Source organism: Pteronotus mesoamericanus, unplaced genomic scaffold (assembly GCF_021234165.1).
Source record: "Pteronotus mesoamericanus isolate MK-2021 breed Mesoamerican mustached bat unplaced genomic scaffold, CSHL_Meso_final contig_33, whole genome shotgun sequence".
Classification (NCBI taxonomy): domain Eukaryota; kingdom Metazoa; phylum Chordata; class Mammalia; order Chiroptera; family Mormoopidae; genus Pteronotus; species Pteronotus mesoamericanus.
This window is the reverse complement of record NW_026555135.1, coordinates 5,199,473-5,332,248: the sequence shown is the minus strand read 5'-3', so window position 1 is coordinate 5,332,248 and position 132,776 is coordinate 5,199,473. Positions and strand designations below refer to the sequence as shown.

At 43.4% G+C, this 132,776-nt stretch overlaps 6 protein-coding genes across 19 annotated transcripts in view; 4 read left to right on the top strand and 2 right to left on the bottom strand.

The window, feature by feature from the left end:
- Positions 1-2,091, bottom strand: part of USP35 (ubiquitin specific peptidase 35) — a 25,104-nt gene extending 23,013 nt beyond the window's left edge. For both annotated transcript variants that reach the window (XM_054576163.1, XM_054576164.1), the window contains exons 1-2: positions 1,419-2,091; positions 156-288 (exon numbers count right to left, since the gene is read on the bottom strand). In XM_054576163.1, the coding sequence (XP_054432138.1) occupies positions 156-288; positions 1,419-2,091 (806 nt within the window). The remainder of the gene's footprint in view (positions 1-155; positions 289-1,418) is intronic.
- A 6,651-nt stretch (positions 2,092-8,742) lies between these two features.
- KCTD21 (potassium channel tetramerization domain containing 21) lies at positions 8,743-27,712 on the top strand. Of its 2 annotated transcripts, none has more exons than XM_054576331.1 (2): positions 8,743-8,806; positions 24,719-27,712. In XM_054576331.1, exon 2 carries the CDS (start codon positions 24,749-24,751, stop codon positions 25,529-25,531), a length of 783 nt encoding a protein of 260 aa, XP_054432306.1. In that variant the 5' UTR covers positions 8,743-8,806; positions 24,719-24,748; the 3' UTR covers positions 25,532-27,712. The 2 variants fall into 2 exon arrangements, with proteins under 2 accessions (XP_054432306.1, XP_054432307.1); XM_054576332.1 differs by lacking the exon at positions 8,743-8,806 and adding an exon at positions 9,274-9,424.
- Positions 27,713-48,758: 21,046 nt separating this feature from the next.
- ALG8 (ALG8 alpha-1,3-glucosyltransferase) lies at positions 48,759-69,643 on the top strand. Of its 2 annotated transcripts, none has more exons than XM_054576161.1 (13): positions 48,759-48,900; positions 52,360-52,438; positions 53,251-53,444; positions 55,384-55,493; positions 56,469-56,536; positions 59,927-60,053; positions 60,852-60,955; positions 61,730-61,850; positions 64,192-64,331; positions 65,452-65,591; positions 66,902-66,999; positions 67,305-67,377; positions 69,010-69,643. In XM_054576161.1, the coding sequence occupies exons 1-13, from the start codon at positions 48,806-48,808 to the stop codon at positions 69,239-69,241; spliced, it is 1,581 nt and encodes a 526-aa protein (XP_054432136.1). In that variant the 5' UTR covers positions 48,759-48,805; the 3' UTR covers positions 69,242-69,643. The 2 variants fall into 2 exon arrangements, with proteins under 2 accessions (XP_054432136.1, XP_054432137.1); XM_054576162.1 differs by having other exon boundaries at positions 48,783-48,856.
- A 12,943-nt stretch (positions 69,644-82,586) lies between these two features.
- NDUFC2 (NADH:ubiquinone oxidoreductase subunit C2) lies at positions 82,587-88,291 on the top strand. The gene is made up of 3 exons (XM_054576330.1): positions 82,587-82,924; positions 85,947-86,090; positions 88,112-88,291. Exons 1-3 carry the CDS (start codon positions 82,756-82,758, stop codon positions 88,159-88,161), a joined length of 363 nt encoding a protein of 120 aa, XP_054432305.1. The 5' UTR covers positions 82,587-82,755; the 3' UTR covers positions 88,162-88,291.
- A 1,040-nt stretch (positions 88,292-89,331) lies between these two features.
- Positions 89,332-105,443, bottom strand: THRSP (thyroid hormone responsive). Of its 10 annotated transcripts, none has more exons than XM_054576319.1 (7): positions 105,288-105,443; positions 100,483-100,695; positions 99,532-99,641; positions 97,331-97,596; positions 94,455-94,835; positions 91,916-92,100; positions 89,332-89,831 (listed from the first exon to the last, which is right to left on the bottom strand). In XM_054576319.1, exons 5-7 carry the CDS (start codon positions 94,574-94,576, stop codon positions 89,614-89,616), a joined length of 525 nt encoding a protein of 174 aa, XP_054432294.1. In that variant the 5' UTR covers positions 94,577-94,835; positions 97,331-97,596; positions 99,532-99,641; positions 100,483-100,695; positions 105,288-105,443; the 3' UTR covers positions 89,332-89,613. The 10 variants fall into 10 exon arrangements, with proteins under 10 accessions (XP_054432294.1, XP_054432297.1, XP_054432295.1 ...); XM_054576322.1 differs by having other exon boundaries at positions 97,331-97,473; XM_054576320.1 differs by lacking the exons at positions 99,532-99,641; positions 100,483-100,695.
- A 2,725-nt stretch (positions 105,444-108,168) lies between these two features.
- Positions 108,169-126,594, top strand: KCTD14 (potassium channel tetramerization domain containing 14). Of its 2 annotated transcripts, XR_008529376.1 has the most exons (3): positions 108,169-108,354; positions 108,829-109,100; positions 125,849-125,925. XR_008529376.1 is itself a non-coding variant. In XM_054576318.1 (2 exons), the coding sequence occupies exons 1-2, from the start codon at positions 120,795-120,797 to the stop codon at positions 126,521-126,523; spliced, it is 744 nt and encodes a 247-aa protein (XP_054432293.1). In that variant the 3' UTR covers positions 126,524-126,594. The 2 variants fall into 2 exon arrangements, 1 of the variants encoding a protein (XP_054432293.1); XM_054576318.1 differs by lacking the exons at positions 108,169-108,354; positions 108,829-109,100 and adding an exon at positions 120,795-120,863 and having other exon boundaries at positions 125,849-126,594.
- Positions 126,595-132,776: the final 6,182 nt, after the last annotated feature.

The following is a 132,776-nucleotide window of genomic DNA, read 5'->3' as shown; positions in this document are numbered from 1 at the left end:
GGCTGGGCACGAAGCAGGGCTCAAGGAAATATGGATGAATCAGCAAGCAGGAGGGCCTGGGCCCCTAAACATTAAATCTGGCCCAGCAATCCCACCCAGGGGAGGGGGCTTCTGGGAAGGAGAGAGATCTGACCAATACTGTGTCTGCAGCCCACCTGCTGATGGCAGTCAGCATCTGAGAGTCTGTCACACTGTCGTCATTGCTGAGGTTCCGGATGACACCATCCATGAGCTCCAGTGGGAGGTGCTGGACCACGCTGGCCAGGGCACTGGACGGTGGCTCCTCCTCTGGAACAGGGGGCTGGGCTTAGTTTAGCAAGGCTGGTGTGTCCCTCATGTCCCCCCTCACCCCATGCTCTCATGCTGCCAAGGAACTAAGCTAGGCCTCTTCAAAGAGCACATCCAGGCCACCTCCTCAGCATCACAGCCCTGATTCAGTCTTAACTCATTCACTTATCAGACCTTCACTGGCCCTTCTCTAGGTCCAGCCCCGGGCTAGGAACACACACTTGCGCACGTGCACAGACACACACACACACACACACAGCAATGACCCCCATCTGCAGGTGTACAGGCAAGGCCTTTAGGAAAGGCTAAGATTGGAGTTGGCAAAAGCAGGAAAGAGGCCCATACAGACTTGGGGGCAGGGAATACATTCCAGGTCGACCCACACAGACAAAGGTCTAGAGGTGAGAAAGAACATTTAGTTATCAAAATTTGTTGTCCAATTATATAAAGACCCAGGTCCTTACACACCCAGCCTTGGTTCTTCCTGCTGCCAAGTCCATTACCTTCCTTTCCCCTAAACAGCCCTATTGGCAGGGAAGGCACAGATCTTATTTCAGGCATTTCTGCTATAATCCAAGTTCCAGCTCTCAATGGAGGACCAAGATTTTACATTTCAGAGTTGACACCTACAGGCTACAACTGTGTTTCCAGACCTTCCCTCTGCCTGCCCAGAGCACCTTGCCCCTGCTGCTGCCCACCTCACCAAGATGTGGCTCAAAGGTCACCAATTCTAGGAAACCCACGTGACCCCAAGGGCATGATGTCCTCCCTCCTGTTGTCTCACTCAGGCCCAAGGTCCTTCTCTGGCCAGATTAATCTGGGTTTGTCCTTTTCCCACACCAGGCAGCCTGTTCCTCCCTGTGCACCAACACGCCGCAGGACAGGACTCACAACAGGTGCTCCGCATACGCTTGCTTAACTAAATAACAGGTGCTCCACATACGCTTGCTAACTAAATAGTGGAACACCACTCGTCCCACCTGTGCATTCACCCTTGACACATATATATCACACCGCACGTGGGCAGGCCAAGCACAATATGTACGGTCGGCCAGCTGCGCTGGCGCACACCCAGAACCTTGATACACGAGCTCCCTCCCGCCCCAACCCCAGCTTAGGCGCACACGCACCTGTGCAGGAGATGACGGCGAACAGCTCCTTGAGACAGGGCAGGATGGCGGCCGGCTGCGCGCGCCACAGCTGGGCCAGGAGTCCGCTCACCTGCTGAGCCTGCTCCAGGAACTCCACGGCACCCTCCTCGCCCTCGGCCGGGCAGCGAAAGCGACCGAGGCAGCGCACCAGCTGCTGGCAGAAGAGCAGGCGGTGCGGGCCGTCGGGCACACAGCGCGGATGCCGCACCAACAGCCGGGCCACCTGTGCGCAGGCCGCGGGCCCCGGGCGCTCGCACACGGTGCGCAACACCTCGCGCCTCAGCAGCGCGAACACCTCTTCGGCCGCAGGCCCGTCGGGCAAGAGCTGCAGGCCGAGCTGCACGCAGGCGAGCGCGCGGGGGCCAGGTGGGCCGGCGCCACCCTGCAGCAGGCGCAGCACACGGCGCGCGCTGAAGAACTCGGCGAAGACGTCTGGGTGGTGGCGGCCGGCTACGTGCAGCAGCTGGCAGCCCACGCGGCGCGGCAGCTCGTCGGCGCCACCCACGTACAGGCGTGCGCCCAGCGCCAGCAGGGCCAGACACTGCTCCCGCTCCAGGGGTTGCCGTGCCGCTTCCAACACGCGCCGCACCAGTCCTTGTTTCACGCTAGCCGGGTACGACGACGTCACCACCGCCTCAAGGATCTTGTCCATGGCGGCAGCCTGCGGGGTACAGGGCGCAGGTCACACTCAGCCCGACAGGATTGATTCCCCATGTGGTTCCCGGCGTACTGAGACCTGGGGCGAACATCTCTGGATCGCAGTTTCCTAATCGGGGAGGTGGAGCACTGATACCAACCTCACTTGAAGGTGTTTTGATGAAATAAAGCACTGTGCCTGGCATATACTAAGCCCCAGTGAGTTATAGTTACTGCTGGTGAGCGTGTCTAATCTCACAAAGGTAACACCTGAGCTCTCCCCGCCTTTACACTGTTTTCAATCAACTTGCACTGGCCTCTTCCTCCATTATAGCTGGGTTCCCACAGTGCCGGAGTTGTAGGTCCAAATCCCTTCCACTGAAGCAGCGTCTGATTTCTGTGCTCCAGGACTGCACGCCCGGGGCCCTGCCTGCCTGCCCAGCCTCAGCCCACACTAGCCTCTTGGGTCACTGTGCTCATCCTTCCCCTCCTTGCTTGGCTCACCCCACAAGCCGCAGCTCAAACTCACTTCCTTGAGGAACCCATGCCTGACCTTCCCATCTGGGTCGGACACCACTGTCAATTTCAGAGCACTCTGTTCACTTTTATAGAACTTATCGTAATTACTTGACTGAAGTCAGCCTGGGCATGCCTTGTTGGGGGTTTTTTTTGTTTTGTTGGGTTTTTTTTTTTTTAACACTTCATTTATTTATTTTTAGAGAGGGGAAGGGAGGGAGAGAGGGAAACATCCATGTGTGATTGCATCTTGTGCCCCCCTGCTAGGGACCTGGCCTGCAACCCAGGCATGTCCCCTGATTGGGAATCGAACCGGCAATCCTTTGGTTGGCAGGCCAGTGCTCAATCCACTAAGCCACACCAGCTAGGACTAGGTATACCTTGTATTATTGTGCTTCACTTCATTGCACTTCACAGATGTTCTGTTTTTTATAAATTGAAAGCAAGACTGTTCACCAGCAAAAAGATTACAACTCACTTTATTGCAGCGGTCTGGAGCCAAACCCACATCTCCAAGATATGCCTGTAGATTGCTGAGGGCAGGAGCCATGTCAGGTTTTGTTCGCATGGTATCCCCAACACCTATCCCAGTGCCTGGCACACAATAGGCATTTGTTGTGTGAGCAAAAGCAGAATACAGCATGAGTTACTGCTATATTACTGAGCCATAACAGCCCTTCCCTCTGCCATTCCCCTCCATGTGGACTGTGTTTTAGAAGTCTTCATCCCATTGATGTACTTTGACTCCTGAATCTCATGCAGGTCACATAGGTAACAGTTTACTCTCATAATATCTAAATTTCAGCTCCAAGAAGGCAGGGCTATTTCTTCTTTGTATAATCCCACTCTAGACAGGATCTGATGATATAAGGCTCAGTACACAGTAGGTGTTTCACTAAACTTATGAGCTCAGTAAAAGCTACTCTATTCTTGAGACCTAGAATTGGTGTGAAAACAAGGCAGAAATATCCTAGAGGAGAAGCCAGAAACTTTTATTCAGAGCCATAGATATTGTGGCACCCTGACTATGTGCCAGGCACTGTGGAGACTCTCTTCTCTGTCCTTAGCTCTTGGCCAAGACCAAACCTCCACTACTGCATGTATTACAATGCAATGGGCCCATTTATTTAGATCTCTGTCTCTCTCAACAGCCTGTGAGTTCCACAGGGAAGCAACTGGGGCTTATTTCTCAGCGGCTGGCATCTCCCAGGCCTGTCGCTGCAGGCTGAGTGCCTCTGAAGAGATCACTCTGGGTGTAGCCAGGGTACAGATCACTAGTTCCCCAACACTGGCCTGGCTGCCTCAGATGCATCTGGGATGCATTCTGCCTACCGTCCAGGTTACTTATGCTCTCTGAGGCTATTTGCACCCCGCAGAGTTGTTGTGAGGACAAACATAAAGTCCTTACCAGGCTGCTGGGCACAAGGAAGTGCTTGAAAATGTCAGTCCCCTTCAATTCAGAAACAAAGTCCTTGCCCTACTACTGATGGTAGAGGCAGAGGTGTTACAACGAGTGCCAAGGCAAGACATAATCTCAAAAGGCCTTTGAAGTTATCTTTAAAAACTGGCCTCCTTTCAGCCCTGGTCCTCTCTTTTCTAGGCAGTGGCTGTGACCAATCTCCTTTGAAAGCCATCTGCACAAACCCCTACCCCTGCCCTTCAGGCTCATGGATTTAGTATGTAATGTGCTTTCAACCCAGCACACCTAATTATCCAGATACAGGCATACCCATTTTATTGCATTTTGCTTTGTTGCACTCCACAGATGCCGCGTATTTTACAAACTGAAGGAAAGACCCTCCACCAGCAAAAATATTACAACTTGCTTTCTTGTGATACTGGCTTTTTTTGCAGTCGTCTAGAACAGAACCCACAATGTCCCCGAGGTCTGTCTGCACTCAGGCAGCCAGGGAGAAACACTAATCGATGAGATATTGACATCACATGCTGAGGAAAACGACCTAGGGCAGGCAGAAATGGAGTTCTGGGGCTAGAGGAGGCTCTGGAAGTGGAAAGTCAGCCTAAGAGAGACAGATTCTGCATTTAACTGGGACCTTAAGCAAATCTTATTCTAGTCCGGCAGCTCGTTATGTGACATTGAGCAAATGCCGTCCTGAGCCTCTCTGCTCTTCTCTAAAATGGGGATAAATGGTATCAGGTTGAACCACATGAAAGTGAAGGATTAGATGTTGGCAGTTTCATATGGTTCTACCTGATACCTACCACATAATGTGGTTTGTGCCTGGCATCTGGAACTTCAGCCCAGGGAGCCACTCTGCGAGGTTCTGCTCTCCAAGGCCAGCCCTGCAGCCTCTTTGTAGCCCATGGCCTGGCCACTCCAGGCAAGCCTGCCCCCACTCTCACCGAAGGCAGTCTGAGGTCAGCTGTCACCATGGTCACCAACACACCCCCCCTCAACTAATATCTTCGAACCATTCATGCAAAAGGGTTTTTAAAGGCTTGAACCTCACTGATCCCATCAGAGGCCACAGAAAGGAGGCAGGACAAGGCCTGCTGTCCCTGCGGCATGAATGGGGAAGCCGACGATCACCAAGGGAAAGGAACACAGTCTCAGGAGGGTGAGAATAGAACCTGCACTCAGCCTCCCTGGGAGGAAAAAGCGGAGGGCCAGCGTTCTTCAGGGGAGGTAGGAGTACCCCTCCAGGTGCTGGACCAGGAGGCGGCCTGTGGACCCTGGCTCTGACCCAGGAGACAGCTGCCCCAGGCCAAGCACAGCAGCAAACAGCAGCCGTAACCTCCCTCTGAAAAGCCTGCATTCAAAGCATGGGACCCAGATTCTCTGCTTCAGAATCACCAGATGACCCTGGGTGAGTCCCTGCTAGGCTCCTCAGACTTCTAACCTGGAAAATGGAGACCATACCACCTACCACTAATGGGGCTGGGACAAAGTATGAAAAAGATGAAGGCTGGGGCAGTCATGAGTCTATTCCTAGGGTATCTGACACTGAGGGGTGAAACAGACCGTGTCAGAGAAGGAGACAAGGAGACACACTCCTGATCTCACTAATTCTACACGGAATTTCACCCATTAGTCCTTCACTGCTTATACTTGTTTCCAGTGAACCCCTGAACCCCAGTCCCACCCAAGATCAGCTCTTCTCTGATTCTGGCCTGGACTAATGCAGTATCCTCCCAACCAATCTCCTCCTTCCCTCCCTCAATCCACCCTCCAACAGAGGCATGTGTCCTGCAGGAGAAGAGTCCAGGCTTCGAATCTGGTCTAACCACTATGCTCCACGGTGGTCCCCATGGCTGGTCCTTTTTCATCTGTCTCAGACTACGAATCCCAAAATGGGAGATGACCACATGCCTGCTAGTTTTTCCCAGCCAGTGCTGTTGCTCCCCTCAAGCCCTTGGCTTATACCCCTCATTGCTGGCATGACAGCCTGAGAGTCCCAGCAATACCCAACCCGCTCCATGGCACACAGTAAGCACACAGGAAAATCACGCTCCCTCCCATGGAAGCAGCATATCCCTTTATCTCTCCCTTCTTGGATGACTGTCTGCATTTTCACTGAGTATTGACTGGTCTGTTCCTGAATGGTGAAGCCTGGCTCACCTCCATCATCCCCAAAACACCATGTGTGTGTGTGTGTGTGTGTGTGTGTGTGTGTGTACAATGTGCTGCCCCTCCCCCATGCCTGGGCCCCCACTCACGTTTCCTCATCCCTCCGTGATCTCTCCAAGGCACCCTGCAAATACCATCAAATTAATCTCATTATATGGTAAGCTCCTTCCCGCTCTGCCCATGCTCAGAACTCTCAAGGCTCCCAGTGCCTTCAAGACAAGGTCCAAACTCCTGAGTCTGACATTCAAGCCCTTTTCGTGACATATCATAGCTGATGTGGGGCAGGGGTGGAGATAAACTTGACAAAGGCTATTCGTTGGTGAATCTACAGGAATTTGGGCAGTGGGCTTTTCCTGCTGGTCCCCTTGTGGTGACACCCACTCTGCTGAAAAAGGGCTTCCCTTCTCTCCTGGCAAATTCCAACTCATCCTTCAATGCCCAGGTCACATGCCCCCTCCTCTGGGAAGCCCAACCTAGTTCCCCTGCAGTTCAAGTCTCTGATCTCTGGCTTCCCAAGGCCCCCTTCACTTCTCTTATCCCTCAGCAGTGTTGGATTCTATGTCTCTCTCCCCAACCAGGTTGGACTGTCCTTTGGTAAAAAGCAGGTTCAAAACCTCTTGTCTGTGCCCAGTGCCCATCACAGGATCAGGCACAGAGGTGAAAGAGTGCCAAGGGACCAACGGCAGACATGTGACAGCAAGATTAGATAAAACTAAAGGTCTGACCACAAAAGCACTATTCTAGAGATGGGCCTAACCCTCGGTCCAGTCACTGCCCCCACGTCTGTCCAGGCCTGGTCTCATACATCTGTAAGTCTGAGAATCTTAAATACCAGCTAAGAACGCCCCTCCAGCGGTCACTGGATTGGACTGAGTGAGGCTCTAACCAATCTAGAAATGACTTAAAACAACCAAAGCTGAAGAAAAGGAAAGGAAAAAAACACTATTCCTGGTTAACTCTCAGGTCAAAAGCTCACAGAATCTCATGAGACGGGGGAAGGAGCTTCACGAAGGTCTCACCCTCTCCCTACCTCAGAGCTCAGCAGCCACTCCAAGCCCCAGCTCAGCACCCAAGTGCTGAGCAGCCCATTTCCTTTCTCTGACCCTTATAACCAGTTTCCCTCCTTTGAATCCCTGGGAGGCACCAGACTGTCCCTTCTCAAAACCAAAAGTCCCTCCAGCCCTGCCCCCCGCCCCAAACTCCATCTCTGGGCGGCAGCATCTCTGTATTTTTAAACAACTTCTACCCAAGGCAACCCTGGGAAGGAGACCCTTGCTCTACTACTGGGAGGCCCTCATCTGGGCCACTAAACTATCTCCTGGGGGAAAAGGTGAAAAGAGGTTTTACTGGCAAAAAAGCAAATGCTCTTTTACTGAAGGAAGGGGCTTGGAGGAAGAGAAGGGAAGAGGGTGGGACCATATATTCCCTTTTTAGGAACCCGTCACACTCACCCATTCACGCTGGGAGCCACCCCTCACATACCTCTGATGGCCTCGTCCCCATCCCCAGGTTTTCTGGAAGGGCAGGCACCAGGCTGAGACTTCAGGGTCTCTAGTTCTATGGTCTCTCACAGAGCGGGTAGCCCAGGCAGGATGCTAAGAATAGCAGAAGCCCATTCAAAGCCGAGGCAGACTCCTGGACCCCTAGTTTGTGCCCTGGTTCGGCCCCACCCCTACGTCCATTTATACCAGTGCACCTGCTCCCAGGCCAGACGGGGGCTGCAGACGCCACCAAAGACTGGCGAGCTTCGTGGTTCTGGGCGCTGGTGCCCTCAGCCCTGGAGGAAGGGGGACAGGGGTGGCATCACCTCCATACCCAGTTGATGAAGAAGTAGTCTGAGGCCCAGAGAGGGGCAGGTACTTGCCCAAGGTCACACAGCGAGGCCCAGGATGCACCGAGACCTCCGGACTCCCAACCTCGGCCCCCTCAGAGTCCTACGCTCGAGTCCGGGGCTCTCGAACCGCTAGGGTGCTGACACTGCCTCCCCTCAACCCTCACACATGCCCCCATTCCCCCCAACCCCCTTACCTCTGGGACCCCAGTGGACCCTGCCTCAGACCCGGCTCCTGGGCGGGGCTCTCAGGCGGGGCAGGACTAGCCTGGGCCAAGCTAGGTCAGGGCGGCTCCTCTGCTCCCCTCGGAGTGAGGACGCCCTCCGCCAGGTCCCAGATGGCATGGATGCTGCTTCCACTGCAAAGACCAACCTCCCCAACCCTGCCTGTAACAAGACTATACCCAGGGAACCCGACTCAGAGGCGCAGCCGCGGAGCTGCGGGGCTGCGGGACGAAGCTGGGGGAGGGGCGAGATGCGGGTAACAGGGCGGAGCCCGAGCGGGGGCCACCCCGCGAACCACCACTCAGGCCGCGTCCCCTTTAAGGCCAGCCGGCAGGGGCGCTGGCGGGGGCGGGGCGGAGAGCTGGACGGCTCGCCGCAGTGCCTCTTGGGAGATGGAGTTTGCGCTCGGTACACTTAACCACTACGAGCCCAGAGAGAACTACAAGTCCGGGAGCGCCCCGCGCGGTCCCGGGCTGCCACGCCCCTGGGCTGAGCTCCAGGCCTCCGCCCCTCTAGCTAAGCTGCGCTGGCGGCGCGTAGAGGGGAGGCTGCAAGAGCGCGGGCGAGGAGGTGGGTGCGGCGCGGCCGGGGGCGCGGGGCTCAGGAATAGCGGGTGAGGGGGCGCGAGCCCACCCGTGAACCTGTCCTACCACGTGAGGTCATCTAGCCTACCGTGGCCTTGCCGTTCTCATCTGTGCGATGGGGATGGTAATTCCTGTGCTGCAGGGGAGGGGGCGCTTAATCGAGGAGAGGAGGTGGAGCTGGTGGAAGGAGCCAGAATGGATGGCGATGGTAGGAAAAGCCGGCATAAGGAGGGTCGAGACTCTTGGGAGGAATTTTTGGCGGGTGAGAAGGGGAACGCGCTTGAGGTCAGAGTAGGAGAATCCAGAGCTGGGGAGTGCGTGCTGTGATTGCCGACGAAGCAAGCTTGGGTTGGATTGGGTGGAATAGGCCGAAAAGCACTGGGGGAGAAGGGGCGGAGAGAAAAATGAAAAGGACGCCCCCCAGCCCTGCTGATCGAGTTTAGGAAAGGGGTTGCCCGACTGCTCCGATACCTGTGAATGCACACAACGCCTTCCTTTTCTTGTGACTAGCAATAAAGAGCCCAGCCCTTGAATTCAGTGCGTCACACACATGATCTCATTCAACCCTCGCACCGTGTAAAGGCGTCACCGTATCTATTTACAGGTGAGGGACCGGAGGCTCAGAGAAGTGAAGTGACTTGGCCCAAACCACCGAGGACTCCTTACTCTAAAGACCCTGCTTTTTTCCCTGCACTCTAGGGGAGGTTTAGTCGGAGTGGTTGGTAGGGAAGAAAAAGAAGTTTTGATGACTTTGCTTTTGCAGGTTGTGTGACAGAACCTGCTTCCTCAACCCTTCTGAAAGCCAGCCTACCTGTAAGGCAAGCCTCCTGTGGTTATTGTGAGGATAAAATGAGGAGACGGATTTAAAAGCCCTTTGTTTACAAATTATAATTGTTAGGAGCAGGAAAACCTAACATAAGGAAAAGTGGTTGGAATAGGGTGCTTGTGCAGGAAGAAAATCAAGCTGAAGCCTGAGAATGTGCTAAGAGGATGAAGGAAAATGCTGGAACAGGATGAGAGTGGGCGATTGTTGTTGGGCGCCTATAACAGGTGAGAGGATATTTTGCTGTGCAAATGAGGAAGCCAGCTTGCCAGGTCAGGTTGCTTTCCTCCTGTAGCCTATTTTCCCTCTTTCATGGACTATTTGGACAGCTCACTCCAGGGTCCAGGTACTGAGTCTGGGTAATAACTTTTCCCCTTACACTGTGGGTTGTGGGGATAATGGAACAGCCTGTGGGCTTCTTAGAGATATGAACTGGGCAAAAGAGGGCTAAAACTATAGCTGTTGGGTGTAGTGAGACCAGGACAAGAAGGTAAAAGACAGTCCCCCCAGGGCTGTGAGCCAGTCTTTATCCTGGTGCACCGAGTAAGTCTCATCTGGTGTACTGGGAGACACATTACATTACTCACTGAGCATTTTCATCCTTGAAATTTACCCAGCCATGTTCTCTCCAGCTCCTACACAGTGGGAGTTTCTGCATTTACTTCTGTGTGATCATCTGGGCCCTGCCCTGTGCCTTAGATTCCAAATTCAAAATTCAAGAGAATGTTTCCAAAATAAAAAGTTTTAAAAATTCTGGAGAGGATGATAAATCCCTTTTGGTAGATGACTGTCATTCTGGAGAAGTAGATCTGACTAAACAGGAAGTAATTTCTTCCCCTTCCCCTACTTGCCTGCTTCTGGGGGTACAGAAAGGGGAGATCCCAGCCCCAGCAGGGTGGCCAGGCACCCATGTCCTTAAGTGAGCCATGGTAAGGGGTGAAATAAAACTCTGGAGGTGCAGAGGAAGCAGGAATGACTGCGAGCAGAGGGGCCTGGCAAATGAATGGGACTTGCCTTCACAGTGCAGGCAGAGGGGATGGCAGGTGCCAAATTGCAGAGGCAGGAGAGGGCCTGGCATGAAAGTAGAGATAATACAGCACAGGCATACCTCGGAGATGTTGCAGGTTCGGTTCTAGGCTACTGCAATAAATGAGCATTGTAATAAAGCAAGTAATGATCTTTTTGCAAGTGGAGGGTCTTGCCTTCCATTTGTTTAAAAAAAAACAAACCAAACCTGTGAAGTGCAATAGAACTGAGGTGCACCTGTAACTGAGCTCAACATGTATGAAGTGCCTAGCACAGTAGTAACTGCTCAGTAAATGTCAGCCATCATTATTACTGCCGCTATTGTTATGATGATAGTGACATCTATCCAGAATTGGTCCACTTAGCTAGTTAAGTGGCAAAGCCTGATTCCAGTGCAGGTCCAAGTGATGTCAAATCCCATGTGCTTTCCTCCTTCCCCCCACCACCAAGCCCCTCCAGTGTTTTCTGACCATCCACAACATTTGTGAGACCCGAAAGTGGGCCCTGTTTGTGAACATTCTCCATGAGCCATGAGGAGTTTCTTTCCTTCTGTAGTAGCAGACTCTGGGCTCAGGAGGCAGCAGATACAAGGTCTGAACAGCCATCTTCCCCCTGACTGGGTCCAGCACAGAGGAAGGCAGGCCTAGTATTGTGGTTTCTGTGGGCAGTAGGTGTGTGTCAAGTGACCTCTCCCTACTGTGGGCTATTTCATCTTAGCCCCATTTGGCTTCCTCATCCTCCAAAGCACAGTGACACATGGAGGTTTCCAATGCTTCTTGGTAATAGTAGTAACAAATCTATTTGGGGTTGGGCACTCTGACTGGAACTTAACATCTGTAGTCCTGTGGAAAAGTATGCTTATCTTCACTCTTCTTTTAAAAGTAAATATATTTTTAGAATGTTCAAGCCTACAGAAAAGTTTAAAGAATGGCCTTTCACCTAGATGTACCAACTCACTTTGCTGATTTTGATTTTACACACACACACACATTTTTTTTTGCTAAACTATTTGAAAGTTACAGGCATCTTGACACTTGACCCCTAAATTCTTTAGCATGTATCTCCTAATTATAATGTTCTCCTACAATAACCATAATATCATTATCATACTTAAGAAAATTTGCAAGAAGTCAATATTATCTAATAAACATACTCAAATTTCTCCAGCTGCCAAAAATCTAATGGAGCTTTTTAAAAATCAGATGCAGTCAAGATTCATGCATTATATGTAGTTATATCTTTAAGCAACTCATTTGATCTAGATAGAACCCTTCTACCTATTGAAATTTGATTAGCAATGATTAGATTTTCTTCTGGTAATATATACAATACTTCTTAATGCAGCACATCAAGAGGCATATGATATCCGGTCCTGCTATCCATGAATGCTAAATTTATTGGTTATGGTTATGACAGCCTGATCTCTTCATGGAAGGATAAATTTTTCCCTTTGTAATTAATAAGTAATCTGTGGAGTGATTCTCTGAGATTTGGAATTGTGTGTTTGTGATAACCTTTTACTCCACATCCATTGATGACCCTTGCCTGAATTGCAACACTGAGGATGATAAAGGGTGATTTTCTAATTCTAGTGGCATTTTCTAATGCCATTCTCACTATATTTATTAGCTGGTATTCTTTGTTATAGAATAACATTTCCTCTGTGTGTGTGTATGTGTGCGTGTGTGTCTTTCTCACTGCCTCTACTTCCCCTCTTTTTTTCTTTTTGGAGTAACAGACTCCTGACTTTTTTAAGAGGTCAGTGTGTTATAACCTATTATCATCATTGATCTTTTTGGTACTCAAAGTATCCCAAATTTGGCCAATGAGAATCCCTTGATGCCAGTTGCTGTGTTCTTTTGTCTTGTTTTTTATTGAGATATAATTGACATATAACATTGTATTTGTTTTAGATGTACAACATAATGATTTGACATATGTACATTTTGAGAAATTATTACAATATATTTAGTTAACATCCATCAACACATAAAGTTACCAAAATTTTTTTCTTTTGATAAGGACTTTTAAGATCTCCTATGTTCTTTTGACGTGACCTCATTAATCTTTTATTGCATCTTTTCTATCTAGAAAGAGATGTTTTAGTCTCACCTTGCTCTTTTCCTGTTAGAGTCCTAGAATCATCAGGTTTTTCAGGAAACCCCAGTTTGATTTTTTGTAGGACATAATATTTAGAAACTAAGATCTGGGGTCATGTGTGCTCATTTTTACTGGGGTATCATTTCTAGGCTCTTTGAGCACAGCTAAGAAGTGATGGATAATGGATGGATGGATAATCATTGCTTAATAGATTCATTGTAGTCATAACAATGGGTCCTCACTGTATAAAAGGAGTAGATGGCATGGCAAATGGTTTCATTATGGAAGCTCAATGGGCAGTAATGTAGGGAATTGCACCGAAAGAGCCCATGCCTTTTCCAGCACTCCAGGAGTGTACAGGCTTTTAGCTAGGACCTCTGTGTCTAGGTTCAGTCCCTTGTTCAAAACTCAAATTGAGAAGACACCCCAGGCTGCCTCCAATGGACTGGCTCTCTGAGCAATGTCCAAATCTAGATCCTCCCAGAGGCCATGACTCAGAGGTCAAGAATGCACACAATGCCCCAAGCCAGGAATTCATCTTCTCTGAGTTTGTGAAATAAAGATAGTGTGACCTGTCTTGCTAGGGTTCCAGAGTTTTGGTAAGGATATATATTTTGTAATCGCTAACAAGTCTTTTCAACATGTACTACAAAAATTCCTCTTTTTCATTGTTTGCTTTATAATTCAATTTAGTATATTGTACTAACATAACTATCCTTTTTCCAATATTATTTCAGGTTATCACTCATCAGCTTTTCCAAATTGAGGTTTTAATCTTTTTAAAATCTTTTTAAAAATTATTTTTATTGTATTTTTTCCATTACCATTTCCCCCTTATACCCCTCCTCTGCAATTACCACACTGTTGTCCATGTCCATGGGTCCGGTTTCCTTTTTGCTCCATCCCTCCACTCCCTAACCCCTCCCCCTAGAGCGGTCATCTGCTCTCCATCTATGAGTCTGTTTTTCTTTTCCTTGTTAGTTCAGTTTGTTCATTAGATTCCACATATGAGTGAAATCATATGGTATTTGTCTTTCTCTGACTGGCTTATTTCACTTAGTATAACGTTCCCCAGGTCCACCCATACTGTCGTAAAGAGTAAAATTTTCTTTTTTGTGGCCCAGTAGTATTCCGTTATGTAAATGTCCCATAGTTGTTTTATCCACTCATCTACTGGTGGACACGTAGACTGCTTTCAAATCTTGACAATTGTAAGTAATGCTGCAATGAACATAGGGTGCTTATGTTCTTTCGAATTAGTGTCTCTGGTATCTTAGGATAAATTCCCAACAGTGGGATCACTGGATCAAAAGGCAGATCCATTTTAAATTTTTTCAGGTATCTCCATACTGCTTTCCACAGTGGCTGCAGTAATCTGCATTCCCACCAACAGGGCAAAAGTGTTCCTTTCTTCACACCCTTGCCAGCACTTGTTTGTTGATTTATGGATGATAGCCATTCTGACTGGTGTAAGGTGATACCTCATTGTGGTTTTAGTTTGCATTTCTCTGATGATTAGTGATGTTGAACATCTTTTCATATGTCTATTGGCCATCTGTATGTCCTCTTTGGAGTAGTCTCTTCAGGTCCTTTGCCCATGTTTTAATTGGAATGTTTTTTGTTTTTTGTTTTGGGTTTTTTTTTGGTGGTGAGTTTTATATGTTCTTTATAAATTTTGGATATTAATCCCTTATTAGGTGTAACGGCAAATATGTTCTCCCATCCAATGGTTTTTTTTTTTTTTTTTTTTACATTTTATTTATTTATTTTCAGAGAGAAGGGAAGGGAGAGAGAGAAACATCAAACAATTGCCTCTCACAGGCCCCCAACTGCATATGCTTGCAACCCAAGCATATGCCCTAACAGGGAACTGAACCAGCGAGCAGGCCGTCACTCAGTCCACTGAGCCACACCAGCCAGGGCTGTCTTTCTAGTGTTGATGGTTTCCTTAGCTGTGCAAAAAACTTTTAGTTTGATGTAGTCCCATTGTTCTTTTTTTTGTTTGTTTGTTTCCCTTGCCTGAGGAGATACAGCAGATAAAATAACTGCTACGAGCAGTGTTCAGGATTTTACTGCGTATGTTTTCTTCCAGGAATTTTATGGTTTTGGCTCTAACATTTAAGTCTTTAATCCATTTTTGAAGTTATTCTTGTGTGTGGCATAAGAAGATGATCAAGCTTTGCTTTTCTGCACATATCTGTCCAATTTTCCCAGTACCATTCATTTATTGAATAAACTATCTTTAGCCCATTGTATGTGCTTGTTCCCTCTGTCAAATATTGACTATAAAGGTGTGGGCCTAAATACTATTGGGATATGGATTAGGATAGCATAATAATTGTAATTAATTTTAGAACTACTTTAAGAACAACTCTCAAAAGAACTACAGGTATCTATTTAAATCCTATTTATGTTTAATAAAATGTCATAGCCTGTGTTACTAGAGACAGCACAGGCTCTGGAGAAAGATCTCACTTAGAATTCTAGCCCTGCTGCCTCTAACTGTATGATCTTAAGCATTTGTCTTCACTACGCTGCTTCAGTTTATAATCCTAAAAATTGGGATGATAATTGTACCTACCTCACAGCATCCGTGCGGTATTTTTAATGAAATAACCTAGAATGTCACATAGCTCAGGGCCAAGTCGTAGGTGTTCAGGAAATGCTGATTCTTTGTGCCCTGGTCTTTAGGTAGGTCAAAATCAAATTAAGGTGGTAGGTGTGAGAGCACCTGGTAAGAGGAAGGGGACAAGTGACAGACTTCTCCAGGGGCCTTGGCTGCTAAATACCCAAACAGGAGTGTGGTTGCTCACAGCACAGACTTTGCAGTCAGGCATAGGTTCTGGGTTCTGCCCCTGCTTTGAGCAAGTTACTTCTCTGAGCCTCGGGTTCTCATTCATAGAACAGAGGTAACCCTCTCCTCGTTTAGGGCTTAAATGAGTCAATAGTATAATGCATCTAATACAGGTATGGTACATGATAAGTACCCCTCAAGCATAAGCTGCGTCCCTCATGATGCCTGTGAGGACCATGGGTACCAGGACTCTAGGTAACACTCTAGGGCAATGTCTTGCTGCCCTTCCTTATAGGACATCTCTTTTTAATTCTATTTTCTGTGTCACAGTCAGAGGCTCCAACCAGGTAATTTTCAAGCCCTCGACTGGAATTGCCCTTCACGTGGTACCAGGCTAGGCCTCTAGACCCCCTCTCGTTTGGGCCACAGACCCTGTCAGGGAGGGGAGAATTCCAGCCTCAACTACCCCTGGCCTCTCCTGCCTGGTCAGATGGTCTGATGATCAGTGCAGCACGATGTCCTGGTTTGACACCACCGTTTTTTTCTCAGAGGGAGTGGGTTTGATCTTTTTCTTGGTTCTTTTCAAGAAACCAAGTTGAGAGGCAGATTTTGGAAAGTCTCTCGCTTAAGAAAACTACTCATTCGCACACGGTGGGATTCCTTTATATCCTACTTCCTGGTTCAGTTTGCATTTCTATGCATCTTTTCTAATCTGGCCTTTAAAAACCTGACTTTTCCTGTTTTGCTGCTTTGTGTTTAGACATCATGAGTTGCCTTTGCAATAGAAGAGTTTAGACTCTCAGTGAACTTGCCCTGCGTCAGCTACGGAGGGACTGCGGGCCATTCTGGGATCCCATCCCCATGTCCTCAGATGTGAGTGGGCAGAGCCGCAGGCTGAGAGTGGACTAGCTGCCCTTGTCTGGCCTACATGGAGAATAAGGGAGTGTGCATCTCACTCACATTGGGGCCCTGTGGTGGGAAGGGGAAACGACCGGAGGTGCTGGACTCACACAGACCTGGATTCAGAGCCCAGCTCCTCCAGTGACTAAACCTTTCTGAACCTGTTTTCTCATCTTAAAATGGAAATGAGATATTATCTATCTCACAGGGTGCTTGTGAAGACATCGAACGAGGGAACGCATGTTAAGAATTTAGCACAAAAGTACCATTCTTTGCATTTTTCTATATATTTTTATTAAAAATTAAAAAAAAGCTACCGGGTGTTATGTGAGGCTCCTCACACTGTAAAAACAGGAGGTGTGTGTTCAGCAAGTGGTGGCTGCAGAACAGTATTTTAAAAGGCTGCCTCAGAGATTATTCAACTGATTAAAGCTGTTACAGCCTTTTGTTGCTACTACAACTCTTAGGGGCCTGTACTGGGGGAAGAGAATTAGGTGTCCCAAGCAAGTCACCAGTCTTTCTTAGTCTTAGTTTCCTGTCTGCCAACAGGGAGAATGATGCCTACGTTGTAGGGCTGCTATAAGAATTAAAAGGTCTAAGGAATGTAAAGGCCCTGGATATAGTAAAACCTTCAGTAAATGTTCATCCCTCCCCTCTCAGGGCCTCCCTGCTGCCCTGCCCCCACCCCCATCATCACCACAATGCTACCAGCACCTACGGGGTGCTAGGCAGTAAATATGTAGATACGTGAAACGTGTCATTGTTCTCAAGGAGATGACAAACGAGGCAGTCGCTTTCAAAAACAATTTTTATCACAATCCAAAGTATGCAGATACACTTTATATCACAATCCAGTATACACACACACACAACACTAAAACAAAAGTTTCATAACAATATATTTATATAACTGATCATAATCCACTGTATGGATTTCGAGACACAATCACTTGATTTTTTTTTTATTTTATTAAGGCATAATTTATGTACAGTAAAATTCACCCTTTTTAGGTATATAGTTGTGTGAATTTTTATAATCTTTATACAGTCATTAACCACCACCACATCAAAGCATAGACTATTTCTGTCACTCCAAAATAGTCCCTCATGCTATGAGACAGGACAAGGGTATCAAAGTCTGGGCAGTTCCTACTAAATGCTATTCTTGTTCAATGTTAAAATGTAGCACAGTGTTCTGCAGATGCAGCTGTAACTAGAGGAGCTTGACCCTAACCCATACAGGATAAGTTTAGCTAAGAACTTATCCTGCAAAGAAGAAATCAACATGTAATTAACCAAATCACATATATAAGGAATGACTTAAGTCATGTGAAAGCTCTGTGTGAAACTATTTCCCACAGTAGTTAAACCATTGTGCGCTCTCACCAGCTGTCTGTGGGTTTCCGCTGCTCTAGGTACTCATCAGCACTGGGCATTGTTGATTCTTTGAGTCGTTTTAAATAGGCATGTATTAGTATCTAATTGTGGTTTTCATGTCCCTAATGACTAATGATGGTGAGCATCTTTTCATGTATTTATCATCTGTATATATCTTCTTTGGTGAGATGTTTGTTCAGATGTTTTACCCTTTTTTTTTAAAAGGGTTGTCTCTTCAGTGTTTTGACAGTTCTTTATATATCCTGGGTAAAGTCCTTTATCAGATATGTTTTGCAAATATTTTATCTGTCTTTGTCTAATCTTCATTTTCTTAGTGTCTTTCAAAGAGGTTTTCATTTGGATGAAGTCAGTTTGTCAATTTTTTTTAATGGTTTGTGCCTTTTGCGTCCTATGCAAGAAATCTTTGCCTAACCGAAAATCACAAAAATTTTCTCCTAGACGTTTCATAGTTTTAAAAAGACTTCACATTTAGGTCCATTATCTATTTTGAGTTGTTTGTATATGATGCAAGGTATGGGTTAAGGTTCTTTTTTTACATATGGATGTCCAGCAATCTGCATTTTGAAAAGACTGGGAAGGAGAGCCTTGTGCAAAGCAGATCTTAACATGATAGAGTGGTGGGCAGTGCGGGAAAGGACTGTTCAGGGGATCCAGAAGCCCCAAGAGGAGAGCTATTAGCCTCCTGGAGATTGGGGGACAGCCTTACCGAGAGTCAGTGACTCACAGGCAGGGCCTTAAAGGTTCACAGCAAAGAAAGGGGAGAAGGATGGTGTAAGGAGAGCCAAGGCAAGGCAGGTGACAGTGTGAGGGTATGTGCTTAGCACTAGTGACAGAGTGTAGAGTCAGGAGAGGGACAGGGTTAGAGGTCAGATTGGAAGGGCAAGGTGGTTTGGACAGGTCGTAGTGCTTCAGGAAGATCAGTCTGCAGACTAAAATGGAAGGTAGACAGAAAGAAGGAAGGGAGCCAAGTGAGGTGTAGGGGGAGTGGAGATGAGGCCTGATCTCCAAGAGTAGCTATAGGGATAGGTTCAAGGAGACACAGTTGAACATTTTAGGGATGAGAAATCAGAACTGCCTCCCAGGTGTTGGGCTCCGACAGCGGGGTGGCTAAGAAGAGTTCGTAGCAGGTTTGGGAAAAGAACTCTGTGTTAGGCTTCTGGCAGCTATAGGATATCCAGGTGGAGATGTCCAGGAGACAGTTGGGTACACACTGGAGCTGTAGCTCAGTGATGTTAGTTCATCTTCAGCTGACCACAAACCCTCTGCCATGCTCATGAAGCGCCTCAGCACCCCAGAGGTGTCAGTTCCTGCCCTCTTGTATCATTGTGCCTTTCACATGGGGCCTGAGCACTTACGATGGCGGACACCATGGTGCTGCCACTAGAAAACAGGGGCTTGAATGACTGGGCTCTGACTCCTGGGTATAGAGAGAACACCACAGAAAACAACCTAGGAGATCTGCCTTTCAACCAGCCTCTGCCCCTACTGGCTGGGCAGCTCTCTGTGCTGCTCTCCCCAGACAGATGACCAGAGCCACACAGCTGAGGGGTGGGGGAGACAACCTGTCTGTAAGGCTGCCCTCAGTCTCCAGCAGGTTAACAGTTGTCCTCTTGGGGCTTCCAGGTCCTTTGAACAGTCCTCTCCCGCACTGCCCACCATTCCATCATGTTATGAACTGCTTTGCACATAGACCTCTTTCCTAGCCATTTCAAGATGCAGATCATTGGACATCCGTATGTATTAAAAAGAACCTTAACCCATGTGCTCTGCTGCTTTTGCAGGAGAAATAGTAATTTGGGTGCCTACCTAAGGGCCCCTAGATATGTCTTGTGGCTCTCAACTGTCTCCTCCACTCCCAGTGCTCTGTGCACTAATTAGTCCTTAGGACTAATGCACAGAGATACAGGGTCTGTGGTCCACAGAACTGTCAGGAAAGACAGCCCAGCCTCTGATGCCTGGGCCTGTTCTGTCCATGGAGCTGAGTCAGTTCAGAGCCTGGGCCTTAAATCAAGGAGAGAGACTGAAAACTAGAATATGCAAATTACTATCTGGAAAGAAAAGGAGTTTTTGGAGAGGAAGGGCATGGCCTATTCCAGGACTCCTGCCTGGGCCCTCTGGAAAGAATTGGCCAGACTCAGGCCCAAGACCAAGCACCTTCCCCAGCTGCAGGTCTGCACACAGCAGCTGTCCCTTTCTCGCCCCACCTCTGTTAGCTCTCCCCACTGTCTCACAGCCCATCTGCTTCAGGCTGCTGCTGCTGCTTTTACAACTCCATCAGCTTGTTTCTCTTCAGACACTCCAGATGGTTAATGCCTTTCCGCTGTATCAAAATGCCCCATTAGATAGGGATGGAATCATGAGGGGACCCGACCCCCTCCCCAGAGAGTTGGGGAGGGCAGCCAAGCATCACCTCCACCCTCAGGGCGGTGGGTCTCTATTCCCTGGAATAATGGGGTCTCAGTGCAGCCTCCTCAGAAGGCAGACATGTGGTCAGAATACTCTGGCCTACTTGTGACCCTTGCAGAAGCCCCCTGCCCCAACCCCTGACCTCTGTTTTCCTATCTGGATAGTATGCCAAGGGTTCGTTCCCGACCTACTCCCACAGCACCTGGTACATCTCCCCTGTCACTGCCCCCTCTCTGCCTCTTATCTCAGTCTCCCCCACCAGCCTGCGCTCTTCTCAAAGTGAGCACTGGGGTCAATTCCTCTCAGTGCCACCCACACCCAGCATCCAAAAAAGACTGCTGAATCGGCCCCCTAGGTTGGCTGTTGGGAAAGCATCATGTTGGAAGTGGAGATGGTACATTCCCTGCTTTCTAAAACCTTAAAGAGAAGGTGTAGAATGCAAGACTTCAAGTTGAAGGAGACACTAGAGGCTGTGAGATTAGTGGCTAGGGCGGCTCTGTAAGAGCCCTCAGGGAGGGTGCTCAGTGACAGACTCCACATTTGCCCTGACCTCCAAGAAAGTTTCAGAGGAGGCCGGGGTGCCATCATGACAGGAAAGGGCAGGCCTCCAGGAGCCAAGAGCATCTTCATGGCAAGGCAGGTTGTTATAGGAATATAAGATTCCAGAAAAAGGTGTCATAGAGTCCAAAGGGCTGAGTGAACCATTGTGGGCCCGGTAAATAGATGGAAAGGGCACAAGTCACAGCCATTTGTTGTAAATTTTTTGAGATAGAAAAATAATTAAACAAGTAAGCAACACTGGTACAGCAGAAGGAGCAATAGGCTTGGAGTACAAATCTCATAGCATTTGTTAGGTACGTAGAGTGTACTAGTCTTTGGCTAGTAAGCATTTACACAGTTTTCTCTCTCACATAAAGGGACCTGGTTTTGATTCCTGGTATGATCCTTCATCTCTCTCTGTGTGGGGAATAAATCCAAACACAATTTTTCTCATCTGCAGAATATAGATGGATGGTGGTATTGTCTATGTCAAAAGATATATAACCATTATGTATGCAAATATAAGAGCAAATGCATAGCATTCAGTCCAGGCACATTTTCTCTCTTTCCTTAAACCAGTGGTTCTCTGTCTTAAAATTTAGAATTACTGAGGGCACTTTTTAAAAACTACTAATGCTGGGGCAACATTCCTGACCAATTAAAACAATCGCTGGAAGGTGGGACCCAGGCTTCATTTTTTCTTTCCTTTATTTTTTATTTAAATCATTCTTTTTTTATTTTTCAGTTACAGTTGACATACATTATTGTTAGTTTCAGGTGTACAAGCCAGTGATTAGACATAACTTACTTAGTGATCATCCTGATAAATCTCACCCCCATCTGACAACCTACATGATTATAATACTACTTTACATCCCCATGACTACTCTGTAACTACCGATTTATATTTCTAATCCCTTCACCTTTTTCACTCGTGTCTCCAACCCCCCCTCCCATCTAGCAACTGTCAAAATGTTCTCTGTATTTATGAGTCTGTTTTTGTTGTTTGTTGGTTTATTTTGGGTTTTAGATTCAATTGGTGATATGTATTTATTGCCATTTTATAACATTTTTCATCTTTTCTTCTTCTAGAAGACCCTTTAACATTTCATGTAATACTGGTTTGGTGGTGATGAACTCCTTAAGTTTTTTCTTGTTGGGGAAGCTCTTTGTCTGTCCTTTGAGTCTAAACAATAGCTTTTCTGAGTAGAGTAATGTTGGTTGTAAGTCCTTACTTTTAGTCACATTGACTATTCTTCAAATCCCTTCTGACCTGCAAAGTTTCTGTTGAGAAATCAGCTGACAGTCTTATGGAAGCTCCCTTGTGGGTAACTAACTGCTTTTCTCTTGCTGCTCTTAAGATTCTCCCTGTCTTTAAGCTTTTGCATTTTAATTATGATGTGTTTTGGTGTGGGCCTCTTTGAATTCATCTCGTTTAGTACTCTCTGTGCTTCCTGGACTTGTAAGTTTATTTCCTTCACCAAGTTAGGCAAGTTTTCTCTTATTATTTATTCAAATAGGTTTTCAATTTCTTGCTTTCTCCTCCTTCCAGTACCCCATGATGTGAATGCTGGTATGCTTGAATTTGTCCCAGAGGCTCTTTACACTATCCTCATTTTTTTTTTTTTAATTCTTTTCTCTATTTGCTGTTCTGATTGGGTGTCTTTTGCTTCCTTATCTTCCAAATCTCTGATTTGATCATCAGCTTCATCTATTCCACTGTTGATTCCCTGCAATGACTCTTCATTTCAGTTAATGTATTCTCCATTTCTGACTGGTTCTTTATGTTTTCCATCTCCGTTTTCATGTCTTCTACCTCTTTGTTAAAGTTCACACTGAGTTCATCTACTCTTCCCCTAAGTTCATTGAGCACCCTTATAACCAGTGTTTGGAACTCTGCATCTATTAGATTGCTTGTCTCTGTTTTGTTTAGTTCTTTTTCTGGAGTTTTGTTCTGTTTTTTCATTTGAGACATGTTTCTTTGTCTCCTCATTTTGGCAGGCTCCTTGTGTATGTTTCTATATATTAAGTAGAGCTGCTACATCTCCCAGGCTTGGTAAAGTAATCTAATGTAGTAGGTGTTTTGTAGGGTCCAGAGGCACAGCCCCCCACAATCATCCAAGCCAGGCACTCAAGATATGTCCTTCTGTGGGCTTTGTACACCCTCCTCTTGTAGTGGAGCCTTGATTGCTGTTGGCATGTCAGTGCGAGGGATTTGGCCCCAGGGTGATCAGCTACAAGAACTGGCTGCAAACACTGACCTTCAGCCACTGTGGAGGATCAGCTGTGCTTGGGCCCACCCCACAAAGCAGGACTTATCAGCAGGGCTCTGGTGCCCACTGAGTCTGCCCCTTGAGAGTGTCACTTCTGGAGGTGGTTGGATGGTAGTCCTTCAACATGGTCTGACACTATCCACTGGGTACACTGGCTCTGGGGCCTCGTGAGAGATGCAGGCCAAATTCAGCCACTGCCTGTGTTCTGCCCAGCGCCACCTAGCATGAGCTACAAAGTGATCTGCAGATGGTTGCTACTTGTGCTGGGCTTAGAGATGCCCAGGCAAAGCGAGGCTGCAAACCAAGGCTGGCTGCTACTAGTGATGGGCCTGGGGCCACTTAGCAAGAGGTATGGGTCTTGCTCAGGCCAGATGCTGCTTGTTTGAGAAATTTTAGGAAAATATGAAACAAGACAGGACATTTGTATGGAAAAGCCACTGGAAACAGCTTGGGTGGGCCCAAAAATTGCATGGGGCAGGACCTCAGGGAATCACCAGGGCAAGGCAAATGGTGTGAACCAGGTTGCAGGAGACTTAAACATGGCACCTATCTGTGAGCTCTGTAGGTGGAGGGCTCATCAAAAGAACAGTGGCCTCTGCCAGCACTTCTGTCTGGAAGAAAGCTTCCCTGCTACTCCCCACTATTGCCCTGTACAGGAAAATTCAGCTCCTCCCCTTATGTTTCTGGTGCCTTTCAAGCTGCTTCCTCAGTGCTGGAGCCCAGAGGGAGTGAATCTGAGTAAGTCCATGTATGGGCCCTTTAAGAAGAACTTCCTGGGGTGCCAGAAGCCCTCCATCTCCCTCAGCCTCAATCCTCACTGGTCTTTACAGCCAGGAGTTATGGGGACTTCTCTTCCTGGCACTGGAACCCTGGACTGAGGGGCCTGGTGTGGGGCTGGGAACCCTTGCTCCTAAGGGGTAACCTCGGCAGCCAAGATACCCCTCCCAATTTTTATCTGCCACACCAGGGCATGGAACCAGCCCATTCCACACCTCTGCCCCTCCTACCAGTCTGGATGTGGCTCCTTCTTTAATTCCCTAGTTGTAGGACTTCCGTTCAGCAACATTTCCTGTGGTTCTGAATGATAGTTGTTCTATGGTTTAGTTGTAATTTTGATGTGCCTTTTTTTTTTTTCAACTTCCTAGGGAACATAATATGCTTTAAACAGTGTAGGAGTTACAACTCATTCATTTGTTCATTAAGTATTAATTCACTTCAACTTCAAGGACTGTAGGCTTGATCTACAATAAGGAGTTAAGAACTGTGCCTACGCAGATGTTTGGACTGAATTTCTATGTCCCCAAAAATTCGTGTTGAAATCCTAACCACCAATGTGATGGTATAAAGAGATAGGACCTTTGGAAGGTGTTTAGGTCATGAGGGTAGAAACAGGATTAGTGTCCTTACAGAAGAGACCCCAGAGAGCTCTCTTGCCCCTTCTGCCACAAGGACACAGAAAGGTGACCGTCTCTATCATGCCCACAACTTGACCTTTGAGTTCCAATCTCCAGAATTGTGGGAAACAAATGTTATTAAGCCATCCAGACTGTGGTATTCTGCTATATCAGCTCCAATGAGATTAATAAGACACCAGCTATGGTTGAGTCATAGTCATTTCTAACTTTTCTCCCTCTTTAGGACTACTTCCCAGCACCCCAGCTTCCTGCCATGTCTGACCCCATCACACTAAATGTTGGGGGAAAGCTCTACACAACCTCACTAGCAACCTTGACCAGCTTCCCCGACTCCATGCTAGGTGCCATGTTCAGTGGGAAGATGCCCACCAAGAGGGACAGCCAAGGCAACTGTTTCATTGACCGTGACGGCAAAGTGTTCCGCTATATCCTCAACTTTCTACGGACCTCCCACCTGGACTTACCTGATGACTTCCAGGAGATGGGTCTGCTCCGCAGGGAGGCTGACTTCTACCAGGTGCAGCCCCTGATTGAGGCACTACAGGAGAAGGAGGTGGAGCTCTCTAAGGCAGAGAAGAATGCCATGCTCAACATCACACTGAACCAGCGTGTGCAGACAGTCCACTTCACTGTGCGTGAGGCACCCCAGATCTATAGCCTCTCCTCCTCCAGCATGGAGGTCTTCAATGCCAACATCTTCAGCACCTCCTGCCTCTTCCTCAAGCTCCTCGGCTCCAAGCTCTTCTACTGCTCTAATGGCAATCTCTCCTCCATCACCAGCCACTTGCAAGACCCTAACCACCTGACTCTGGACTGGGTGGCCAATGTGGAGGGCCTCCCAGAGGAAGAGTACACCAAGCAGAACCTCAAGAGGCTCTGGGTGGTACCAGCCAACAAGCAGATCAACAGCTTCCAGGTCTTTGTGGAGGAGGTGCTGAAAATTGCTCTAAGTGATGGCTTCTGCATCGATTCTTCTCACCCACATGCTCTGGATTTTAAGAACAATAAGATTATTCGATTAATACGGTACAGGTAAAAGAACCCCAAGCCACATTGGAGGGAGGCTCCCAAGAAGCTCCACATCAGCCAAGATCTTAAAGAGTGTCTCACCAGTGGTGTGAGGCAGGGCACTCTACTAATCTGTATTAATCGCGTAGCAGGACTTGATTTCCCCCATGATGCAGTCCACCTGTAGGAATCCATGTGTCCTCTCAGCAGGGCCTCCTTTTTTCTTGCCATTTAGAGCTGGAGATGGGCAGTCTGTTCAAAGTGGAGAGTCTGCCCATGTGTCCTAAAGGAGACCACCAGAGGGCTTTCTGGCTAGACAGGGGAGCAGCATTTCTGTCATTGACTCCATCTCTCTCTGTACCACTAGGCAGTGCCTCACTCACCCATCTGAATAAGAGCCCCTGATGGAGGGGAGAAAATGAGAACAAGATGCTCCCTTCAGTTTCCCAGGATGGAACGTACCCAGAGATCCCCATCACCCCTGCTCCTTTGTCTGGAGGATGCAGCCAGGACCTTGGACTTGTTTGCCCAAGGGTAACCATGTTTGACTGGCTTGGAAAAGCATTATGTTCTCAAAGCTGTATCGGTCCCTGCTGGGGGAGAGATCTGAGCTGTGGCATGGCCTAAAGGAGTGCGCATCCAAGCCGGCTTCAGAAGATGGGGATGTTCCTTTTGACTGTGTCATCTTGAGGCATTTCGGGATTTTTGGTTTCAGAAATGGGCTGCTGTTCCTGTGAAGGCTTGAAAATTTGGAGTCAGTGCAATGAAAGGCACCTCATACTGGGACCTGTTATCTGACTTTTGTAATCCTTACCACAAGAGTTTAAGGTATCATTTAAACAAGTCATTTTAAAGAAATATATTATGGACTCTCCAGGTTGAAAAGTAATTCAACGGTTGCTTAGTCCTCCCTCATGCCAGCATACTCCAGCACATTTGGGGATGAGTTTCTCTCCCCAGTACCTCCAAGCAATCACCTATCTCTGCTTGCATACCTCCAGTGATGGGAAGATCATCATCCCTGAAATAGCCCGCCATGGTTGGCCGGTACTGGCTATTAGAAAGTTCTTACACTGAGCCAAAATCTCTCCTTCCACTCCCATTTTCTGGTCTTGGTTCTATTTTCTGGTCTAATTCTCACCTAAATATGTATTTCTCTTTCAAAATAGTCACCTTGAGGGACACTCATTCTGAAAATATTAGCAGGATTCCCCTTTGGGATCTGTCTTCAAGACCAAGGTTGGCCCTCTTCCATCCCCTGAAAGTCAACCCTATTTTGTTAGGACTTTGCCTCCTTCGTGACCCCCATTTTACCCACCTTCCTCACCAGCCACAACTCCAGATACCCTGTGACCATCTTCTATTGGAGAGTGGAGATTTGCCACCCCTGAGGAAGTGCTGCCAGACCAGGGGCTCAGAAAGCAGTACACAGCTAGGAACCTGAGTGGTCTGAACCATAACACCACCCTTGGACTAAGTGTCCAGCGTCTAAGACACTGTTCTGAAGGCGGTGGCCTTCCCTGTAGTACTGTTTCTGGTCATAACCAAACCTTGGACCTCCTTGGTGTGAGATCCAGGGCAAGACACCCGAGCCACTGCTTCCCCAGGGGTGATGAGCAAGTGCAGGCTTCAAAACTGTACGTTATGATTCATCCCTAGTGTGAGCATGGCCTTGGGAGTCTCGGAGTCTTTCCCACTGGGTAGGAGACATCAGACAAAGCCAGGAAAGCCTGCTGGCACAAGCGCCCAAGAGAGATGGGCTGAGGAAGGGTCTTCCCATAGCTGTGCTCTGTGAGTTGGGAGCTTGTACACCAGGCTGTGGACAAGGCCCCATCCCGTAAGTAATACAGGCCTTTTCCTCCCACAGTGGGACTCTAGAGTGACAGCTGCCCCAGGCCACAAGGCCAGTGGTACTCAAATAGAAGCTATGGCCACAAAACAGTTTAAGGAAGAATCTTATAAATTACCACTGCCCTTTTTGTCCTCTCCATAAAAATTCTTTTTCTCCCATCTTTTCGGTGCTTCTTAATTCAAGCAGCTTGACTTCAGAGAAAGTACAGGACCTATGAAGCTACTAATGTGCTGTGTGACTTTATGCAAGTCACTCACCTCACTGAGCCACTTTTTCTTCATCTGTGAAATGAACGTAACAGTAATACATAACCCTACCTACCTCACAGGGCTGTTGTGAGGATCAAATGAAATAATGTATGTGACAATACCATATAAATGATAAATGGTGGTTATTTTGTTTCTGCTTTTAAGAGAGAAAACCCTGGCCTTGGAGTCAGACTAACCTGGGTTTGAATTCCGCCTTCATCACTGCTATGGAACCTTTGACAAGTCACTGGTCCTTTTGTTTCCTCATCTGATAACAACCACACCTCCTAGGTTTACACAACTTAAATGAAATGCATGTGAAAATTCCTAACTAAGCCTGGAGCACAGGAGCTCTATATATGTTTGCTCTTTCAGGAGGTAATAATGATGGACTCTTGGGCAGGGGACACCACTTTAACAAGCCCTTCTGGAGTATGTGGTGTGTGAGCCCTGAGGATGGAAACGGCCACAAACAAAAAGCCTACAGGTTCACACCATGTCCTAAGGGAACTTGGGGAAAGGTTAATTCTCAGAAGGCTTAGTGGATGGCACAGCTGGGCCTTTGAGGGTAGGCTGGAGAGGCCCAGGAGCAGGCAGGGCAGTTGATACAGGAAAGGTGTGCCTTCATAGAGAGCCACAGCACATTCGCTATGCACACATCGCACTTAGGTGAGGGCAGCCATCTGCTTAGCAAAACGGAGAGAACACTGGGCCATGCAGGCAGCACCATCCCAGAGGACCAGTGAGTTGGAGTGAGTGTAGGCTGGCAGGTAGTGAGTGCTGTTGCTTGTTAGCCACACCGCCCTGAGCGAGACCCGGTGCTGATGAGTAATCTCAACCAGACTCAATTTAGCCTTGTGCACAGCTGAGAATTTTGTCCCAAGTGAAGGCCAATTGCAGGTGCACAACAGTTTGTGAGGTCACTGTTCCTGCCCTAGGTATGGTCCCAGGCTTGCAAAGAGACAGTCAGAAAGGGTGTTCAAGGGGACCTAAGGCACCTTGGTGTGACCACTTTGTGAGGGCTGCCACCAAAGCCAGCAGTGGCCACCACTTCAGGCACTGACTGCTCCCTGTAACCTCATACCCTCAGGACCATGTGAAGCCCTTTGCCTTTTAATAAAGGGCAAGCCCTGTGACCCTCTGTTCTGCCTTTGAGCCAGAGTTCCCTATGCAGAGGAGTCCCCACCCTGGTCCAGGCCTCAATGCCCAACACAGCCCTAAGGGCCAGGATGTGATGACTCTGGTTTTTAGGTGGCCAGGTGGCCTACAACATAGCACTTGGATAATTGCCCCTTTGTTCACCCCGAACTTGCAGCTCTTTCTACAAATTACCCCTAAAACAGGCTACTGCGAGTAGGAGGTTGGCCGAGGTCTGCCTTAGACCAATTTCTTAGCTCACATGGTCAGGGTACCAGCCCATCCCTTCCCTGAGCTGCAGTCTCTTCACGCTGACTGCCTGTGTCTGCCTGTGTCCCAAAGAGCTCAGGGCTGATGGGGACAGCTGCCCTGGAAATGAGGCCCCATGACCGTCTGCAGAGCAAAACAACCTTGATAATAGGCCCACTGCAGGGAAGGGGCCAGGCTTGTTTCCAGGCCCCATGGAGCCCTAGGTCTGGCAGCTCTGTCTGCCTAAGCAGCCCAATGACCTCAGTCTCCTTCAAAACCTTCAGGACAGTGTGGCACCAAGCAGAGCTGTGGAGACAGTCTGGTGACATGCTCACCCCAGTATGGGGCACAAGGTCCAAGAAGACCCTGAGGAAGTAAAGTTGGCCCATGGAAGCGAGAGGATCATTGAGCAACTCATAGCGACCAGGACCCCACAAGACACAAAAGACAACAAAACAAGGTGTGAGCCCTACTGTCTGGCTCTGACTTCCGGGCAGGAAGTGCATGCCTAGCCAGGTGTCCCTGACCCTCACTGTCCTGTCTCCAGGTCCTAGTTCCTGCCCACTTCCCTGGCCTGCCTGCCCCAAAGTACAGGGCATTGCAAAGCCTTTGTCAACATTTCCCAGTTAGCTGGCAGCCCTAGAGTGTTCTAAACTATTCTTATGCCAGGCCTCTCCCCTTTTACAGAGGTGTTGGGTAAAGGCCTAATTGAGGCACATGTGAAATCCTCTAAGGATCCTGCCAGCCAAAGACAAAGGTTAATGTGTTGTGACATGGGTACTCCCTCCCCAACCCCAATGAGTTCTTTACTGACCCAATAAACCCACTTTATAAACCCAATATTGGATTTGCTAAATACACACCCCTTTACCTGGCACATCATAGGTTTCCAAGCTCCTTCACATCCAGTTTCCTCTCAGCAAACCATAGAATATGCCATGCCATTCCACACCTCTGGTGGGCTGCCCTTTACTACTTTGTCTTCATAGCAAACATCTGCTCATCCTTCCACCCTGCTTGAGCCTTGCCTCCTTAGCTCACCAAGTCGAGTTAGTCCCAAGCCCTTTTGTGCCACCTGGTACCTGGAAGGTCATTTATCATAATGCAGTTGTTCATAAGTAATGCAGTGCTGGTAAATGTTGGGTTGGTCAAAAAGTCTGTATAGTTTTTGGCCAACCCAATACTTTCTTGAACTGTAGGAAAAATTTTGAGCAAAACGTTTGAGCAGGAAAGAGTCTGAGAAGAGGAGACATCATGGGAGGTAAAAATGTCTTCATAAGTGCCCTCAGACATAATGAGCACCTTCCATGTGGCAGGCACTGGCACTACAAGGAGCAAGACACCCTTGCCCTTGCAAGCCTGCAGTTCAGGGGGAGGCATGTCCATACAATAAAAGACACACTTTTAATTTTCACCAATAACTTCATTGATTTGGATATTTTGAGTATGTCAGGTATCTCCCATGTGGTATAACATGGATTTTTCTCAATGTCTTGATTTGACTGCTGTCAATGTCAACTGGTCTCCCCAACTGTGGGGCATCATCTAGCAAGAAATCTCCAGCACAAAACCACTTTTGACACATTTGATCAGTCACAGCACCCTCTCCACACACTGCACAGCTCTCTTTTTGCATTTCAGTTGCATTTTTATCTTTCTTGAAATAATAAAGCATAGTATACTGAAAATGTTGCTTATTTTCTTCTATCTTTAATATTAAAATGACTACACAAAAATTCATCGATCTTGGTAAGTTTTTAAAAAATGTACACTAATATGACAGCTGTCAAAATACAATCTAACAAAATTATTTCAAATGAAGTTAAAGACAAGCACTACCAGAGCCATCGAATGGAAAAAAAAACAAACATTTTTTTGGCCAACCCAATATTTAACAACAAGCTCTCTTGGGTGGAAAGCCCCAATTTGCAGCATTGGTCAATTTCTACAGTATAAATACTCTCATCATGGTCAATTCCAAGCTACCAATGTGATGTCACTGTTCATGTAGGAAGAGAGACTTTCTTGGTCTTCCAGTGCCCATCTGGTTAGCACTCCATGGGTCTCAGAATCAGATTTCATCACATGTTCTGTTTATTCATATACTCTGTTAAGCACCTGCCATATGCCAACCCCAGGGATGGGCTCTGGGTAATCAAAGATGAACCTTGTACATTCCTCCTCCTTTGGGAAATGTGGTGGGAGAGAGACAAGTAAACAAGTTCCAAATGGTGAACAGTGCTAAGGTGGAGTGGACCGCAAAGATGGGATAGCCAGCTTTGGCAATGACTTCTGGATGTACATAGCACTTTACAAACCACTTTGCTTTCTTTTTACTCATTTAATCCACACAACAAGCAGCTCACAGGGGCTCTTTTTTCTTTTTTTAATAGATGAGGACACAGGTTCAGAGAAGAGAAATTATTTTCTTGTGACCATACTGTATGTAAGCACAATTCCTAGCATGTAGTGGGCCTTTGGCCAATATTTATGAAATTGAATTAAATGTCATTTAATTTAAGTGGCCAAGTTGAGACGAGAACCCACCCTGAATCCTTCTTCAGGATCATTTCCACTCCACTCTGAGGCCAAGGGCAGAAGCAGGTTTCCAAGTGCCAGGCCTCTGATCCAGGCTTTTCCAGTGAAGTTCCAGGTGACGTCAAGCAAATCATTCACAGCCTGAAACCTTCCTTGGCAAAACAGCAAGGTAGAACTCAACTCTACCTTACTATTTTCTTGCTACTTTTTAAGTCTCTTCTAGCCAAAGCTGGAAGGAAAAATGAGCTTCTTCCTTCCTGCTCTGCTTGCACCTAGAGGTGCAAAAATCCTGGGATTTTTGTATTTTCCAGCATGAAACACTGCTTGTTAAGTGTTGCTGGGGCTGAAACAACCAGACAAAGTGGAGTCAGTCAGATCATGTCACACCACTGACACTCCCAGGTGAAATCAGAAAGCTTTTGTGAAAATGAGGCTCATTCCACTGAAATGTGGTGCCTCCCACCTACCTCCTTAGAAGAGGAGGCAGGTTAGACAAGCTGAACACCCCCACACATGGCCCCGCCCACCATCGTTCCTGAGCAGGGACAGGGACTCCCTTATTGGGGTGCTGCAAGAGAGAGAACTGTCAGAATGTAATTTGGCAGAGAATCTGAGAATGTTGTGCTAGAGGGAAACTTGTCACTGTCCATTGAAGTGAAGAGGAAAGAGAACTGGCTTTGAGTCAAGCAGACCAGGTCTAAATCCTGGCTCTGCACTGTGACCTTGGCAAGCATCATTGCCTTTTTCTTTCTTATTTAATCTTTATTATATTTTTTCCATTACCATTTAGTCTCTTTATATCCTCTCCCCCTCCGCAGCAGTCACCAACTATTGCCTTTTTCAATGACTTCACCTATGAAGTGGTGATAAAAATACCTGCATCACCTAGTTCAGATGGTAATTTAAGGATTAAGTGAGAAAATGCATGGCTCCCTCCTCTCTGCTCTCTATACTCCTTGCTCTCCATACCTCTCACGTCCCTATATCCCCTACCTGATTAAAATAAGATGTGCCCTGGCTGGGTGGCCCGGTTAGTTGGAGCATCGTCGCATGCATCAAAAGTTGCAGATTCAATTTCTGGTCAGGGTACATACCTAGGTTGTGGGTTCGATCTTCAGTTGGAATGTATATGGCAGGCAGCCAATTGATGTTTGTCTCTCACATCGATGTTTCTCTCTCTGTCTCCCCCCTTCCTCTCTAAAAGCAATAAAACATATCATCATGTGAGGAATATATATATGACGTGAATCCTGTCATTAAAAATCTAGTGCCAGGTAGCAATTACCACTGGCAAAGCACTATCAGGAGTGTTACCTATATGCTCTCATTTAATCTTAACAATCTGAGAAGTCACTATCTTAACACTTCACTTTCAAGTGAAGACACTGAGACACATATATTTTAATTGGCCTGAGGGAATGGAGCCAGAAAGTATGAGAACTAAGATTTGAGACCAAATCTGTCTGATGGAGAAGCCCACAGCCACCAAGTTGCACAACTCCAGGGAACTCTCTTCTGACACAGCAAGAGAATACGACCCGACTGCTGCTCCTTAGAGTTGTGCGGCCTCCAGTCCCTATAAGGTCCCCCTTTCCCAACCTCCTGGTGTTTCTAATCTAAGGATATAGATGCCATTTCCTAAGCCTCTTGTGGGACAGGCGCTGTTAGGCCTGGAGCACAGACCTGAGCCTGTCCTCTTGGCAGACATTACTCGTTGGGAAAGACAAGCAAGTAAACGCACCATTTCTACACAGTAAGATCACTGCTCTGTTAGAAGGGTAAAGGTGAAAGAGGTGAGGAAGAGCTGAGAGAACCAGAGACCACTCAAGAGAGGAAAGGGACAAAGATATCCTCACCAAGAAGGATGCCCTTATGATGGGTAATGAAGAGTAAGTAGAAGCTTCCTAGGCAGACAATGCAAGAAAGGAGGGGGATTCTGGCCATAAAGGACACCATGGACAAATAATAACAGCTAAGAGCAATTAAACACTCATTACGTATCTGACGTGATGCTGGGCACTGTACTTGCATTATCTCATTCAGTCGTCACCTCTACGTGATAGGTACTATATAACAAGTTTTACAGGTGACAAAACTGATGCTCTGAGAGGGTGAGTAATTCACTCAAAAAATACACAGCTGGTAAGTGTTAGAACCAGAATTCCAACCTTAAGCTGTTGTCTCAAAAGTCTGTGCTCTCACCACCATATTACTTTTGTTTTTCAGAAGCCTGGAGTTCTGAGTCAGTAAAAGAGCTTTAATGTTTCCTTAATAATTTCTCTGATTTTTTCCAACTGAGATTAATGGTGATCAGCTCTTTCTCCGCCCTTTTCTGACAAACGGTGAGGAGAGTGTCACATCCTGGGACTTGACACTTGTTTGGCATTGAGTTGGGGCAAGAGAATATGTGCCTAGAGCTTGTCCCAGGGACTTACGGAGTTTTCAATATTTTTTGCTTTGCCTTTAAGAAAATCCAGACAAATCAGAAAACATTTCCTCTTGAAAGTCCCCAACATTTTAAGAAAAAGGAAGGAGGATACATGGTGAATTCTGTCCAAGTTGACTTGGACCCCTGCTTGCCAGAAGACCCAGTTGAGTTTGGTGTTTTGTTCTGCTATTTTTGAGGACTGTGTCAGCAAAGTACATCCCATAATTGTTTGTCTATTTTTCCCTGTTGCCTCATGACTTCCACATGAGACTTGCCTAAACTTAGCTCTCCCACCCGTACTCTCAAAGAAGTTCCGCTTTGGGGTGAGACATAAAACAGAATTAAGAGGGGCTTAAAGATGCATGAAGGCTTTTCCAAACATTCCATGCACAGACAGGGTGGTTGGTGTATGAGAGAGCAGAGCTGAGACTCAGGAATCCTGGGGTCTGGCCTTGGCTCTTTCTCTTACTCAGTCTGTGACGTTGACAGGTCCTTCCGCCACCTCTCTGAACTCATTTCCAAGTGTGTCAAACAGTGGGGTCAGTTACTCATTCAACAAACATGAATGAAGGGTCTTCCACGTATAGGCACTGCTGAGAACTGGGAACCTGAGGTACAAGATGTGGTTTCTGTTTCAGGAAGCCGTCAGTCCAGGGTTGGGAGCAACTAATAACAGGAGCAAAGAGGAGAGATGGGCAGCCTCCTTCCCTGATTGGAAAGGCAGATTTGGTCAGGGATGTAACATCCAGGCTGGACTTGAAAGAGCAAGTAGAGTTTACTAGAGCCAGAGATTGGAAAAATGGGTTCCAGTAGAACCCAGATATCTGGAAAAAGGACATCCACCTCTGAAACAGAGGCACTGGGCATGGCTAAAAAAGGTTGAGTGTCTGGGCAGATGGCCTGGCTTCAAATCCTGGCTCCACCACTTGCTGGTGATGTGACCGTCGGCCTAGTTTCCTCATCAGACAAATGGGGATAATAATTATACTCATGTGATTAGGTTCTGTATGGTAAAACACTTAGACCAATGCCTGCATGAAAAACATTTAGACCAATGCCTGGCACCTATTACAACTCAATGAATGATGATTATCAATATTGCTATCATTCTAGGTATTGGGTTGACCAAAAAGTCCGTATGGCTTTCTCCATAGAATAAAAGACACATTTTTCATTTTCATCAATAACTTCATTGATTTGGATATTTTGAATATGTAGGCTATCTCCTACATGGCATAACATTGACTGTCCTCAATTAATGTCTCGATTTGATCATTATCAACTTCAACTGGTCTACCTGACTGTGGAGCACCGTCCAGCAAGAAATCCCCAGCATAAAACTTCACAAACCACTTTTGACACTTTCAGTCAGTCACAGCACCTTCTCCACACACTGCACAAATCTTTGTTTGCATTTCAGTTGTGTTTTTACCTTTCATGAAATAATAAAGCATAATATGCCGAAAATATTGCATATGTTTTTCCATCCTCAATATTAAAATGTCTACACAAAAATTCACCAATTTTGATGTTTTTTAAAAATGCATGCTGATATGACAGCTGTCACAATACAATTTAACAAAGTTGTTTCAAATAAAGTTAAAGACAACTAAGTGCTACTAGAGCCATCTTATGGGGGAAAAAAACAAACTTTTTAGCCAACCTCATAGTTAATCAAGGCTAGAGATGAGCTAGAGTTTAGGCTTAAGGCAATAGGCTAAGATGTACCCTGGAACCAGACTATGAAGGGTTTTACATGTTGAGTTAACTCAATTCGATCACAAAGAATTTCCTGTTTATCTGGTGTTGGGGATACAGTGCAAAATCAGAGATATACCCTGACTCAAAGGCATTGCCAGAGAGAAGGGCTGCCAGGCAGTATGAAGAGAGAGAAGCAGAACTTGAATGTAGTGGAAGCAACCCATCCAGTTATGTGCCTTTCACCATGATGCAGCAACTACTGAACAGAAAATAGGCCTGCTGTGATGGAGCCTGCATTCAAATGTGGACAGCTACCCCCTCTTCTCATAGTTCTACATGGGAGAGCTGTGACCAGACTCAGGAAGTTAATGAGACTTTCACTAGAAATAAACATTGAGAACAACATGCACTAGATTATCTTCAGAAGGTCAGGTCTACTCCTCTTCTTAGGGAACACCCTATAGGAGGCCTCATCCTATGTACCAAAGCTTATTTTCCAATGCCATTGAAAGGTCCTAACCAGCCTATGCAGACTGCTCCCAGTCCTAACACCCAGAAAAAGACCCAAAGTGAAAGGTCTTTCACTTGCCTGTCTCAGGCTTATCTTTCACATTGGCTTTCTCTCTTACACTTAACTATTCTCTCAAAATTGTCACAAAGAATCATCACCCCTTAAAAGAGAGACTTGTCCATCCACTCGGACATGACTTTACCCTCTGGTCTCAGAATATCCCGTCCCTTAGGAAAATAAATGATGAACTGATTGTAGCAGAGGTTGCTCGTTGTCTCTCAGAATGCATTTTCCCCTACTTCCTTCCATAACCAAACTCATGAATTTTAGTCAAGCATTTGGCCACCCAGAAGAAAGACCACATTTCCTAGCCTCCCTTCCAGCTAGGTGTGGCCATATTACTAAAATCTGACCCAAAAATGTGAGAAGTATTATGGGCAACTTCTGGCACACATCCCTAAAGTGAGGAAGTGTGCCCCTCTTTGTCCCACCCTGCTTTCTGGTGGCTGGAATGGCAGACATGTGACAGGAGCAGCCATCATGGACCAGGATGTGAAGGCCACATGTTGAGGATGGTGGAGCCACAAGAGGGGGAACCTGGGTCACTGACATCATGAACTGCTGTACCAGCCCTGCACTGACTCCCTCCACATTTCTATGAGACAGAAAAAATAAATGTCGACCTTACTGAAGCCACTGTTTATTTTCACTTGTAGGTAAACCTCATCAAAACAAATACTTCCACCTTATCCATGCAAGGGAAACTCATATAAGAGCAGCGGATTGTTTCATTACACCAAGCCAAGTTATGTGTCAAGAGCCCCCTTCTAAAACTGGCTTGCCACCGTGAGCCTGGGGTCCAATGAGCCTAGGAGGAGCTCTGATGCTTCAGCTTTCCCCTTACCCTTGTTCTGGCTCAATTTCCCTGCCAGGGGCCAAAACTTTGTCCTGAAACCCAGCTTCCTTGCCTGAGTCCAGAAAACCATCCAGCTCTGTTAGTTCCTCTGTCTACACTCTGGTCCCTAGACCTATTTCCCCAGCTGTAAGTTGAGACTCTGCTTCATAAGGGCAACTTCTCTGGGCAAAAAAAAAACAACAAAAAATGCCTCCTGCCCCTCTAGAGTACAGGCCCTGCACACGAGGAATTTTCAACAGGAATTAGGGAAGCCCTTTGATATGCTTCACTTCAGTGTTGCCTAAGGAGTCCTAACTCTTCTGGCAAATCTGGCATCATGTAGTTCTAGCCTGTTACCTACATTTTCCCATGTATTAAATAGGTGGATAACGGAAAAGCGCAAATGTGTCCTCACCTGTCCCCTAGCTTACATTCTGGATTTATATAATCATTATATTCACCTGATAGAAGAAGACCTCCACTCTTCCTATGATGTCTGCTGGATATCAAATTGGATCTATGTGGAAATTTTCAGTGTCCACGAACTTCATGGGAAGGAGCATAAGATGCCAAAGGCTCATGAGAGAAGGTGCAGTAACAAAGGGGCTGGTGGAGAGGTAGCATTAGCCAGCTCTGCCTCCATGCTCCTCAAGAGATGTGGGTTGTCATGGCAATGAAGGGCTGGGAGTTGGGCGTTAGGAGAAAATTGTGCCATGTTGCAATGGAAAATAAGACAGTTGAGACATACACAATTTAATCAAAATATACCCACTGAGCTCAGTGGGAGATGTCCAGAGCTTGCTTCTATGATGTCTTTAACTACTTTAAGTCCAGGATAATACACAGCACTTCTACATATTATTCTCAATACCCCACAGGGTCAACTCTTCTAAAAGAGGGTCTTTTAATGAGGGAAAACATTTCCATTGCAGAGACTCCTGCGACTGTGACCATCTCCATGCTCCAGTTTGGACCCCAGATGACAATGACACTGTAGATCCCATTCAAGCCAGGATTACTGGGCATGATCCACAGCAAAACGGTACTCTGTCTGTAGCCCCACCCTCCTCTGCATGTCTCCTAGCTAGGCCTAGGAAACTATAAGAGAGCTTTACACGTGCACTTCATTCGTTTTTCATTATTCAATCCAATGTGCCCAATCTTCCCAGTTCTTTAAGGTCTAGCTCAAGTGGCCCCTCCTCCACAAAGCTTTTCTTAGTTTCTCCCACCATCTCTTATTGTTATTGTTAATAGCAATAATAATAGTAATTCATTAAGCCCTTACAAAGAGCCAGGCACTGTGCAATTTTTGATGAACATAATCATTTGATTTAATCCTCTCAATGACATTCTGAAATAAATGTTATCTCCATTCTGTAGATGAGGAAACTGAGGCTGGAGAGGTGAAGTGCCTTGCCCAAAGTCAGAGAGAAGTGGTAAGTGACTGAGTTAGGATTTGAGTCCAGCTGTTACTAGTAACCACTGCAATGAACAGTCCCACTGAAAGGGAGCACTTGCTTCTTATAACTGCCCTGGCTCTTTACCTGGAGTCTCTTAGGGTGATATAATTTCCTGATCCACTCCGGCTTTGGCAGCCTAGGGTTCTGGGATCATCAAAGGGAGTAGTGAAGGGGACACAGGACCTTCTTGGTGGCACTTTGGTAAGCACCGCCTGGGCCTCTGTTGCTGAGTTCTTTTCTAAAAGTGTCCTCCCCCACCTCAGCTCTTTATGCAGGGTGCAGTTTTAGAATTCCTGGACTCAGCTTCTGAATATCGATTGTTTGTAGGAGCAAGTCAGCAATTTGTGGTTTCCCGACAATGGCTCTCTGTTCTATTATAGAACTGGGCTTGTTTGCATTTCCATTATCAGGCAGAGCACAGGCCTGGAGTCTGGCCTACCCTTTTGCCTGGTGACCCAGAGCTATTCTGGTGTCAGGTCAACTGCCCCAACCATTCAGAATAGAGAGCTCAGGAGGGAGAAGGCCCAGCTCTGCTTTCAGAAACATAAAACCCAAACAAAACTGTACCTCTTGCTCAGAGAAGGGATTGTTATGATGCCTATTTTCTTGTTTTCTTGTTTTTAAATATATTTTATTGATTATGCTATTACTGTTGTCCCAATTTTCCCCCTTTGCTCCCTCCACCTGGTAACCCTTTCCCTCCAGCAATCCCCCACTTAGTTCATGTTCATGGGTCACTCATATAAGTTCTTTGGAATCTGCATTTCCTATACTATTCTTAACATCCCCTTGTCTATTTTGTACTTACCAATTATGCTTTTTAATCCCTGCACCTTTTCCCCCTCCCAGCTGATAACCCTCCAAATGATCTCCATATCTATGATTCTGCTCCTGTTCTGGTTGTTTGCTTAGTTCGTTTTTTTAGATTCAGTTGTTGATAGCTGTGAATTTGTTGCCATTTTAATGTTCATAGTTCTTATCTTCTTTTTCTTAAATAAGTCCCTTTAACATTTCATACTGGCTTGATAATGATGAATTCCTTTAACTTTACCTTGTCTGGGGAAGCACTTTATCTGCCCTTCAATTCTAAATGATAGCTTTGCTGGATAGAGTAATCTAGGTTGTAGGCCCTTGCTTTTCATCACTTTGAATACTTCTTGCCAGTCCCTTCTTGCCTGCCAAGTTTCTTTTGAGAAATCAGCTGATAGTCTTATGGGGACTCCTTTGGAAATAACTCTCTGCTTTTCTCTTGCTGCTTTTAAGATTCTCTATCTTTGCCTTGGCATTTTAATTATGATGTGTCTTGGTGAGGTCCTTTTAGGGTCCAACTCATTTGGGACTTTCTGTGCTTCTTGGACTTGTGTGTCTATTTTCTTCACCAAATTAGGCAACTTTTCTTTCATTATTTTTTCAAGTAAGTTTTCAAGTTGTTGATCTTCCTCTTTTCCTTCAGGTACCCCTATGATCCTGAGGTTGGTACATGTGGAGATATCTCAGAGGCTTCTTATACTATCCTTGTTTTTGTTTTTTGTTTTTGATTCTTGTTCCTTCTTGCCGTTCTGGCTGAATGCTTATTTCTTCCTTATGTTTCAAATTGTTGATTTAATCCTGGCTTCCTCCCCCTTCACTGTTGGTTCCCTGTAGATTTTCATTTATTTCATTTAGTGTAACCTTCATTTCTTCCTTTATGCTGTTGCTATACGTACTCAATGAGTTCTCTGAGCATCCTGATAACCAGTGTTTTGAACTCTGCATCTTTTAGGTTGCTTATCTCCATTTCATTCAGATCTTTTCCTGGAGTTTTCTTCTGTTCTTTCATTTGGGCCATATTTCTTTGTCTCCTCAATTTGGCAGCCCCCTGTGTTTGTTTCTGAGTATTAGGTAGAGCTATTGACTCCCTCTCTTAGTAGTGTGGCCTATTGTAGAAAAAGTACCTATAAATTGTGTGGGGTGGAGCCTCAGGTAATCACCAGGATGGGGCCACCTGTTTCACAGCTTTGTGGTTGTTGAAGGGAGAGCTTGGAGAAGGGACTGTGCCACTGCCTGGCTTCTGGAGGTTTGCCTGGCATTTGCCCATTAAGAAAATTAAGTAGCTTCCTAAGATGGTTAGTTTTATGTGCCAACTTGGCTAGACTATAGTACCCTAGTTATTTAACTAAATACTAAATCAAATCCAAGTGTTGCTGACAAAGTATTTTGTAGCTGCAGTTAATATCTACAATCAGTTGACTTTTAGATGAAGATTCTCATCAATAATCTGGAAAGGCTTCTTCTAATCAGTTATTGTAAAAAGCCCTTAAGGGCAAAACGAGGTTTCCTAGAGGAAGAAATTCACATATAAACGGTTGTTTCAGCTTCTACCTGAGAGTTTCCAGCCTGCTGACCCACTCTATGGATTCCAGTCCCCACAATCCAAAAGGCCAATTCCTTGCAATCAATAATCAATCAATCAATCAATCGATCAATCTCTCCTTCCCTCTCCCTTTACCTCTCTCCTCTGCTCCCCATATTCGCCTGTAGGTTCTGTTTCTCTGACATACTTTCTGAAATCACAGGGCTAATAAACAACAGAAATAGGGTTGAAATGTAGGTCCACTTAGATTCAGAGCATTTGTCTCTCCACCAGATGTCAGAGTGAGCTGGACAAAACACAAACTGGTTCACATCACCAGCCCATGTTAATCCTTTTATTAAATCCATCACCTACAGCATAAAATGAAAATTCCTAGTATGTCTGTGTTTGCCAAATCTCTTTTGGTTGCATCTTAACAGAAGATGCAACTCAAATTAGCTTAAGGAAATTTAAGGAGAAGATATGTAAATTTATTGTTTCAGGTACTGGAGAAATTAAGAGGAAGTGCTGGTTTCACCAAGACTGGTTTCTCTTTCTCCATCTCTCAGCTTTGCAGTTTTAAAAAAATTCCTAATCCATTTCCAGGTCATGCTGTCCCCTCACAGTGGCAAGATGGCTGTTGTAGCTTCAGCCTTCATACTCTTAAGTCCAATTCTAAGGAAAAAGGGAACTCATTTCTCCCATATATTAAGTATAGGTTGTAAGAAAAATTGAGCTGGGGGCTTTGATTGGCCTAATGTGGACGTGTGTCACTGTCAGCAGTGTTGTGCCAAGCATCAGTTGGTCTCAGACAGGACTGTGTGTAGAATGGGACCTTCTCTGACCAACCAACACTGCCAGAGAATAAGGTGGAGTAAATCCCTGAACAAAAATCAAGGGTTGTTACTGGAAGTACACGAAAAATGCTAAGCAGTCCAAAATGTGCACTTCAGTAATGTCCAGGGTCAGACATGATCTGGCTTTTGCCCGACACCTTCTCCCACCCCATACGACCTATACTCTGGTTTTACCCAGACATTTGCCATCCCTTGAACATACCCCAAACTCCCCTTCCTCTATGCCTTTTTCCTGCTATTCTCTCTGCCTAAAATATCATTCCTTCCCATCCTCCATCCTAAAAATGATGGTCTTTAAGACCATCTCAAATAACAATTTTTTGCCAGAAAACCTTAGTAGATATAGATACCTCCAAATGAATTATTCTCTCCGTCTTCTTTGTTTTTATGGAGATATTTTTGTTTCTATATGGGAACACTTAACACATTCCTCCTGGTAATATGGTGATTAAGGCACCTGACTAGTTTCTTCTAGTCTAAGTTCCTTGGGGAACAATAAGTTACCTTTATAATCCACACAGTGCCTATAAGAGTATCTTGACTATAGAGTGGTACCTCAGTGCTCATCATTAATTCATTCTGATGAGTGGTGAGCAAGTGACAAGTGATGAGGTATTTTCTCTTGCAGGATGGCATCATGACTCATACAAGCTCTAGGAAGTGTGATGATTCCCGAGCAAGCACCAAGTGCTGAAACATATTTTCCCATCAAAATGAGACAAGTACAAGGTTTGATGTGTTCTGAAGTTGATGAGTATTAAGGTACCACTGCTTTTACTTGTTTGAGCTATGTTTATGAGGCATTATTCTATGTTGAGTATTGAAGGAAACACTAAAAACACAACTGGACCACATTCGCTTTTGTGCTGAGTGGAATAACAAAATCCCTTCAGGAGCCACTTAGGAAAGCCTAATGGTAGGATGTGACAACAATGAATCCAGAAATTTAACACAGACAGTCTGAAACTGCAGTATATAATCTTAACCACTGTGCAATACCATCATCCAATGGTTAGAGAACAGGATATGGAGTTCCACAAATCTGTGTTCAAATCTTGACTCTGCCCATTCCTAGGATATGATCTTAGGCAATGTGTTATCTCTCTCTAAAACGTAAATGTTCCCATCTATAAAGTGGACATAGTATTTCTATCTTCCTCTACTTTAATTATGAGAACTAAATTAGTTAATCCATGGAAAACATTTAGCAGAGTATCTGGCAGAGAGTAAGTGCTAGGTAAACGTTTCTATTTTATTATGCTTTCTAGAAAAATTGAGCTTCTCAGATATGGTTTAGAAGAAGAAAGCTAAGAAGAGATAGCATAACATAAGAGATAGCATAACATTTTAGGTGGGGAGAAGGGTGAAGAGAGAGAAGGAAGTTAAGTAACAAAGCAATATATGAGGATTCTGAGGAAAAAAGTCTGCCAGTGAGAAACTGAGCAATAGGGTTGGCCAGTTAATAATAACTAACAAGTACATAGTGCATATTGCATGCCAGGCAATTCCAAGTGTTTCCCATATAGTAACTCAATTGTCAGAACAGTACTATGATACTCTACTTTCCCTCATTTTATAGATAAAGAAAACTGAATCAGAGAGAGGAAAAATCATTTTCCCAAAGTTCAACAGCCAGTAAGTGGTAAAGCCAAGATTCAAACCCCACAGATTGATTCCCAAGACTATGTTCTCAATCACTATGCAATACCATGACGGGTAATTTGGGGGAGTAAAAAAAAAAAAAAAAAATCAGAATTCGAGGAAATCATCCAAAATGGGGACCAAGATTTCTGCAGAAAGATGTCCCGTCACAGTATTATTTATTGAACATCTGTTATGTACTAAGAGCTATTTTTGGTGTCTACACCTATCTTTTAGTTCTCGTAAGAACCCTATGAAATAGGAACTGCCCCACTTGCAGATGATAAATTTGAAGTTAAGTAATTTACCCAGGGATACACAGCCAGTAAGCAGAATGAACACAAACTCAAGTATCAATACATCTGACTCCAAAAGCCACACTATTGCCCTTTCTGCAAAAATTTACAAACAATATGCCCAATAATATAACAATTGAGTAAAATTTTGCTCTATCCATTTTCTATGCAAATTCAGCTACTAAAAATTGATTATGAAGAAATTTTAATAGGATGGGAATTTTTCTCACATTAGTAAGTATTTAGGTAAACAGGTGAAATTGCATATATAGTATGAGCTCAACTAGATTAAACTATGCATAGAAGAAAATACTGGAAGGAAATACTCCATGAGCTTCTGGGTAGTAGAATTATAGGTGATAATTTTTCTATGCCTTTATACTTTTCTGTACTTTACACATTTTCTACAATGAACATGTAATATTTTTATAATCAGAAAGTAATAAAGAAAAAATTTAATAAAGCTCTACATTTTATTTATTGAGAGCTCTTCTCATATGGCAATGCTGGTAGAGGTACAAAAGAGACTGAATCCACAACCAATGTCAGAGTCCTAATAGAATAAGAATGAAATCCTAATACCTGTGATAGAGACATATTTTGGCAGAGAAACCTTAAAATCTTGAACTCACACATTCTCCTAAATTTTCTGTTCCAGCAGAAGTAGCTCCTTTCCTATTGTCAGGAGATAGCAGACTCTCCTTGTCTGGAGATGCTACAAAACCCCTAACTGAAGCAGTTACTTGATAATATGACACTTGTCCTTCTCAAATATCTAACCTTTTCATCCTATCTGTTACTAGATATTGTTGTCAAGTATCAGCCTGGGTTGGAAAAAAAACAGTCTGCTCTGGGAAAAGAGGTCTTATACACCGTAGATACTGAAGGCCCTGGCTGATATGTACCGGAAAGAACCAGGGGAACATGTGTAAGAACAGATCTTGAAGGTATGAGATTTAGGGGAATGAAATACTAAGTTGGATAGGGGAGAAAAGACTTTTCAGGATTGTTGGATATGAAGTGTAAGTTGACAATGATTACACTATGGGACCAAAAACACCACTATGATCCTCTGGTTGAAATAGGGAATTATGGAAGCCAAATGATAAAAGGGCTCCCGGCCCAAATACATTTCACAATGGTGAAATGCATTCACAGACCCATCCTGTGGTTAACCCAGTTTCTGAGGGTACTGATCGGTAGAGATATACTTAGCAGACATCAGAATCTTTGCACTGGTTTCCTGACTTGAGAAGAGCCTTTATAATACAAAAGGCCAAGTGGAAGCCCTTGATATTATTGTCAGCCCACTGCCCCCCTTCAGGCCAAGAGAGTAAATTAGGAGCAATACTACATCATGAATGAATTGCAGGGATTAGCACCATCACTTCAGACTTAAAGGATGCAGGAGTGTTCTATCCATTATATCCCTATTCAAGTTACCTCTCTAGCTTCTGCAAAAAACAGACAGACCCTAGCAGATGACAGTGGACTATTATAAACTTAACCAAACAGTAACCTTAGTTGTGGGTGCCATGCTGAATGTGGTATCTGTCCTGTAACACAGCCTCTGGCAGATAAAATGTGACTCTGACGAACATGTTCTTCTCAATCCTATTAGTACATAAGATCAAAAGCAGCTCACCTTTATCTGGAAAGGATAATAGTCCACATTCACTTTCTTGGTCCAAGCCTATGTCAGCTTTCCTGCTGTCATGGAGTAGTCTGTAGACCCCTCGATCATCTGCTCATTCCAGAGAACACCAACACTGATCCACAAGAATGATGGCTTCATGTTAGTGGTCCTAATGAGCAGGAAATAAAAAGTACCCCAATAAGACATAAATGTCCCACAGTGTGGGAGATACACTCCATGAAGATTCAGGGGCTTGTCATGACAGGGAAGTTTTTAGTGGCTCAACAGTCTAGGGCAGCAGTCCCCAACCTTTTTGACACCACAGACCAGTTTCATGAAAGACTGAGAGGTGGGGAGGGGGACAGAAGGCAGAGCCCAGGTGAGCTTTGCTTGCTGCTAGATTCCTAACAGGAGTTGTGGACTGGTACTGGTCTTCGGCCTAAGGGTTGGAAAACTCCTGGTCTAGGGTATGAAGGACATCCCACCTAAGGTAAAGAACAAGTTTTTGCACTAGCATTCCTATCATTGAGAAAAAGCCACAGTGCTCGATGGATTTTGGAGGAGGCACGTGCTAGACCACAAATGCAGCTCTTGTCCATTTATCTGATGGCTTGGGAGGCTGCCAGTTTTGTTTGGGGCGCAGGGCAAGAGAAGGTTCTGCAGCAGGTTCAGTCTTCAGTGTAAGTTACATTAACACTATAGCATATGACCTAGAAGGTCTGTGGGGCATAAGGATGCTATGTGGCATCTCTGAAAAATTCTACAAGGAGAGTTGTAGCCTTAGGGTTCTGGAGCAAGACCATGGCAAGACCATGCCTTCTGCGGCAAAAAACAACTCATCATTGAAAAACAGATCCTGGCATACTGCTGGGTCCTAGTAGAAGAGTGACTTCTTGACCTTAGGATACCACAAGTGGTAGGATCAACAGTAGACCCTGAGAAGATATTCATGTCCTAATCTCAGGAACCTGTGAATACTACCTTACATGGCAAAAAGGACTTTGCGGGTGTGATTACGTGATGAACCTTGAGACAGGGAAATTATCCTGGATTATTCAAGTGGGCCTTAAATGCAATCATATGTATCCTTATGAAAGGGAAGTAGAGGGCAGTTTGACACCACACAGAAGAACGGGAGAAGGTAATGTAACCATGGAGGCAGAGACTTAAATAATGCAGTGACAGAAGGGAACATGGCATATACTAGAGGCTGAAAGTAGGTCAGTTAACCTAGAGTAAAGAGAATAAGGGGTGGAGTGGATGAATGTGAGAGGTTATCAAGGTCAAATGGACAGGACTTGCCAACAGTAGAAATATTTTAGCCGGAAGGGACAGACAACCTGGCCAACAAAACCTGTAAGAGTGGCACGTGTGTGTGTTTCCTCAAATAAGAAGTAAGACGTATCTTTAGACAATAAGAAAATAAGAATTCTGGAGGTAGGAGGCATTTGTTTAGCAGCTCAATGATGTCAGGGCCAGCATAAAGCACTTCTCTTCACAGCTGAGTCTAGCTCCATGCCTCAAGATCAAGTCAAAGGAAGGGAGAATGAAAAAGGGGCAAAATTCGTGGCCACTGTCTTTTATCAGGGAAAAAAAAACCTTTCCCAGAAACCGCCCCGCAGACTTCTGCTTAAATCTTACTAGACAAAACTGTCTCATCAGGCCACTCCTAGTTGCCAGGGAAACTGGAAGACCAACTGTTTAACTTTTCTAGATTCTTTAGAAGGAAAAGGGAGAAGGGGATTGGGAGTGGGTGTTGAGTTAATAAATTCACAGTGAGCTTGCAGATGTGGGGCAGAGGAGGTGAACAACTGTGTGGATGGTGTCATTCTCTGGGTGGATATTTTGAAAGATCATGAGTTCCGTTTTGGATATATTGAGTTTGAGGCATGCAGTAAACTGAATAATAGCCTCAAAAAATACCTGCATCCTAATCCCTGGAACCTGTGAATATCAACTTCCATGGCAAAAGAAACTTGTATGTGATTAAGTTAAACATTTTGAGATGGTGAGATTATCCTGAATTATCCATGTGACCCCTAGATGCAATCACAAGTATCCTTTTAAGAGGCAAGCAGAGGGAGATTTGAATCCAGAAAAGTAAAAGATGTGACAATAGAAGCAAGAGGTTAGGGGCCAAGGAAGGCATCCTACTTCTAAAAGCCAAAAAATAAAAGATTGTCCCCTCAGAGCCTCCAGAAGAAACCAACCCTAATGACACCTTGACTTTAGCCTAGTGAGACTGATTTTTAGACTTCTGATTTTCAGAACTGTAAGAGAATAAATTTGTGTTGTTTTGAGGTTGTGCTTTAAGTTTATGGTAATTTCTTATAACATCAGTACGAAACTAAAATGTAAGGCACCTTTAAAAAATCGAAGAGATGTCAGGTAGGCAGCTGGACATATGACCTAGAGAGAAAGAAGACTGGGCTTGAAATATATATTTGAGTGTCATATTCACGTGGTTGGCATTTGAAGTTGTGGGAAGGCATAAGCTCTATGAGGAGGGTGACACTGTCTACTCCCTGCTGTGCATCTTTCAACAAAATACTCAACTTCTCTGAAACATTATTTATTGAACATTTATTCTGTGTCAGCATCATATCAAGCAGTTTACATGCATCCTCATTCAATCCTCACAACCACTTTATGAGGTAGACCCCACTTTTATCTCCTATTTACAAAAAAAGAAAAACGAGGTTAAGAGAGACTAGTCATTTGTCCAAAATCAGACAGTACATGAGCAAAACAAGACTAACTCCATCCCTTGTGCTTCGGCCCTTAAGGCCCACGTACCAGCAGCACTGACATGATCCAGGGGTGTGTTAAGCCTACTGAATCAGAATCTGCATTTTAACACGGTCCCCAAGAAATCTGCACAGTAAGCGTGTGAAGCACTAGACTCCAGGCTCCAGACTAAGAGCTCCCAGACTAACAGCCTCCAGAACGAGTTCCATCACTCGCGCAGGTGCTGTACCAAGAGCCTAGCTCAGAGTTGTAGAAACACAGACCGTTTTTTCACCGCTGCATCTTTGCTCATACCATTCTCTACCTGTAGCTCATACTTCCATTGTAACTCTAACTAAAATTCTTTCTCCTCCTCGAGCACGTGAAGGTCTGTAGCAGAGAAAGTTCACCGTCGCACTGGTATTGATACCCCAACGCCGGGCAAAATCAAGACCCGGAGCAGACACCCAGCAACTACTTGTACATAAGAATGAAGTAATGGGGTAAGGGGAGGAAGGAGTAGGCAAAAAGGAAAAAAAAATGAAGTAATAAATGAAACTTAACTGGTCGCCTCACAGACGGGCTGGCGAACGAAGCCCCATCGTTATCGCGAAAGAAGGCAGGCGGTGAAACGCTGGTGAGCGGGAGGTTTAAATGCCGAAGCGCCGGCCCCCCGGGGGAGGAGCCGCTAAGCGCCTGCGCGTAGCCCACGGCGTCGGCTGAGAGGACCGTCCCCGCATGCGCGGGAGTCCGGATGTGTACCAAGTTGGTGGAAAGCGAGGGGTTTCGCAGCAATGGCGGTTTTCGGTATTGCGGCGAGTGGTGGCAACTGGTTTTCGGCCTTGGTACTCGGGGTGACTCTTCTCAAATGCCTTCTCATCCCCACCTAGTAAGGGGTCCACACGACCAGGGGCTGGGCAAGGAGGCTGGCGGTCGGTCAGGGCGGGAGAGAGAAGTGTGGATGACCCCAGGTGTGAGAAGGAAAGGAAACTTGGAAGTTGTGTAGTCTCCGCTTAGCCTTTCCTAAATTTCACAGCCCTTCGATTGATTGTTACTTGAACTTAGAACTACATCTTAGCCCTTGATGTCTAGGTTCAGGCCAGGCGTTTTCTTCCTTCACTGTTTCTGAGCCCCGGGGTCCTCATTCTTAAATGCAGATTAAGCACACACACCTCCACTATTCATTCAACTAGTGTTTATCAGCTTCCTACTGTGCTGTAGGTGCTGTTCTTAAGTCCTGGAGATGCAATGCGGAGGAAGACACTTCCCGTCTTTGCACGAGTGGAGTTGGTGGAGGCAGACAGGCAAACACGAAAGTTTCAGGTTGTGACTACGGGGCAAGGCTTTCCTTCTATTTTTAGGAGGCGATGTTTTGAGCTAAAATCCGAAGATTGAAAAAGAATAAGCAATGTGAAAATCAATTGAAGCCTAAGAAAGAACAAGTGGAAAGACCATAGTAAGAATAGAAAGTGGCCCTTGTGGCTCAAGAGCAGTAAGTGAGGAAGGAGAGGCGCAGGATGAGGTAGGCAGTAGTCAGATAGCACAGGGTTAGACTGCAGTGTAAAAAATGGATGCAGGGCCAAGACAGAGTGTGGAAACCAGTCAGGAAGCATCCACCAAGTGGTAATGTGTATACAATGGGTACTTGATATTTATTTTATTAGCGTCCTTCTTCTGTTCATCCTTCCTAACTCTTCTCCCTTGACTGTTCCCCCTCATTTCTTTTTTCCCCTTCCCTTCCTGTTTCCCTGTTTAGGATTTGGTTTATTGGTATCCTTTGGTTAGGTTTGTGATGACCTACCTCTTGTTGATTTGAGTAGGGAAGAGTTGAATGTGTAGAATGCCCATCTATACTGATGGGTATTTATAATTATATAAGCAATAAAATGTAAATGTAGGTTCAGCAAAATGACTTCACAGGGACCTGGGAAGAGAAGGGGTTGATCTCTTGGACCTTCTGCATAACTGAAAGCAAATCAACATCTTTACATTTTAAAAATAAATTGGAAGAATCTAAAATGTAGGAAATTCTTTTCAAATCAAAGAGATTTTTTCAAACTGTAGGTTTGTGCATGTAAGGCGATGTTTCTTGCTTTTGTTACTTCAGCCTGGAAATGTGTCCTCAGGATTGTTCTTTTGAATGCTGCTCTTAATACTGATCCAGGATTAAGAACATATATAATTGTAGTTGACTCTGCTTTTCAAACTGGAAACCTCGGGGAAGTGAGATAGAAGCTATAGGATAAATGTAAATGTATTAAACAAATTATATACAACTGCTTTATTATGTACTAGTTACTGTGGCTAGTCACTACAGGGAAATACAAAATGGATGTGGCCCTTAACCCTCTAAAGGGTGTAGTTTAGTAAGGATAACAGTTCCAGAAACAAATCAATGCAAATATGTAATTACATAATTATAAATGTGTTAAGTGTTAGAAAGAAAAAGAATAGGATCCTGTAAGCAGGCTAACAAAGGGGACTCATTTTAGATTGGGTGTCAGGAAGGGCTCTGAAGAACTGATATAATTGGAGGCCTGAAGACACACCCAGTACCTGTCTTTTAGTAAGCATTGTATGCATTCCTGTCGAATATACTGTATGTACCTAGAAATGAAATCACTAGGTCACCAGATCAGTTTTGAATTGGGAATTTGAAGAATGTAAAAAATTCAGGTGACATTGTCAGTGGGAAGTTTGTCAACAGGAAGTTGGAGATGTCTGCCTCTATAATCCAGGAAGAGACCAAGGTTTTATATTCTGATTTGGGAATCATCATTATACAGTTGATATTGGAAGCAATAAGTGTGAATAAAATTGTCCAGTAAGTTGCATTAAAAGAAGACCAGGAACTGAACATAGGAGAACATTAACACTTACTATTCATCAGTAGTATTCATCAGTTTTGGTGAATGTTGGAATGAAAAGCATTAAAAGAGACTAAGGAGATGGCTACGAAACTCAGGAGAGGGTTGTCACCTAGGAAGGGTTGTGTAAAATTGGAAAGTGTAAATTGGGTTTTGCTATGGGACTCATTGTTGATGTTGGTGAGTGGTTAATTCAACAAGTATGTATTGACGCTATCCATGCATCAAGTGCTGTTCTAGACATGGAGAGGAGGTACAGCAGTGAACAAAAAAAAAAATTGTACTAAAGAGGGGAGAAGGGTAGCAGAACATGCCCCTCCAAAACATGCCTCTTTGGCATAAAGGCTATTTTGGACTGGTGATCTTGAGAAACTGGAGAAGTTCTGAAAACAGTAGAAGTTACCCTTTTGTAAGGGAAATTTGCATTAGAAAGGGAGCCTGTATCGGAACGGGAGCTGTTAACAAATCACTTTTTCACCTGTGAGACTTGTCATCCTTGAAGGGCAACCTGTGTTAACGAACATTTGTTCTTCTCACCTTGCCATGAATTGCCTTTCTGCCTTTGAAGACCCAAATCCCTATCCCTTCACTTAGCTGAGGATGGTACATAAGGCTGGATCACACGGTGCCTTTTGAGTACCATATTTTATTCATATCTTTTGGGGCTCCTGTACATACCTTAGTAATTAAAATCGGCTTTTTTTCTGGCCATGCCTGGTGTGGCGTAGTGGGTTGGGCATCGTCCTGCTCACTGAAAGGCCTGGGTTGCAGACCAGGTCCCCAGTTGAGGATGTGCAAGAAGCAACCAATAGGTGTTTCTCTCCCTCCCTTTCTCCTGTCCTTCCCCTCTAAAAATAATTTTTTTTAATCCTTAAAAATAAAAAGTAATTGGCTTTTTTCTCCTATTAATCTGTCATAGGTCAATTTAATTCTTAGACCAGCCACAGAACCTAGATGGTTATAAGGGGAATTTTTCCCTGGCTACAGGGGAGATTCAATGCTTGACTATATTCATACACAGTGAGGGAGAAAACAGTAAAGGGAGATTTTGGAGACATGGGAAAGAAGGCAGAAGCCTTTTCCCACCTTAATTGTCTAATGAACTACTCATCCTTGAAAATCCATCCACCTTCTATATGAGGCCTTTTCCAGTAATTAATCGTGTTAGAAGTCTTGTGAACAAAAGTTAGTCACCTCTGAACAACAGCCTGAAGGCCTTCCTTAAGAAATTTGAGCTTTTTGTGAGCCCTTTAGATAACTCTGAAACTGTTTCACCTGCAGTTTCCCAACTTTTCCAAAAGGAGGTCTGGCCCCCAGATAAATGAGGTGTTTCAGGATTGTGTAATGCCCCTTTGTGTCTTTAAAGGATGGTAAACTGTGACTATGTAGGGGTGTTGCTCCATTAAAAAGCATAATGTTAGAAATGTGAAATTGATAAATGTTACAAAATTTCATTTAATTCATCTGATTGTTTTGAATAGCCATTCCACAGATTTTGAAGTACACCGTAACTGGCTTGCTATCACTCACAGTTTGCCAATATCACAGTGGTATTATGAGGTAAGTTTTAATTTTTACCTTTTTTGTTTTTTCCAGGATGATGTATGGAATCATAAAGTATTATAGATGTTAAAACAGTTTTCCATGTGCTCCTTGGTCAAATAAGTCTTTATAAAAAGTGTGTTCTTTCCTCAGTTCTGCCCTCTGGCACTATTAGGGAATCCCTTCAGATTGAGTTTCCCAAACTGTAAATTGGTAATTATAATATTTGTCACACACTTTTTGAAAGCATATTGAATTGGGAAAGGAAAACACTGGTTCTAGGCCTGGCTCTGCCACAGTACATTTCATTTGAGCCTTAGTTCTCATCTGGCAAATGAAGATTTGGAATGAATATTTCTATGTCCTATCTTTCCCTAATATTTTACAATTTATGAAGAAAGATAATCAAATATGATGTGTAGGCATCTGGTAATATACAGACCATTTTCTTCTATTACTTATAAAAATCATCTCTATATTTTTATTTCTGGTATGAATTATTAAACTCTATATGATACTCATTTTACAAATAGGGAAATTGAGTTTCTGGGACAAAACTTAAACCCAAGATAGAACTGTGTCATAATCAAATTTATTATTATAAGGTTTTAGGTTAATTTCTTTTGAACTATAGTTGACTCTAAGGAAATTGAATATCATACTTAAGATACAGGTTTTAATGTTCTGCTCAGTGTTAACATAGAAATTATTCTATCTGTGGCATATTTCAAATGCAGTTTCATGTGCTTTTTTAAAAACCTAAGAATTTTCTCACCCTCTTTGTTTATTCAGTTACTTAGGATATGTTCTATCTTTAATTTTTACCACAGGCAACTTCAGAGTGGACCTTGGATTACCCCCCCTTTTTTGCATGGTTTGAGTGTGCCTTGTCACACGTTGCCAAATATTTTGATCAAGAGATGCTGAATGTCCGTAATCTGAATTATACCAGCTCAAAGACCATTCTTTTCCAGAGATTTTCCGTCATCCTCACAGATGCACTCTTTGTGTATGCCGTGCATGAGTAAGTCTGAGAATGCCGTTTTGTGGGGAAGGCGTTGAGGAAATAATTATATTGTGAACTTACAACTCATTTGGGGGAGAGTTCATATAATAGCAAGTTGTAGAACAGTCCAAAACTCCGGTGTTGTGTTTTGAACTGCACAGTGAATCGTAACAGTAAGCAGTCTACCTGAACTTTATGGAAGCAAGTGGGGGAGGAGGTGAGGGTGTAAGGCAGAGGCAGAACAAGTGATTGTGAGTGTTGTGAAAGGCAGCCCCAAGGAGAGCTCCAAGACCACTCCTGCCCAGGTAGCGCCACGTACTTCTCTTTCCTTCCCTGTAGCAGGCCCCCCACGGCTCCCGTGACGCACCCTGTATGCTCGTGTACACACATGCGTTGTCCTAATGCTAACTGCCAATGGAGTTTCCACCCTAGTAAACTCAAGGAACCTTATTGAATGCTTTCAGTTGTCGTCTGAATTCTTTCCTTCGGGAAGACTCTTTACTAATTTTAAGTTACGTTCATATTTTATATCTTTTACCTATAATTTTAAGTAGTTAAATACACATATGTAGAATGTTTTGCACAATGACTTCCAAGGAGTACGTTTTTGGTTAATGTTGCTTTCCAGTCTGTCATAGTTACTTAAGCCTGCGGGTATGCTCGTGACAGAGCAGTGACTGGTGTCCATCCAATGACCCTGGTCATACATAGATCATATCTGTGTGGGAAGCCTTCTGGTCTAAACCCTCACCCCATTCAGGAAGGAGTCCTTTGGGAATATTTTAACCCCTACTTACTTTCATGGGGTAACTCCTGTTTGACACCCTAAGTTTTGGTCTGTTTATGACCCCACAAGAGTTAGAAGGAAAGGTGATTTGTAATACACTTCTTTTAATGCAAAATGTTTGAATTTAAGCTCCCAGGGAACAGATAGAAATAGAGAGTGAGTAGAATTCAAGTCCATCTGCAATGTAGAGAGAGCAGTTAAGTAAGATAAAAATCATTGAAATCTGTGTGCCAATTCCCAGAGTCAGGCACTATGTATAAATTAGTAACTTACTTAATTTTCTCAATTACCCTGTAAGATTAATATCTCTATAAGGAGACAGGCTTCCAGGGGGAAAGCAGGCATTTTTTGCTGCTCTTCAATTGCATCTTTATTGTGTCTATTTTTTTGTTGTATAGAATATGCCAATATTCACATGAAACACGTTTTTTAAAAATTTTAACTGACTAATATAGCCTCATTGTACAAATTTTGGAAAACAGAAAAGCACATTAACACATAGTAAAAATGACCTGTACTCCTCCACTTAATAGCTATCACCATCAGTTATCTGGTGCATATTGTTTCAGCCTCTTTTCTCTGCCTGAATATAATTTTTATAAAATGAGAATGAGATCAGCTGACATTGTCATTTATAGTATGTATATTGCTACCTTTAAATGACATACATTTTTACAGAAGGGTTTTTAAAATTATTTGGACAATCAGGAGATGCAAGCTCCTGGCTCTATTTTTTTCCCCTCTGCCATCCCCTCCTAAACTCTGGAAGCTCTGAACTTCTTGTGGCTGGTGTGATGCTATGTAATTTAGAGTGCCACATCGTTCTGGTCTGCATTTTTTACTCCTAAGGACTGAAACAGTGTGTGCCCTCTCGATTTTCAAAATCCTTACTTTTGGGGTTTTGATAGCTGGTTTGTTGATTTTTTTTAATTTTATTAAGTGGAACTACTTCATTTCACAGCAGGATAGCTGAGAAAGAGACATGGAACCATGCCTGAGGTCTTTGTTTCTACTATCATATTTTAAAGCAGCCAAAAATGTCATGGATACTTTGTTAGGAACAGCTAGTAAAATGTACTAGAGTGTGGCACAGTGTGCTCTGTAAAAGCATTGTGATGTTCTCATGAAGATCAAAGTTGTTTCTGATTCTTTCCTGGTGTTTCAATGTAGGTGCTGTAAATGCATGGATGGGAAAAAAGCAGGCAAAGAACTTACAGAGAAGCCAAAGTTCATTCTGTCAGCATTACTGCTGTGGAACTTTGGGTTGTTAATTGTGGACCGTATCCTTGACATGTTATATTCTGTTCCCTTACTTATTGTCATATAGTAGAAGATTAATTTTTTGTCTAATGGTGATTCTGATATACAAGCTGCTTTCGGAAATGGGTGTGGGGTGGGTTAGTGGTTTCCCAAAACTGTGTCTCTGCCCAGTGTTACTGGACTCTGTTAGAGCACTTTGCCCCTGAAAATTTAGTGGTGATGTGCAAGAACCAGTTAAACCAGAAGTAAAGCAATATACTAGGATTTGTTAACTGCCTTTAGATTAATGTAATACATAGTTATTAAACAGTTTTGTACTGCATTATTATAATACCTTTTATAGGAAAGGGCATATCATAATGTTGCATATGGGAACAGGTCTTCCCGCTTTTCTGCCATCTTGGCTGACCACATATTAGCAAGCAAAGTTCTAAAACCCTAATGATAGAAGCCTAATTTTTTACAGTTTTCCTAGAAGTAGCCTGGCATGGAGGAAAACACCCAGACTTTGGTTTAAGTTACAGACTCAAATCTTAGTTATGTCATCACAGCAGCTTTAAGCCATGAGTAGATTAATGTCTCTGAACTCAAACTACCTTACAGTTCATTGTAAGGCTTAGTAAATAAGATTGTATGCATACTATCAACAGGGGAGTGCCATACGCTAATGGTCCTCCGTAGCTGTTAGGACTCCTTCCTTTCTCGTCCCTAATTCTTAAAAAAACAAAACAAAAAACCTTTTGCCCTTTAGCAGCTGGGTCTTTAAGGTAAAAACATGGGGAAGTTTCCTGGTTTTCTTCTTAAACATTAATCTTAATTTAAGGGTTTGTCGAGGTATGACTTTATAGAAAACACATGTATGAGAAGTCCAAACTAGTAGGAATATTTTTGTCTTTACCTATTAAGAAAGTATTTGCAATTTTTAAACTCAATTCATTGGCACAGTTCATTATGAATTTGGTATCCTTTGTTGTTTTTCCTTGACCTATTTTCAGATATTCATTTCCAGTACAATGGCTTTTTATTTGGATTAATGCTACTTTCCATTGCACGATTATTTCAGGTAAACACAAAATAGGCTAATTAGGTTCTCCCCCTTAAGTTTGGTTTTTAGCTTATAAAGGCTACAGTACAGTGAGTGATGGGTAAATTTATTTGACCAACTGTTTGAGTTACCAAGTACAATAACAACTTTTATTGAGTATTTTTCACAAATTCCATCTTCCCTCTTTTTTAAAAAAATATTTTATTACTTTTAGAGAGAGGAGAAGGGAGAAAGAAAGGGAGAGAAACATCAGCAGATTGCCTCTCGCATGCCGCCAACTGGGGGCCTGGCCTGCAACCCAGGCGTGTGCTCTGACCAGGAATCAAACCAACAGCCTTTCGGTTTGCAGGACTATGCTCAACCCACTGAGCCACACCAGTCAGGGATCAAATTCCATCTTCTCTTTTGACAATTTTCTTAACTTTACAGATGAAAAAAAATGTATTCTAAAAATTTGTTAGAATACAAATTTTTCTAACAGTGTGGCTAATTTGTGGCAGTCCTGAAGTGTACTTGAGATTCTACATTTGGTTGGGGTCATTTATCTAGAAATGAAATCTTCAGCAGTTTTTACAATGTAACTACTATTATGGTGGGGCTTTACCATCAGAAGCATATAGTATAGTGTAACAGAAGGTATGGGATTTGGAACCAGAAGAATTAGGTTGAAACCCTGACTAACACTAATATGCTATTCAGGGGTTCCCAATCTCCAGGCCATGGACCGATACTGGTCTGGGCCTGTTAGGAACCGGGCCACACAGTAGGAGGTGAGCTTGAATGTAATGGGCTTGAATCATCCTGAAACCACCCCCTTCCCTCCCCTCTAAAATCCCCCCACCCCCACTGTCCATGGAAAAACTGTCTTCCTCCAAATGGGTCCCGGGTGCCTAAAAAGGTTGGAGGCCACTGTATGTGACTCAAACAGTGATTATTCAAGTGCATTGACTGCTGCAGGTTAGGTGCATTTTATATAACTTCTTATTGAACAAACCTTGCAACTATTGGGTTAGCCAAAAAGTTCGTTTAGTTCTTTCCATAACATGGCTCTGGTAGTACTTAGTTGTCTTTAACTACATTTGAAACAATTTTGTTAGATGGTATTGTGACAGCTGCCCTATCAGTGTGCATTTTTTAAAAAACTTACCAAGATTGGTGAATTTTTGTGCAGCCATTTTAATATTGAAGATTGAAGAAAATACACAACATTTTTGGCATATTTTGCTTTATTATTTCAAGAAAGGTAAAAACACAATTGAAACGCAAAAAAATGATTTGTGCAGTGTATGAAGAAGGTCCCAAAACTGATTGATCGTGTCAAAAGTGGTTTGCAAAGTTTCTTGGCACTATTGACATTTTGGCCCAATAATTCTTTGCTGTGGGGCTGCCTTATGCACGGGAAGATGTTTAGCAGCAGCCCTGCCCTCCACCCAGTAGAAGCCAATCGCGGGAGACAGCCGACACACTCAGAATATCCAGATCAATAGTTATTGGTGAAAAGAAAAAATGTGTTTTTTATTTTATGGAAAAAACTAAACAGACTTTTTGTCCAACCCAATATTTTATGAGGTTGCTATAATTAATAGTCTCCTTTTTATAGAGGGGGAACCAGAAATTCAGAGTTTCGGGTCATCCCTCTGCACGGAATCAGAATCACTGGGATTGCGCTTTAGGAATCTCCAGGGAACTGTAATAGGCTGCGAGGTCTGGGAACCAATAACCCGATGCAAGTCGTTTAATCCTCTCAGCCTCTGTTTCCTCATCTGTAAAATGAAATTTACTCCTTGTTACATTTTTATTTGTTAAATGGGATTACCTACCTCACAGGGCCTTTGGAAAGATCACATTTGATCCTCTGTTTTGAAGTTATTTGTCAACTACAAGTGTCTGAATAAGTTTATTTTAACCATAAAAAAGCACATAGTACTTAGAGCGTAATTGGTTCAATGAATGGTTGTTGAACAAATAAACTAAAGTTTAGCGACAGAACCAGCTAGACCTTCTCTGAATCTTAAATAAATTATAAAATTGATGAAGAGAGATCTGGGACCAACTCATTGTTTTTCCGTGTTATTCCCAACTCATCCATTCCAGACCACACCTGAGGAGACAGTGAGAGAAGGAACCTGGCCTTTCATGGTCCCTTTGACAGTTTCCTTTGCTGAACCTCAGGATATTGTCTCATTTGATCCTTCCAGAATTCCTGTGAGGTAGGTAGAATTCACCCTTTCTTAGTTACAGTCAACTTGGGTGTTTTTGGTTTTGTTTTTAATCAGAATACCTTTCGTTCTCTTAGGTAGTTTGTTAGGATCAAGTACTATTCTTCATGCCTTCAGCCTGATAATACTATATGTTACAATCTATAAAAAAAGATTTAAATAATTTTAAATCTTAGCATAGCAGTATATGTATTCATTCATTCTCTCATTCCTCATCTCCAGAAATCAACTTTAGCTACTGTAAAACTTTGTAAGCGGTGAGAGTAATTTAATTCTCTGGGCTTCAGTTCCTTAGGTAGAATTTGTAGTGAATTGTTAGGATGATGTACACTGTACCTCAGCATCAAGCTTAGAACTTACTAAATATTTGTTGAAATAAGGAATTTATGAACCCATTAGACTCAGTATAAAAGCTAGCTGGAGCTATGTGCCTGTATTCACCTTATAGTGCATGTAGAATATTTGCCTGAATTTTTAGGGGGTTTTTTATTTTAGAAAATTTAAATTGTACAGAAAAGTAGAGAAAATAACATAGTCCTCTACACACACGCACACACAAAAGGTTATTTTGAAACACATCTCAGACGTCTTTCATTTGTTAAGTATTTCTGAATATATGTTTAAAAATATGTAGTTTTTAATAATTTTATACTTTATTTCCCTCACAGTGCCTTATGATGTGATATGCTATACCTAGTTGTCTGAGATGGGGAAATTATAAAAATCATGTGCTCTTAATTTTCTATATTATGTTAATTCACAAGGACAATTAAAAGGATTTGATTTTAACATCTTTAAAATATATGTGTTTTTTTTAAATTGTGGTAAAATACACTACATAAAATTTACTATCTTATTTTTAAGACAGTTCAGTAATGCTAAGTATATTCACATTGTTATGCAACCATCTCTGGTATTTTTTTAATTGTTTAACATTTTATTTATTTAAATAATTTTAGGTTTACAGAAGTTACAAAGATAGTGCAGATTGTTTCTGTATCCGTTGCCCATTTCCCCTAAAGTAACCATCTTATATAACTGTGGTATGGTTATCAAGATTGAGATACCACTTTCAGTACATTCAGATTTAATATCCTTTTTTTGTTCCAGGATCCAATCCAGGACACTACATTGCTGCCTTTGATTTACCTTGAATTTTAAAATGACATTTCCCTTTTAAATCTCCCAGAAAAGGCATCTGGAAGGAGCTCTTCTCTTTGCTGTTCTCCTACATTTCAAGCACATCTACCTCTACGTAGCCCCTGCTTATGGTGTATATCTGCTACGATCTTACTGCTTCTCTGCAAATAAACCAGGCAAGTATTAATGAGAGTGGCAAATCTGTATTCTATTGGATTGGCCAAAAAGTCTGTTTAGTTTTTTTCTATGAAATAACACATTTTTCATTCTTACCAATAATTATTGGATATTTTGAGTATGTCAGCTATCCTGCATGGCATAACATTGATTGTTCTCAGTTAGTGTCTTGATTTGATCGTTATCAGCTTCACCTGGTCTTCCTGACTGGGGCATTGTCCAGCGAGAAATCTCCAATATGAAACTTCACAAACCACTTTTGACATGTTCGATCAGTCATAGCACCTTCTCCATACACTACACAAATCTTTTGCACTTCAGTTGCGTTTTTACCATTCTTGAAATAATAAAGCACAATACACCAAAAATGTTTATTTTCTCCATCTTCAATATTAAAATGGCTACACAAAAATTCACCAATCGTGATAAGCTTTAAAAAAAAAATACACTGACATAACAGCTATCACAATACCATCTTAACAGAATTGTTTCAAATGAAGTTAAAGACAACTAAACATTACTAGAGCCATCATATGGAAAAAAACTAAACAAACATTTTGGCCAACCCAGTATTTTTTTTCTTGACTTGGTAGCTTGTTTGAAGAGATCTGAAGCATAACAGATGCCTCTAGGCTATTGATCCTCTAACCCCCTACCCATTCTGACTTTGCTCTGCTCTGCCACATCATGAAGATTGATTGGCATATTATCAGGGGATCCTTGCAGTTTCAGCACATGGTATGTCTAAGTTATGGTTTTCCATGCTCCTAGTTAATGAGAATGTTTCTTTTCTGTAGATGGGTCCGTTCGATGGAACAGTTTCAGTTTTGCCCGCCTTACTTCCCTGGGACTGATTGTTTTTCTAGTTTCTGCTCTTTCGCTGGGTCCTTTCCTAGCCTTGGTAAGCCTTTTTCTTTCTTATAAAGTAATACATGTTTTTTGTTGTTGTTTAGAAAAACATAATAAATTTAAGAATATACAATAGGCAAAACTAGTCCTTTTTTACTTCTCTTCAGTGTGACTCTAAACACAGGGATGGTATTCCTTGAGTCGTTTTTGTGCATATTCAAATATGTATGTGTACATATTTGTATGTTTAGTTATATGTCACATATACAGTCAATCATCATAATTTGCAGATTCCATATCTGCTCGCTTGCCTACTTGCTAAAATTTATTTGTAACCCCAAAATCAAACTTGGAGGCACTTTCACAGTCATTGACTGACCGCATTCTAAAGTGCCTAGAATGTTAGAAATGTTCGACAAATATATTCTTCCTTTCTTCCCTCACGCCGAATTCAACTAATTAATTTTAATTTGTGCTAACACTAGAAAGCACTGCATCTTTTGCGAAGTCTTCCCTGCTGTTGCTTCTCTTCAGTAGACTTGGATAAGCTGCAGTCTCTCCCCTTTGCACCTCATAAATTCTTCCGTTATTATACTTGTATCATTACAGTATTGGACTGGTATTCAAAGTATTTTCATGTATCTTGTCATACTGGACAGATGAGAAGGTTAGACAAAAGAGGTTCTGTGAACTGCTCAGGATGACACCATTTACTTGAACAAAGACTGGAACTCAGACCTCATAACTCTCTACACACTATGCCATAGACATCGTTCTCTTTTTGAATTTGGAAAAGATTGATCACTGTTTAATCTCTTTTCAACAGAACCAACTGCCTCAAGTCTTTTCACGGCTCTTCCCTTTCAAGCGGGGCCTCTGCCATGCCTATTGGGCTCCAAACTTCTGGGCTTTGTACAACACTTTGGACAAAGTGCTGACTGTCATCGGTATGGTAGCAAGCTTTCTCGCTTAGACTCAATATTGAAAGGAATCACATTGAGAAATGAAAAAACCTGCTTTGTATTTTAATGAGGTTGAATGGCTTGTTCCCCAGCCCTGCATTTCAGCTTTCAGAATGAACCAGGGGGCTGGCTCTTCTAGGGAGTCGTCAGTGAAGTAAACAGACCACGTGTCTTAAAAAGCTCTTTGTGGCAAAAGGGTGGTTGATCCTTTCCTTGTGGAGGAAAAAAAAAATATTTAGACATTTTTAAAAGGTAATTTTCCCATAAATAAAAAATTCCTCAGTAGTTAACCCTACTTTTAAATTTAGATATGGGAAAAAGCAGGACAGAAGAATGTGTAAGTTGTGACTCTTAAATATTAAACCAGTAAGGGAAATGATAGCCATGCATTTTGGCATGAGAAGAAATGGAAAACCTAGGCTATGTTTTTAAGTTTGGATTGTGATAAAAAAATAATTCATACCTTGAGATGGTTTTACTGAAAATAACTGACCGTCTTCATTTGTGAATACAGCCAGGCTCTGGGGGAAGTGGCAGGACCAAGAGAAGGATATGGAAACTTTCTGTAATGGACCAGGCAGTAAATATTTTAGGCTTTGCAGACCACATAGATGTTTTGTTTTGTTTGTTTGTTTATAACCTATAAAATGTAAAAAACTATTCCTAGCTTCAGGGCCATGCAAAAACAGGTCATAGGTTGGATCTGGCCCTCGGGCTAGAGTTTACCAACTCCTAACCTAGAATGCAATGCGGCGTTGGAGGCCCATCAGCATAAATGGCTGGCTGTGTGGCACTGAGGAAGTCATTTAATTCCTCTAGTCTTGCTTTCCTTGCTGTCATAAGAAGATGGTAGTACCTTACTTATTTCCATGAAGTATGTTGTGTGAAACAAATGCAGCAATAAAGAAATGCTTCGTTGTCAGTAGCAGGCCCTTTGGAACCAGCCAGAACTAGAATCTGTTCTGCCACCGATTAGTTGGTAGCTTTGGGCAACTTACTCTGTTTCCGTGTGCCTCAGGGGGCCAAAAGTAATGGCTGAAAGTCCTTTGGCACATTGTAGATGCTTAATGAATGGAGGCTGTTCTTACTGTTTTCGATATGTACTTGTAGGGAATCATAATTTGGTACTATCCTTCACCCACTGTGAATCTAGTCTTGATGTCCATAGCATTCCTAAGAAGTAATTTCTTAACATATTTCAAAACAGCTTTAAACAGCTAGCGTGGGGTGAGGTGAAAGGGTCACTTGCCTTGTCTGAGTCAGGAAACTGCCGACTTCATTTACCTGTCATCTTAAAAGCTGTCTTACATGGAAAGTCTGTGGCAGGTTAGGCAAGTATGTTTCAAGGAGACTGTGATTAGCTTTAAGAGAGAATCAGGCTGAAGGGAAAAGAAGAGGTGGATGACTAGAAAATATTTGGGTAATAGATACCATTCCCACATTTCACTGATTTTCAGTGGCATTAGATTAGGCAGGGTTATGTCTCAGACTGTCCCTGACTGTCCTGTTAGCTGGTTTGGATTGGGGCTTGCATCATCATCCTCAGACTTGGTTCATTTAAATAAGTATTTCTTGAACTCCGATGTGCCGGGGATAGGAATGAATTACTCATCATTCCAGCCTTTAAGGAATGCCCAGTACAGTAGAGGAAATGAGTATATAAACAGATACAGTGCATTGTGGTGAACAGTAGAGACATATACAAGGTATACCTGGCCCACAGCAAAGTCAACTTTATGTCTTGATTTAGGAGTTTCTCAGATGAGTAATTGAATTAGGAGTTAACTTTGCAAAGTGAGTAGGTCATTCTAAGCAAAGGGAATAACCCATACAAAGGGGCATACGTGTTGAGAATGGGGTGTCAGTTCACTGTGGCCACGTCACATTTAACAAAATCGAGGAAATAAGGCCGGAGAGGCAGGAAGGGGCTAGCTGGATCATGGAAGACACTGTATGTCATGCGTAGGATGTGGGCTTGATCCTGGAGGCAATGAACAATTCAAAGCTGGGGTGTGACACACTCAGACCTGTATTTCAGAAAGCTCCCTTCACTGTAGGGGTGGGAGCATATGGTTCTTCCTGTTGCCTGCCAGCAAGGTTCCTGTTGAGCTGCACAGATTGCCTGTTCGAGTACAGACAGCTGCCTTGCATGGTGTAATCTCAAGACCAGCAGCGTTTTAGGTAAAATAGCACAGAATTGAGGGAACGAAATCTTAACTTTGAACTAGGTTGAGATTTCATAGCTTTTTTATTTCCTCAAGGAATTGATTGGTAAAATATGGTATATCATTGATCAAACAAAATAAAATGTCTACTTACTGTGTAGGCTTAAAATTGAAACTTCTTGATCCCAACGAGATTCCTAAGGCCTCGATGACAAGTGGTTTGGTTCAGCAGTTCCAACACACAGTCCTTCCCTCAGTGACACCCTTGGCCACCCTCATCTGCACTCTGATCGCCATATTGGTAAGAATTCACGTGGTACTTTTTGCTTGAGTTTTCTCTGATTCTCTTTTGTGTGGCTGGTTAAATTTCAACTTTGAAAATTTTGAGCTATTGCATAAATTCCAGGGCTGTAACCCTCCTGCAGATTGAGGCATTTCCTAGCACTTCTTAGGGTAACTTTGAACACTGTAAGGAAGGATTCCCAGTGGGGTGAGGAAAAGAAAAGCCCACGGAGGAGGGAGCATGGGCCACGTGGTGGAGAAAGAGGAAGACGTTTATAGGGGGACATCCCAGGTTTATGTTGCTGTTTTCCCCCATGGCTAACGGACCAGAAATCCAGAGTTCTCTGGGACCGCATGGATGCTGAGGAGAGAGTCAACAGTGGCTCTTTGAGCATCAGATAAGAATCTGAGTCAGGTGCTGTTAGAGGCTTTATTCATATTGTTTTTATTTCTTAGTGATCATGATGACTTCAGTCGCATGGCACAATTTTAGTAGAATTCAATATAAATAACTCAATCCTATCTATAATTACACTCAGCTTTAATTTTGGTTTCTAAATAATCAAGCCTACTGTCAAGACACCTGACACCACTGACTTGCGTGGCAGTACTGGTAGGGAATGAAGTTCTGCGTCCTCCTTGTTCACATGTTCCGAGGCAAAACTCTTTTCTAGCACCTCAGACTTGTAAGCTATTTATGGAAGCCCATATTTTCATTGTAAATTGCACTCCAGCCGACAAAGCTAGGTGTTTGTTTATCAACATGGTAAAAGCTAATGTATTATTATCCCCAAAATATCTGTGAACTTTTATAGTTTGACCTATAAGTTAAGTGACTATTAATTAACCAATTATGAAGATGTAGTAAGGAGTTATATTGGATATCTCAGAACATAGTTATCATTTCTTATTAATTTTGGTGAATTATATATCTGAATGCCTTTGTTTTCTGAGTAGTTTTTTTTTATGTTACTTTTTGGTGGGCTGTTCACAAAGTGATGAACCATGTCAGTTTAATGGGGAATAGTCTCAAGATCTGTTTTTTTCAGCAATGATACAAATTGTATTCACCTGAACAATGTTTCTGTGATGCCTATTTTAAATGATACTGAAGTTTCATCTTTATCTGTTGTTTCTAGCCCTCTATTTTCTGTCTTTGGTTTAAACCCCAAGGGCCCAGAGGCTTTCTCCAATGTCTAATCCTTTGTGCCTTGAGCTCCTTCATGTTTGGGTGGCACGTCCATGAGAAAGCCATTCTCCTAGCAATTCTCCCAATGAGGTAAGCTCAGTCAGTCAGCATTGCTGGAATATTTCTCTCTGATACTATTGTTTTCTATTTTATGTTCCTTCTTTGACATGTTCAGTGGGGTGGCAAATGCAAAGATGAGCAGCAACAGGTTTATACTAAGACAGGACAGCGATGCTTAACTTTGGATCCTTGCAACCTTGAAGGTTCTAAGGTATGCAAAATTGTGCGTGTTGTTTCTACATATTTTGGTGGGAGTGGTACTGCAGTGATTAAGCACCATGACACCAGGCTGTTAGATGTGGACTCTGAGAGGCAGCATAGCAGGAGGAAAGCACGGGCTACGGTGCCATCACATCTGTGAAAGTGAGGCCCACTGTTCTTTGTTAAATGTTGTTAGTTAAGAGAAGGATTGAGTCCATTGTGCAATAATACCTAACATAGGTACAGCATTCAGATTTTTCAGAACTGTTATTTTGGGGACTTTCATTTTCTTTTTGCACTTTCTTTTGAGCCTCACAACAACCTTCAAGATAATTAGAATAAATTAATTATCATCCCCTGTCATGACATCTGCAGAAACTTGAGCTTGGAGAATTTAAATGACTTATTCAAAGTCACACAGTCAGCAAGTAACAGGGTAGGACTTAAACCTGAATCTTGTGATCTTTTCACTGTGCCATACTAAAAAGGCATTTTAAATGAAGAACCCAGTAGATAGGTAGGTGGTAATAGAATCTGCATTTTTTTCCTTGAGATTTTTCTTCAAGTCCTGAGAGAAATCATTTAAACTCTGAAAGAACCTGAAGCAAATTTGTCAGGCCAGTATATGGTTTGTCTGGGATCCTTTAGCAACTTGGAGTTTCCAAATTAAAAAATAGAGCAGAATTTCTAATGTCTTTAGTTACAGTTTTGGGGGGTTTTTTTGTTTTGGGTTGTTGTTTTGTTTTTTTTAACACCAGCAGACTCAGGACATTGTCTGAGAAAAGAGCTGTAGGGCTGGAAATCAAACTGCCAAGTTCTGTTTCCTGGCCACCCACCGCTACGCAGCTTCCCAACCCCACAATAGCCCTTTCTTTGAAGCGGGCAACTGCACAAGGAAGCAAGATTCTTTTTTGAATACTCCCCAATGCAGTGTGTTCCACTCTTCTATCAATTACTTGAAGTTTCCCACTAAAAAATTAATATTCTCAATTGAATTTGACTTGTAGCAAAGAGTACTATGTTATACTATGCTTAAGCCAGTTCTAGAAATGATAATAGAGGCAGTTTATTCGAGCTATTTGCAAATGTAAGTTTCATTTGTTGTTTTAAGGAATTACTATGAGAATTTTTATTTTTAGCCTTCTGTCTGTGGGGAAAGCAAGAGATGCTTCGATTTTTCTGATTCTGACCACAACAGGACATTATTCCCTCTTCCCTCTGCTCTTCACTGCACCAGGTAAACAGCTTCTTTCAGAGTGGTAGATTTGATTACTATGCCCTTTTCTTCAGAGACTGGAAATCAATACTGTCTGATTTAAGCAGTCTTAAAGTCTCTTAGAAGGAGAGAGCTCATGCATTCTCTTAAGTAAAACCTGCAACCTGTACCTGTCAGTATCTTTAGATGTCACAAAAATGCACGATTAAGCTCAAAAAGCATTACTAGTACGATATAGCTGTGTCAGTGTGTTTATATTGCCTTATGTGTCATAGAACTTTAATCAACTAAATTATCGTCTGTATTTGTTTTTCTTCTTTTAACAGAACTTCCCATTAAAATCTTACTCATGTTACTATTTACCATCTATAGTATTTCCTCACTGAAGACTCTGTTCAGGTAATACAAAAGATATTTTAAAAATTATATTTAATCTTGTGAAATGTTTGCTCCTAAATGTGCAATTAGCCTTTTAAAAATTATTTTTAATAAGAGTAATATAACAGCACTACAGAAAATCAGCAAACAAAGGGAGAAATTAGCCATAATCCCATCACTCTGACATGCCAACATAGGTCATATCTTTAATTTAGGGGAATATTTGGGAAGGGACTACCCATCTTAAATTAAAATCTTACGTGAGAACTTGCCCTGGCCTCTGTGGCTCACTTGGTTGACACAGAGTGAGCCACACAGATGTTGGAGTGTCAGCTGGCAAACTGAAAGGTTGTGGGTTTGATTCCCAGTGAGGGCACATGCCTAGGTTGCAGGTTTGGTCCCCGGTTGGAGCACATATGCAAAGCAACCAATCAGTATTTCTCCCTGTCTCTGTCTCTCTCCCCCCACCCTTAACCCTCCGCCCCCCTGGCCACCGCCCTCTCTCTTTCTCTCTGGAATTTAAAAAAAAAAACTTAGAGCTAAAAAATGGAATGTAAAACATGCATTATGAGTCAAAATTCTTAAATATCTTAGAATTACAGGTGAAATAGAATCATGGAAGGAGTATTTTTCTTTTTTTAATTTTATGTAATATTATCTGTGTAATTTTTTAATGCTTTCTTATGGTTTGTATCTGTGTTTAGAAAACGTTATATTTTAAAATTCATTTATAACCATATGACCCAGCAGTTCCACTCTTAGATGTATACACAAAAGAATTGAAAACAGGTACTCAAACAGATTCTTGTTCACCAATGTTCATTACAGTTTTATTCACAGTAGCCAAAAGGTGAAAAGAACCCAAGTGCCCATCAACAAGTGAATGAATAAACAAAATGGGGGAGGGGGGGTGTGCATGTGAGAGAGAGAGAATATTATTCAGCCAAAAAGAAGAATGAATTTTTGATATGTGCTACAGTACGGATGAAGCTTGAAAACAGGCCAAGTGAAATAAGCCAGACACAAAAGGAATCTAGGATGGGTAATTCAGAGACAGAGAGTAGGTTAGTGGTTATAGGAACAGGGGTGAGAGGGAACGGGGAGTGACTGCTTAATGTTTCCAGGGACTCTGTTTGGGGTGATGAAAATATTTTGAAGTCTTTTTTGTTTGTTTTTGGTTTGGGGGTTTTGTGTGTGTGTGATGAAAATGTTTTGAAAGTAGATAGTGGTGATGGTTGTACAACTTTGTCAGTATGCTCAGTGCTCCTAAATTGTGTACTTAGAAATGGTAAAAATAAAACAGCAAATTTTACGTTATTTTACCAAAACAAAAAATTATATACTGTTTGCCATATTGTTATTCTAATATCACAGCATCCAGCCCTCTTTCCTCTTCCAAATGCATAGCTAATTCTCTCTCAGAGCTTCAGCTAAGTGACAGCGTAAGTAGATGATGATTGGGTACATTTGGGTTGTTGAGTAATGTAATGGTCTATCATTATCATTTTTTTAAACATGAAATTTAATGCACTCAACTCTGGCTTTGGCTACTCTTCACATCAGGACAGCACAGATGGGAAGCTTTAGCTGAGAAATGTTTGCAAAACCATAGTGACTCATCTAAATCAGACCTTTCTCTCCTTTTTTCTGCAGGAAAGAAAAACCTCTTTTTAATTGGATGGAAACTTTCTACCTCCTTGGCCTGGGGCCTCTGGAAGTCTTCTGTGAATTTGTATTCCCTTTCACCTCCTGGAAGCTGAAGTACTCCTTTATCCCTTTGTTACTGACCTCAGCATATTGTGCAGTGGGCATCACATATGCTTGGTTCAAACTGTATGTTTCAGTATTGACTGACCCTCCTGCCAGCAAGACAAAGAAGCAATGAATAAAGGAACTGCTTGGGTGTATTCCAAGCAATTATTTCATGGGATATTAATCAGAACTTAAAGAAAGTAGCTGGTGGCATGAACCATTCAGCAGAGCTGCTTGAGGACCATTCTTCCAGACGTGGCCTCCTCCAGCCTGGCAACCTGATTGTCACCATGGTGAGAAGCCACTTGTCCTCCAAAAGTAGTGAAACGCATCTGAAAAAAGTCTTGCTCTCCCCCCGCCGTTAAAGTCGTCAGGTCTTTCAGACTGCTGTGCTTGCTCCAGGCAAGCAGGGCATCGGATCAACAGCATGATTATTTGTAGCCTGGGATAATCTTTGTTAGGCTATCAAGTACAATTAGAATCATGTGCTGAGAGATAAATAAATAAAATACCATTTTTTATTTCTGCACAAAAATTTTCTAGATCATTACCATCTTCTGCATCTTCCTAGCGGTATGCACACAAGCAGATAGTGTACAGTCCTCGTTCTGTACCCCTCGTTTCAGGAGATTTTTTTTTCCCCATTGGAATTATATAATGACCATACTCACAAAGCTAGAGAGAATATTTAATAAATGGTTTGGCCTGTCAGCAGAGATTATAAACCATGTCTACTCTTATATTGAGTTAAAGATATCTTGTACAGTTCATCTATTGTAACAGCAAGCACTGCAGTTTTGGTATGGCTGCGGTTTACTCATACTTTCCTCATGTAAGCAAACCTAAGTGCTTTTAGCAGCCTGGTCTTGTCTCACCCTTACTTAAGCATACTTCATAAATACCTCTTACCCAGTTTGCCTAATATCTGCTGCACATTCGAATTCAACCAACATTTATCTAGTTGACATTAGGAACTTTGACACATTTTTATTTATCCATTATCCCCTGTTAGAAGATCAGAGAGACTCCAGGGTATTGGCTTCCTGGAATGATAATCCAGCTATCCCATCTCTTAAATTCGCTGTTTTCCCAGATTTCTTTTGAGTTTCACTGCGGAGATGAAGATGGGAATTTTGCCAAAGAGGGAGGGAAGTCTAGCCCCTCAAGCCTGTTTCCCCACTACAGTGCCCCTTGCACCCTGTGTCCCAGCTGCCCTAACAATTTAAAATTCCTGGAGTACCATGCTGTTCTGTACTTCTGTTTTCTTTAATTCATGGCACTTACTCTCTCCTCATTGCTGATCTCTTTACCCTATCATCTGATTGTTCATTCTTCAAAAGTCAACTGCCACCATATCTGTGAATATAAGGTAGTACTGTGTAGTGATTAAGAATGGAGGTCCTGGCCTGATGGCCCGGTTGGAGCATTGTCCCATACACCAAAAGTTTGCAGGTTTGATTCCCGATCAGGGCACATACCTAGTTGCAGGTTCAATCCATATGAGAGATGACCGATTGATGTTTCTCTTTCTCTCTCCCTCTCCGTCTCCCTCTCCCACCTACCCCCACGCCTCTTTCCTCCCTCTCTAAAGTCAATGAAAAACATATCCTTGGGTAAAGATTAAAAAAAGTGGGGCCTTGGAGTCAAACAGCCCGATTTGAAATCCTGCCTCCATGTTTTTTTTTAAGTCTGTAGCCAAGTTACTTAGGTATCCTTTGCCTCAATGTCCATGTCTTTAAAATTATCACAAAAGATGAAGAATCCTGCCTGACACATTAAGTGTTCAATAAATTCATATTTTTGTGAGTGTTCCTCTTCTACCTTCACTGTCCCTCGCTCAGAATTGAGTACCCCCACCATGCGCTCCCGTGCCTGGGGTCTACTACCATTCATGGCTGTAATAATTTGTTTATCTGTTTTCTCCAAGAGACTAAGTTTGGGAGCAGAGACCACACTTGTTTTGATAGCCTCAGTGTTTTGGCACAGTTGAATAAATGAAACACATCACGCAAACCATGATTAAAATCTAAATGTTTACTAGTATCAGCATTAATACATGGGGCCCAGTGTAGTTCCTCATATCTTTGCCAATTAGCGTGCAAGCCAAAAAAAGAAAACAAAGATGAATTTGAATGCGTCTCAACAAGGCCAAATTTGGCTGTTACTGTGTGATGTGATGTCAGAACTGGAAGAGCTCACCTGCTGCAGAAACTGCCAGAATGTTGAGCAGAGCCCTGGAGGTTGTTGAGAGTTGTCTCAGAGGCTCTCTCTCACCAAAGCAAATATGCTTTAATCTACTTTATACATTAGGCTTCCTATATATTTTCGTTTGATTTTAGAGTTCAAAGTTAGTGCCAACACAGGCTAGAACTCAGACTTCTGCCTACAACCCAGGCCTCTCCCAAGCACTGCACTTTGTATTCATGTGTTTAAAACTTCACTGAAACGTGGGTGGTTTTCAACAACAGTTTCTTAGGTTCCAGCAATTACTAAATGGAATGTTATTTCAAAATGTTTTGAAATCTAGAATTAAGCAAAGTCAAGGAGAACAAGCCAAGTTTACTATCAAAGTTTAAACAAATAAGACCTATGAACAATACATTTTTTTACCTGCTGTTTATATATATTTAAAAATACATAAATATGTATATTTAAATCCACACTTCAAGACATGTTTATTGATTTGAGAGAGAAACATCCATCAGTTGCCTCCTGTATGCACCCTGCATAGGGATCAAACCCCTGCAGCATTTTTATGTCCGGAAAGACAAACCGGCCAGGGCCTGGCTTTTTAATTTATATACAGTGTACCAAAATCTCACAAGAGAACACTAGGAGGGCCTTGGTTTCTTGGCCACTATCTTTCCCCAGGCAGAGAGATGGAGCCAGGACGAGGAAACTGCTGAGCAGATGCGCTCCTTTCCAGCCCAGCACTGGTGCAGTTCCCCCTGTTCATAACTTCCATCTGGAAACTACCCTGTGAAAGAAGTACTTCAGTATCAGAGGGAATTGCCCCCTAGCCATAGTCCGTGCAGCGTCTGTCTGCAGTTAGAGGGAAAAAACGTGGCCTTTGAAAAAGATGTGCTCTTCAGTAATTGGATGAAGTTATATTTCCAGCATGATTGTGGTTAAAAAAAAAAAAAAATCTTGACCCATTTATCCCCTCTTGCATGCTCCATTTGGACTACCGTGCTAATGGCAGCTGAGATTAGATAATTTTACAAACCTCAAAAACTTCAATCAATATAGCCATTAGTTTCTCACAATAAAGCCCCATATTCAGCATCCCCATTTTATAGAAAGGTCAATAAATGTACTACTTTTTTTTCACTCTCAGAAGTAAGAAATAAAATCAATATACTTGTATATATAAAAACAACTATGAAAAGGACAGGACCCATGGTATACTTGTGTCCAGAATTACAGAATCCTAAAATTTCAGAAAGGCTCTCAGAAGAACACTCAGAGCAGATTTATTTTTTATAGTTTTCCTAGCAGAGAACAGAAAGCTGATTAGGCAGTGAGGTGGTGTTCACTACCTTATAATGCAGCACACACACCCCAATATGTGTGGCTTTGTCTTAGGGCATTATGCTAAATTAATATTTTGCTTCCTCTGACTTTTACCAGTTGGCCTCTGTAGCAATGCATAATGAGGTCCTGCTCCCAGTTACGTGACAGCTCATCAAGTGATAAACAAAGGGAAAACCCCATACTGTGTCTCTTTCTGTTGAGTGTCTGCTGTGTGTTTAGTACTGGGCTAGGCATTACCTCTTAATCCTTCCTAAAACTTTGAAAATCAAATTCATTCAGCATTGCTTTAAAAAATTCACTGATTCCTATTGAGTGTTGTGCACTATGCTAGGCGCTGGAGATTAAAACATAAACAAGAAAAACATTCCTTCCATCAAGGAATTTATGTTCTAGCAGCTAGGGGGTCATAAGAGCCACCACGAAGAGCAGTATAGGTTGAAGCTGGAGAAATAGACAGGGCCTATTATGTTATGTAGGGTCTTTTAGGCCTCGTAAGGAATTAAAGTTTAAGTCAAATAGAAACAAAAATTTAAAACTTTCTGAGTTACTAAATCTCCATGTACATGGAGCAAAATTCAAAAGGTCCCCAGCTACCCAGTTCCCTTACCAAGAGGCAACCATTGCTACTAATAAATATCTTGTGCATCATGCCAGGGAGTCCAGAAATATTCCACACACAGACAAGTGCTTACATACACACAAATGATACACACTGTATGACGTTACTTTTTTTTTTTTTTAGTGTACTATTTTGGAGTACACTCTATCACCAGTACATGTAAAATTACACCATTCTTTTAACAGCTGCATGGTATCTGTATTAGCTATCTATTGCTGTGTAACAAATCCAGTGACTGAAAACAACACATTTATTATCTCACAATTTCTGTAGGTCAGGAGGCCAGGCATGGTTTATCTGGGTCCACAGCTTTAGAGTCACTCACAGGCTGAAGTCAAAGTGTCACCTGAAGCTGTGTTCTCATCTCAAGGTTCCACTGGGGAAGGATCTGTTTCACACTCACAAGATTGTTGACAGAATTTGGTTCCTTATGAGTCGTAGATTTGAGAGCATCAGTTTCTTGCTGACTGTTGGGTAGAGGTTACCCTAAGTTCCTTGACACATGGGCCTCTCCATGGAGTAACTCACAGCATAGCAGCTGGCTTCATCCAAGTAAGCAAGGGACAGAGTCGGCTAGCAAGACAGATTTATTATCTTATCTAATATAACCATGGAAGTCACATCCTGTCATCTTAGCCAAAGTTTATAGATTACAAGGAAGCCACATGTCTCACCCACACTGAAGGAAAGGGGATTATACTAGGCCTAAGTATCAGTTGGCAGAGATAACTGGGGGCCACTTAGGATCTGTCTATTATAGCATCTGTGTGTAGATGGACCATAATTTATTTAACTAGTTTCCTCTTAATGGGCATTTAGGTTTTTTCCTGTATATTTGCCAGTATGACACTGCAGTGAATGTCAATATTTCATGTACATGTGCTAGGATTGGATTAAATTTCTAAAAATGGTACTTTTAAGTTGAAGGCTATGTACATATATAATTTTGGTAGATGTTGCCAAATTAGTCATAGAAGTTGCACTAGTTTATGATCCAAGGCAAGGTATGATGTCAGTTTCCCCACAAACTTGCCAACATAGTGTGTCATTAATATTTTAGATCTTTGCCAATGATATCTCAGAGTAATATTCATTTGCATCTCTCTTATGAGAAATGTTAGAATCTTTCCTTATGTTTAACAGCCATTTGTACTTTCTCTTCTGAAAACTGTTTATGTTCTTTGCCACTTTTTCTATTAAATTTATCACCTTTTCTTATTTATTTGGGTGTTGAAATGTATTTTCAAAAGGTCACTCCAGCCCTGGCTGGTGTGGCTCTGTGGATTGGGCACCAGCTTGTGAACCAAAAGTCACTGGTTCGATTCCCGGTCAGGGCACGTGCCTGGGTTAAGGACCAGGTGGTGCAAAGGACAACCAATCAATGTTTTGCTTGCACATTGATGTTTTTCTCCATCTCTTTCTCCCTCCCTCCCCTTCTATCTAAAAATAATAAATAAAGTCTTTAAAAACATCACTCCAGCTACTCTGTGGAGATTTACCTGGGTGCAAGATTATAGAGGTTGTAGGAAGAGTGGTGGCAGTGTGATGTAGAAGCAGATGGATTAGGAGTTGGAACTGAACAGATATTGGGAATAGGTTAGATATAGGGCTTGAGGGTAAGCAAAAAATCATGTGCGAGCACTATATTTCTGGTGTTGCACCTGGATGGATGGTGGCATTGTTTACTGAGGTGGGAATTGAAGGAGAAGCAAGTGGGAGGCAGAAAGTGGTATTAAGAGCTTTGTTTTAGAAACTGGAAAATTTGTAAAAGAAAACTTAGGACCTTGCTTTGAAAAGATTTTTTTAAGACACAAAACAAACCATAAGAAAAAGATTAGACTGTTAAATTGTACTACATCAGAACTTTTAACTTCTGTGTAATGAAGACCTTATAAATAAAGATAAAAGACAAAAAACAGATTGCAGGGAGAATATTTTGTAACAAATATAACAAAGGATTTATATTACCTCACATAAGAAATTCCTACAAGCCATTTAGAAAAAGACAACCCTGAACAAAATAAGCAAAGTATATGATTAGACAATCAAACAGAAGTAAACCCAAATGACAAATAACTATGGAAAGAGATACTCATTATCACTGGATAATAAGGATATGCAAATTAAAACAACATTGAGCTCCCATTTTTCACCATCAGATAGACAAAGACTAAACTCTGACAATAGAAAATACTACTATTTTCACATACATTTTGGATAGAAAGAAAATTGAATCATGGTCTTTATGGAGACATTTGACATTATCTCATAAAATTGAAAATTCATATATTCTGAAACTTGGCAGTTCTAAGCTTAAATACAGACCTTAGAGAAACTCTTGAACATGGACTTAAGGAGATAATATATGCAGAATGTGTAAAGTTTTAAAACCACACACAAAACAATCATGTTTTATGTTGCTTATGGAGTCATCTATTAATATGAATATATTAAAATGGACACTGGTATACATATGGAATTTAGGATCAAGTTTGCCTCTAGGCAGGAAGGAGAGACACTGGCAATGAAGATTGAGGTCAAAAGGAGTTTTAGCTCTGCACTATTTTATTTACATATTTTTAAAGGAGAATATATACAAATGTTGCTTATATGTGTGTTATTTTACTTATATACATTGGGAACTAAAGACCTGAAGCAAATACAACAAAATGTTATAGTGCTAGAAATGTGGGTATTTCTTGCATTATTCCTTGAAAATATTTTTAACTTTCTCAATGTAAAAAAATACTTTTATTTTTTAACATACTTAATTTGAGATGTTTCTGAGACATCTTGGTGAAGATGAGTAGATATTTGTGCCGAGAAGAGAGTTTGGACTAGAGTAATAACTATTGAAGTCATCAGTATATACATGATAATTAAGGCCAAGGGAATCAATATATCACTTAAGGAAAGGGAATAGATAGTAAAGAGAAGAGGGCCCAAGACAAGTCTTGAGGAAATTTCACATTTTCAGGCTCAGAAAAAAAAGAGGAGACATAGGGGATATTAATAAAGTGAAGCAAGAGAAAAATGAAGAGTGTAGGCTAAAGGAAGAGGGTTTAATTGAAAGGATAAAATGGACACCGTGTCAAATACTGCTGATACATTGAGTTAGAAATTGGTATTATTGAGTGTGGTCATATGGAAGTCATTGGTGATCTCATAGGGTAATTTAATTGAAGGTGAGAACAGAAAGATATTGTAATGGGTGAGCAGGATTTGTTGGACAAGGCACAAAAAGTACAATTCACAACAGGGAAAAATGTATAAATCTGATGACATAAGAATAGCAAATTTCACAAATGTTGAGAATATGTGTGGAATTCATACAAATCACCCAGTAAAAAAGATGATCTGAAAGAAAAATAGGTTAAAGATAAACAGTCAATCTGTTGAAGAGGAAACTGGAATAGCCAATAAATATAAAAAGATTGAATTCACTAATAATCAAGGAAAGGCAAAACAATAATGAAATAACATTTCCATCAATAGATCGGCAAAAATCAAAGTTTGATAATGGCAACAGGCAGGGATTGCCAAGGATTGGGGGGAAATCCAACAGAATCAAGTAAAAAACTGTTAGAACTAATAAGAGAGTTTAGCAAGATTGCTGGATACAAGAGTAACATTCTAATTAACCAATTAGAAAAGGTAATAAAATATAAGAGCATTTGTAACAGAAACTATAAATACCTAGAGACAAACTAGTAAAAATGTACAAGAATTTCATGGAGAAAATTATAATGCTTTAACAAGGGATATAAAAAGAAAATTAGAATAAATGGAGAAGTATATACAATGCTCATGTATGAGAAAGCTCAGCATTTTAAATATATCAATTCTCCCTATATTAGTCTATAAATTCAATGCAATTCTAACCAATACCATAATGAGAAATTATAGCAAGGAGATTTTAAAATCATGAGTAAGAATAGAGGTATATTTATTTAAGAATAAATAAATAACAATAAATATTAGCTAGCTTTTTTAAAACAAAAATGGGTGACACACTCTACCAGATATGAAAGAATATTACAAAGCCGTAGTTATTCATGTAATACAGTAATTGGCAAAGAGATTTGTGGAACAAAATAGACTTTAGAAATACACCTTGGCTGTTAACTAACCTTATTGTTGTAATTATTTTGCAATATATATGGGTATCAAATCATCACAATGTATACCTTAAACATACATGTTATATATGTCAATAATATTGGAATAAAGCTGGAAAAAATACATTTTAAAAAATTTAAAAGTAAATAGACTATGGCGTTTTTGAGAACATGATGTATATTAGAGAAGACATTAAATATTGGTGGGGAAAGGATGAATTATTTATAAATGGTGTTGGGTCAGTCCTCATGTGTAACATTCCTCACACTCATAAATAAAATTCAAATGAATCAAAGACTTAAACATAAAAAACTAAAACTTGGGAAGAAAATACAGGATGCTGTCTTTATGATCTCAGAATAAAAAAAGCTTCTTAAATAATATGAAAAGCATAGTCCATAGCGAAACAGATTGATACATTTGACTAACTCAGTAATTTGAATTTCTGTATTACAAAATAAGCACTCCAAAAGTAATGTTCAAAGGTAAGCAATGGACTTGGAAAAGACATCTGCCACATACATAACAAAGGATTAGTATCAGACTGTAAAACGCTGCCTAGTATAGCTCAGTGAGTTGAGGGCCGGTCTGGGAACCAAAGGGTTGTGGGTTTAATTCCCAGTCTGGGCACTTGCCTGGGTTGTGGACCAGGCCCCAGTAGGGGGTGTATGAGCGGCAATCACACATTGATATTTTTCTCTTTCTCCCTCCCTTCCTCTCTCCCTAAAAATTAATAAATAAAATATTTGTTTAAAAGAATATAAAGGTGTACATTGGTTTCTTGTGATCAATAAATAAGAGAAAGATAATTCAAAAGAAAAATGAGCCAGGGACAAAACCCTGCATTTTGCTGAAGAGAAAACCCAGATGACTAATAAACTTTGAAAGAATTCTCAGAATCTCTCTAATCATCATGGAAATTCACATTAAAATGAAACATTATTTTTCTTTTTTCAAATGTATTAGTAATTCTGAATAGCCAAAACAATTTAGAAAAAGAAGGACAAAGTTGGAGACCTCACACATCCTGATTTCAAAACACACTGCAAAATAACAGTTACCAAGACGGTGTGGTACTGTCATATAGACAGACATACAGAACAATGGAACAGAATAGAGAGCCCAGAAGTAAACCCTTGAGTATATGGCCAAATAATCTTCAACAAAGTTGTTAAGACTATACACTACAGGAAAAGGACAGTCTCTTCAACATATGATGTTGGGAAAAGTGTACATTTACATACAAAAGAATGCAGTTGGATCCCTACCTTCCTTACACCATATTCAAAAATTAACTCAAAAAGGATTAAACACCTAAACATAAGACCTAAAACTATAAAACTCCTAGGATAAAACATAGGGAAACAGCTTCAGGACATTAGATTTGGCAATGATTTTCCTTGATATGACACCAAATCACAGGCAACAAAAGCAAAAATACTTAAAAAACTTAAAAACTTCTGCACATCAAAGGAAGCAATCAACAGGGTGAACAGACAACCTATGAAGTGGGAAAAATATTTGCAAATCAGATCTGATTAAGGGATTAATATCTAGAATACATAAGGAATTTCTATAACTCAATAAAAACAACAAAGACAACAACAAAACAACTAAATAACCCAATTTAAAAGTGGGCAAAGAACTTGAATAAACAATTCTCCAAAGAAGATATACAAATGGCCAACAAGCATATGAAAAGATGTTCAACATCATTAATCATGCGAGATAATACCTCATACTCATTAGGATGGCCAGTATCGGGGGGCGGGGAAACGAAAACAAAAACAGAAAATAAGAAGTGTGGCCAAGGATGTGGAGAAATTAAAACCTTTCAACACTGTGGGAATGTAGCATGGTACAGACATTAGGAGAACAGTATGAGGTTCTCCAAAAAATCAAAAATAGAATTACCAGTAATCTCACTTCTGGGTATACATCCAAAAGAATTCAAAGCATGATCTTGAGGAGGTACTTGCACACCTATGTTCACTGCAGTATTACTCCCAGTAGGTAAGAGGTAGAAGTAAGCCAAATAGACAATGATAGATGAATAAAAAAATTAGCATATACATTTTATGATAGAATATTATACAACATTGAAAAAGAAGGAATCCTATCAAACATGGATACACTTCAAGGACATTATGCTAAGAAAAATAAAGCATTCTCAAAAGGACAGGTATTATGTAATTCCCCTCATATGAAGTATCTAAAGCAGTCAAAATCATAAGAACAGAAAGTAAAAAGTTGGTTGCAAGGGCTAGGGGAAGGAGGGAAGGGAAAGGGAATTAGTATTTAGTGGTTATAGAGTTTCAATTTTGCAAGATGAAAAAGTTCTAGAGATATGTTGCACAACGATGAATATACTTAACACTATTAAACTGTACACTTAAAACTAGTTAAGATGCAAAAATTAATGGTATATGTTTTTACCACAATAAAAAAGTTACAAATTTAGCCAAAAATTTTATTATTGTATAAAATATATAACAAATCCAAAAATGTGTAAAATGCATCTGTAAAGTTAAAAATAATAAAATTTAGGCCTGGCCAGTGTGGCTCAGTTGGTTGGAGCATCATTCTATGCACCAAAAAGTTGCAAGTTCTATTCCAGTTTAGGGCACGTAATTAGGGTGTGGGTTCCATCTCCAGTCGGGGAGCACACAGAAGCATGTGCAGAGAACAACTAATCGATGTTTCTCTTTCACATCAATGTTTTTATCTAGCTCTCTGTCTTTCTCCCTCTCCCCCCCTCCCTCTTCCTCTCTATTGAAAAAGCAAGGAAAAATGTCCTCAGATGAGGATAGTAATAATAATAATAAATAAAATGTATATCCATATACCTACCACACAGCTTAGAAATAGAATATTATTAACACATTAAAGGCCTTCTGTATGCCCTGCCTCCACCGGAGGTAACCATCCTGAACAACTGAGTTAATCTTTCTTTTGCTTTTTAAAATAGTCTTATTACTAATATATGTGTATCTCTAAACAATATATTTTTACCTAAATTGGACTTTATATCAATGAAATCATACATCCTCCTGTAAATTATCTCTTTTTCTCTGATCTCATATTCTCTTTTTAAACACGAATCTCTGAGATTCACCATACTTATACATACATATTGTGATGCATGAAAAGACCACAATTTATTTTCTAATATGTTCCTAATGGACATTTAAGATATTTCCAGTTTTGAGATATTGCAAATGGCTATTACTGCTGTGAATATTTTTGTGCTTTTCTTGGTCCTGGTATTCATATGCAAAATTTTCTCTAAGGCCTGGATTTTAGAGTATAGACATAGGTAAGTGAAAAAGAAATTGGAACAACCTAAATATCTATCAAAAGGTTAATCAATGAATAAAATGAGACATATTTATATGATAGAATATTATACAGTAGTCAAAAGGAATGGACCTGATTTTTCTGTATCATCATAGATCTCAAAAAACGCTATATGGAAATAAAAGTGAGAGAAAAACATAAACAATGAATCATACTATTTAAGCAAAAAGAATTTAAAAGCACACATTATGCAATACAAAATATACGTAAAAATATAAAAAGTGGACTGGAAGTATACACACTAAACTCATGATAGTGATTTCCTCTGGGGAAGAAGGGAAAGGGGACTTTAGATGTATCTATGTTTTATTTCCTTTTAAAAAGAGGTTAAAAATAAATATGATGAAAGATTAACAGTTGTTAATTTGTGGTGGTTGAATATGGGTATTTGTTATATTGTGGATTTTTGGTATTTTTTTTTTTGTATCTTTTAAGTTTCTTTTTTTTTAAGTTACAGATTTGACCCAGAAGACTGTAGGGGAGAAGGATGGGTAAGCATCATTTAAATATTTAAGTGTTTGCTTGATAGTTTATCTAGTATTCAAAATTCACATAATCCTACTGTGAAAGATTTTTTCTTGTGGTTTTCACTCTTTTGATATAATTTTCAAAGAAACAGCGGTTTAAAAAAAGAAATTTTGTCCAAAATGTCATACTATTTCCATAGGACAGATACCCAGAGATGTAATTACTGCGTCAAAGAGGGTGCATCTTTTAAACATTTGCTGCCCTCCAGGAATATGTCCTAATACACCTTCCTTTGGAAAATCTTAACTTGAAATATAGCAGATCTAGGAATATTTATTATAGGCATAAAAAGTCCGTCCTTTATTTAATCCCTCTTAACTGATATTTAATTCTTCTACTTTTGTTAATACATATACTTTTGCATTTACCCCTGGTTTGTCTAGATAAAATGTTGATCCCACTAATGAATAGACACAAAAAGAACATATTTTTGCTCAATATCAGGAAGGACTTTATAAAGAGACAACTGTACAAAGACAGACACTCCTCAGTACTGGAGGTAGCTAAGCAGAGATTGGACAATTTCTTAGCAGAATGTTATAGTCTCCTTTCATTCCTCACACCTTTAGGAAACACCTCGTCCTTCAGCCATATGCAAGGACCTGAACACCCAGAGGTGGAAAACTTTAGGATGCTGCCACCCAAGTTTAATCTCAAGAGTGTAACTAAATGATCCAGTCCTAGGGTTCTCTGAATTCTTTGTTAATGGCTGGACCTTAATTTTAGGATTTGGAGGGTGTGCCAGTATGAAGGACTGGAAACCCAGAAAATAGAAACAGCCTCTAAAAAAATTTTAAAAGATTTTATTTATTTTTAGAGAGAAGAGAAGGGAGGGGGAAAGAGAGAGAAATATCTTCGATGTGAGACAGAAGCATCCACCGGCCCCCTTCTCCGCTGCTCCTCAACCAGGGACGAACCCGCAAGCCAGGCATAAGGTCTGATCGGGAATGATTCCGCGACCTTTCGCTTTACTGGGGTACGCCCAACACACTGTACCACACAGTCAGGGCGACAGCCGGTTTTATGAGAATTCAATCAATTAAGTTTCTCAAAACTATTCATCAAGTTCACCTGTGTGTGTTAGATGCAAAGATAAATTCTCGCTGAAGGGACATTAAAGATCGGGAGAGGGAGAGACACTTGAGGGGCGGGCGCTTGGGTGAAAAAAAGCAGCGTCTCCTAGTCTTCTCCCTATTTGGCTCGTTTCGCGTATTCCTCGACTCCAAGGTACCAAGACCCCATACCCTAGGAGCTGAATTAGCGCCGGCGGGCATGCTAGCTCGTGGGTCATTTAGAAGCCCGGAACCTCCCAGGCAAGTTCGCGCAGCAGTGCGCCCGGGGAAACGTTTGAGCGCTGCACCACCCTGCGCCATGCCCTTCAGCCCAGTGCTCGGAGGAGAAAGCTTGGGACGTGGGCCCCGGCTGTGGCGTGAGGGTTTTCTTTGTAGTTCGCGGTCTGAGGCCAGGCCTCAAGCAAGAACGGCATCATCATGATGAACGGACGGCCGGGCCGAATGCCCTTACAGTTCCTGCCGGATGAGGCCCGGAGCCTGCCCCCGCCCAAGCTGACCGACCCGCGGCTCGCTTACATCGGCTTCTTGGGCTATTGCTCCGGTCTGCTAGATAACGCGCTCCGGCGGAGGCCGGTGATGTTGGCCGGTGAGGGCTGCGCGGGCGGAATCCGGTGGAAGGTCAGAGGGACTCAGGGTTGCTAGCCGGCTCCGCCATAGGCTACCAGAGGTGCCTTCGCTTTTCCGGGCCCTTTCGCTTAGCGGGCTCCGCCTCGCTTTTCTGGGGCATCCGCGCGCCCCGTGAGCTCTTCAGAATTTGGCGGGGCCAGAGTGTCATTTGGCTTCTTAGGAAACGGAGGTGCAGTGAAATCCAAGGCCTCACTGTGGGTCTGAAGGACCGGGCGGTGGACTGCCTCCCCCGTCTCAGTCGCGCTGTGGTGTGTGCAAAAATGAGCGTTCACTCCATGCTATGTACTACTGACACTACGTACATTATAGTAATTAATCTTCAAAACACCTTATGAGGAGATATTATCCACAATGAGAAAACAGAGCCTTAGAGAGGTTAGAGCAGCTTGACCAAGGTCATATGGCTTATAAGTAGCAGAGCCTCTCATTCGTCCTCGGTCTGTATTGGAAAACAGTGCTCTCAAACTCAATGTGCGTACTGATAATAACTTGGGATCTTGTTAAAATGTGCACTCTGATCCATTAGGCCTGGAGAGAGGCCTTATATTAACAAACTACCAGATACTGCTGATGCTGCTGGTGTGGAGACCCCACTTTGAGTTAACCAGAGAACTGTCTTTTCTAGTATGTCAGTCCCATCCTGTCGGAGCTGATACTAGTTGACACAGTAGCTGTGCTAAGCGCTATGGATCTCCAAATGAAAAAGTGGAGGGAAACTGGAAGATTTTGAGCTTATCTTTGACTTACCAGGCAAATACTAGGAGACAGCCTTCCACGCCTATTGGGCTACTGGGAATAAAAGAAAGGAAGGGCCTCTCGTTGGGGAGTAATTTGATGATTGAGTGTTCGGGGTAGGACAATAAGGCTGCAAAGGATATAGTAGGGAGATCATGTCAATTTATTCTCTAGGCGGACAGGAACCTGTTTAGCTTTTGATTGATTGGGTGGGGGGCAGGCCGAGATGCAGTGATCAGACTTCTGTTTCAAAAGGTCAACTTTGTCAATAATGTGAAGTAACACTGATTGGAACCAAGGAGCCCAGTTAAGAAGAAGGTTATTACAGTGGTTCCCGCAACCAGGAATCACCTCACTTGTGCCTCTTTTGCCTTCCAGCTATGTGTCTACCTGGAGGTCAGCTTCCAGCCCACCAAATTTCAGCATTCCAGTGCTCAAATAGTATTGAAATCCCATCTCCCTCCAATATGCCTCCTCTATAGAAATTTACATGTTAATAGAGATGAGTTCACCCTTTTAAGTGCAGGAAAGCTCTGGAAAGACTTCTTAGAAGAAGTGATGTCTGAGATGAGCTTGAATGATCAGTAAGTCATTGGGCAGAGAAAATAACCAGTGCATGGTATAGAAAAGCATGAAGAAGCCTAGTTTGTGTGAGGGATTAGAAGTAGTTCAGTGTGGCTCTGACCGGTGTGGCTCTGGGTTGGGCATTGTCCCACAGACTGAAAGGTCACAAGTTCCATTCTGGTCAGGGCACAGGCCTGGACTGTGGTTTTCATCCCTGGTTGGATGTGTATCAGAGGCAACCAGTCGATATTTCTCTCTCCCTCCCCCTCTCTCTGAAAACAAATAAATTAAATCTTTAAAAAAATAGTATAGTGTTGCTGGAGCACAATGTGCATATCAGGGAACAAAAGAAAATGAAGGTGGGAGAGTTGGTTCACGGTTCATGAAGGGCTTTGGAGGTCATATGCAAGAGTTGGTACTCCTGTTGAGCATAATTGAAGAAGGAACCAACACATTAGGTTTATATTTTAGTAAAAATTCCTCTAGTGACAGGATAAAAGCTGGGATCATTGTGAAGTGAAAAATGAGATTAAGGGGAGACCAGTTAGTACAAATGAGAGCTAAATGAGGAAAGGAAATATTTACAAGGTAGAATTGACAGCACACAGTGAATGGGTGTGGGGATAGGAAAAAACCAGATGATTACTATGCTTATTACCCAGGACTTGGATTCCTGGGTAAATGGTCTTATTTTTGAGAATTCGGAAAAAGAGGTATGAAGCAAAAGAAATGAGTTCATTTGGGGGTATTTAAGTGAATGTATCTGTCAACATTTGGATGTATCTGTTGTTGAACATGGGTGTCTGATTTGGATGTATTTGTGGATCACCAGCACATGGATAGTAGATACAAGTATAGTAATAAACGAGTTCTCCAAAGGAAGATGTGTGGGATAAGAAGTGGAGGACTGAAGGTAGAATTCTGGGGCTTAGCTAGAAAATCAAACCTGTAGTTAGCCTTTTGCAAAAAATATATCTATATTTAAAGTTCATACCTTTGGATCTCCCCTTCAGACTTTTGGCTTTCTCTAGAGCATGGGATTTGATCCTCTGTGTTCTCATTATACTAGAATGATTTTTTAAATATGATGATTTTATAAATATAATTTTTGAATAGATAATACATGCAAATGGGATGAAATCTGGATGGTACAAAAGAGAATTGAGATATATTTGTAGTATAGCCTGCTATTTTAGTCACTGCTAAATATGCAAATATAAATCAGTATATTGAGACCAACCAAATTGCTTTTAGACCATTTGTAGAGGACTTTGCCGCAGCTCGTCACATCTTGAACAGGTCCTGGAATGCAAATCATTTTAAGTCTAAAGTTATTAAATAAGAAGAAAACATTTTTTTTCTGTTCTCAGTCTAGCATTTGGTACTTACTCACCTTTTTTCCATGAAGAAATTTACAAAACCTCAGTTTTTAAAATCTTGGGTTCTATTGACAGTGATGTTTGTAGACTTAACGTTGCTTTTCATAATCGCCAAATAGCTTTAAGAAGACCGCAAGATCAAGGCTGCTTATTCAGAATAGCCATATAGAAAAGCCCCCTTTTTTTAAAAGAATTTTAGAAGAAATAAGAAACTTTATATCTGAAATGTAGGAATATACTCTTTACTACACATTGCGTGACTAATCTTTGCTTTCTTTGGGATTTTTCGTTTGAATTTCCTAGGTTTACATCGCCAGCTTCTATATGTCACTTCCTTTGTTTTTATTGGATATTATCTTTTAAAACGTCAAGACTATATGTATGCTGTGAGGGACCATGATATGTTTGCATATATGAAATCACATCTGGAGGATTTTCCTGAACAAGGTATTTCAAGTTAATTGTAAAAAACCTTTCTTACTCTGCGTCATTTTCCCTGGTTAATCTTTTCCATGCCTATGGCTTTAGGTTCCCTCTCCATATAGACTCCCACATCACTGTCTATAGACCAGAATTGTGCTGAATTCAAATACCCAGTTTCTGGCTAACTACCTCAGAGAGCAAACAGAACCTCACGTCTTCTCTGCCTGCCCAGACCTGTTCTGTGTCCTGCTTCAATGACGACACCACTATCCACCTGGGTACTCCAGCCAAATGCCTGGGAATCATCTTCAAGTTTTTTCTTTTACTCCCTGTTAGTTATCAAGTCTTACTGTTCTACTTTCTATTTCTCAACTCTAAACTTTTCTCTCTCTCCCACTGTTACTGCCCTGGTGCAGGTCCTAACAATCTTTTGCTTGGATCGTTGCTCCTGCCTCCAGCTTGCCTCTCTTTTTGGTCTTACTGAAGTTCACACCTCAGCCTAATTGCCTGGTAGAAACACTTTACCCATACCTTTAATCCTACACATTACATACACATAGCTGTGTCCCTCATTACACTGTAGCTTCATCTTTGTTTCCCCAACCTCCAGCACAAAGCCTACACATAGTACTGACAGTTAATAAATAATAGCTGACCTGAATAGCACAGAACCCTGCCTCATCTCCCATAATTCATCTCCTGCCTCATGAAATGCTGTGTTCTGAACCTGCCCTGTATCATTTGTACATACTGTCCCTTTTTTTTGATCCTCCTCTCTCCCATTTCCACCTATCTGTCTGACAAATTCCTGCCCAAGCTTCATCATCTCGGTGACGTTTTTACCCGGGTACAGACAGGAACTTCCTCAGCACATTCTGTTTTTCTCTGTTCAACTATAATAGTGATATAACTGTCTTCTTGTTTTTATTTTACACAAATATGCACAATACAAATATGTACATGTGTGAAGGAAGGAAGGGAGGAAAAATTTACACTTAAAGATTTTCCTAAATGCATAATATTAAGCATTGAGATTTTATTGGACTGAGTGATCACTAAGGTCCTGTTTAGCTCTAAAATTTTATTACTTTATTTAATATTCTTATAGCCTTTATCCACATTCCTACTGTTTATGGTGCATCAAAAAGGTACAATTTGTGTGTGTATGTGTGTGTGTTTGCCAATGAAGAGCTCAAAGGCTAGTACAAAGCCATGAATAGTGGTTGTATCAGGGAAGAGGAATACTCAGACCTGCTGGATATTAGAGCTGGAAGGATCTTGGGGATATTGATTCCCAAGAGTGAGACCCAATGGCAGAGCAGGCCTCAATCCCAGACCTCTGGTTCTTTGCCTCCATATTCCCTCCATCTCCCTCTGTCAGCAGAAGCATGTATAGCTTCACGGGTTCATTCTGTCTCAGAGCAGCAGATTACTGGCAGGTGTACCAAGAGCCCAGGCACTGAAGAGGATGTAAGCATAGAGAGCTTGACCGCCTAGTGTTTTGGGCCCCTCCCACCTGACCTTTGCCCCTCCCTTTCTTTCCTTCTTTTACCACTTCAGCCAGTATCCCACTAGCAGCACTTTGCTCATCTAGGCAGCCATCTGGATGTCACCACAGATTCTTCAAAAGTATTCACTAAATCAAAATGTCTCAGTGATCACCAAGCTGTCATTGAGGATAAGAAAAGGAGGAAATTTGGGGCGTTTCTATCTATAAAAATACTAAGTTTAACCCTGGCTGGTGTGGCTCAGTGGACTGAGTGCCATCCTGTGAACCAAAGGGTCGCCAGTTTGATCCCCAGTCAGGGCACATGCCTGGGTTGTTGGCCAGGTACCCCCAGTGGGAGGCACATGAGAGGCAACCACACATTGATGTTTCTCTCTCTCTCTTACCCTCCTTTCCCCTCTCTAAAAATAAATAAATAAAATCTTTTAAAAATATCCTTCTATAAAAAAATTAATTAAAAAAATTGTTTTAATTTTATTCTTTAGGAAATATGATTTAAAACATAATTTAAACATAAATCTTTTGTGATCTTTTATAGATAAGAAAACTTATGCTGAAATTTTTGAAAAATTCCATCCAGTGCGTTGAAGTCTCCAAAGTTCTTGCTTCGGTTTCACTGATAAGTTATTTCTGAATTTAGTGGAACACACTTTCATGATACCTGAAGTTATATTAACCTGTATGTTAACACCTGTAATTAAAATGGTCACCATGAACACTCTGACTCTGTTTTTGTCATAAGAAAAATAGTCCATCACAGAATGGTCAGTTTCCATTTATGCAATTTTAAGAAGACATCTGACAGATTTAAAAATGGAGTTTAGTTCTAGTTTGGTCAGCAAACTATAGCCTGTGGGCTAAATGTGGCCCACCGCCAACACAATTCTTTTGGAACAGAGCCACACTCACTTGTTTACATGTTGCTTAAGTTGCTTCCATGCCACAGCAGCAGAGTTATGTAGTTGTGACTGCGACTCTATGGCCTGCAAAGCACAAACTAATATACAGCCCTTTAGAGAAGGGTTTGCCTGCTCCTGTGCTAGTGCAAAGTGCAGAGCAAAACGAAACAAGCCAGACTGTGGAGGGGTTTGTAAGTCATGTAAATAATTTTGACTTGAACCTCTAGGTTGTAGGAAATTACTGAAGGGTTTTTTAATGGGAATAGCATGGTCGGGTTTGCATTTGTGAACTCTCTCTCTGAAAAATGTAGCAGATGGTTTACAAGCAAGAGACTTGAGGCCAGGAGAACAGGAGACTGGTACCGCAAAGGGGCCTTTGCTCTGAGGGGGATCACCCTGGAGGAAGTGGGCTCAGTGCTAACACTGTCTACGGTGCAGTGTGGTGCCATTAGTAGTAAAGGGTCCTGCCTAACTGGAATGAAGTTACTCTTTATTGCTTATCAAATCCAAATGGTTGTCCAGAAAGCTTTTGTTTGCAAGCTCAGTCTTTTATAATCATACTAGTTTTTGGGAATTAATAAAGTTGTTTCTCTCTCTATATGTGATATCAAATTAGGTGGCAGTGTGAATATAAATATGGTTTTTGGGCAAAATCAGATGAGTTCTCTCCACTTGAATCCCACTTGTTAAATATAAAATCATGTCTGAGAAAGTACTTTAGAAGTTAATAAAGATATGTACAAGTGCAAGGTATTATTTTTTAATTGCTACTGCAATAAATAGGTTCATAGTTCACCTGTGCTCAGCAGGTACAAGAATGAACCACTCACCCACAGGGACTCTGCTACCTCCTAGTTCTGGAGTATTAAAAAAACAAAAGCTAGAGCAAACACAAGGTGAGAGTGGGAAGAAAAAATGAACTTGTAATAGCACGCACATGCCAGGTGCTTTTGATTCTATCCTGTTTAATTTCTAGAATGACTTTGAGGCAGGCAATATCCCCATGTTATGGATAATGAAATCTAGGTTCCAACCAGTTAAATAACTTGCCCAAGATCACATAGTAAGTTCTAAGAGTCAGGAAGATGCTAAAACCTATGCTCTTCCTAATGTATCACATTGCTAGGTAACATCTAGTCCCTCATGAACCACTGACCATTATCCCAAGCTGGTAAGAGAGGTGAGGGGGAGTTGTGAATAGCATCCTAAAAGTAACCCAGTGATGAGTCCAGGAACTGGTGCTCAAAGTGGGGTTAGGGAACATCTCAGAAAACTGTCGCCTCACTTCCAGCTGCAGGTCTGGCCTTTCTGGTTTCGTCATGAGGGCTAGTGGGCTGCTCCGTGTCTTCATCACAGAGTCTGTGGAGTGTAGAAATTTTAAAAAAAGAAGAAGAAGAAGAAGTCAGTATAAATCCACATCGCTAAAGTACTGTCATATTCCTACTAGGAAAAATAATGACAAAGCTCAATGGTGTTGCTGTAGGAGGACTCTAGCAGTTATCAGAGCTGCAGTAACTTTCTAGTTCCACCTCTACATTTTACTAACAGGGAAACTACAGTACAGAAAGGTAAGTTGTCCAGGGTCTTATAGAAGTCAGCAGCAGAGCCAGGACAAGAGCCCATGTTTTTAACATCTGCAATACAAAAAAATCAAGTGTAGTGTAGAATTGCTGCTCTTGTCTACAAAGCTGATTGGTCAAGGAGTAGGAGTTCTGTTCACTCAGCCATCCCCAATTCCCACCTCCAGCCCCTGCTACAGAATTCTAAGGCACTAAGGAAGGAAGTTCACTAATGTAGAGGAAAGGAATTAGACACCACTCAGGCCAGGGTTCATTCACATCTCAACTCTACCATTTCCTGAGTTGGACTCATTTTACTTCTTAGACCTCTGGTCTTGTCATCTGTAAAAGGGGATGATAGTTCCATTAGATAATTGATATGCAAGCGGTTTTGAACTGTAAAACTATTCGTATACCTATTGTTATTTTTACCACCACTGTTACTATTCAGTGAAGAAATTGAAACCCAGAGAAGGGAGGTGGCTAAACCAGGGCCTCACAGCTCATTAGTGGTGGAACCAGAACTTGACCCTAGAGCTGTTGATCCAATGCAATTGTATTCAAGAACCTCTGAAAAGTGACCCAACGAGCCTTGGAGGGAGGGAGAGTGAAGTAAGGCTGAAGTTTAGATGTGGATTTGAGGGAGCAAAAGGAGAAATGGCTGAGCAAATACCTGAGCAGAGCTCTCGAGAGGCTGTGTGTTCAGGTCCCTGTTTAATCCCCATCATTACAGAGTGGCCTTCAGGCAGGTTATAAAGATAACACATATGGCCAAGATTAGGTGTGATAAAAAGAATATCCAATTCAAAACTGGGGCTAGTCTTGCTTTTGTCCTTACTGTGTGACTTTCGGTGAGTCACTTTACCTCTGGCTTTAATGTCCTTACTTGTCAAATGGAGATAAAATTCCGGCCCTGCATACCTACACTGGTGGTTTTGAGATTACCATGGATGTGAACACGCTGTGTCACTAATGAAGCCAGTGGGAGCAGGGCTGGCAGGTGGCACAGGGCCAGAACTGACAACTATTGTGGCCAAATTTCTCCCCATCTTTACCCAGAAATGACCCACCCCCGACTGTCCCATGTCCTGTCCTTATCACCTACCTGGTGCCACCACCTATTTGTCTAGCTTGCAGTCACCCACACCTTACAACCTCAGCCTTTCTGTGCATAGACATATGGGCTCAGACTTCAACACATTTCTATGTCCACACAACAGGGCTTTCCAACAGGCAAGCCTCTACACTGCCTGGAGCCAATCAGAGGGCAGTCCTTTAGCTTTCCACCTGGCTGGCTGCAGCTTGGGGTGGCTGGAGCACCCCTGCCAGTTGCAGGAATACTGTGAGCAGCCTCACCTATGTATCCTATGTGACATCTAATATCATCTTTCATGTTCTGTGACTTGACAAAATGTTGGGAAGCAATGCCACACACACACACACACAGAAGTCACAATTCACCTGAGTAAATACCCGTACTTACTAACAAATGCACGCACTCATAAACACGTGTGTACATAAGGTACGCACTCACAGGACACTTTTCCTTCTGCCTCCGTAACAGTCATGGCCATTACCAGTTCTGGGTCAGAAGGACAGTTAGGCAGTGAGGGTGGCTCTGAGGCTTGAGCTCTTTCTCTCTCATGGGGTGGCACCACTGCTCCCCCTGCGCCCCTGGGACGTCCTTTAGTGGACTCTGACTAGTGTGGCTACCATTACCTTTCCTAGAGTCCGAGGCCTAAACGGTCTGTCCTGTTATCTCCTGGTATATCCTCGTCACCTCCTCAGCTTTCAAGGTAAGGTGGGTAAGGATGTGATGAAGGCTAGTGTAGTGCAGATGGAACTGGGCTTCTAGGTCCAGCTGCCCCATGACCTCCTCCTCACCCTTCTCCGTCTCTGCAGCTTCCTTCTCAGCCACATTGGTTTGACCACCTGCCGTCTTGACCTGCCACTCTTCTCGGGGCTGCAGCCCATGATCCACATCAATTCGGATGGCCTTGAGCATGGTGAAGTAGTTGTAGAGACTGGGGGCCCCAGGCTGTGCATTCAGCTGCAGGTCCTGCAGAAGGCTGGGGAACATCACCACCTGCTCCATGTTATGCACCACGGCTGAGTACTGGTCCATGACAGTCAGTAGGCAGTTCTTGGGGTAGCGCTTGGTCAGCACCTGCATGGTTGCTTCCTCTAGCACACTGAGTCCTGCTCCAGCACTGTTTCCGTGTTGTTCTTTTTAAGGGCTGGATGTAAAGGCAGTTTGACAGGATGCCAAGGACCAGCTGGTAGGCAAAAGCACCACCTGTTTTAGGCCAGTCCCAGGGCTTGGACCCCACCAAGCGCTGGCAATCTGTCTGCCCCGGGGCAGACCTGCCAGGCTTCTTTCTGCCTGTGGTCTCAGCACTCCTGACCGCCTGAGCACGAGCCGGGCTCCTCCTCCTATCAGTTCATTGGGCCAACTACTGGGAAGCTTTTCCCTTTGGCAGCTGGTGCATTTGTCCCCAAGGCAGTAATTAACTCTTGCAGGTCACCTGAGACCAAGCTGCGTACTTAGAGTAGCCTCCTAATGTGCAGCTCACTTCTTCAACCAGGGTGCCTCAGCTGTGACATGAACGAGGAGGGTCAGGAAAAGAAACTGCTTAGTGGGGGACAAGGAGCACTGAAGTAGGAGCCCTGCAGTTTCCTAGTGAGTTTTGGTTTTACCTTGTTCAGTACCTCCTTTGCATCCATTTCAACACTAAGCTCCTCCACAAATTATCTCATTTAATCTTCACCAAAACCCCATGATGAATATTTAATCTTCCTGTTTAACAATAAGAAAACTGATGTGTAGATAACTAAAGGGACTTGCCCAGGGTCCGAGTAGAGCTGGGATTCCAGCCCAGGACCACCTCTTTCCCACCTCCACTCAGTGCTCTAGACCCATGTGTGAGGTTGAATGAGTTATACAGGTTCACTGGGTCCATATCTTTATCTGTAAATCTGAGGTATTGTTGTGAGATCGAATAAGACAATGCTAAAGAAATACTGTGTAAGCCACAAAGCATAGTCCCCAGATATATTCGTCATCTGTGCAGATGCCGGATTCATGCTGGGGTCCCCCTCAACTCTAAACTGTAATTCCACAAGTTATAAGGCTTCATCTTTACCATGGACCTAGCCCTTTGACCAAAGTCTTAGAAAATAATAATCTTTTATATCGCCTCATTATCACAATTAGCAAACAGCATTTGTTCTATTATAACTAGGAAAATGAGGCCCAGAGGAAGGTTCAAAGTTGCGTAACAAGTTAGTGTCAGAGTCCTGTGGAGACCAAGACCTTCTGAGTCCTGGTTCAGCTACCTGATCATAACATGACTTCAGGTAGGAAGGTCTCTAGGTACCTTCTGCCCAGTAGGGGAGGAGAGAAGAGGAGAGCGCAGGGAGGGGGACTTCTGTCACCTGAGCAACTCTTAAGCCCCCCCACAGGGCAGCAACCCCTTTGCATCCCCAGGATTGACAGGCACCCACTCACCCACTTCCTTCTTCTCCTATGGCCAGGCCTCTGAAAAAGTTCATCTTCATCTTCAGTTGAACTGACCTCTACTTCTCTTTAGTCCCTACCCACCGGCCAATTACCTGTCTTAAGTATGATTATATTAGCACTACAGAGTAGTGTGAAAAACCATTTATCAGCCTCTAACTCACACAGTGCCCCTAACATGAGGCAGAAAAACAATAATATCCCCCTTTTCAGATGAGGAAACAGACTCAGAAGGTCCTGGAAGTGACAGGCGAAGGCTCAGCCCAGCTCTCCAGGCCTCTGAGGAAAGCTGCAGCTGTCCTTCTCCTCTAGCGCCCTTTGTGGGAGGGATGTGTACAGAGCTGCTAGTGGCCTGGGGTAATCTTGCTTGGACAGGTGGCCTTGCCTCCTGAAAACAGAGTGGGCAGCCAAGTCCAGGAACCTGCTGTGAAGGGCAAAGCTTCCACTTTAACCTTTTCTGTAGTATAGGTCATGAAGTGGAACGAAGAGCACGGCCCAGCTCGTCCTTCCTCTGGCTATGTGGCCGCGGGCTAGTCACTGCTCCACTCTGAGCCTGAGCTTCCTCCTATGTTCTAACAACAATCGGAGCAAACATTGATTGAGGGCTTGCTATTCCATCCTCCCAACAATCATATGTAATTGGCATTCTCCATTTATGGAGGAGGAAATTAAGGTCTAAGAAGGTAAAGTAATTAGCCTAAAAACGTACACTATTAGTTTAAGACAAGGGGGATTTGGGGTGAGCAATAACTCCCACCCACGGGTTGTTATGAGGGTCAGAGCTGATGTTTGTGAAATACCTGGTATATTGCCAAGCCTCAGTCAGTATGTACTACCTCCTGCCACTTCTCCTTTCCTACTCTGTGATCCTCAATTCCTCATTTGTTTCTCCATCCTAGGACTCACCACACACATTTCAGTTCATTTTCTATCTGTCCTGGGACCCAGAACTGCAAATGTTCAGTAGATACTGGCTGGATGATGACCAGTAGATTCACTTCTTGATACACTCTAAGGTCTTTGGTCATAGTGTCCAGGCACCTTGAAAAACAGGGTTCCTGGCTTGGCAAGAGGCAATCATGAGGACTTCAGAAGGGGAGGGAGGCCAAGCGGCTGTGGCCGCACTTGGCTACCCAGGAGCCGCATGGCACTGCAAATGCTCAGCGCCGCCTCATGGGCCTGACTCTCAGGTGAGGCTCTTTTCCAGAATGACTCCTCAGGGAAGCAGGGTGTGCCGTACTTCCATCCTGGCTGTCTTCATTCTACAGGGTGCTCTCCCAGTTCTTACTGTAAACAAAAGGGTTAGCAACACGCATTAGCCCGATGTTACCTCCCCCAGTCAGTGGATTGAAGAATTTGCATAAAATTACTTCCTAAGCTATGCATGGAAAGAGTATGTTTTCTAACTTAATAGATTAAGTGAAAGAATTTCATTTTAACAGGTTACTTAAGTAAACATTTGGTTAATTCACTTCCAGGCCTAAAACATTTTTTTGTTTGTTTTTGACCTTTACAGGGGAAAACATTCTTAAAATGTTTTCTCCTTAGGAGAACAGGACATCTCTTGTATTTGAACACCCAGGACAGCTGAGCAGTGAGTATAGCCAAAGACCATGAGGCTGGACATTGGGGTTTGGGTTGGAACGGCCGCTGCCCAGCCCACTTAAGAACAGGCTCCCTGAGCTCCAATGTCCACAGCTGTAAAGGGTTTGGAGACCTCTGAAGAAAAGGCTTTTCCAGCCCTGATTGAAAAACTCCTTCTGAATCCATGTACTGGTCTCTAAGCATTCCCTGCCTTAGTTCTTGTGTTTTTTAACCCAGCCCAAGGGTCACCAACTCAGAACTGGAAAGCAGATGTTCCAGCTCTGTGCAGAGGGCTGGGAGCGCTGACTCGGGCGCACGGGGTAGGTCAGGAGTGCCTGCAAGTTGTGGCCTCCTTCGTCTTTCACCCAGTGGCCTGGAGCCACCTGGGGCCTCTGTGGGCCATCCTGGCCTCGTCTACTCAACAAGGGTCCTAATCTTTGTTAGAGCCTCTCCTGCCCAGACTTCGGGGAACTCCCTCTGAGCACATAGCCCCTGTGCCCTTCTGTGTGATTCTGCCTCTGTGTTTGGATACTAAAGCCAGTCCATTCCCAGATGTGTTGCTGGACCTGGCCCAGAAGGATGAGTAAGTGATTAAATGGGTGTATTAGTGAAAAAGGGAGAGTGTGAACAAACTGATAATTGGGGGATAAATGAGCTGTGTGAGTGAATGAGTGCAGAACCCACGAGTTCCTCTGGGGATGAGGGGGAGGAGGACCCACATGGCCAGCGTTGTCCAGCCAGCAGGCTACAGGCTGGGACTGGCCCCAGGTCTACCTGGCAGATGGAAGGCCCTGGAAAAACTGTGGCCGAATCAGCAGCTGCCAGCCATCTCTGATTAGAAGACAGAGAGCAAGGATCCAAGGGGATAGGCTGGACTCAGACAAGTCCTAGGTGTGGGGAGAGGAGGAAGGCAGAAAGGAAGGGATGTGAGGTCTTCTTACGGGTTACTATGGAGCAGGACCCAATGGACTCAGGTGTCCCTGCTCTCAAGATGCCCTGTCCCAGCTTTGGGAGGCTATCTGCTCCAACTGGGCACTGTGGGTAGGGAATCCTGACAATGGAAGGGAGGGGATTAGCAGAAACTGGACTAGACCTCATGTCACTCAGTTTCCCCAGCCTTCTTTCCTTCCCTCAATGGGGGGAAACTGAGGCTGAGCAAGGCACTCACTGTAATGGCCTCCATAGAACTGCCTGTGGCCTCCTGCTCAGGGTATCTGCATGACCCAAGTTCGACAAACTGAACTGACTCCAGATTGACGGGAGTCAAAGTGCCCAAGGGCCAGGCCAGGAACACCATGTGAATGTGGTACAAGGGACGGCTTGAGTCCAAGTAACCCTTCCTGGGCTAGGACCCAGGGAGCTACAGAAGGGACTCTGACAAAGGTTGCAGCAAGTTTTCTAGTTTTGAAAGTGGGTTTTAGCCTTGGCCAGTGTGGCTCAGTTAGTTGGAGTGTCATCCCAGAAATCAAAAGGTCATGGGTTTGATTCCCAGTCAGGGCACATGGCTAGGTTGTGGGTTTGGTCCCCAGTCGCGGTAGGGACAAGAAGCAACTGATTCTATCTTGATGTTTCTCTCCCTCTCTCTCCCTCCATTCACCTCTCTCTAAAATCAATAAGCATGTCCTCAGGTAAGCATAAAAGACAATGAATTTTATACACCACCCCCCACCCCCTTGATATCTATGGACCTCAGGCTGTTTTTTTTTTTTCCTTTGTCACTCCAGTTCTGACCTATTGAAGAACACAGGGACCCAAGGGTCAGGAGCTGCAGCACCCCCTCTCCCCAGTCTCTGGGTCCCTGTTGTGTGCCCTTATCCCCTGCTGGGCCAGGAGGAGGCCTGAGAAAACAAGACATGGTCCCTGCCCTCCAGAACCTGACTTTCTCTGTCACCCAGTGGATCTCATGGATTGTAAGCTGACTTCGTGTCTGCACTGTGCTGGGCCTGGGACTATAGCAGGGCATGAGGCAGACAGGGCACCCCCTCGGGCAATTTATATCTAGTGAGAAGAAAGCTACAACAAACATATGTACAGATAAGTATAACAGCATATTGTGGCAGGTACTAGGAAGGAAATAAAGTAAAATAATGAGTTAGAGCCTTGATGCTTGCAAGTGTGGCCTGCAGACTGGCAGGCAGCATCTAATCACCAGGTAACTCATCAGTAATGCAGACTCCCAGGCCATGCCCAGAACTTACCAATCAGAAACTGCATTTCAACATGACGCTCAGGGAATGCTTGTGGCCAGCAGGTCAGGAATTCACTCCAAACCAGCAATTATTATTCCAGTGAAGAATAAATGTCTGTGTCAAGACCTGAATTTTCTCAGCTTCTGCAAGATCTGTCTTCCAGGCAGAGGGAACAGTCAGTGCTACTGAACATGAAATATTCTCCTTAGAGGCATACCAAGCTCACTAGGCAGCCTTAGCAAGTCAATCTACTTCTTTAGGCTTCAGTGTCCCACCTGGAAAATTGAGGAGTTAGACTAAATAGAACCTCTTTCAAGGTAAAGAAACAAACAACTCCAATTATCTAAAGGGAGAATTTGGGGCATCAAGAGTCAAATGACCAGCCAAGAAGGAGCTATTTGAGGGAACAGTAGGGTCGCCCTCTCTGAAGGCCTCAGGTCACCCCAGGAGGCCCAGGCTCTTGCTGCTACTCAGGAATATGGATATCTCTTCTGTTCTGAGAATCCACTGCAAACTCTACTGATACAATTGCTCTGTGTGAACAGCTGACTGGAGTAGCCCCAGGAAGCTGGCAAGTGTTTGGTCCAGCCTCTCCTCCCAAATTCCTGTTACGCCCGTCCTGAAGTTCTGGGAAAACTCAGTCCTTCCTCCAGCTGATGCAACAAGCTCCCAGGACAGCCCAGGGCTCTGGGCCTGCTGAAGAGTAGAGAGTGGAGCTGACATGTCTGCAAAGTGGTCCTTAGTCAATGAGTCACAAAGGTCTGGATTATCAGAGCTGAAGGTACTACAGAGATCCTGCAACCCAACTTTTGCTTTATTATTGAGGGAACTGAGCATCCAATTTCTATTTCTAGTCAAGTTTTGTTCACTCCTCTGGAAAAATTTCACTTTCCATATATATCACTACAAGTCTACAATATTTTTAAAAGATTTTACTTATTTTTCAGAGAGGGAAAAAAAGAAAAGGGAGGGAGAAAGAGAAGGAAAGATGATGATGAAGGAACATCAACGTGCAAAGAAACACCATTCGGCCACCTCTCACACGCCTCCAATCTGGGACCTGGTCGCCATCCCAGGCATGTCCCCAGACCAGGAGCCAAACTGGCAACCTTTCACTTCTCAGACTGGCGCTCAACCCACTGAGCTACACCAGCCAGGGCAAATCTATGACATTTTAAAATTCTGTGGCAAGACTAGTCACTCATAGAGATAATATATCTGTCCCTCCTTGACCTGGAATGCCCTGAGGGCAAGAAACAGGACAAACTCTTTCCTATGACTCTACAACCCCAGGAGCTCAGGAGAGTTTCCTCAGTTGGTTGATTGAAAAGATAAATAAATGAGAGTTGTGGGAATTTATCTACCTTTGGTGTGCTCCCCAGATATTTCTTCACTCCTTCCTTCATTTTTTCCTCTCAACATACTATTACTGAGTTCCCCATAGAGGAAACCTGGCCACAGAGGGTGCTGGGGGGAGTGGGGGAGGCAACCAAAGGCAGGCCCAGGACTCCAGAGAGCTCAATGCGGAGGGGCCTGGGCTCGGCTACCTCCCGTGGAGCTCCATGAGTCACCCTGCGGTGGTGCTGAGGGGGTCCTACTCTGCTCACAGGGCTGGCCCCCAGGGTGGGGCCGAGGCCAGAGTCCAGAGAGTGACCGAGGACCCCGTCCCCACTCTGAGCAGGTGCTGAGAGGGGGCTTGGTTGGGGAAGGACACCCTGATCAAGAGCCATGAGCTCATACACAAAATTCAGTCCATAAATACCCTTCTTCCAGGCCTTCTCAGGCCTCCCATCCCTCAATCCACCCTAAGCCATCTTTTGGGACTTCCTTCCCTTTCCGGCCTGGGGTTCACAGTGACTCCTGCTCTGGCTTCTCCATTGATCCTCCATACATAATCGATCTTCTTTTGCTACAAGAAGAACTCGCCCTTTCCTATCTCAAATACCTTCAATAGTTCCTTGAATTAGCTTCCTATGGGACTACAACATATTATCACAAATTTAGTGGCTTAAAGCCACACAAATGTACTATCTCAGTCCCAGAGGTCAGAAGTCCAAAACAGATCTTCCTGGCCTAAAATCAAGGTGTCAGTAGGGCTGTGTTCCATTCTGGAGACTCTAGGGAAGAATTCATTCCCTTTTCCAGATTCTACAGGTTGCTAGCATTGCTTGGTGTGAGTCCCCTTCCTCCATTTTTAAAGCCAGCCTCACCTCCTCAGACAGTCGTCCCTCTGGTTCTCCCTCTTCCAATTACAAGGACATTTGTCATTATGTTGCAAATGGAGATGGGGTCCAGGCTCTGGGTGGTTGCCAACAAAGAACTGAACAGACCATGTAAACAAAGATATAAGCAAGTGAGAGAAAGTTTCTGGCACCATAACTGATAAATCCTCTGAGAAACAGGAAAAAGCCTAATCCCCAGAACACCCACCAGAGTCAATACTGACCATCAAAATATCCAGGGAAATAAGTGGAAAACCTAACAATCAGGATCCACTTAATTAGAGAGAGATCAAATCCTGAAATGGCCCTATACCTTCCTGTAGCTAAAGTGATCAGGCAAAAAGACAGGAAAAACCCAACCCAGTTAAAGAGGAGTGCCATGATCTGTTGTATTTATAGTTTTAACATAGTAAACCAAAGTGAATAACCACTTGGCAGAATGCACATCATTACAGTATGTCAGGGATCATCTCAAGAGTTCCAAATTAATTCTTTCTTTGCACCTAGTGGCTAATCCCTTCCCTACACCCAGCCCTTGGCCTAATTATTAGGAGATAAGGAGGAAAGGAGGAAAAAAAAAAGGACCCTGGCTGATGTGGCTCAGTGGATTGAATGCTGACCAGAAAACCGAAAGGTCACTGGTTCAATGCCCAGTCAGGGCACATGCCTGGGTTGCAGGCCAGGTCCCCAGTTGGCGGTGTGTGAGAGGCAACCAATCGATATACCTCTGGCACGTTGATGTTTCTGTCCCTCTCTCCCTCCCTCCCTTCCCCTCTCTAAAAAATAAAATAAAATAAAATTTAAAAAAAGATTGGGATTCTAATCATACAGAAAGTGCCAAGAATTGCATTTTACCAATTAAGAATTATGTGTAGAAATGCAGTCATAATAAAAGTCACACAAAATAATATTTAATTCCAAAGTAATCACATATCTTACAACTTCCAAAGTCAAAATCATCCTGATTCTCAAAGTCTTCATTTCTTCCAGGAACCAAAGGGATAGCAGCTTCAGCCTTCGTTCTCTGGGCTTCATCATCCCAAGATAAGGGTGTGGGGCCATCTCTGGCCAGGGAATGGCTCTCTTCTATTGAACTGTTACAGGCTTTTAGGGTTTTTACACATGCAACTTCCCACAGTCCTTGACGGCCCACTTGGGGAGGAAACCAGAATGCGAATTATTATTAGGAGGCGGAAGACAGCTGCAGTGTCTCAGGATTTTCTATTCTATCTCCTGCCTCAATTACATAGGCTCAACTAGATAATCCAGGATAATCTTCTCATCTCAAGGTCAGCTGATTAGCAATCTTAATTCCATTTGCATCCTTAATTCCCCTTTGACAAGTAACTTAACATATTCATAGGTACCAGGGGTTTGGACACTGACATCTTTGGAAGCTATTATTGTACCTGTCACACTCTTTATCCCTTTCATGTGGTTTTTACATGCTATGACAATTCTTTAAATGCAAATGTTCACAGAAGCCCAATGAATAAAGCAAATTCAAAAGAAACTGATTTGGCTAAGCAGGATAAAGGGGGCTATAGCTGACCATCTTTCATTAGCCCTTAGGTCACTACCAGAAAACCTGGGCGACTCCACAGAGCACAGCCGGAAACCACCAGCCATGCCTTACTTTGATGTTCAAGGCCTCAACAAGCCTTTCTGGCTTTTAAAAAAATATATATGTTATTTATTTATTTTTAGAGAGAAAAAGACGGAGAGAAACATGAATGTGTGGTTGCCTCTTGCACACCCCCAACTGGGGACCTAGCCCTCAACCCACACATGTGCCCTGAGTGGGAATCAAACCAGTGACCCCTTGGTTCACAGGCCAGCACTCAATTCACTGAGCCACACCAGCCAGGGTGTCTCTATGGCCTTATTCTCTGCTAGCAGGACAACAAACCCGAGTCCCATTTCTGGGCCAGGCTCTGAGGTGGGCAGGAGGGACACCTGGATTCACAGTCCCTACCCCCAGGAAGCTCAGAACCTAATAGGGGATTGGGGCAGACAACTAAACTGGCTACTTCAACCTGGCTGGGTGAATATCCCAAGAGCACAGGGAACAGAGGGGAGAGGTGCCCCGGGAAGCTTCCTGAAAGACCAACAGTTTTGTGGAGTCACCAAGGCAGAGAAAGGTGGGAATAATCTTAAATGTAGGATGGTAAGGGGAAAAATGTTTCTCTCTCTTTATCTCTCAACGTTAGATATATTTTCTATACACACAATACATTTACTATATATGTATATACTATGTAGTACTACAGTATATGTTGTATATTAAAGAATACATAGCACATATATTCTTTATAGTACATATGATGAAAGATATATCTATTACTATTTTTCTGATTTCCTGCACCTATATATTATTTATGAATACTTACATATACAGTAAATAAAAACATGAATTTAAGGAGCCATCTTTGGGGAAGGGTCGGGTGAAAGGGAGGAATACACTTTATATTTGTTAGGTCTTATTTCTTAAGCTCAGTGATGGGTACGTCGATATTTATATATTCATTCTCTAATTTTTAAAAATATATTGCACACTTATTTTAAAAAAAAAAAAAAAAGGAAAGGAAAGTGGGAAATGTTTTCCAGGCAGAAGTATCAGAGTGAGCAAAAGCTGAGACGCTAAATAGCAAGAATACTGATGACTGCTCAACAGGCCTGCACTGTCCCAAACTCCACAGTAATTTTCCGAGTCTTCTCTCTCGCCCCTCTTCCTGCCTCGCCTCCTTTTGTCCAGCCTCACGCCCCGCAGCTGACCATGCTGACCCCTCCCCTAACGGATACCGGATAGGCTCCCATCCCACCCACTTGAAAGTATACACCTCTTGTCCACTCGTTCAGTTCAAGAATGCCTGCGTGTCTCCCGCAGCCTGCGGTCTGGGGCAAGGCTGAGCCGCATGCAGCCCCAGGGCTCGGCCACGAGGCGGGGGCCGGCTGCAGCAGCTCAGGCCAGTAGGGGACACTGCGGGGTAGGCCAGGACCTGGACTCCGGCCGCACCGCCGCCGCTCCGCTCAGCTCTGCATCCCGGAGCAACGCGGTGCCTGAACTCCCGCTAGCGAGCTGAGTTCGTAGCTCGCGGAAACACACGCGTTTCCAGGCAATAATTGTCTGCCTCGTTTTAAGAGAGAGGGGTTGGCGGGTGGGGAGGAGAGTGGGAGATGATTCTGGTCCTCCTTCCAAGACCCCACTCCCCAGATAGCCGTTCCGAATGCTTCGAAGCAGTTTATTCAAGGGGCTTGACTCCGCAGGTGAAAGCACAAAGCGGATTTCTTTCCTTCCTGCCAGCCACTGCCCTTTCGAACAGATGCTGTGCACTCACACTCTACTGTTCGTGGACGCAATCTCGGCACCTCCCCTCGCTTTTCTGAGAGTCTCCCGTTTATTGTCTGGTAATTTCAACTCGTGAATAAGCTAAGTGCACACTAGTGTTACAGCCAAACTTCACCCCCCACCCCCGCCCCGGCCTCCTCGGATGGGGACACTTGCAGGCTGGGGAAGAGGTGGCGGGGGCCTGGGCAGCCGCTCTCCAATCTCGGCCGCTCTTCCCCTCCTCCTCTCTCTCCCCGGACTGCCCCGGCTCTCCAGGGCTGAATGGGGGCGAGGTCTAAGTACACCAGAGCCCGCTGGGCGTGGCAGGTTCCGAACGTGGACACTTGCCATCGGGAGCCCTTTGATGAGCTCCTTGGAGACCCACCACACCATTCACCTGTAGTGCCCCTGAAACAGGGCCGGGTTGCCTCCTCCTAAAGGGTGCTGATAGCCCCCACAGCTTCCGCATCCCTGCTCACACTTCCAGCATCATTCTGCTGGGGTCCCCTCACACCTAAATGGGAGCCCTCTTCCACGGGGACTTTTTCAAGAAGGCCTCTATTCTGTTCCTTTCTGCAGGGTCTGCATGTGCGCACAGGCGCGCGCACGCACCCCTGCCTAGGAGCCGGCCACTCACCAGCTCTCACCAGGTTCCAGCCCACAGAGCCTCCACCTCCAAGACGCCCCAAATTGTTCTCCTAAAGCCTGTCTCCCCCGGTTTGCGGTGAGAAGGAAGGAGCTCCTTCCTCTCCCTCCCTGGCGAGGTGCGGGTTGGAGGACAGGCAGAGTGAGTGCACTGAAAACTCTCTCCAAAGAGACTATCCTACCAAATTCCTGGAGGATTTTGGCTTTCTCTGTGGGGTGCAAGAGGTAAGCTTTACCTCTGTCGTCCCTCTCAGTTGGTCCTACAAAGGTGACCCAGCCTCTCTCTAGAGTCAGCAACTCTGGCATTGTTTCTCTCTGTGGGGCCTTAGCTGAAATTCTGAGGTGACTGGAAACGTCTTTGTTTTCATCTTACCAGCTTCGAGTCTTTGCCTGAGAGCAGTGTCTCTAACCTCAACACAGAAGAGACCTTGCCGGAGAATCTACACAAGCACAAATCTGACGTCACTCCCCTGCGTAAATCTCCAGCCTCTTTGGTAGGCGTGCTGTATTTCAACAGCTGGGGCTTTGTAGACATATTGGGCACTTCATGCTTTCTCTCACACCTCCCCCTTTCCTTACACTAGATTTTCAGCTTTGCTTTTCCACTTGGACAACTCCTTGTGGACTTTGAAGACCAGAGTCAGAATGTCACCTCCTCCAGGAAGCCTTTCCTGACTGCCCCTCCACTGTGCTTACATACGTTTTATCACAAATAGTGTTCTATTGTAATTACCTCAAACTGTAACCCAAAGAGCTCAATTTTTATACAAAAAAGTGTTTTTATACAATTTTTTATATAAAAACTCCAAAAAGAAAATCAAAATCACCCATAATCCCACCACTATTTTGATATCACAAGAAGGACAAAGAATCTTTCTTCTCCTGCCTGTCCTGCCAATCCTACCTGCAGGGGCAACCACTTTTAAGAGAGTGGTTTGTTTTCTTGGCACACACATTCCCTTTTATAATTCTTATTCTACATCTTGGTCTGCAATTTTCATTTTCACTTAATGGGCTAACTTGGGCATCTTTTCATGTCAATGCATATGGTTCTTTCTCATTCTTTTTTAAAAAATTATGTGTATATATTTATATATAACATAAAACTTGTCATTTTAACCATTTTAAGTATACAACTTAGTGGTATTAATTACATTCAGAGTGCTGTACAAACATCACCACTATCTTTTTCTGAAACTGTTTTGTCATCCCAAACAAGAACTCTGTACCCATTAAGCAATAACTCCCCACCCCTGTACACACATACAGCCCAGCAACCTCTAATGTACTTTCTTTTCCATGAATGCCTCATCCCTTTTTAACCTGAATATTATTCTACAGCAGAAAACACCATCATTTATTTAACTGTTCTCTACTAATGGATATTCAGGGCCTTCCTGATTTTTTGGTAATACAAATAATGGTGCAACAAATGCCTGTGCATCACAATTACCTTCAACATGAATGTTCCTGAACCCCATTCCCAGATATTCTGGCTTAATAAGGATAAATGGGGCCTGGAATTGAGGTATTTTTTTTAAGGTTTTATTTATTTATTTTTTAGAGAGAGGGGAAGGGAGGGAGAAAGAGAGGGAGAGAAACATCAATATATGGTTGCCTCTTGCACACCCCCTCCTGGGGACCTGACCTGGAACCCAGGCATGTGCCCTAGACTGGGAATAGAACCCATTACTCTTGGGTTCGCAGGCCATGCTCAATCCATTAAGCCACACCAGCCAGGGCCAGAATTCAGATTTTTAAAATATCCTACCTGATCATTGCGATGTGAGACCACACAATGAGAATCGCAGCTGTAGGGCCTGGATCTGCTGCATTCCTGGATCCTCAGCATCCAGCCTTCAACCTGCCCACAGAGAATGGGTTTGCTTACTGGAGTAACATCATAAACTCTGGGCTCCTACCCACAGTCTGCTGTCCCCATGCCAAGGCTGCCCTGGTGAGTCATCAAGGACAGCATGCTGGCCCCCAGGGTGACAGAACATCTAAGGGAAGCTTGATGGATTGTATGTCTTCCAATCTGGAAGTCCTGAGTCACCCTGGTTTACCAGGCAGCTCGCAATACTGTGATCTGTTAGCTTTGCCCTTTGTGGGAGGCAAAATCACCACTCATTCAAATCCAGGCAGGCCAAGGAAAATGGTGCCTTATCTAGCCTGGGGAAACCATGATTCACACTCCTTAGAGGTGGTCGGTGGAGGACCGAGAGTCACCGGGAGAAAGAGAAAGGAGACAGAAGCAGGCTGGATTCCAGGGTAAAAATTAAAAGGTGAAGGAGAAAGAGAGGAACGTAAAGCAAAGAAACACAGAGAGAGCAAAGAGGCAGAGAGAAAGAAAACCAGAGTAATTGGGCAGACGCAGAAAGAGAAAAGGGAGTGGGGAGTAAGAAAAAAGAGAAGACAGAAGAAAGGAGGACATAAAGCAGGAAGTAAGGTGAGTTCCTTAGCTGGCATTTTGGATCCATCCAGAAAAAACCACTTGTGCTTCAGATCCCAGCAAGACATGTGGTGGAGGTGATTTGGCTTGGTTCTCAGGACCTGGCTCATATTTTCAGCCCTTGCCTGCAGCCCTGGCAGCACTATCGGGGGGGTCAGACTCTGGATATGACACAAAAACATACTCAGGGCAGCCACATCCTGTGTGCCCCGTGGTAGACACAGCCTTTATAGTCACGACAACAAGGAATGAGATCTTCACAAGGTGCATACTTCTTGCACAGTTCCTTAGCTATAAAGGATGCCTGTTACAATGCTATTTATAGTAAAGGAGGAAAAAAGACAGAAAAAAAGAAAGAAATGAAATGAAATGGAGCATTATACATTTATGATGATTCACACAACATAATGTTATACAGCCATTAAAAATAATGGTACAGAAGAATTCTTAATAATATGGAAAAATCCTAATCATAATACTAGATAAAAAAAAGTGCATACATGTTTAAAGACTTGGAGAAGGGAGTAATGGGGGTGACGCAACATCTCCCCTGGCTCAAAATCTTCTCAAAGTTCACTCCAGTTCAACCCTGTGCTTAGAGACGGTTGTTTTTTGACAATCTCAGAAACAGACCCTAAGCCCTTCCTATGAGCCCCATGCTTTCCCTTTTGGAGAAATTCTTATTAAAGTCTTGTCAAGGGGTAAGCCCTAGGCTCTGCTCCAACTATAGAAGCCTAAGTAATTGGATTCTTCTACCTGCCCCTGGTGTAGCCAGGGGCCTGCCTGTGACCAGCAGAAGCCACCCAGCTCTGTCACGTGATCCCCACCAGCCTCCCGCCACTGGGCCCTGTGGGCTCCTGATCCCCATTCTCTATCAACTTTGATAGTCTTCTGAGAAATTCTCTTTTGTTTAAGGAGCTGATATTGGCCTCTGTGGCTTGCCACCAGGAGCCAGGTCTCACAGTCTGACTGTGTTCTGTAGCAGGGACTTCTGCTATCCCCACCCACCAGGTGCTCAGAGCCCCTCCCTTTCCTTGGGCTCAGGTGTCCTGGGGCTGTGTGAAAACGTGTCTCATCAGATAATCATCTAAGGCATCCACACTGGGCCTGGGCAGCCAGTGAATCAGGAGTTGGGCGGGCTGCAGTTAATTTCTCTCCCAGAAACTGAGGAGGAGGAGCTGGCAAAGGTCCTAAGTGCAGACCATGGGAGGTGCTCTTCTCGGGGACAGTGGATCAACGATAAGCAGACCCCCGCATAGTGCCTGAGCCAGAGGCTGACAGCATGTCCTGAAAAAGATGATTTGGTGAGGAACAGGGAGTGGACACAATCTGTCACTCAGACAGGCCCAGGGATATCTCAGAGAGGGAGGGGTGCGCTGCCCACCACGAGCAGGCCCTGCATGGCTATGGGGGTCCCAGGACTTTGTGTACTGCCTGTGTTGGTTACTGTGTCCTACACTGCCTTTGCCAGGCAGGATTCAGTCAGAAACTCTTAGAGGAAAAGAGTCTCTGGGTGTGTGTGGGCAGTTTTGAGGGAAGACAAGTAGAAAGACAGTGCCCTATTTCACATAGCTGGTCTGGTATGGGAAACCTGGGGCAGAAAGAAACCTGGGTAGCAAGACTTTTCTTTCTTTTTCTTCTTCTTCTTTTTTTTTTGTAAACATTTTATTGAAGTATATACAGAGGAATTCACCCAAGTAATTTTCACAAAAAGTAAACACACCTGTGTAATTGTAACCTAACTTACACATGTAGCCTAGTAAGTAGCCTAGCATGGGTAAACCTTTGTTTAGAGTTTATAACTTTGCCTCCATGATTGTGTAACACTTAGATCACTTAGATCACTAAAACTTATAAGGCTTGTGTAATGTTATCTTGCAATTTGCTGAAAGTCTCACAGAAAGACTAAGTCTTAGATGTTTATTCATACCTACTCATTCCTGACATTGATTACCAGATTGTTTTTCAGGAACAAACCCAGGATGTTTTGTAGAACCAGGGGGAAGGTGGAGAGGAGGACAAACTAAACTGCCTGAGACCAGCTGGAGCGGCCTGAAGGACCCTCCAGTGACCTCTGTGTGAACTTTCCTTGTTATATTCTCATTATAATACTTGAACTTGCAATATATGTATAGCCACGTTTCCTGACTTCAAGTGTCCTGGAATGTCCTCACCTACGCATGCAATGACAAAATCTACCTCTATGTTTATGCATGATTTCCCCTAATAAAGAAGGATTCGACACTTTGTTCAGGGACACAATGCTCTGGGAACAATCCCTGGTGTGTTTTGTTTGCTGGCTTGCCATAAACATCTTTCTCCTGAAATCATCTTGGAGTTGTCTTTTGGCTGGCAACTATCGAGCATTTGGATCCAGTTTGGTCTGGTAAGATAACCATCCCCCAGCCCCAGACAAAGAACATTACTCAGCATCCCAGGAACCCCCCATTTGGGTGTCAGGGTCGGAGAGCAAAGGAGGGAGGAAGGAAAAGATCCTCCCAGGTACCAGCCTGGCCTGATGTGTGGTCCTGGAAGCTTAGCGGGAGCGCCCCCTTCTTTATTAGCACCAGCCGATGAACTGGCCTGCATGCAGGGCTCGGCACACACCACACACCCAGTGTTCAGGGCCTGCCCTTGAGAACTTGGTGGACAGATTATTAGCCACAGACGGCCCTCCAGAACAAGACAAGGAACAGGTTTTTGCAGAGGGTCACAGACCAAACAGGGCTAAGCCAAGAGCCTGAGGGCAAACAGGGAAAGAGAAGCTTCCTGCCTGGGCTGGGAGGGTGTGTGCTTACAAGGACCTAGGAATGGCCAGTCCCAGGGGAGTGGCTGCAGCAAACACTACTATTTGCTCCAGGAAGTTTCTGTTTGTCCAGGAATGATTCACCTGGGTTCCGCTGATCAGCCCCTCCTCCTCTGCCCTCACCGTGAGCTCCTACGTGGGGGATGCGGGTACCATGGAACAAGTATGGCTGCGGCATCAGAGGAACAAGTATGGCTGTATTTGAACCCTGGCTCTAGGCTCTGTGACTTTGGGAAAGTCACATTCCCTCTTCTACCTGGGTTTCCTCATCAGCACAACAGGACAACAATGTGTACCTCATAAGGCTGTTTTGAAGATGAAATAAGGTAACTTACGTAAAATGCCTGACATTGGGCAAGCATTTTATAACTGTTTGTTCCTATCCTTTGACACTTTTTTATTTAGCAAATACAGTACTCCCCTCTATTCACAGCGGATACATTGCAAGACCCCCAGTGGATGCCTGAAACCACAGGTAGTACCAAACCCTGTATGTACATAACTATGATAAAATTCAATGCTTTTTCCATCTTAGCTAAGCACTTACTATGCATTGTGGTTATAACTCTTGCAGTTTGAGGTACAACAGCAAAATTGGCAAGTTTTCTCCTTTACAATTTCACAGATAAAAGATTCATCCTTACTGTAGATCTTAGCCACCTCAGCACATGATTTTTTTTTTTTCTTTCCTTAGAAAAGAAAAGTTGAGACGTTTCACCTTTTCACTTAAAGGAAGCACTTTCTGGCTTCTCTTTGGCATATCCAAATTGCCAGCATCGCTACTTTTGTGCTTTGAGGCCACTATTACGTAAAGTAAGGGTCTCTTGAACATAAGCCTTTTGACACTGAGACAGCTGGTCTGATAACCTAGATGGCTACCCCTGCGCACAGAGCATGGAGCTGGTGGACAAAGGGACGATTTACGCCCCACGTGGGATGGCACGGAAAGGCGTAAGATTTTCTCATACTACGCAGAGTGGCACACAATTTAAAAAGTATGAATTTTTTACTTCTGGAGTTTTCCATTTAATATTTTTGGACTGCAGTGTCCATGGACAACTGAATCTGCAGAAAGCAAAATGGCAGAGAAGAGGGCTGCTGTATGTACCTGAGGCCTGGTATGTAGCCGATAAGTGTGCTAGGCACCAGGAAGAGAATGGCGAACAAAGATTTGAAGACTGGCTGCTCTCATGGAGCTCGGAATCTAATGAGCGGGACAGACATTAAACCAATAAAAGAGCAACAACCTCAACAAATTCATGTTATAAAGGAAAAGAATGATGTGTTATCAAAAAGAATATCAGTGGTGACTTCCTTCAAATAGTGTGGTCTCTGCTAGGAAGGCCTGCTAGGGAAGGTGACGTTTAACCTGAGATGTAAGGATGAGAGTGAACGAGGCGTTTTGGAAAGCAGTACCTTGATGGGGCTAAAAGGCACAGGTGTCAGAGCCAGTGTACCTGGATTTCAAATTCTGGTTCCGCTTATTCAGCCATGGAACTTCGGCGAGTCCCTTTACTAATCTGGATCTTAGTTTTATCTTCTGTAATATGTGGCTAAAAATACCTTCTACATAGAATTTCAAGGGTGGAACCCAATTGTGTATATAAAGTGCCCTGCATGGTGAGTACTCACTAAAATCAGTCCCTTTCCTGTCCCAGTTGATGACTAATTGTCAAGTGACTGGCACAGAGACAATGCATGTGCTCAAGGACACATATGGGCAGGACATAGGTGGTTCCTCAAGCTGGGTATTTGAGGAGAGGTTAATAAAGGGACTCTATAAAGGTATGGCAGGATTTGGGAGCAGCAACGAGGAACAGTGCAGTCCCTCAAGACTAGTAACAGGAAGTCCTGAAGAAGATGCGAAAGAGAGCAATGATCAGAACCTGGGAGAACAGCATGGGGAAAGGGTGCCTAAGAGTCACAGCTGACTTGCAGAGACTGAAGAGGGAGAGAGCCAAGGGAACAAATACTCTGATCTCAGCTTCCCCTTGCCCTCTGCTCTTTTGCTAGGCCTCCCATTGGCCAAACACAGATGGAAGCCAGAGGGCATGGGAGCCCCTGGATATAACCCATACGGATCAGCCACCCAGGGTGGAGAGCAGGGGGAAAAGGGTAGAGTAGATCTGGGGGGACAAATGGCAGAGATACAGCAGGGGATCCATATCACTGGGTCTCTTTAGAATGAAAGTGACAGATAAATCCAGTGTAAAATGACTTAAGTCAAAAAGGAATGCCTCCTGTCACTTAACTAGAAACGCCAGGGGTACAGCCTGAGGCATAGCTTCATCAATGCTCAGTTGATAGTGAGGAACCAATTTCTCATCATCTCTCAATCCTATTTTCCTTCATCTGTCACCTTTACTCTCAAACTACATGTAGTGGCAAGATGATGGCAGTAGTGAGTAAAGGAGGAGGCAGTTCCCAAAGGAAAACTGTGGTTCTTTACCGAAGAGGGGCAGTAGAAGCTGTCCACTCGGTGCTCATGGGGGAAAAACTCAGGTGACAGGGGATGGTACTCCTGAGGCCAGGTGAGCAGCCACCCATTCCCATCTCTGCACTGAAGAGACTCAATTAGCTATCTCAGTGCCCTCATTGGTAGCAAAAGAGGCCCACGGGGAAGAAGGGCTCTGCACAAGACCATGCAATTAATGTCAAGGCCAGGACGTGAACTCAGGTCATACAATCTGTCTTCCACATGACTTTTTTATTTAAACATTTAAAAAAATTAATTATAGTTGACATACAATATTATATTAAAGTGTACAATATAGTGATTAGACATTTATATAACAAATTGATCACCTTGATAAGCACATGATTTCTTAAAAAATAAAATAAAATAAAGCACCCCTAGAGAGTATTAGGATGGGAAAAAAGAAAGGAAGGAAGGGAGACATTGCTAATAAATTAAGAGAGTATAGAAGGATATACAATGAAAAGTAATTTTCCTCCCATGGCCGACTCCCAGTCCTCTTCCCCTATGAAAATTATCACTGCAAATGTGCAGATGTAGTGGTGCACACACACTTAAGATATTATTATTATTATTACTATCTTGGAGAATATTAGCACATAGAGATCTGCCTCATTTTTTTGTAGTGGACATAGAGTATTCTAAAATGTATACGTCATCTAATTTATTCAGAGTGCCCAGTTGATGATCATGTAGGCTGTTTTTAGTCTTTTGCTTTTATACGCAATGCTGCAATGAACATTTTTGTACACACAGTGTCTTTGTACACCTTTGCTCTAGGGGCTAATCCTAAGAGTGGAAAATGGCACTTCATGGCTTTAAAGGGCTCATCCTGACAACACTTTCACTAGAAGGAACCAAGACTGATGATGTTGGGAGGGATCTTAAGCGTTGTCAAGCCCAGTAATTTTCTCAACTTTTTGCAGATGAGAAAACTGAGGCTCAGGGTCTGACAATATGCCAGTAGTAGAATTGAACTAAGAGGGGGAAGAGGGCGTGGTCAGGGGGGCAGGATCAGGAGGTGGGGGCCAGGAGGTGGGCAGTGCAGGCTTTGTGCCCTGGCCTGGCAGTTCAGGCCGCAGCGGGTTCTGGAGCCAGATTGCCAAAATTTGAATCGTGGCTTAGAAAAATGGCCTTTCGAAGCTTCAATGTATTCACCTGAAAAATAGGGATGATTTTAATTTTCCTTATAGAGTTGCCGTGAAGATAAATAAGATAATGCCTATGAAACAAAGGTTAACTTTTCATACCATTCCCTAGTGTGGGTATCCTTGAGGTTAAAAGGCCCATGAGCTGATGAACTCAGGGCATGCCTGGCCTCCAGCCACGGTCTGTTTCCCTGCAGTCAAGGCCAAGCTGAGCAAGTTCTAACCTCTACCCAGAAGCTCTGGCTGCCTCTTCCTTCCAGAGAGCAGCTTGCTGGGTCTAGGGCAGTTCTGGGAGAGGCCTTCAAAGGGAAGCCCAGCCATGCCTCTTCCCCATAAGGGTTTCCAGGGATGGGCACCTGTGCCCGCCTTGCGCCTGGCACTGACCATACACTACTTCCCAGATTCCTCCCTGAAACTGTATTGGCATTACAACTCCCAATTCTGAGGTAAAGAATGAGAGGCTCCCAGAGTTAAAGAGATTTGCTTCTAAACAAAGAATTCCCAGGGTGGAGAGGGGGACCTCCCTGGGGCAAAGGAGCACGCGTTGATTGATTATGAAGTTGATTCATTAAGGCACCTGCATTCTTTGGAGTTTATACTGTGGCCTTTTTGTCCAGAGGCTGCCTCAGCCAAAAATGATCAAAAGGGACATCCACCCTTATTCTCCTGTCACAGACCTCCTTTCTGTTCCTCCTCTAACTCAGTACCTTCTTCCTATCTCAGCACCCTATGTACCTCTTTTCATACCTCAGCCCTGGGAAGGCTTCCCTGCCTTTGCTCACCACCAGTGAGCCCACCATCATCTTCAAGTTCTCATGGTCCCTTGTTGTTTCCTCTCAAAGCGCTGATAATGCTGTGTAACCGGGTATGTATTTGAGTGACTAGTCAATTAGTCGGTGTCCCCACCGATCCAGGAGTTCAGCTCTAGTCTCACTCACTACTCTTTCCAGTGCCTTGTGCCATGATTGACACATGGCAGGCCCTCAGATATCCATGTCCCTCCTCTTTAAAGGAGAATGGCCTTACCTGCTACCAATGTCGTTCTGAAGAGCTTTCTAAGTGGAACAAAGCTCTCTGAAGTGTGGGTCCAATGTCAGGCTAGACTGGCCCAGCCCTGGACTGTTCTCTAAAGACCTGGGTATTTCTTCAGCAGGCATGGAGCAGAGGGAAGAGAAGAGGGTCCTTATGGGTTGGCAGGGGTCTCCCTTGCTGTGGGACTCACAAAGGGAGCCTTGTGTGGGAGTGGTGGCAGGATGCCTTGTGGGAGACAGCTGGGCCCAGGACTGCCAGACCTCGGCGGAGCTGCGCTGGGCACTCAGCCACAGGCAGCCCTCTGAGGGCCCTTTCATCTGAGTCCCAGCTGCCACTTGGCTTGCTGGCCCCAAGCCCAGCCTCCTGGAGAGGAGAAGGGCTGGCAGCTTTGTCTTAGGAAGAAGAACAAAGAGTAGGGTGAATGGGAGGAGGGCAGAGGGAAGCGGTGCTTGCTCTTGGAATCAGGCCAAAGGGAAACAAGATCCAGTCATAGGCAACACCGAGGAGCTGTTTGAATTCTTTTGTTGCCATAGCATCAAGCAAGGCAGGATTGCAGAGACCATCTCAGACAACATCCCACTCCCCGCCATGTTACAACTGGAGAACTGAGGCCCAGAGAGGGGCAGAGATTTGCCAAGGGTGACACGTGAATGGCAGAGCCAGAATTGGAACCCTGGTCTCTCATTTCCAGGTGCTAAAGGGCTCTGAAAGAGCACTTCATCTCTAGGAGCCTCAGGGTCCTCACACAAAAGTGGAGGTGCTAACTTTCATTTTAAATGGTGAGGGTCAAATAATGTCCTAAGAACTATAAAAGGAAGAGTAGGACCATTTGACTTGGTCCTTGAAAGCTGTGGTGTTTTCCAGAGAGAAGGAGCTGGTGGGGAAAGGCATTCTGGCAGAAGGAACAGCATAAGCAAAGGTAGTAAGACATGGGAGTGCAGGATGTGCTTCAGGGCAGCTGGGGCTGGGGAAGAAACAGAAAATGGGGCTAAAAGCCCAGGCTGCTTGATGCTGACTCTCTGAGGGTCCAGCCCTCCTTTCTGGGTGATGAGCCTTCAACACTCAGCCTCCCTGTGAAATCATCCTGACCCTTGCAGCTGATCAGCCCCCGGGGAGAGTTGAATTGTACGTAAGGGGAAGCGGGCAGGTAGGCCGTGTGGAGCCTGTGGGAGGCTCCCCAACCCAGACTCGACAGGCCGGGGAGCCTGCCTTGAGGCAGTCACAGTTGTTTCCCCATCACTCGGTCCCACTTGCAGAGTCATAATGTTCAAGGTACATACTTTGTCCAGTGTTTTTGTTCCTTTGGGCTGTTATAACAAAAATACCATAAACTGGGTGGATTCTAAACAACAAAATTCACCACCCCCTGCCCCTGCACCAAATCTGGAGGCTGGAAGTCCAACATGATGATGCTGGTGAATTTGATGCTTGGTGAGAGCCCACTTCCTGGTTCATAGATGGCAACCTTCATGCTGCGCCTTCACACGGTGGAAGGGAGGAGCTAGGGAACTCCCTGGGCTCTCTCTTTTGAGAATGCTAATCCTGTTCATGAAGGCAGCGCTTTCACGATCTCCCGAAGGCCCCACCTCCCAACGCTATCACACTGGGCGTTAGGTTTCAACATATGCATTTTGGAGGGACACAAACATTCACACCATAGCACCCAGGTACAAAACAGCTATTCATAGTCACAGAAAGAATTTTGGAGTGAGACAGAGATGGATGGAGTTTGAGCTTGGCTTTCTTAGTTACCAGCTGTGTGGCCTTTTAGCCACTCACTTAACTTCTCTGAGCCTCAGTTTCTTCACCTGCTGAGCAAATCTGCTGGGAAGGATTGATACAAGTATCTGTGTTCAGTGCAGACACTCAGCACATAATCATTTTCCTTCCATTTCCCTCCTTCACTTGGCACAGCTGACCCCTGTGCTGGGAAGAACTCTATACAGGCCTCTCTCAACAAACTTCCCCGTCCTTCAACAACCAGCTTACCTGCCACCTCCTCCATGAAGCCTTCACAGGTTCCCCAAATTGAAAAACTGACTTCCTCCTGGAATACCTTGTGCTTGACTTATGCTGCCTTTTCTTTTCCTAATTTATAGTTTTTCATGTTCATTGAAACTAGTGGCATAATACAAACATGTATTACTAAAAAATCAATAATCACCCCTCTCCATTTCAACTCCCACCCTACCTAATAACGATTGATAATACACATTGTGTATCATTCTTCACTTTTCTGTTTTTCTCACATAAACAAATATAAATTTATAGGATTGTTATGTTTATGTTTTTACACAAATGGATTCCCACTGTATACAATGCTCTGATATTTATTTATTGTTACATAAATTAACCCATTTATTATAGGTTAGCAACGTTTCAAATGGTGGGGCTTCTACTGGTCTTTCAGCTCCTTCCGCGTTCTGATGGCAGACTTTACCATGGGCGCAGAAGTGGCGTGGTAGGTCCAGGCACCGTTAGCTACTCATTTCATGCAGGAACCACTGCGCCAGATCCCCACAGCTCGTCCCTTCATCTTGGTTTTGCCACAGAAGAAGCAAGTGTACTTGGTGTGTGGGCTGATCTCAATTTTTGTCACCATTATCCCAAGGGAGGCACCATAAGGGGTCCCCTACTTACCGACAGTTCCAGCCTCCTTGGCTCATTTAGCCTTGTCACCACAAACTGGGTCAGGACCCAACGAGCTCTGATATTTATTTTTAATTGCTTAATAAGTCATTGATAAATGAACAGATGTAGGATCTACTGTATTCTTTTTAATAATTGCATACTATTCCAAGGCGCAAACAAATCATGGTTTATTCAACCATACATGGTTTATTCTAATTTTTGCCACCACATACAAAACAGTGATAAACATATTTGTTCATATATCTTTTCAGAGTAGTGCTTTTATTTCTAATGGGTAGATTCCCACAAGTAAAAATACTGGGTTACATGATGTCTGTGGAGTTTTTTGTTTGTTTGTTTGTTTGTTTAAATTTTAGCAGCCATTGTCATATTACTTTCAAAAAAAAAAAAATCATAGCAGTTCACATTCCATTTACCTAAGTTTGAGGAGCTGTTTTCCTATATTCTTACCACCTCTGACATATTATTATTTTAGCAATATTTGCCAAAATGATGAAAAATTGTACATTGCTCCTCTGATTGATGTCTTCAAACTCTATAAAGTTTCAGTAACTGTTCATTTCAGTTTTTTAATTTTTTCATTTCTAGAAGTTCTATTTGGCTTTTTTCAGATCTGCCTGGTCATTTTTTATCATATCTCCTTGCTCTTCACTCATGTTTTAAATATACCCTTTTATTTATTTAAGTACATTAAACACATATTCTATACCCAGTAATCTCAATCTTTTGAGGCGGTTGTGGATTTGTTGACTCTTGCTCATGGTGCCTCGTTCCTCTTGTGGTTAGTGACTTTAGGCCATGAGCTTGTGTTTGTTGGACTCTATCAGTGTGGAGTCCAGAGCTTGATTTGACTGTAGTTTCCTCCAGGAAGGGTTTTTATTTTCTTTGTCAGGCATCTGAGGACACTGCCAATCCGGGTCCATTTTAAATTAAATTTCTGATTTTTGTTCCTGGTTTTGATTATAAAAAAGGTAACACTTGGCCTTTAGATCTACTTGAGTTCTAGCCTATAGCCCAACCTTTTCAGGGGAGACTGTTCTCCACCCAGAACCAAGGAATGAGACAGGTAAATTTCCACAGCATTCACCTTTGAGTGGCGCATTTTAAAATAGTTTATCATTGCATGGTCTCTGATCTGACATCCTACCCTGTGAGTGGCCCAGACCTTTTCTCCTACTTTCTGTCTCCTTAAAATAAAAGTCCTAGGTCACTCAGGGTTGAAAGTACCTCAGGGAAGCCCATGGAGTTGGCGCTCAATCATCTCAGAGCACGTCAGAGCACTTCCTTGAGTTCTTTGCCAGCTCAGATATAGAGATAGACACATATTCAATATTTTGAGATGCTCTTTAACAAGAGGCTTTCAGGACATTTAGTCTCCCCTATTACTGGTAACAGAGGCCTACCATATTTTCATATGCTCATTTACTTTTTCATAAAAGTTCTTTGTGCTCATATTGTTAGGACACAGACATGTTTCAGGCATCTGTGTCCCTAGACCCCTACCCCTAGCCAAGGTCAGTATCAGTAATTCTTAGTTGAATACATAAAGTGATAATCCACATGGGGAGGAGGGGGCAGAAGGGATTGGACAGGTAGCCATGGTTGTTGGATGGGGTGATGTTGGATGGGTGGTGCCGTGGAGTCTGGGGGGATGGGCACTGACATTCACTGAGCCCCACTCTAGGAAAGACTCCTAAGTGCATCATGCCCGTGTTTCCAAAATTTCCAAGATGACAAGATGCTTGTTAAATATACAGGTCCTCAGGCCCTGCCTTGGTCTTAGTACTTTGGAAATGGGGCTCCAGGTTTGTATCTAATAAGCACCCTGAGTCTTAGCCTCAGGGAAGTTTGGGAAACACTGACAGATTATTTCACAACAACCCAGCAAAGTAAGTATTTGAATGTATTTACACAAGAAGCAATTTGGGTTTAGAGAGGGAAAGTGACAGATGGTCACACCGCTGATAAATTGCAGGTTCAGAGTTCCATTCCCAGTTGTCTCACTCCAAAGCTTTATCTTTTTTCACCAGATACCAATTGGTTATTATTGTTACTATATTTTTCAAGTTCCTGTACCATTAGTTTATGACCAAGAGTCATCTTTTTTTCCTTTTTTACTGTGGTACAAAAACACAGAATGTTGAATTTACATCTTAACTATTCTTAAGTGTACAGCTCAGTAGTGTTAAATATATTCACACTGCTGTAAAACAGATCTCCAGAACTTTTTCATCTTACCAGACTTTAACTCTATACCCATTAAAAAAATTCCTCTTTATTCTCTCCCTCCAGCCCTTGGTAACTACCATTCTACTTTTTGTTTCTATTAATTCGATAACTTTAGATACTTCATATACCTCATGTAAGTGGAATCATACAGTATTTGTCTTTTTTAAGGTTGAGTAACATTCCATTGTACATATATACCACATTTTGTTTATCCATTCATCCATTGATTAACATTGGGGTTGCTTCCATCTCTTGTCTGTTGTGAATAATGCTTCTATGAAAGGGATGTGCAAATATGTTTTTGAGATCCTGCTTTTATTTTTTTTAAAAGATTTTATTCATTTATTTTTAGAGAGAGAGGAAAGCAGGGAAAAAGAGAGAAACATTGACAAGAAAGATAAATGTCAATGGTTTCTTCTCATAGAGGCACCCTGATCTGGAACCAAACCCGCAACCTAGGCATGTGCCCTGAGTAGAAATTGAACCAGAGAACTTTTGCTTTGCAGGAAGATGCCCAACTAAGGAAGTGATACCGATTAGGGCTGAGATCTTGCCTTTAATTCTTTTGGGTATATAACCATACACACCAAATGGAATTGCTGGGTCACATGGTAGTTTTATTTTTAATTTTTTGAGGAAACTCCATATTGTTTTCCATAGCAGTTGTATTGTTATCAAGTCAAAAATTTTTAGACTGTTTTTTAGAACAGTTTTAAATTTACAGAGAAATTAAGAAGGTTCCTATACCCTATTCTGTTTCCCATATTCTTAGAATAACACATTAGTATGGTATATTTGTTACAATTAATGAACCAATATTGATAGACTATTATTAAGTAAAGCCAGCAGCTTATTAATATTTTCTTAGTTTTTACCTAATGTATATTTCTGGCTCCAGGATACCACATTGTATTACATTTAGTTGTTATGTCTCCTTAGGATACTCTTGGCTGTGACATTTTCTTAGATTTTCCTTGTTTTTGATGACCTTGACAGTTCTGAGAATCGCTGGTCTAGTATATTATAGGATGCCCCTCTATTGGAATATGTTGGATGTTTTTCTCATGATTAAACTAGGGTTATGGGGTATGGGAAGAAAGATAAAAAAGTTGAAGTGCCATTTTTCTCTCATATCAAGAGTACTTACTATCATCACGATTTATGACTCGATGTTGATCCTGACAGCTGGCTAAAATGTTTGTCAGTTTCTACATTGTAAAGTTACTATTTCTCCTCCTTTCCATACTGTCCTCTCCGGAAGAAAGTTACTGTGCACAGCCCATACTTTAGGAGTGGGAGTTATGCTCCCCCTCCTTCATGTTTTGTTGACATAAAAAAATACAACAGCCCCGGCTGGTATGGCTCACTGGATTGAGTGCTGGCCTGCAAACCAAAGGGTCGTTGGTTCGATTCCCAGTCAGGGCACATGCCTGGGTTGCAGGCCAGGTCCCCAGTAGGGGGCCTGCGAGAGGAAACCACACATTGGTTTCTCTCCCTTCTCTTTCTCTGTCCTTTCTCCCTCTCTCTAAAAATAAATAAATAAAAATCTTAAAAAATAAAACAATTTATCAGGAAAAATAGGTATATTAGAGGACAGCAAAAGATTGTGATCTGGGACCTGCAAGTTGCTGCAAAACCATAGTCAAACTGGGAAAACAAAGGCGAGGACCCTTCTTTTATAGAGGAAAGGGTGGAGTTAGGAGGAATTGTTACAAAGAGTCTATTGGAATAAACGGGGAGTTCAAAATGTAGTGGCTTTTCATTGGCTAAATTGTGACAGACTCTCATTCGCTGAGCTATTGCCAGGCAAGGAGAAAAGCTTCCTTCCTCCTCTCGGGTTAGTAAAATAGAAAACATCTTCCTGCTGGAGATGCAAGGAATCCATTTCTCCCTGTTTGGGGGTAATCGATCAAGAGTAGTAAAGCTTGAGAGCTCCCCTACAGGCGGTAGTGACTCCGTATTTAGTTGAGGTCTCCAATTTAGTAACTTACATAGTTTGAACAAGCAAACTAACCCATGCAACAAGTATCTTAGCTCTTTTCTTCCCAGGTCATACTCTGCACCTTTTAGCAGCTGATCTGAGGTGGATAAATAGACTATACTGGCCATCCTATCTCCTGGAGCCTCACTTCTCTCATCTGTAAAACAGGTTGTTGGTGATCCTTTATCTCCTAGGACTGTAGTGAGTAGAAGGTCTGCTTTCAGGGTCAGTTCCCTCTGCCCCCCTCATTTGGCTGTCCCGGAACTCCCCGGTGAGAGACCGGGCAGTGGCTCGCCTAGGGTCTCAAGGGAAGCCAGGCCCAGTCCAAGCCAACCCGGAGCTCTAGCCACACCCTGGGTCCAGCTTCCCCCACCCCAGGGCGGGGAGCAGGTGCACTTCCGCCAGCTACAAGAACCTCGCACGTGGCGGGTTGGGCGGCTTGGGCGGGTTGCAGGAGCGACGGCCGGGCTGCGTAGTGCCAGCTGCCTGCAAGGACGGGATGATGAGCCTGACCTCGACGTCCCGCTCCCCACGGCCCGGCCGAGCCGCGCCCCCCGTCAGCCCGCCAACAGTGAGTGCAAAAAGCCGGAGGCGGGCGGGCGCCGGCTCCCTTCAGCTTCTTGTCCTGCAGCCTTTCCGTTTTACACTCCTTCTATTGTCCCCTGTCCGTCCCTCCCCTCGCTCTAACTTCACACCCCTACCGCTTCTGGTGCGCCGTCTCCACCACTGACTGGGCGCTCTTTTCTCCTGGCTTGTTCCTCGCGTTTTTTATTTCTCTCCGTTCGCGCCTCGGTCTCCATTCCCATTCTGGCTCAGTCTAGCTTCTCCCTTTTGCGCTATTTCCTGCTTGGCCGCCTTGGTTTGTCTCCTCTTTTTGTTTTTGCTTCTCTGTGTGTGTCCTCTCTCTGTCCCCCGATGGTCCTAGTCCACCGCTCTTTCGCTCTCTCTTCCTCTCCCCTGCCCTCATCCCTCCTGCGGGTGGGAGTAGCAGCCCCATCCAAAGGCTGTCAGATTCCACCCTCTCCGGCCTGCCTCTGCCCTCTGGCTGCGCCCTGAGGCCGCCTGCCCCCCTCCCAGGGCTTGGGCGAGGGGAGTATGGGGGAGGATCAGGAAAGGCCCAGTGCAGTCTAGGAGCAGAGCTTCTAATCTCTCTTGGGCTAGGTGCCATCCAAAGACTTGCGGGAAGGGAAAGCAGATCCAGGAATGGGGAGGCTGGCTCTTCCTCATAGGGAGATGTTAACGTCATTGTTGTTGGCTAGTGACAAAGTCACCTGCTCAGTGGCAGGGCTGCCCTAGGTGCTCAGTTAATGTCTGAATGAATTGCTGGGCAAGGGAGGGAGCCAACAAGGTGCATGATGCCAGTTAGTGCAAGATTGGCTTTTATTAGTATACCAGATGCTCTTGGAAATCAGTGCTGCTGCAGGTAAGCTCCATTCAATTCAATTCCGTGCAATTTTTTTGAGCATCCCTGGTGTGCTGAGCCCTGTAGTAGGTACTGGTGCTATAAAGATGAATCAGAGATAGGCTTCCCTTAGGAACCTCACAATCTAATGGAGGGATACAGATGATAAAGGAAATTACAAGATAGGTAATTACCAGACTGGAAGTACAGGGCCCTCTGGGATCACAAGGAGACGACCCATCTGCAATAGAAAGATTCCTGGAGGAATTAACTTGAAGGATGAGTGGGCTTAGTGGAGAGAGCATGCGATAGTGGAGTCCTGGAGGCAAGAGCGGCCCATCCTGCTCTGGCTAGGTACCGGTGAGGAGGCAGCAAGCCGTTCTGGTAGCTGACTGTCAGCCTTGCAAAGGGTCTAGTGAATCTTGTTAAGGAGTCTAGAGTTTATCTGGAAGGGAATGTAGGGTCACTGAAGTGTTTAATGGTGGGGGGAGACAGATCAAATTTGCACTAGGAAAAACTATTTTGTTTTCAGAATAGAGATTGGATCAGGGGAGGGCACTTGAGCGAGGCAGTGTGCTGTGGAACCGACCAAACATTTATAGTCACCGGGATTTTGTCACTGATTATTTATGTATGTTTCAAGGTGTGTGTGATGGTGGTAGGGGAGTTGAGGTTGGAAACAGAATGCAAGATTACAGCCTGAGTTTTTGGCTCAGACAACTGAGGCAGGAAATAATGGAAACGGTCAAGGTTGTGGGTTGGGGAGAGATCTTGAGGGGCTTGGGGTACATATGAATGGAAATGTCCTTCCATTGGCTCCACTAAGGGTGACCTAAGGAAATATATGAATGATGGGGGGTTGCTGATGTCTAGGACTGTTTCGCCTAGAACTGGGTGAGAGCTGGACCTGTCTGATTCATCCTTGTGTCCTCATGGCCAGCACTGGCCTGGCACTCAGCTGGGGCTCCGAAAGACCATGTGTCCCCAGCTCGTGCTCACAGCCTGGGACAGGCTGTCCCACCCAGGAATGGTTTGGCAGGGTGACTGGTAGAAAAGGATGGGGAATTAAGTGCCACGAGGAACAGCAGGTTGTCCCGAGGAAGGGTGCCAAAGAAGTCTTTATCTGCTAGGAGCACATACTGTAGTACTTATGGATGAAGTTGGAGGTCTAGGATTTCCAAAGAAACTGGGAGTTTGGGGGAAAAAAGGAAGGGAAGAGGGACGGAATTAAGAAGTTTAGGGGGGAAAAAAGGAAATTTAGGAATAGGGCCAAGGTCTTATTTGATAAACAAAGAAACGGGGCTGAGCATATCAGGGCAGGAAGCTATTTAGTGAAGCATCTCGAAATCAACTTCAGAAATGGCATTTGAAGTGATTGAAATCATTAGACTTTCAGAGCTGGAGAGACTTAAAGTTCTCTTCATCCATTTTGCCTTCCTAGTTTGTAGATGATTAAACTTAGGCTCAGAGAAGGAAGTGAGCTGCCCCAGGCACATAGCTAAGTATTGGCAGCAGTGGAACTGGATGTTGGGAGGGGTGGAGGTAGGACACCCATGTATATTGGAGCCAGACTGGCATGGATTGGTTCCAGATTTGACTTTATCTCTTCCTAGCTGTGTGATCCTTCTTTCCGAGCTTTCCTCACCTGTAATATGGGGACATTAAGAGCACCTGTGAGCTTTCAGCGGTGCAGGAGTGATGAGAACACATCAGTCCATTCAAGCATTAAAGTCTGCAACTTTGCATTTAACTACCAGCTGCACAGAGGGACCTTAGGGTTAACCAAATTGCTTTGCCAAGGGACCTTGAGGTTTATGGATGAAAGAGAGAGTCACAGGTTCTGGGCTTATTTTTCTCATTGCTTGATTGCTTGGCTGCTGTCTGAGTGCATCCTCTCCTCTCCCTTCTCCCCTCCAGCCAGCAGAACTGTCCCCTGGTAGGAGCCGTTGCCATGGGAACTCAATTCCTCCCCAGCAGTTTGGCTGTCTTTGCTCTCTCAATCCCAGTACTTTAATCTTAGAGGTAGAGCTCAGAGACAAACTGAGAATGAGGTCACACCTAAATCAGACAGAAGGACATTCCTGAGCTCTGGCCCTGCCACGACCTGTATTTAGAGTTTTCAGGTTGGTAATTCAGCCTTCCAACACCGCACAGGTCTTCTATGTAGCAGCTGCCATCACATTCCCTAGGAAACCTTCCCTGACCAGCCTCCAACACACATCCACAAAAAGCTGACCCTCTGCCTCTGAGTCTTCCTTCTTAACTCCTACACATCTAAGCTATCTGTTTCCCTCTCTCTCCTGTGAGCCCCTTGAGGGCAGGTATTCATCTGCTTAGGAGGAGGCTTGAATGGAATAGATCCTCCTTACATTTTTTTTTTATTGAATAACTAAGGGGGGAAAAAAAGAGTGGAAGTATATTTGAAAACTAATTTATGCAATGACTAAGAGCATAAGCTTCAGGGTAAATTGGACCTGAGTTCAAATGCTTACATCATCATTAAGAGCTGGTTGATATTGGCAACTTCACTTCCTTAAGCCTTAGTTTCTTCATCTGTAAAATGGGGATTTAATAGTTTTTCATAGGATAGCTATGAGAATTGAGTTAGAGGCTGTATGCAAAGGGTTTTGCAGACTAGACTTGGAGGAGAAGGGACCGTGTTCTGCTTGTTCCTGTGTCCCAGGTACCTGACACAATGTAGGCAATACATATTTTATTGAATGAGTGAGTGAATTTTAAATAACAAAGGTTGTTCCAGAAGCTGGTTGGTAAGGGTAACAACTGATATATCACCTCACATGTAATAATTGCTATACAGGCTTCTCGTATTTTTGCTAGGTCTGTGTGGCAGCACTTAGTATTCCCCAAATGCAGCCTCTGAGTCTGTTTCCATGTCTCGTTCTGCACTGGACTGTGGGTATCTCCATGCAGGCACTGTGTGGGTCGCACCCACATCTGTAGTGCTCAGCCGAAGGTCTTGCATAGAGAAGCGACCTCTAAACATTCTACTGAACAGCTAAACCTAACTAACATTTGCACCAACCTTACAGTTTATGAGGCCATTTTACATCCATTGTATCTGGTATTACTGGCCTTTTTACTGAGGATATTCCTGTTATTTAATCTCTTTGGGTCCATATTTTGAAAAAATAAAATCCATCAAACAAATTCCATTTGTTAATCAAAGTCATGCCAACTGCTAATCAGAATTTTTATCCCTAACTCCCAGCACAGGATGTGGACACACAGTAAGTACTCAAGAAATGCTTCCTGAATGAATGCATGCATGGTTTCCTAGCCTTTCTGAAAAGTTGAAAATGGTTTACTCCCCCGACTCCTTTCTTTATTCTATCTTAGACCTGAGCCTTCCACGTTGGGAACTTCTGACTTCACAACAGCTCCATATACCCATTTTATAAATGAGGCCCAGGGAGGGAAAAAGCCTTGCTAAGGCCACAGACATTGGAAGTACTGTGTTTTTTTCCCTTTCTTTATTTTAGAGGGGGGAGAAACATCAATATGCAGTTGCCTCTCGCATGCCCCCCCACCGGGGGCCCAGCCTACAACCCAGGCACTTGCCCTGGCTGGGAATCGAACCAGCGACCCTTTGGTTCACAGGCAGGCATGCAATCCACTGAGCAACGCCAGCGAGGGCGACGTTTGAAGTATTGTTGCTGAGACATGCTTCCACAGCCGCCTCCTATACTAATATTCTGTGACCTAAATGATAAAGTTAAAATTCTTGAATGGGTATTCTTATATCAAATTGGAATCTCTGTCTTCCTTAAAATGCCCATTCTCTGCCGCTATATAGTATAAATATAAACCCCTTCAGTTAAGATGGGCCTTTCAATAGCTGAAGCCAATCATGGTTTCCTAAATTGTCTACGGGGTTATTCCTTGGATGAAAAAAGTCATGAAAGTAAGCCTGGCTGGTGTGGCTCTGTGGACTGAGGGCCGGCCTGTTTGCGTCCGGTCCCCGGTAGGGGGCGCTCCAGAGGCAACCACGCATCAATGTTTCTGTCTTTTTCCTTCCCTTTCCCTGTCTAAAAATAAATAAAATCAAAAAAGAAAAGTAAGAAAAAGGAAAAAGAAAGTAAGTCATGAGCCCCCTGGAGGTGGCGCTATTGGTTCATTGCCTCTTGTGCCCCCAGATATCTCCCGTCGTGGAGCTGAACGTGGGGGGCGAGATCTACACCACTACCTTGGGCACCCTAAGAAAACTTCCGGGCTCAAAGCTGGCAGATATGTTCTCCAGCTCAGCCAAGGCATGCACGGATACTGAGGGCCGCTTCTTCATCGATCGCCCCGGCACCTATTTCGGAGCAATCCTGGACTACCTGCGCAGCGGGCAGCTGCCCACACAGCACATCCCGGAGGTGTACCGTGAGGCTCAGTTCTACGAAATCAAGCCTTTAGTCAAACTCCTGGAGGACATGCCGCAGATCTTTGGTGAGCAGGTGGCTCGGAAGCAATTTTTGCTGCGGGTGCCAGGTTACAGCGAGAACCTGGAGCTCATGGTGCGCCTGGCGCGCGCAGAGGCCGTGGCGGCGCGCTGCTCCAACGTCCTGGTCTGCGCTGTGCGCACGGAGGAAGATGCTGCGTACTGCGCGGAATCCTTGCGCGTCCTGGAGGCGGACAAGAGGTTAGTGGTCAAATTCGGGCCTTGGAAGGCGGCCCCGGCCATCAGGGACCTACTGGACTCGGTGCGGATGGACATTGAGGCGCAGGGGTACCAGGTGGCCTATGAGTACTGCTCCAAGAAGACACTCCAGCTTAAGTCAGGGGCCTACGAATACTTCTATACGTTCCGATTCACTTGGTGGTGATTCTCAGGGTGGGGGGGCTGTTTGTTATGGGCTCTAAGTGGGGCTTATGAAATTAAAAGTTGCCTTCAGAAGTCATCTTACTTTAATTTCAAAACAACTAAACAAATAAACATCAAACAACTTCCAAGGTGGTCTCTGCAGAGGTTGCCCCCAATTATTTATCTCCCCCTTGAGGACCTTTCACTCATTGCAACCGACTCCGCTGTGCATGCCTAGTGAGGTGGAGCTACTCCCTCTTTAAAGGCTCCTGTATCTGCCAGACCCCTTCCTTTGAAGTCTAGTAGCAAGGCTGAGATGGGTTTGAATGTTTAAAAAATGCTTTGGCAGCTGCGGGATGTCAACAGTCATATAATTGGACACTATGAATCTAAATAGTCTGACCTAAAAATGCAATCTACCCATGCTCAGCCTCTGGGCCAATCCTTTGGCCCAGGTGTGTGCCATCATGAGGAAGATGCCAAGTTAGTGCCTGTAGTAGATGCCACTCAGATCCTCTTTCCCAGATACTGTGAGTGTTGGCTGCTAAAACCTCACAGCTGCCCTGTCTCTAGAACAATGATTCTCACAGTGGTCGCTAGACCAGCAGCATCAGCAACATCTGGAAACTCGTTAGAAATACAATTCTCTTTCCCTCCCCTGAGACCCACGGAATCAAAAACTCTGGGGGTTAGCCCAGCAATCTGTTTTAACAAGTCTTCCAGGTGATTCTCAGGCACTCAAGAGACCTGCTCTGGAAACTAATTGCCCTTTTGTTTGTGTGGTTCCCCCTTACTTCCAGGAGGAACCATCTCTGGCACAGTTCCTGTTCCAGAGCTCCTTGTGGGATCGGACTGAAGTCAGTCTTCATGTGACACTACATTTATTACTTAGCATTTTCCCTCAGCTCTACCGTTCCTCCCTCACTCCCCTTCCTGAGGGCACATTGGCAGTAAACCACTTGCACAAGAGACTTTTTTTCAGGTTCCTCTTGTCAACCTAAAACATAGGAGAATACATGTAGACATTCATCCTTCTCCAAGTCCAGGTCTGGGATAGATGGCTCCCATCCCTGCCTAGGAGGGTGACCAGCCATCTTGGGTTCCTCAGGACTGAAGGTCAAGTTTAACTCTCAAGGTTTAAGAAATTAATACTGAGGGAGTTTCCAATTTGAACATAAAATCGCTCAGCACAAAGTCATCTGCTTGCATATTTTTTCTTATTTTTAAAGCTTGTTTTATGTTTTCCTTTTTTGGTATTTAATATGGCTGACAATTTAAAGTGGAAAAATCTTGCACGTCTATTTGAACTTTTTTTATCATGAAGCAATTCAACATTATTTATTAAGTACCTGAAAAAAGTTCATACCCTTTGATCAGTCATTATGAGATTAGATTCCAAGGAGACATCCTGCTTCTTAAGATGTAAATAGAATTACTTAAACTCTCAATTTCATGAGTTAGGGAAGGTCAGTGTCCCCCCCCACCCAAGATTTCTCCACATTCCCAGAGGGCTTGTCTTCTTCTGGTCAGCTCTGGTTCTCTGCGCCTGGTGGATTCATTCATCATAGGGACCATCTAGATTTCTTGAACTTGTTGCTGTTCTGCACAATGCTCACCAGATTTAACACTCAGATCTTTTTCTTTATTTTTACAAATTCCGCTCCCATGAGCTATTTGTACACATAAAAGATGGTGGAAAATACAGGAAAATAAGGGGGAGAGAGTTTAAACACAAATGCAAAAAACTTCATATTGAATATCGGACACATCTATTTTTAAAAATGTGTCAGTCACCTGCCTTGCTAGAGGCTTTTCACTCATAGATTGTATTTGTTTCCTATTCTTTCTTCCCTCCCTGTTCTTGTCATGCTTCTCAGTAAGTGGGGATAATCTTCCCCATCCCACTGACTTCCTGCTTGTCCTCATGACTTAATCTGGCCTATCTCGGAGTATGTGTGGAAGCGACAGTGTGCTAGTTCCAAACAGATTTTAGAGGCATGCCAAGTTTCTACCAGCCCTGTCATTTGCCAGAAGACCATGTTCCAGTTTAGCTACCTTTTTTTATTGCTTTGGCTCTATCTGGCATGCATCCCTTAGGATCTGACTCTTCCTAAGCAATTTACCAAACTATTTTATTAAACAAAGGCATTTCCAATATCCCCCTCCAACTCTCAATCCATAACAATTAAGATAACATCCTTTTTTTATCCTTAATTTACAATGGGAAATAAGTTAGTTATATTGTGTCTATATAATGCAATGTTATGAAGAAATTAAAATTATATTTATAGAAAGACAAGTACCATAATTTCACTTATATGTGGAATCTAATGAACTAAATAAAATAGAAACAGATTCATAGATACAGAGAACAGATGGACAGCTGTCAGAGGGAAGGGAGCTTGGGGGGCTGGGTGAAAAAGGTGAAGGGATAAAGCAAAACAAAAAACAAAAAAACCAAACCTCATAGACACAGACAATAGTACCGTTGATTACCAGGCGAAATGGGAAGTGGGGGGAGGTAGCAGAGGTTAAAGAGGGGATAATTGGTGATAGAAGAAGACTTAGGGTATAGTGAACACAAAATACAATATATAGATGATGATGTATTATAGAATTGTACACCTGAAACCTATATAATTTTATGAACAAATGTCACCTGAAAATTCAGTGAAAATTTAAAAACTATATATATAAATTTTAAAAGTTATATTTATAGATAGCTTAAAATTATTGGGGAGGAGAATGCTCATTAAAGCATAATTAAATGTTTGTCCAAAAAGGATTTAACGTGGTGGGGCTTACAGGACTATGAAAAAAAACAATCATTCAAAAATATATAAATTAAAATATATCAATTAAGTAGACACTCTTATTTGCCTACCCAATAATGCCATCTCTTCCCTCCCTCTTTCATGACAGAAAAAGCAAGAGTAGGCATATTAATGTTTACTTTTTAGCTTTTTTAATTTTTATTTTTAAATCATGTTTGTTCTATTACAGTTGTCTCAATTATTCTCCATTTGCCCCCCTCCACCCATCCCACCCCCACCCCCCACTCCCACAGTCAGTCCCCACTCTGTTGTCCATGTCCATGGGTCATTCATACATGTTCTTTGTCTAGTGCCTTCTCTTTCTCTCCACCATTGTCCTCCTTCCCCATCCCCTCTGGTCACTTTCAGTCTGCTCCATGTTTCTGTGCCTGTGGTTTATTTTGTTCGTTTGTTTATTTTGTTGAATAGATTCCTCTTGTAGGTGAGACCATATGGTATTTGTCTTTCACCAATTGGCTTATTTCATTTAGCATAATATTCTGCAGTTCCATCTATGTTATCCCAAAAGGTAGGAGTTCCTTTCTTCTTTTTAAAAATGCAGATTTTATTTATTTATTTAAATGTGAAAACCATTATAAAATATTAAAAAATTTAAAAAAATATTTAAAAAATCCATTATAAAGCCTCAGCAATTAAAACAACATGACAACAGCACAGAAATAACCAGGTAGATCAATGAAATAAAATGAGTATTCTAGAAACAAACATATATATTTGGCTAACAATGTAATATATGATTAAATTGATATTTCAAATCAATGGGGAAAATAAGACTTATTCAAAAAATAGGTGCATGAACCACTATCACTTGAAATAAAATAATAATGTTTAAAATAGTATCTGTGTTCATTTGTAGGGGACTATAAGACTTTTCAGATCTGTTGGGATTAACTTAAGAAAACTATAGAGTCAGAAGAGGAAAACATAAAACTGAATGTAAATATAACTGTCATAACCCAAAGGAAAAACACAAAGAGTGAACCCTCGTGGAGACACTTGAGTTCACAGGACTGTGCCAGGTTTTCAGGTCTACATTGCAAAACTCTATTTTCCCCATCCTTTTCTGACCCTCTCTCCATCCATTCTCTTTCGTTTTCTGCTGTGACAAGTAGACTTAGCAATCAAGGGACTGCCTGATTACATGACATTCCCCTGACCCCCAAAATTAAAGCCTTAAGACTACAATCATTAATTATTTCCCATAAGCCTACAGATTGGACAGTTATTCTAGTCTTAATTGGGCTTACTCATGCATCTGTAGTCAGATGGTGGATCATCTAGGCTGGGGCTGGTCTAAGATGGACTCAGCTGGGTCAACTTGGCTTTATTCCATGTGGTCACTCTGCAACAGGCAAGGTTGGACTTATTCTCATAATAATGATAGGGTTCCAAAATCAAGCAAAAGACCTGGAGAATTGGTATGTGAATTGACCTAGAGGCCTAGGCTCAAGGCTAGCATACTCGCTTTTGCTACATTCTACTGGCCAGGCACAAGACTAGTCCAATTCAAAACATGAAGATATAGATTCCATCTCTTAATGAAAGTGGCTTCTAAGTTGTATTTCAAGGAGTTTACAGAAATGGGGAGCACTAGGGCCACTTTTGCAATCATTCTACTACATGCTGGATCTTTTCCATCAGGGAGGGAGTGATTTATTCTTACAAGATTCAGATTCAGATTTGACTTTCCTATTGCTATGGACTGAATGTTCCTGTCCCCTCCCTCATTCATACGCTGAAATCCTAACCCTCAATGTGATGGTATTAGGAGATAGAGCCATTGGGAAATGACTAGGTCATAAGGGTACAGCCCTCATGAATAGGATTAGTGCCTTCATAAAAGAGACCCCAGAGAGCTTCCTTGCCTCCCCTCCCTTGTGTGGATTCAGGAAAAGACAGCTATGAACCAGGACGTGAGCTCTCAGAAGAGATTGAATCTGCCTGCACCTTGATCTTGGAATTCCCAGCCTCCAGAACTGTGAGAAATAAATTTGTTTATTAGCTACTTAGTTTATGTATTGTTATACTAGCGTAATATCCCTGCCCCACCCCTCCCATTGGTTCTGCTTTCCTGGAGAACCCTTAGTAGTATATTTAACTGCAATGCTTCAGGTAGCCCTGTTAGGTAGCAGCTAGGAATGAGTGGCCACAGAGTAAATAAGGCAGGCCAATAGCCATTACAACCTAAACAAGAACTTAATACAGAAGGCTAGAAGCAAAAGAGAGACATGTCCCACCAGTTAGTAGTCCTGAGTTCGGTTTGATAAGATTGCTAGGTGTTCTGAACATACAAGCAGGGATAGCGCAGGAGGAGGGGAGTCCTTGAGACTGTGCTGGGAAAGGGAGCCTCTGCAACAATTTCACTAAGACAAAGGACCTTTACTAACTGAGAAAAGAAAGCTTTTGCAGCTGTACATTATTTCCAAGATTTAGGAGGGGAAGACAAACACTATATGTGTTTTCCTCTCTTGAATTCCTCTCTTGTGAGAGAGACAAGAACCAAGGTCGGGGAGGGTGGGTCTTCTGACTTAGGTCTCTGACAGCCCTACCATTCATGGTTACCTATTCATTTTCATAGTATTCCACACGTTGCTCTGATTAAGGAGTTTATTTTATAATGAAAGAATTTTGGCAAAGAAACTCATTGGTCCTTCCAGGAATCCTATCACTCAGATGTAGTTGCCATATATCTATATCTATATCATCTATATCTATATCTCATTGCCTGAGGGCATGTCTATTGATTTTATTTTTTAAAGCTTTTATTTATTTACTTTTTAGAGAGAGGGGAGGGAGGGAGAAAGAGGAGGAAAGAAATATCAATGTGCTAGAGATAGGTTGATCGGTTGCCTCTTGCGTGTCCCGAACTGGGGAACCTGGCCCAGAACCCAGGCATGTGCCCTGACTAGGAATCAAACCAGCAACCTTTTGGTTCATAGGCCAGCACTCAGTCCACTGAGTCCCACCAGCCAGGGCAATGCCCATTGATTTTAGAGAGCGGGGAAGAAAGAGAGAGGGAGAAAAACACTGATGTGAGAAAGTGCTTATCTGTTTCTCACATGCGCTCCGGATAGGAACCAAACCCACGACTTTGGTATGTGTCCTGACCAGGAAATGAACCTGTAATCTTTTGGTTCATGGAATGATGCTCCAACCCAATAAGCCACACTGGCCAGGGCAGATGTAATTGCTATTATAAAAACAGTGTAATGACCTTTTGTCGACTCCATTATGATGCTAGCTGAGAGACAACACATTGTGAATTTGGGGTGTTGTCAGGTTTGTGGTATATGGTTTGTACCAGTGATTTTCAACCAGTGTGCCACAAAAAATTTTAAAGCATGCAATACCTGACTATTTAGTCAGGGGCACTGACCTCTTTTTCTTTAGATTGTTAAATTAAAAAATGACACCAGCCGACACAACAGGAGCCATCTGGTG

What these genes read in the sequence shown, in the direction of transcription:
- KCTD14 (XM_054576318.1), top strand. Translation starts at nt 120,795, where the DNA reads ATGAGCCTGACCTCGACGTCCCGCTCCCCACGGCCCGGCCGAGCCGCG. An exon ending in CCCCCGTCAGCCCGCCAACA is followed by an intron (nt 120,864 to 125,848) that starts GTGAGTGCAAAA and finishes TTGTGCCCCCAG; the next exon opens with ATATCTCCCGTCGTGGAGCT.
- THRSP (XM_054576319.1), bottom strand. Translation starts at nt 94,576, where the DNA reads ATGACCAAAGACCTTAGAGTGTATCAAGAAGTGAATCTACTGGTCATC. An exon ending in AATGAACTGAAATGTGTGTG is followed by an intron (nt 92,101 to 94,454) that starts GTGAGTCCTAGG and finishes GATGTTCCCCAG; the next exon opens with CCTTCTGCAGGACCTGCAGC. An exon ending in AGCTGCAGAGACGGAGAAGG is followed by an intron (nt 89,832 to 91,915) that starts GTGAGGAGGAGG and finishes TACACTCCACAG; the next exon opens with ACTCTGTGATGAAGACACGG.
- KCTD21 (XM_054576331.1), top strand. Translation starts at nt 24,749, where the DNA reads ATGTCTGACCCCATCACACTAAATGTTGGGGGAAAGCTCTACACAACC.
- ALG8 (XM_054576161.1), top strand. Translation starts at nt 48,806, where the DNA reads ATGGCGGTTTTCGGTATTGCGGCGAGTGGTGGCAACTGGTTTTCGGCC. An exon ending in TGGGTTGTTAATTGTGGACC is followed by an intron (nt 55,494 to 56,468) that starts GTATCCTTGACA and finishes ACCTATTTTCAG; the next exon opens with ATATTCATTTCCAGTACAAT. An exon ending in TCTGCTCTTCACTGCACCAG is followed by an intron (nt 67,000 to 67,304) that starts GTAAACAGCTTC and finishes TTCTTTTAACAG; the next exon opens with AACTTCCCATTAAAATCTTA.
- NDUFC2 (XM_054576330.1), top strand. Translation starts at nt 82,756, where the DNA reads ATGATGAACGGACGGCCGGGCCGAATGCCCTTACAGTTCCTGCCGGAT. An exon ending in GAGGCCGGTGATGTTGGCCG is followed by an intron (nt 82,925 to 85,946) that starts GTGAGGGCTGCG and finishes TGAATTTCCTAG; the next exon opens with GTTTACATCGCCAGCTTCTA. An exon ending in GGAGGATTTTCCTGAACAAG is followed by an intron (nt 86,091 to 88,111) that starts GTATTTCAAGTT and finishes GATCTTTTATAG; the next exon opens with ATAAGAAAACTTATGCTGAA.